The sequence below is a fragment of the Mustela nivalis genome, assembly GCF_964662115.1.
Source record: "Mustela nivalis genome assembly, chromosome: 4".
NCBI lineage: Eukaryota > Metazoa > Chordata > Mammalia > Carnivora > Mustelidae > Mustela > Mustela nivalis.
The window spans coordinates 87,809,107-87,953,285 of NC_139023.1; the positions used below are offsets into that span (position 1 = coordinate 87,809,107).

Sequence of the window (144,179 nt, forward strand, 5' to 3'; positions counted from 1 at the left end):
AATAAACCAGTTAGAATGCTTGTAGGCCAACAACAAGGAATCATTTCATATGTCAAACTTTTTACTTTTGCAAAGAATAACACCTTTTTGCTCCTTGACAGTGTCAAGATATTTGAATTCAAATAAATACAATTCTTAAGGAAAGTGTCATTATGAAAAATCTTTTGTTCTTTCACTTCCATGTTCAAAGTTACATTTCACAAACTTCAGAATTAAGATTTACACAAAAGCTTTTTATTTTTACGTAGTCCCAATAGTTTATTTTTGCTTTTATTTCCCTTGTCTCAGGAAACATATCCAGAAAAATGTTTCTATGGCCAATCTCAAGGAAATTACTGCCCATGTTCTCTTCTAGGAATTTTGTGGTTTCAGGTATCACATTTGCGTCTTTAATCCATTTTGAGTTTACTCTTGCATATGGTACGAGAAAGTTGTTGAATTTCATTCTTTAGCATGTAGCCATCTAGTTTTCTTAGCACCATTTACTGAGGAGACTATCTTTTCCCCATTGTACCTTCTTGCCTAGGTCCTAGATTAACTGACAATGTAAACATGGGTTTATTTCTGGGCTTTCTATACTGTTCTATTGACCTATGTGTCTATTTTTGTGCCAGTACCATACTGTTTTGATTACTACAGCTTTGTATTATAGTTTGAATACAGGAATTGTGATACCTCCAGCTCTGTTCTTCTTGTTCAAGATCATTTAAGCTATTTGGGGTCTTTTGTGGTTCCATACAAATTTTAGGATTATTTGTTCTAGTTTTGTGAAAAAATGCTTTTGGTATTTTGATAGGGATTTCACTGAATCTATAGATTACTTTGGGTAGTATGGACATTTTAATTCTTCCAGTCCATGAGCGTGGGAATCTCACACATTGCTCACTGAGAAATCATTTTTCACACACCACTATGACACACACCACTAAGAAATTGTCTACAAATTCTTAAAGAAAAAAAAATTTAAGCAAAGATAATATCTAGAAACTGTAGATGACAATTCTGCCAAGAGAAAAAAAATTTAGAATTTTCAGCTGTCCTCAAAACACTTTTTGTTCTTGGGATGTAGGTAAAGCTTACGTGATATGGAGATAAAAGTTCTGTCACTTCTCAGAAAAATTGGCTTTAAAATTTAAAATTTTCTTTACTGTAACCTCCAGTACTATTTCAAGGCATGGTTTTATTGCATAGTCAGTTAAAAGATTAGAATTAGGTTTAGCAATGAATGTGGTCACTCAACAGAAGCAAATTGCTTCTATGAGAGTTGCAGAATAGTGTGATATTAAGATTCTACCAACAATAGTTCTCACTTCCCAGAATGATGGAATGAGAAGCCATTCAAGTCATAGGGGCTCTGAACAGAACATAAAATTTGTTCCTTTAGATCAGTTATAGATCTCCCTTATATCCTGATAAACCCATTTTAAGTTGAAAGTTTTGGAGGTTGAAAATGTATTTGATCACCTAATGTACCAAATATCATAGTGTAACCTTAGCCTATCTTAAACATGGTCAGAATACTTATATTAGCCTACAGTTGAGCAAAATCATCTAACAAAAAATTTTCATTTATAATTGTTGAATATCTAAAATAATTTCTTGAACATTGTACTAGAAGTGAAAAATAGAATAACTGTAAGTTTATCCGTTGTTTACCCTCATGACTCCGTGACTGACAAGAAGCTGTGGTTTGCTGCTTCCACCCAGCATTACAAGAGAATATTGCACTGCATATTGCTAGTCCAAGAAAAGATCAAAATTCAAAATCGCAGTTTCTACCAAAAGCGTATTGCTTTTGCACCATCATACCATTGAAAAATTTTAAGTTGAGTCATTCTAAGTCAGGGACAGTGTGTTTATTGAAATAGTTACAACCAAGAGAACGTTTCTACTATGGCTACATAGTCAAGGTAGAAGTAAATTTTAGGTCCTGATATTTTGTTTCTTACAAAGCAATTTGGTTGTTCTGCTAAAGACAGGTCTTTTTCACCAGACCATGTAAATGCTATGTATATCAAAAGACTGGCTGGTTCAGGTCATTTTGGGAATTTTCTACTAAAGAAATTTAAAGTCCGGATAAACTGTAAATGAAAGTAAGAAATGTTGAAGATAAGAACTCACCTCAGGTTCTCTTTAAAAGTCAGTTACGTTGGAAGCATCTGTCTGCAGAAGGAACTTCAAAGGAGTGTGCAGGATCAAGATATGGAATAGTAGAACGGGGTGAACTTCAAGATATGAAATGGGTAGAACTTCGGGCATCCTTCAAGGCCAGTAGAATTGGGCTCTCTATGGTTGCTTAGAAATATGGAAAACACTGGAAGTGTTTGAAAATGCTCTGGTTTCTACACAGTGTTTATTTTCCTCATCTCGTGAAGTTACTCAAAATTATCATCTCAAATTAGAATTGTACTATGTATTCAGAATCAATTTCAGCCATAAACTAATTTAGATAGAAGTTAAAGAAGTTCAATACAATGCATCTGGTTATTTTCTTTGCCTACAGGGAATTCTTTTAAGGGCAAGGACGAGGCTGGAGAAAATCTGTTTAGGTCACAGGGCCTGATCCTGCCTTTCCCACTTACTCCAAAATCCCATGCTGACCAGAACTATCTGGGCTGATTCTGCTAGAGCTCAGGACAACAGACAGCAAGTTAGGGGTCACTATGAAGGACCAGTCTTAGGTGGGCAACAGGAAATAGAAAAGAAAGTTGAGAAAGGAGACAGTAAAAACACAGAGCCCTTGGATTGTCCTCCACAAAAGAACCTCATTGGCATCCTCAGTGACTGGAGATCTCCAGTGTGGAGAACTGGATACTGAGTGCTAAGAAAACTTATAGAACTGGTAATATAATAGTAATAGCAAGAATTCACTTTACTATAATAGAAATTAAGATACCTTCATTTTTCCTGTGCTTGCCTCATTACTTTTTCTTACAAAGGAGCTCAAAATCTGGTAATTTTGTGGGTGAGTGTGGATATAGGTGCATGCAGGGTTTCTTAAGGATATAAACCTGGCCATGCCTTGATTTCTTAAATTGGACATCAAGAAATTTGAATGTTTCTGATTTGTATTCATCTTTGGAGATTCATCGGTCTGAACCCAGAACTTTCAAAGACTGATACCTTGGTCATCTAGAAATTCTAGCCCCCTAGGACTATGTGGTCCCAATCACAATTTATTTTTCTTGGTGGTAGACACTGGTCAAGACCTGTAATTGAAAGAACAATTTCTGCCAAGAGCATTTCCAACACCAGAAAACTGAACAGCATAGACTTCTGTAATTTCATGCCTCTTTTCCAGACTGTAAAAAAGCTGAACAACAAACACAAAAAACAGACAAGTAAACTAACAAATCAGCCAAAGACTGAATAGAGTTTTGAGGATGAATTCTGTGAATCTTGAAGTGCTGTATGGTATTATGGAAAATCATGGGAGTTAATTTTATAGCTAATTTCCTGGTAAGAAAATAATGGGCAAATTATGTCCTCTGTTTCTTAAATTACTTCACTTACATCCCAATATCCTCTGAGTTGCTGCTATAACACAAGCCTAATTCAGGTAGAAATAATCCTAGCAAAACAGGTTTCTGAAAGAATCACTGCTTATCTTTTCTATTTCTGAACGCCAGAATTAGAACTTTAATGATCCGATAGGATGTTCCTGGTTCAGGTGTCTCAACGTAAACTCAGAAGGGAATTTCTAATTTGAGGCTGGATGAAGATTTACATATTTAAGAAGCAAGCACTTATAGCTGTATGAAGGCATTTTTCTAGGCAGCTTATAAATACAAATTTCTTTGATTTTCATAAGCGCTTTTTAAGAAAAGATTTCTTTTCACAGATGAAGTGAAACACAGATGCCCAGGTTTCCCCAGAGGGTACACAGCAGAGAAAGGGTCTGGGACGTCTGATGAGCTGTGTTGGGCTGCCTCACCTGGACTTGCTGATGCTGAGTGTAGAGGTGTTCTGTGGTGGGAATTATACATTTAATCATATACATGATAGGGGCGCCTGGGCGGCTCAGTGGGTTAATCATATACACGATATACAAGAAGGTTACACAGTAGGTGTGGGGGCCTCCACCACCTCACTAAAGAGCTTCACTAAATGCCACAGGTTTGTGGGGTTTTTTAAGATTTTATTTGACAGGGGCGCCTGGGTGGCTCAGTGGGTTAAAGCCTCTGCCTTCGGCTCAGGTCATGATCCCAGGGTCCTGGGATTGAGCCCAGGTCATGATCCCAGGGCCCTGGGATTGAGCCCCACGTCGGGCTCTCTGCTCCACAGGGAGCCTGCTTCCTCCCTTCTCTCTCTCTGCCTGCCTCTCTGCCTACTTGTGACTTCTCTCTCTCTGTCAAATAAATAAAATCTTTAAAAAAAAAAAAAAGATTTTATTTGACAGAGATCACAAGTAGGCAGAGAGAGAGGAGGAAGCAGGCTCCCCGCTGAGCCCCAAAGTGGGGCTCAATTCCAGGACCCTGAGATCATGACCTGAGGTGAAGGCAGAGGCTTTAACCCACTGAGCCACCCAGGCGCCCCCATGCCACAGGTTTTGACCAATGCAACAGAAGGGTTCTTCTGACAGTGCCTGTCCTAATCACTTCAGAGTTCTTCGTATAAATCAGAGAACTTCCTGGCTTTCTGTTCCAGAATTGGTCTTTAAGCAGGATGTAATCAATTTCCTCAGAAAGTGTTGCTTCTTTCCAAAACATTCTACAAAATTCTGGGCTGGCTGCTTTGCTTGCCAACCTCAATAATTCTGCAACTTCCTAAGCCTCTAACCAGAGCTCCCCATAACCACATGCTATTTCATGGCTGCGGTTACTCTGTAGTGATCAGGTTCTGCTGGGGTAATGGGTGACAAAAGCACTTCTATCTTCCTTCAGCCAAAAGAAAAAGTTGCTATGCAGACTCTGAGATAGAAACACTGGGGAGGGTATGTGCTATGGTGAGTGCTGTGAAGTGAGTAAACCTGGCGATTCACAGACCTGTTCCCCTGGGGATAAAAATATATGTCTATAAAAAATTAACTAACTAATTAATTAATTAATTAATTAAAAAAAAGAAACAGATCTCCCATTCCATGACATGCTGACATTTCCTGGGAAAGGTAGCATGGGTAATGATTTTGAAAGAAGAGCTTCAGAAGTGGCTTTGGGGGGAGAATTTCTATTTAAACCAATAGTATGTGGGCTACATGATCATTACACTTTTGTTGGAACACCAGCAAGCAGGTGTTACCCTCATCCCAAAACAACCCACAGGAATAATAAAGGCTTCTGGGTGTCGTCATTGTGTATAGTCTTTGCATGCATACACACACACAGGAGAAAGGGCTTTTCCCCTTTGTGGCTTCCCTGACAAAGCATCTGATTCAATGAATCCCTTGCTCCAACAATTTGACAGTTTATTGCTTTACATGATTTTTATGGTCATTCTCATAGTAGGAGAATCCATAAAACAAGCACTGTGGACCCTGTGCTATCATGTCCCAAATTTGGGCCACAAGCTTGATAAGTTCCCTTGGGTCTAGATCTGTAGTTTGATTACCTATCATTCATAAATAGATTAGACTTATTTGCTCTAAGAGTGATTTCCTTAAACACAACACTCATTACTTAAAGCAACAGAGCTCTGTAGATTAGTGGTTCTTCAAACCCTCTAGCCATTAGAAACATCCAGGGATTATGCTGAGTGAAATAGGCCAAGCAGAGAGAGTTAATTATCATATGGTTTCACTTATTTGTGGAGCATAACAAATATCATGGAGGACAAGGGGAGTTAGAGAGAAGGGAGTTGGGGGAAATTGGAAGGGGAGGTGAACCATGAGAGACTATGGACTCTGAAAAACAACCTGAGGGTTTCGAAGGGGCAGGGGGTGGGAGGTTGGGGGAACCAGGTGGTGGGTATTAAGGAGGGCACGGATTGCAGGGAGCACTGGGTGTGGCAAAAACAATGAATACTGTTATGCTGAAAGAAATTAAAAAAAAAAAAAAGAAAGAAAGAAACATCTTGGGAGCTTTTACACTAAGACCCACGCTGCCTCCAAATCACTTACACCAGTATCACAGGGGTTGGGATCCAGGTGTCATACATTTTGAAGTCCCCCAGGAGATTCCAATATATGTAGCTGAGCTTGGGAACTACTGATTTACAGGGAGATTTTTTAAAATATTACTTAACAAAACTTACCATAATAGAGAACACTTGGTACATTGCACCTGATACATACTAGGCACTGCTGTAAGCATTTTATGAATATAAACTCAATTCGCACTATGACCCTATGATATTATTACCTCTGTGTCAGTTGATGGAAAGAAGGGCCAGAAATCAAGTGATTTGATCAAAGTCGCCCACATCGTTAAGTGGCACAGTAATGATTTTTGCTCCGTCAAGTTGCCTCTTAACCCTTAAATTATTCTGCCTATTTTTTATATTTTTAAATAGAGTAGTTCTACAATGGAGGCAGCAAACACACATAGGCACACTCCTGGGTGCTTTTTACAGACAGAAACACATTGATGGTGATGAAAACTTCCTTCGTGAATGCCAGTCTTATCAGTAACTGCCAGATCTAGTTTTTATTGTTCTAGTCCCAGAACAAACCTCTTTCCCCAAAGTTTACATAACTGAGATTAAACCCTATATCCCATTCCAGGGTCTTCAGCTTAAAAATCATTTATTGATATTGGCAAACTTGTATGGCCATGAAAATCTCATTCATATAGTCCTTTCATGCTCTTAAGCAAACAACTGATTCTCCCCTCCCTCCAAACAAATAAATGAACTTCTTGCTCTCACTGGAGTTGCACTGTCACAGAACATGACGAGTGTTCCCCCAGAAACTCCTGTGTTGTGTGGCATTCTTAAGCCGTGTTCATTGTCTCTCAAACATTCCTGATTTACCTCCTTTCAGCTTTCTGGACACCCAGGGGCAGCACAGAAACAAACTGCTCATGAACCCCCAAATCCAGGGAGAACTTATCTTCCTCTTGTGTACAGCAGCAGGAGGAAGAGAGGGGTTCTCCCAGCCTTAGGCCTCAAGAAGAGGGGGAAAGCTCCCATTGCCTCCTTCTCCCTGAAACCTACTTCTCCTCTGCATTCTAATGATCAGCAGAGCCTTGCTGATATGAGGCCCTTGAGGACCTGCAGCTGGAGCCACTTAAGAGCAGCTACTGATATCTGAGCCTGGGTGGGGGCCTGGAATCTTTCGTCCAGGAGGAGCGGCAGAAGGTCACTCGGAAGTTGCCATATCCGGGTACCTGGGTGTCTCAGTGGGTTAAGCCTCTGCCTTCGGCTCAGGTCATGATCTCAGGGTCCTGGGATCGAGTCCCGCATCTCGCTCTCTGCTCAGCAGGGAGCCTGCTTCCTCCTCTCTCTCTCTCTGCCTGCCTCTCTGCCTACTTGTGATCTCTCTCTGTCAAATAAATAAATAAAATCTTTAAAAAAAAAAAAAAAGAAGTTGCCATATTCACAGTCATTGACCATAGTCTGGCCTTAAATCCACCCTCAAATAGGCTCTTTACTTACTTCTGGGATCACATCTTTCTTTCTATCTTAGTTTTAAGAACTGAGTCTCTGTTTTTCTGTTCTGTATACTTTCCTTCACATTCCAGCCTCTGATGCAGGCCCTGACCTAAGATAATGGCCCTTTCTTATTCCTTTGCAGCCTTCTGGGTTTGTAGTCCAGCCCGCAGCCTGGACTAGTCAGCCAGATCTTGCTGATCCCCACAGGCTGTTCTCAGGGCTCTCGGCCTCTTGCCACACCCCTCCGAATGTATTTGCCAATCTCTCCAAAATGTTTGTTGCTTTACTGCCAACTCTTGAGACTTATCCCAGTGACTTTCTCTGCCCCTGAGGTTCTGGTGCGCTTCTGCTTGCTGATCTCTTTTAGCCTGACCCATCCCATGTGCCATTTGAGCTGGAGGTTTGGCAGGCTTCTTTCCCCCTGGAGATGGGGTTTCTGATAAATTATTTATACCCACATGGAATTTGTTTTTACTGAGCTATGTCACAGGATTCTAGCAGTTTTTCCCACCTGTCTCAGGATGGCTGACACAGATGGATCCTTAATGAATGGGGCCAGGTTCTTCTTCGTAAAACATTTAAAAACCACATCCAGGGATGCCTGGCTGGTTCAGTTGGTTAAGCATCTCTAACTCTTGATTTCAGCTCAGGTCATGATCTCTCAGGGTCATGAGATCAAGCCCCACTGGTGAACTCCATGCTGGGCGTGGAGCCTGCTTAAGTCCTCTCTGCCCCTCCCCATCCCCTGTTCTTGCATTCTCTCCCTCTCTTTAAAACAAAGACCAAAAGGGGCGCCTGGGTGGCTCAGTGGGTTAAGCCGCTGCCTTCGGCTCAGGTCATGATCTCAGGGTCCTGGGATCGAGTCCCGCATGGGGCTCTCTGCTCAGCAGGGAGCCTGCTTCCTCCTCTCTCTCTCTCTGCCTGCCTCTCTGCCTACTTGTGATCTCTCTCTGTCAAATAAATAAATAAAATCTTAAAAAAAAAAAAAACAAAAACAAAGACCAAAAAACCCACATCCAAACAGGACACTTCTGTAAGCCCAGTGCCCAGTAGTTTTGTAGGGCATCATTCCTACCCACACACCATTCCTCAACCTCTCCTGCATCATTGTCCAACCTCCACCCCAGCTCAGCCTCCCCTTACTCCTACACCTCCCTCCTCATAGCCACTATCCATCGGTTTCAATATTCATTCTTCAGGCTGTGGCTGTATATTAGATTCACCTGAATTACTTTAATTAAATCAGAATCTCTGTAGACAGGTCCTGGGCAGTGGTGGTTACGAGCTCCTCAGATGATTCTAAAGTATCTGTAAGCCTGACTTAGCAAAATTTAGGCTTCTGTTCTTTTATATGTATGAAGAACAAAAGGCTCCGTCACCCAGAATTTCACTGTATCCAGTTTATAATTTTAGTCCTGATATATAATATAGCATATAGCATATCTTAGAAACAATGTATATTTGATGAATAAATAAATAAATATTCTGAAATGTGTTTGACGTTCTCCTATGGCTGAAGCTTATGATTCCTGCTCGCTAAACCCAAGTGACTAGAAAATTTAAACAAATACATTCTACATGTGTTTATATCTAATTATAAAAATTTTAGATTTTGACATTCCTGATTGCTCCACTTTTTAAAATTTAATATATGTAAAAATATATTTATATATATTCATTATAGGAAAAATTTAAAGATGCTTATAAGCAAAACAAAGTAACTAAAAAACACCTATACTTGTACAACCCAGAAATAACCACTGCTAATCCTTTATTCTCTCTCCATTTACTATGTACATACATTCCTGCATATATTAGACTGAATCATACTTTGCTCAATCCCTAATATATTGTGTTTAATCTTAGTTTTAAAATATAACTTATAGACAAGTAAGCTAAACATTAGGGAGGTTAAAACATAAATGTCAAAGTTCCCTAGAAAGCCCCTAAAACCTTTCTAATATTCAGTTACTCTTGTGTTCCACTTGTGGTCATATCCTTAAATAACTTTTGTGTTTGTAAAATCTTAAATGTTACTCTCCAGGGCACCTGGGTGGCTGAGTGGGTTAAAGCCTCTGCCTTCGGCTCAGGTCATGATCCCACAGTCCTGGGATTGAGCCCCGCATCCAGCTCTGCTCAGCAGGGAGCCTGCTTCCCCCCCCCACCCCTGCCTGCCTCTCTGCCTGTCAAATAAATAAACATCTTTAAAAAAAAAAAAAAGAAAGAAAAAAGAAAAAGAAAAAATAAAAATAAATAAAAATAAATAAAATGTTACTCTCCAGTCATTATAGATGGGAACAACAAAAAAAAGATTTTCATGAAAATGAAAACATTTCCTGACAGTTTTGAGCCTTAAACTCATTCCTTCAAACCTGTGCTTTTTAAATTTTGACAGAAAAAAATCACAATAACTAATGTTTAGCAACCACTTTTTTAAGAGACTATACTAAACAATTTACATGAGCTATTTTATTTTCTGGTTCTCCATAGAAGGGTTCAGTAGGTGTTAAAATCTCCAGATCATAGTCAAGAAAACTGAGGCTTAGTTTGGTTAAGAAAATCATGTGACTTGTGCAGCTCCTAAGCAACAGAGCTGAGACTCATGGATAAATAACATCATTCTCTGCCCTGTGTTCTGCTGTTACTAACCATACCCAAAAATATGTAGAGCTGTGACAAAATTGATTTTATTATAAACCTGTGCTGATTATCTCCCTACCTATATTACGTCACTCTAGAATTTAACTGGCCTCAAATTTATGGTTTTAAATCCCCATTTTCCTTCTGGAAAAGTTGAGAATTTACCCATGTATAGTCTACAACGTGTTTCTTTATCTTCTGATTTCCTCAAGATCTTCAGTCCTTCCACAACTCTGGTTGTCAGATAGTCCTCCTAGTACTGTACACGTACAGGTCTGTTGCTGACTCCATGCAGAATTGGATGGATCCACTCGAACAGTAGAACAACAGTCGAACAGTAGTACAACACAGCTGAGCCCTTTAACTTTTCATAACGAATTCACTAATTAGTGGATGCCTTGTATCCAGAGCACATGGATCTCTTTTCAATCAATAGCAGAGATTACCTCATTTATCTCAATTTAGAGCCATTTCCTGTAGAGCTGCTAGTTAAAGCCTGACAAATCAATTGATATTCAGGACTGATAGTTTATGAGTCACGAGTGGGTACATATTCCTTAAGCTTTCTCTTATTGAGGCAAATCACCATAAAGTAGCATACCTACATTCTGGCTCTCCATACAAATCACTTTATAGGACTGTGACTCGAATTATGCTATTAGCTTGTCTCAAGTTTGCTATTACAAACGGCTATGTGCAGAATGAGGAGGGCACATATTGCATGGAGCACTGGGTGTGGTGCATAAACAATGAATCTTGGAACACTGGAAAAATAAAATTAAAAAAAATAGGATAGCAAAAAAAATAAAAATTAAAAATATTTTTAAAAAAGAATGATCACTGTTATTGAAGACACCGTGCATTATGTATGTTGATGTTTCTTATATAAAGACTAATATGATCAATTCCTCCCAATGTTCAGAGCCAGAGAAAGGTTGGTCTCTTCTGACATACCAATATGCTTCTTTTCTTTCTTAGGTAATGAGGACTGCTGTACTCCTTTATATTTTTCATTTGGCCCTGACTCTTTAGTTGTCAGGAAGCTGACAGCTAAACATTTTATTCACCTGCTGTAGCTTCCGATACTCTAGATTTGCTGGTATGACTAGATGCTTGGCTTTGCTCGTTACCAGCCTCATGCCTCCATACCCTCCCTCTCCTTTTTCTTTTGTCTTAATAAGTTTGCAGCTTTTTGTTTGGTAGTAAAGGCAGTATGGGCTTAAGAGTCTGACCTCCAGGAATTTTGAGAAACAAACTCATAGTTTTTAACTGTGTGACCTTGAGCAAGCTTCATAACATTCTCTATGCCTCCCATTTTCACTATAAAATAAGGATAATAAAAACACTTGCCTCATTTGGTTGTGAACTTTTTTCAGTGATAAAGTATGTTTCAAATGATGTTATTAATGTGATTTTTTTCCCTTTTAAAAAATCATGGGGGTGCCTGGGTAGCTCAGTTGGTTAAGTGTCCGATTCTTGGTTTCAGCTCAGGTTGTGATCTCGAGTCGTGAGATTGAGCCCTCCATCCTCAGCATGGAGTTTGATTAAGATTCTCTCTCCCTTTCCCTCCGCCCCTCCCTGCTGCTCTCACTCTCTCATTATCTCTCTCTCTCAAATAAATAAATAAATCTTTAAAAAATAAATAAAATAAAAATAAATAAAATTAAAAATTGTGATCAAATGTAAATAACATAAAATGTAGTATCTTAACCAACTTGAAGTATACACTTTAATAGTGTTAAATACATTCATGTTATTGTGCTACCAATCTCCAGAACTCCTTACTTCTTGTAAAACTGAAATTCTATACCCATTAAACAGTAATCCATTCCCTCCTACCACTAACTGCTGGCAACCAACATTCTACCTTCCATCTCCACAAATTTAACTACTCTGAATACCTCAGATAAATGGAACCATACAGTATTCATCTTATTGTAACTAGCTTATTTCACTAAGCGTAACATCTTCCGAGTTCATTCATGTAGTAGCATGCATGTGCTTCCTTCTTTTTCAAGGCTGAATAATATTCCATGGCATGTATATACCACATTTTGTTTATTCTTCCATTGATGGACACGAGTTGCTTCCTCCTTTTTGCTAGTTTTTTTCATGATGAATGAAAATTTGTGAATGTTTGTGTTTTTTAAAGATTTTATTTATTTGACAGAAAGAGAACACAGTGGGGGAGCAGCAGAAGCAGGAGAGAGAGAAGCAGGCTCCCTGTTGAGCAAGGAGCCCCATGTGAGGCTGGATCCCAGGACCCTCAGATCATGACCTGAGCCGAAGGCAGACTCTTAACTAGGCCACCCAGGGGCCCACAACTTTTGGCTATTGTGAAAAATGCTGCTATAGACATGGGTGTATAAATATATTTTTGAGTCCCTGATTTTAATTCTTTGGGGTATAGACCCAGAAGTGGAATATCTGGATCATCTGGTAATTCTGTTTCTAATTTTTTGAGAATTATCATTCTGTTTTCTATAGTGTCTGCACCATTTTACGTTTGCACCAACAGTACACAAGGGTTCTGGTTTCTTTACATTCTTGCCAATTCCTGTTATCTCCTGTTTTTGTTTCTTTAAAAAAAAAATAATAACCATTCTAAGAAGTGTAAGGTGGTAGCTCATTGTGATTTTAATTGATTTCTCTAATGATTAGTGGTGTTGGGCGTCTTTTCATGTGCTTTTTGGACATTTGTATGTCTTCTTTGAAGACATGTCCACTCAAATCTTTTTCCCATTTATTAATCAAGCTTTTTGTTGTTGTTTTTGAGTTGTAGGAGTTCTTTATACATTCTGGATATGAACTACCTATCAGATATATGATTTAAAAATATTTCCTTTCATTCTGTACATAGCATTTTCACTATGTTGATTGTGTCTTCTGATGCACAGGGGTTTTTTTTGATGCACAGTTTTTAATTTTGATGCATAGTTTTTAATTTTGTTGTAGTCATTTTTAATACATGTGCTTTTTGTGTCATATCCAAGAAATTGTTGCCAAATCCAGTGCTCTTTAGATTTCTCCCTGTCTTCTTCTAAGAGTTCTATAGTTTTTGTTCTTATAGTTTTGATTCATTTTAGTTAATTTTTTTTTTAACTTTTTATTTTTTATAAACATATATTTTTATCCCCAGGGGTACAGGTCTGTGAATCACCAGGTTTACACACTTCACAGCACTCACCAAAGCACACACCCTCCCCAATGTCCATAATCCCACCCCTTCTCCCAAACCCCCTCCCCCCAGCAACCCTCAGTTTGTTTTGTGAGATTAAGAGTCACTTATGGTTTGTCTCCCTCCCAATCCCATCTTGTTTCATTTATTCTTCTCCTACCCACTTAAGCCTCCATGCTGTATCACCACTTCCTTTTAGTTAATTTTTATATATAGCATAAGAGTCTAGTCTTTGTCATGTGACATTCAGTTTTACCAGTTATTTTGTTGAAAAAATTTCCCTTTCCCCACTGAATGGTCTTGACATCCTTGTTGAAATTGTTTGGCACATATGTGAAAGTTACTTCTGGGCTCTCTATTCTATCCCATTGGTCTATCTGTCTGTCTGTATGCAAGTACAACCCTGTTTTGATTAATGTAGCTTCGTACTAAATTTTAAAATTGGGAAGTCTGAGACCTCCCACTTTGTTCTTCTTTTTCAGGATTGTTTCAGATATAGGGTGGATTTTTCTATTTCTCAAAACAAAAGAGGAGTTTTGATAGGGTTTGCATAATCTCTGCCAATCACTTTGGGTAGTATCGACATCTTAACAGTATTCAGTCCATGAACACAGGATGTTTTTCTATTTATTTGTGTTTTCTTTCTTTGCTCTCAGCAGCATTTTGTAGTTTTCAGTTTCCCTGGTTGAGTATCTCCTTAAGTATTTTCTTCTTCTTGATGATCTTGTACATCAAATTTTTAATTGTTTTCTTAATTTCCTTTTAGATTGTTCATTACTAGTGTATAAGAATAGTACACAACTGGTTTTTGTGTATTAATTTTGTGTCCTGCAACTTTGCTGTCTTGTTTATTCTTACATTTTTTGTGTATAGAATGGTTAAGGATGATTTTTTTTTAAGGCATAAGGTATTTCTAATTTTCTTTTATAATAGTTAATATGGATATAAAAATATCCAATATATATAATTAAATGATCTTATTTCCAAATTAGTGGACCTAGCTTTTACTTATTCAACTTCTTGCTTTCAACTTAGAAAAAGCCCTTTTTCTGTCTCTGTCTTTCTGCTTCTCTTTTTCTTTTTTGCTGTAAACACTTTTTACAAAAATTAGTTTATTGTAGGCCTTCCCAAGACCACTTCTGTTAGGTATAATCAAATGAAATTCCTGCTCATAATCAAATGAATTTCAGCTCTGTAGTAGAGTTCAGCATATTGATAATATGAATCCGTATAATATTCTGGGCCTGCTTTTTTTTTGTTTTTTCTCATTGTGATACACAACTATGTTGTGAGAAATTTAAATTGTGGAGCTGCTCAGCCCTCTTTCATCAGTTTCTATTTTAAAAATTCAGACCAAGAGATCATAGGGACCTTTCTAAATATCATCAACTGGGTTCTAGAAGCTTAGAATTCCCCTCTGACTGTATGTAGCATGTCCTACCTCACCTCATACTTGTAGTTGACAACAGCAATCTTCTCAGCAAGCTTTCTGTCTCTCTCACATCACCATCAACTCTTTCCATATTGGCCAGAATGGAATACCAGTTCTTCCAGATACCTCTTCCTTCTGAGTGACAAAATTCTCAGCCAGGTGAAGAAAACATTTACTATATATTATGCTTTTAGACTACTTATACCTTTAGTCAATGTCTAGTTAATCCCTCTTCTCTAACAATTTTGTAATCTTTTCTAAAAAAGACTTATTACAACCTCTGTCTGGTAAGATAAATTAGAACATTCCATAAAAGTATTGTTTGCTGCTTCTTTTACATTTATCCAATTCCTTTCTGTTGTGGTTCCTACCCTAAAGGGGAGAGAGCTCTTCAATTCTTTCCCTTCACTGGGTCATCTGGTGGTTTTTTTTGTTTGTTTGTTTATTTTTTAAAGGGACCCTCTTTCACTACTATCTTCTAGTCATGGGTATCAGAAGCCAACCCTACATTCCCTGCTTTATACTTCTCAGTATTCCCTGTTTCTGGCATAATAATTTCTACATCAGTGCCTTTGTGGAGGCTGTTCCCTCAGTGTGAAATGAGTAGTCTTTCTTTCATCTCTACCTTTTCTTCTAGGCACAAGTTACACTCTGTTTTCTCTATGCAGCATTTGTCGGTTTGCTTTGCTTGAATTTCTAGAACGTTTCTTTTCTGTATATGGGTCTGGCTTTTATAACCTTTCTTTGGGCTACGCATATTTGTGTCCATCCTGCCTCTTTAACAAAATCAGGGGTTGGCAAACTTTTTCTGCAAAAGGTCAGTTTGTAAATATTTTCTGCTTTGAGGGCCATATAGTCTCTATTGCAAATATGCAGTTCTTCCATTAAAACATGAAATCAGCCATAGGCAATATGTAAACAATGAACATGGTTGTATTCCAGTTAAAATTTCTTTTATTTTTATAGACATTAAATTTTAAATTTCATGCAGTTTTCTGTCATGAAATATGTTCTTCTTATGATTATTTTTCAATCATTTGAAAATGTAAAAACCATTCTAATATGCTAATGGGCTGTACTAAATAAAACAAGGAGTAAACCATGTTCAGCCTGGGCTGTAGTTTGCTGACCTCTGGACTAGATTGTGAGCTGCCGAAAGGGTGGCTATATTTTATGGCCCTGTGTGCAGGTTTCAATGCTCTGTCCATCAGGAGTTGCCTCCTCAGAACAGGGGCTGGGTCTTTTTCTTCACCATACCCTCAATGGTAAGTGCAGTGCATCCAAAAGGGTTACTGAATAGAGGAATAAACATTAATTTACTTTTTCAGTCTTCTGGAAGTAAGCAGAGATCTGATAGAGTGGTCCACAAAGAGTTGGTGGGGTTAGGATGGAGGAGAAAGTGAGGAACACTGGGACTGCCTGTGAGATCAGATTTGGGCTGCCTTAATAAGGATAATTTCACATGGATGGGGACTGGAAGTGGATGGCTGAGATGGAGTGGATTGAGAGGATGGGGAGCGAGGGTTGAAGAGGTGTGGATAAGTGATAGAAATGAAGGCTTGTGCAATATTAAGAAAGAGAAGAAAACAGAGAGAGAGTTTGATACTTTAAAATTGAACTTTATCTTTGTCCATATTTAGCTCTAATTCAACTCTAACATCAGTTATGTATTACTTCAATTAAAATTCTTTGTGGGGAATTTCAGTACATCCCAAGGAGCCTCTGAGAGAGTTAATCTTTCTTTTTCATACCCCTCTGATTCTCTACTACCCCTTCACCTATTTTGAAGAGTGCTGCACAGGCCTAGGGCTGAGGCAGCCAGGTCAGTACTACTGCTGTCCAGAGTAACATGTGTCTATATAGTATCAGGAATTGAATATGGTGACATCAGCCTCACTTCAGCCTCCAAGAGATCCTGAGACTTCTTCTATGAATCACCTAGAGTTAGAATAGGTGCGCAGCTGTGTTGCTAGCCTTCCTTAATCCCAACACCAAAGACCTGGGAGAGGGAGGGCTTATCCTCCATCTCTGTGGTTTTTGCACCATCTGAGGGCTGCTGGCTGTGACCCAAACCTTCAACCCACAGCCCAGAGAACCAGGCTCACAGGTGTGGACTATCATTCCTATTAGAGGTTTAGGTGAGTTAAAATCATCAGGACATCTTTTGGTATGCTTCTCTTCAATAGTTATAATGTTACCTTTCATTTATCATTGTGTTTTTGAATTCCAGCCATTTTGTATATAATATTGTAACATTGTTGCTTGTTTTTAAAAATTGGCATAACAACATTCCCAGACATTTGCATTAATATGTGGTAGATGCCAGGGCTGGGTTTAGATAATGCCAGGTATGGGTCAGCATGTGGATTTCTGAATATTCATATTCTGAGTTTTTATATTTCTCAGTTTTTATGTTATCTTGAAAGTTAATGAGAGAGAACAATAACTACAAGATTTCTATCAAATGAAGGAAAGAGTTGAGGCAAAATTAGAAAAATTGGAAGTGTCTTAGTCTGTTTATGCCATCATAACAAATTACCTAGACAATGTTACTTAAACAACAAAAATTTATTTCTTCAGAGTACTGGAGGCTAGAAAGTTCAAGATCAAGGTTTTAGCTAATTTAGTTTCTGGTGAAAACTCTCTTTGGGACTTTTAGATGACTACCTGCTCACTGTGTACTCACATGGTCTTGATGCATGCACATGAAGAGAAAGATAGATATCTCTCTTTTTCTCCTCTTGTAAGACCACTAGTTCTATTGTATTAGGGCCTCATCTCTATGACCTCATTTAACCTAATTACCTCTAAATATTCTGTCTCCAAATATAGTCACATTTGGGGGTTGGTGAGGGTAGGGAGAACACAATTTAGTCCATAGCAATAAGTGTACATTATAATACTTATATTATTATTTGAAAAAGATGGGAAGGCAGTGGGGGGGGGAATATAATGAAACAAAATTTTCCATAAAATTTCATTACAGCTTTCTCAGTGTCTAGAGGTATCACCATGAATTGCCAAAACTTCTGTTGCAAAATGGGCAGGAGAGTACTCCAAAGCAAATTTATAAATTCTTATATTTCTGGACTTCCACCCTTGCCTGGAAGTAATGCAGGGTATCTTCTATTCCCCTGATAGAGGATGTTGATAAACGTCAACAAAAGGAGAATTAAATTAGATTTAGAGTCTTGTAACATAATACCTCCAATTTCCAGTTTTAAGGAAAAAATAATCTTTATATCAATAACTGGCCATATTTCAACTTAATGCAAAAAGATTGACATTAACACTGAGACGTTAGGGATGTTAGAATTATCTGATAAGAATTTTAGGGGCACCTGACTGGTTCAGTTAGTAGAGCATTCAATTCTTGATCTGAGGGTTGTGAGTTCAAGCCCCATGTTAGGTATAGAGATTGCTTAAAAATAAAACATTTAAAAAAAAAAAGAATTTTAAAGCAGCCATCATAAAAATGCTTCAACAAGCAATTATAAACACATTTTAAGCAAGCAAAAGAAAAAAGAAGAAGCGTCGGTAATGAAATAGAAGACACATTTAAAAAAAATGGAAATTTTAGAACCAAAAATAACACAATAACCAAAAGGCAAAACTGAGTAAATGGGTTCAACAGCAGAACAGAGAAGGGAGAGGAAAGAATCAATGTGCTTTTAGAAATGTAGAAATTATCCAATCTGAATAACAGAGAAAATAGACACCTCCCCAATAAAAAGTAAAGGAAAAAAAGGATAAAACAGAACCTCAGGAACCTGTGGGATTATAACAAAAGATTTAGCCTTCATGTTATCCCAAGTCCTGGAAGGAGAGGAGAAAGAGGTCAGGGTTGAAAAAAAAAAGTGAAGTAATAATGACTGAAAATTCCCCCAATATGGCAAAAAACATAAACTTACAGATTCAATAAGCTCAGCAAATCTCAAATAAAAGAGGTCTAAAGAAATCAATATCAAGACATAACTAAACTTCTGAAAACTAAAGATAGTAAAAATAAATTTGAGAATAATGAGAGAAATGACAACTTACCTAAAGGGAAAAACAATTTGAATGATAGTGAATTTTGCAGGAAACCATAAATGACAGAAGGAAGTGGCAAAGGCTTTGTCAATGCTGAATAAAACAAAACAAAACAAAACAAACAAACAAAAAAACACTAACAGCAAAAATATTATCAATTTAAAATTCTATAACCAGTAAAAATATTCTTCAAGAATGAATGAGAGATCAATACATTCTCAGAGAAAAGAAAAACTAAGAGAATCAATTGTTAGCAGACCTACCTGAAAAAGAACAATTAAAGATGTTCTTTATACAGAAAGGAAAGGATAAGTAAAGGGATCTGGGAATATCAATGAGAAAGAGATTGGTAGAAGAAGGAAAAATATGAGTAAAATACAATAGATTTTTTCTTCTCCAGAGTTTCCTAAATTATTTTTGATAGTTGAAGCTAAAATTAGAATACTGACTAATATGGTTCTAAATTTATGTACAGGCAATACTCGAGATACCACCCCACACCAATCAGAATGGCTGGAATAAACAAGTTAGGAAACAGCAAATGTTCAGGAGGATGTAGAGAACGGGGAACCCACGTACACTGTTGGTGGGAATGCCAGCTGGTACAGCCACTCTGGAAAACAGTATAAAGGTTCCACAAGAAGTTAAAAATATAACTACCTAGGACCCAGCAATTGCACTACTAAGTATTTACCCCAAAGGCATAAATGTAGTGATCCAAAGGGGCACCTGCACCCCAATGTTTATAACAGCAATGTCCACAAATAGCCAAACTATGGAGTGAGCCTAGATGTCCATTGATGGATGAATGGACAAAGATGGTGTGAAATATATACACATATATAGATATATGTATATATATGTGTGTGTGTATATATATATATACACAAGAGAGACAGAGAGAGAGAGGAATATTACTATATTACTCAGCAATTAGAAAAGATGAAATCTTACCATTTACATCGATGTAGATGAAACTGGAGGATATAATGCTGAGTGAAATAAGTCAATCAGTGAAAGACAATTATCATATGATTCACTCATATGAGAAATATATGAAACAGCCCAGAGGATCATAGGGGAAAGGAAAGGGAAAAAAAAAGGAATTGGAAGAAATCAAGAGAGAGACAAATCATGAGAGACTCTTAACTATAAGAAAGAAACTGAGTGTTGCTGAAGCGGAGGTGGGTAGGGGGATGGGGTACTGGGTGATGGGTGATTAACGAGGGAATTTGATGTGATGAGCACAGGGTATTATATACAACTGATGAATTACTGAACTCTGCATCTGAAACTAATGATACTCTGTATGTTGGCTAACTGAATTTAAATTTCAAAAAAAAAAAAAAAAAAAGCTCTGTGTCAGGACCTAGAATCAAAGACCAAATATTAGAATAAAAAATGCTCCTAGTGCTCTTATTACTTAGGAAATTACAAGAATTTCAGGAGCTCTGTGCCAGGAACTGGAGGCAGAGAGCTATATATATTTTCTGTTATTTTAGAATACCAAAACCCAACAAAGATAGTGCAAAAAGGGAAAGTCATGGATCAGTATCACTCATGAAGATAGACATGAAAATTCTTCAAAAAGAGTAGAATTCAACAATATGTAAACAATTATATACCGTGACAAAATAGTGTTTATTTCAGATATTCAAGGCAGGTTCAATACTCAGAAGTCAACCAACAAGATCTACATTAACAGAATGAAAGAAAACAACAACAAAAAGACATGATTATTTTAATTAGTGCAGAAAAAGTATTTGACAAAATTCAACATCACTTATGATAAGGTCACTCAACAAATTAAGAATAAAGGGGAACATCCTCAAATTGATAAAGAACACCTACAGCTAACATCACCTTAGTGATGAAAGACTTCATAGTGAAAGACTGAATGTTTCCCCCTCTGAGACTGAGGATAAGGAAAAGATGCCCATTCTCATCACTGCCATTTAACATAGTACTGGAAGCTCCAGCCATTGCAATAAGGCAAGAAAAGGAAATTTAAGTCATACAAATCAGAAAGTAAGAAATAAAACTGCCCTTCTATTCAAATACTATGATTGTCTATGTAAGCAATCTCAAGAAATTTACAACAAAAACAACAACAAAATCTCCTAAAACTAATAAGTGAATTCAGCAACATGATAGGTTTTGAGATCTAGATACAAATAAATCGCATTTCTATAGTAATGAATACATAGAACTAAAAATTGGAAATATGATACTGTGCACAAATACTTTAAAAAGATGTACTTAAGTGCAAATCTAACAAACATATACAAGACTTATATACTAAAAACAGAAAAATTCTGAAAAGAGAAATAAAAGAAGGCCTAAATATATGGTTTGGAAGACTCAACAGAGTAATGATAATATTTTTATCAAAATCCCAGTAATGATTTTTTGTGGACATAAATAAATTTATTGTAAGATTTGAAAAGCCACAGGCCTTAGGATATCTAAAATAATTTTGAAAAAGAAGAATATAGTGGGACAAATCGCTCTATCTGATTTGAAGACTTACATAACTACAGTATTCAAGATTGTGTGGTATTGGAGTAGACAGCCATATAGAGCAACACATGGAACAGAAAAGAAAACCTAAGATGAAAAATGTAAAATTATAAAAATTTTTAGAAAAAGACATAGAAGAAATTTGGGGGAAATAGGATTTGATGAAAAGTTACTGGATTGACATCAAAAGTATAATCAATAAAAATTGGTAAATATAACTGATTAAAAATTTAAAACTTTGATTTGTGAGAGTCCCTGTTGAAAGGATAAATAACAAGAAACAGACTAAAAGAAAATATTTGCAAACCACTTATTTGACACAAGATTGGTATCTAGAATGTAAAAAGAACCCTCAAAACTAATAGCAAATAAACCACACAGTTCAATTAGAAAATAAGCAAAATACCTGAAAAGACATTTCACTGAAGAAAATACTAAGCAAATAAGCACATGAGAAGATGTTCATCACTATTAGGGAAATGAAAATTAAGGCTTAAGGAAATATCATTCCACCCTTATTAGAATGGCTTAAAAACTAATGGCAGTGTCAAATGGTGGTAAGCATGTGTAGAAACTGAATCTCTCCTATGTTGCTGCAGAAAATGTAAAATGGTACAGCCATGCTGGAAGGTAATTTGGAAGTTTCTTCAAAATCAAAAGATATAAACCATAGACTCAACGGTCAAACTTCTTGGCATTTCCCAGAGAAATAAATATGTTTGCTCCCACAAAAACCTGTATATGATTCTTCATAGCAGCTTTATTTACAATAGCCCCAAACTGGAAACAAGCAATGCCTCCTAAACATGAATGGTTAAACAAAAGATGATACATCCTCAGCAATAGAAAGGAGCAACTTAACAACTTGTGTGGATCGGAATAGCAATCGCATTATGCTTGAGTGCTAAAAAATACCAAAAGGTATTATAATGTGTGATTCTGTTTAAATAACCTTTTGTCAAGAGAACAGAGATGGAGGACAGATTAATAATTGGCAGGAATTTAAGCCTGGGGTGGGAGGTGGGACTTGGTATGACTACAGACGTAGTAGGAGGAAGATCATTGTGGTGATAGAATCGTTTTCTCTCCTGGTTTTGGTGATGGTTACAGGAATCTACACTTGGGATAAAATGACATAGACTTTACACACACACTGTACCTATAACAAATTCCTGGGTTTGTGTTGGACCATAATTAAATAAGATATAATCAATGGGAGAAAGGGAGAAACTAGATAAGGGGTACGTGGGACCTGCCTGTACTATCCTTGCAATTTCCTGTGTGCTGTAATTATTATTGAAAATGCAGGAAAAAATTAAAATAATCCTATTTCGCCTTGGGTAGCTGTGGCGCCCATTACTTCGTCAGAGGAGAAGCCGTGAGACCGTAGGAACCCCAATACTCGGTTTTAAATATACGCATGACCTGGGGCAGAAGAAAGTCGCTGTGCAGCACAATGTGGTGAGCCAAAGAGGTGTTTTCCGGGCCCTGAGGATGTGGGAGGCGGCGTCCGCGCCCCTGAAGCTGGGAGGGGCGTGGCGCGCCACAGAGTTCCAGCCCCTCCCTCCGCCGCCCTTGGAGCCAGTGCGGTGCACCAGAAGGCTGGGGAGGCAGAAGCGCTGGGACTCTTGAGCGGCGTTCCAGCATTCCCCACCGCCCCAGCCCCTCACCTTAGAGAAGAGCAAGAGAACTTTCTTTGAACTGCGAACATTTTTGGTAAAGGGATAGTCTCCCAGGCTTTGACTTCCCGCCTCTTGATTGCGGTTTTGATCCCGCGCTGCTTTCCTTCTCCCGAACATCCTGGGGCGCAGCCGGAGTCCTTTAGCGCTCCAGAGTCTGGAACGGAGGCTGTCCTGGCCTCCCGAGTGTGCAGCGGCCGTCGGCCCCGTCTCCTCGCAGCCCCCACCCCGCCGCGCCTCCGTGCGCTTGTGGGGCGTTGGGTGGCCCGGCTGTAGCGGACGGCGCTCCGGGAGCACGCGATATGCAATCACTCAACATTACGCGCGAGCAGTTCTCCCGGCTACTGCGGGACCACAACTTGACCCGCGAGCAGTTCATCGCGCGGTATGGGCTGCGGCCCCTGGTCTACACCCCGGAGCTGCCCGGGCGCGCCAAGCTGGCCTTAGTGCTCACCGGAGTGCTCATCTTTGCTCTAGCACTCTTTGGCAATTCACTGGTGGTCTACGTAGTGACCCGCAGCAAAGCCATGCGCACGGTCACCAACATCTTTATCTGCTCCTTGGCGCTCAGCGACCTGCTCATCGCCTTCTTCTGCATCCCGGTCACCATGGTCCAGAACATCTCTGACACCTGGCGGGGGGGTGAGTCCACGTCCGCACCTTCTTCCCTAATCCCCCAGCCTTCCACGGGACTCTCCCCACCCCTTTGTTCCTTACATTTCTCTCTCTACCAAAAGAATCCAGAGCTCTTTCTTAGAACTTCCTCGCCTGCGCTCACTTGGAGAGTTTTTTGGTACTTGATTTCGGTGCAACGCTTCTCTTTGTCGTTTAACGACACAGGTTTCCTTGCATTGCCCGGAGGACCACGGGGAAAGGGAGGGAAAACTGAATGGGAAGAAATCCGAGAGGGAGACAAACCATGAGAAATTCTGGATCCCGGGAATCAAACTGAGGGATGGGGTGGGGGCCAGGTGGGAGGATGGATAACCGGGTGATGGGTATGAAGAAGGGCAGGTGTGGTGGTGAGAACTGGGTTGTTAAAAGCAACTAATGAGTCCTTGAACGCTACGTCAAAAACTAATGTACTATATGCCGGGTAATTGAACATAATAAAATAAAATTTTAAAAGACACAGGAAAATGCTAGGAAAAGTACAAGGCAGTGAGACGGGGAGTCACATTGCACACCAGTAATTTTTCCATTGCACACCAGCTCCTTTTTCTATAATTACCAGGATTTTTTTCAAGTAAAATAAAAATATTTCAAAAATAAAAATATCCATATCCACTCATCCTCCTAACTTACAGTCTCACTCCACAGATGCCTCTGTGGCTTCCAAACAGGTGTTTGTAGGTATTTGTACATCCAATTTATATAAGGACTTAAAACTAATTTTGTATATGTGTGTGTGTGTATAACATATTTATTATATATTATAATTGTTATGTAATTATATAGAATATATATTTAATATATCCCCTGCAAATGGATTATATATATATATATATAATACATATATAAATATATATTGTGTGTGTGTATAGTCATTTTTTTCAGATTGGATTAACAGAAGCAAGCAGGGAGTGTTAACACAGAAAACATATTCCCCGTCTTGACTGATAAAGAAGGAGACATTGATTCCTTCTCCTTCCTTTAAAGGGGAGTGGAAATGGTAGGGAAACCATTCAGAGTTATTGAGCTGGGATATCAGTGTAGAGGTTGAGAAACGCTCGACAGTGCACTTCCTTCCCCCAGGTAATCCAATCTTTCCAGATACACAGCTACAGAGCCTGCTCCAGTCCATAAGCAGTAATGCCTTCTGTTGTCACCTGTGTTTAGTGGTGTGTCTTGGAGATGAAGCTCTGGTTGTGCCCCCATTGTCATGGATGGGTGAATTCTTGAAACCACATCAAAATTCATAGAAAGTGGCTGCAAATACAGAGAATGTGACGGAAATTGATCATTATGCCTTCAAGCTCTGCCATTTCCATTCTTTTGCTACTTCCTTTTAATCTCATGGAGTTTCTTTTATCCTACCATTAACAAGTTGAGCTCTTCAGTTTCTTTCCCTGACATTTTTTCTTTATTACTTTACATCAGGTTTATCTTTAGTGCATCAAGAGGCTAAGATCTTTGATTCCCATCTCATCTACAATGTATTTCCAAAGTATTTCCAAAAATGCACTAACCATTAGAGAACATAGCACTGATGTGAGAGTGTCACATAATGCAGCAAGTGGCAAACCAACTTATGACTTACAGCCTTTCTTATGCACTCTGATGAAATCATTGTACTTGGACCTTTTAAAGTTGTCCTGTGCAACTAACCCCATAAAATTAATGGGGAAAATTTTGATCATCTCATAAACCTAGTTTTTTGAGAAAAGGGCATAAGAGTTTCGATTTCTACATGTTTGTGAAGGCAGATTTATGAAGCATATATGTATGTCTGGATGATTATAGCTCTGTTTGTTAAGGTGAACATAATTTAAAAAGTGGGATGCTATACTGGGAATCCAAAGACCTGGGTTCCTATTTTGGCTCTAATACATGTTGATTTAACACATCTGGGCCTCAGTTTTTTGATAAAATATTAGGAATTCTAGATGCTTGGAAGTGAAATGAGGCAGATGTTTAGCCTCTAAGCAAATTGGGAAATCATGCCTTGGGAAGACTACAGAGTAGATCTTCCTTCCCAAGGACTTTGGTGGATGGTGTGAAAGTTTTTCTTAAACTTTCTGTTTTCCTTGCTTCCTGGTTCATGGAGCACATTTCACTGTAGCTTCTAAATGCTGAAAAAGGGTAAGGCATTGTGCATGTATTTCACACTTTAGAGTGAGGACAAAGTGTATTAGTAAAAGTGCTTTGAAAAAATTGATTATATCATGAAAGTGTAAGGTATTCATTATGTTAAGAAATGTTTAATTTTAGGTAGCTTATGTTTATCTGGGACTAGATTTGTAGAATAAATATTCTTTTTAGACTCTTTTTTTAAATTTATTTTCATTTATTTGTCAGAGAGAGAGAGAACACACAGACAGACAGAGTGGCAGGCAGAGGCAGAGGGAGAAGCAGGCTCCCCGCTGAGCATGGAGCCCGATGTGGGACTCGATCCCGGGACACCGGGATCATGACCCGAGCCGAAGGCAGCCGCTTAACCAACTGAGCCACCCAGGCGTCCCTAGAATAAATATTCTTACAAATCAAGTAAGTAACACCAAAATTGAATATCATGGAAGAGGAAATAGTTTGCAGAGTTTCTGGAGGTAACAATGCAAACAGAATTAACTTGTCCTTTATAGGATAGGATAATAATTTTAAAGCTCCCTTGATAAATTAGCAAAAGAGCTTTCAACCCTGGGGATAAAAAACATTATTTGTTTATAAAAAAGTTTTAAAAACTAATTAAAAAAAGAGCTTTCAAGGGAAAGTAATTAATAGTTCAATGGTAATTCATAATATATTATTTTATAAGGCTATTGAGGACCTTCTTTAAGGCAAAGCATTCTACCTTGGTAATACAAAAAAAAAAAAAAAAAGGAATAAAGCTAATCTAATCCCTTTTTGGACCTCTGAAAGTAAGAAACGTCCTCAAATGAAAAAATACAGGATGTAATGGAACGGGATCCATTCTGCTGTGGGAGTATAAAAGTCAGGAAGGTTTCTCCAAAGAGGGGAATTTCGAGCCACTTACTGAAGAATGATTCAGATTGTTTTCAGCAGAGAAAGAAGGATGGAGTGTGTCCCAGGAACAGGGGTCAACCCAAAGTTTGGAGGAAAGAATGAAGGGGATGAAGTCCAAGAACACTGTGTAAGTCTTTTCAAGTATATAGTTTATATGTGAGAGATGGTGGGAAATGAGACAGAAAGGTAGGATAGTGCAACTGGGGAGGGAAAAGTATCAGTTATGCTAAACTTAAATATGATTACCCCTCAAATTCCTCCAGGGTGAAGGAGGAAATATAAAGGAAGCAGTGGGAACTACTAGGAGGCAACAGTGGCAGGACAAAGTCTCAGGACCTCCCTTAAAGGGGACAGGACCCCTGGAGGCAGGACTGTGTGCCCTGAATTGTCAAATCTTTTGTTGTTGCTGCTGTTACTGCCCTTTTTCTTCCTTTCTTTTCTTTCTTTCTTTTTTTTTTTTTTTAAATTCTAGAGAAGCTGGAAAAATGGAATTTTGGAATTTTATGATCTTGGCATTTAGTTCAAAATAAAATAAAATGCAGTTGGGTAAAAGAAAACCTCCCTGGGAGTTTGGCCACAAATAATTCATGGACCTCCAGTTTGTGACTTTTCTTCAAAGTCTCCCCCTCAAACATTTCTGACAGAGGTAGGGCTATAAATGACTATTTTCTTCTTCTTTTCCTAGTCCACTTATCTCCCTTGCTAGGGACCAACGTTGCCTGTTGAGTCAAAGCCTGCATTTGGACAAGATCTCCAGGTGATACATAAGCACATGAAAATTTGAGAAGCACCACTATGAGTAATGATTCTCAGACCTGGCTACACAGAGAACCTCCTGAGAAGCTTTAAAAATGTTTTGTGCCAACCTGTGTCCAAACTAGTTACATCTGACTCTCTGAAACCAGCTTGCTGGCTTAAAGAGACCATTGTGCATATCTCTACCCTGTTCCCCATTCAGAGTCATGTTATTGGCTTGAAATCAGTCATGACAGGAATATTTACATTGTGGATGACAGCAATAAAAACTGTCTTTAAAAAAAAAAACAACCGTACAGTTGTTTTCTAGCATACCACTGAGCAAAGACTTTGAGTTATCTTTGGTACAGTGATGGCATCATAAATGACAGATGCAACAAAGTGTATCCATAAACATTTAGCTTAAGAGAATTACACTCAATTTAGGAGATCTAAATTCAGCATCTAAGTGTTGATTAGCACTGAGGCAAGTGTATGTGCAATTCTTGTATATGTCTGGCATATGCCAACACTCTTTGACCCACTAGTTGATTTACTCCCACACTGCTCCCCAGAACATTCAACACAGAGCTAGCAGGAATGGGGGTTCTCTTCCCACAAGAACAGTAAATAGCATTTGTTTATGGTTTTTTAAAATCACTAATATGAGGATGGGGCTGTGTTGTTATAGCAATTAGGAGTCAGGCTTTGGAAGATCTGTGTGCATTCTACTTACAAATCTATCTGATCAAACTCTAGCAGTCAACTTGCCCATTGTACTCTTGGGGCCATGGAATTTACCTCTCGTTAAGTGCAATCTGTTCTTCCTCATTTTGTCTCTTTTTTCCTCCTCCTTTAATCTCTTGCTTTGAAATATATACATGCTCCTCCAAATTCACTGTCTGATTATGTTTTTTTTTCAACTAAATTCCACAAAATAGATTTTGCTTCTCAACAATGCTCCAGAACACTTTTCTCTTTCTTTATATTCTACCCTTTGATGGTTTTTGTAATTCCTCTTAGTTTTTGAGTGTGTGTCCACTGAAGCCTAGCATGCGATTTCATCTTTCATCACCCATTTCTGCATAGAGGTTCCAACCAGGACTCTCCTTTCTTTGCTGATAATTCTGAAATCAGTATCTAATATCTTAAGCCCTAATCCCCCTGATCTGAGACTGGGCATTTACACACAGATCTCTTATTAGCATCCAACATTATCTCACCCTACCTAGGGTCTAAACTATTATCATTAATAGTCTGAGTCATTTTTGTATTCAGCATTTTCCGGGTATCTGTTGTTTGCGCTGGGATATTAAAGGTGTAGAGAAAGCTGAGTCCTTAGGGAATTGCCAGGTTTCAGTTAGAGCAAGACAGGGAGTGTGGCACTCAAAGAAAAAATGGAGAAGGCAGGGGATTTTGTTGTCAGAGTTTCAGAGTGCACTGTGGAAAAAGCACAGGGGAAGTGTTGGGGAACTGGAGGCTTGGATCAGAATGGGAATGTTTAGAGCCTCGATTGGGTTCAGGGGCAAGGGATAGTCTAGGAGAACGAGACTCATGGTGACTCAGGTAAATGTGAATTTACAAAATACGGGAGGATTAATTCTGAAGAATTCCCAGAAAGAGGCAGAACATCAGATCTCATTCTAGCCTCTTTATTGCTCTCAGCATTAATGAATTGAGGTGGGGAAGGGCTTGTTGGCCTTGTGGGAGCCACAGGACTCTGCCTGCTTTTATCCTGTTGTGAGTAGGGTCACAGTCAGAGGAAGGGAAGATCTCCCCAGGTGCATCCAGAGCTCTCTGCACTTCCCTGCGATCCTGCTGTGGGCACTGAAAAGAATTTTCTAAGGATGACTGGTAAATTGACTAAAAGCAATTACAGAAAAGGAGTTCCCAAAATAGCCTAAGTAATGGCAGCCTCACTGGGAAAAGGGCACTTTCGCATCTACTTACTATACCTGAAGACTGCTTGCTTGGGTAAAAAAATGCAAAAACTCATTTTCTCAGCGGCTGATAGGAAAATTCTGCCTAGAGCGGTGGCTCTCAGTCTTGCTAACACATAGAATCGCTCAGGGAGTTTTTAAAATGATGCTTGGTTTCTACCCTGGGAGATTCTGATTTAATTGGTCTGAGCACCCAGGTATTGGATTTTCAGAAGTACCCCAATAACATAATTTGTAGCCAAGGCTGAGAATCACTAATGTAGAACAAATGCTGACAATACCAAGACGTGGGCTGTTGTGAAGATGAAAAGAAATAAAGGAGGCCAGGTGCTTCCGTAGCACAGCGCCGGCCACATACCCCAGCGCAAGGTTGCTCTACAGTGTAGGGGAAAAAATCGCCATCGGAGTTACAGTGCTTGGAAAATCAACATATAAGTTGTATAAAATGAAGCTTGACATGGAACTTGGAGGTGATTTTCCCATTATACTCATCAATTACGTCTCTACACAAGCCCTAAAGTTTTTTGGAGTCTTTTGACGTGGATTTAGAAAGAAGCCGAAAATGATTAAAATTTTGGGATACCTGACATATGACAAAAGACTGAAAGAATTATTCTCTCATCTGGAGAATAAAACTCTAGTTTTATTTTTTTTTTTAAGATTTTATTTATTTGACAGAGATCACAAGTAGGCAGAGAGGCAGGCAGAGAGAGAGGAGGAAGCAGGCTCCCTGCTGAGCAGAGAGCCAGATGCGGGGCTCCATCCAAGGACCCTCTGCCCAAGGCAGAGACTTTAACCCACTGAGCCACCTAGGTGCCCCAAAACTCTAGTTTTAAATGAGCACACCGCCACAGCAAGGTTTTCAGTGCGAGTTACCCAGAGCCTTGGTGGCTGGTGTGCGCAGGTGTGGAGCAGGCAGGCTCCCAGGCTTCACCAAAACAGCTCCCTTCTTTCTTTTTAATAAATAGGATTTTCCATTAGATTTCATATTTATAGAAAAGGATTTTACTGGAATGAAGATTGAAGGGAAGAAGGGTAGGAAAGAAAAAAAACACTCACTGTACACCACACAAAAATTTAGGTGGGGGGCACCTGAATGGCTTCCTTGGTTGAGTGTCCAACTCTTGATTTTGGCTCAGGTCATGATCTCAGGGTCATGAAATTGAGTCCCACTGAGCATGGAGTCTGCTTAAGAATCTCTCTCCCTCTGCCCCTTCCTTGGCTCTCATGTTCTTTCTCTAAATAAAGAAATAAAATCTTTTAAAAAATCAGGTGAGTTTTTAGAGATTTCAACCTGATAAATTCTGAAATCGGTTATTAAAGGAAGTTGTTGGGGTGCCTGGTGGCTCAGTCGAAGTGTCTGCCTCTGGCTCTGGTCATGATCCTGGGTTCAAACCACCCCCCAACTACTATCCTCCTCATCTGGTCCCTGCTCAGCGGGGAGTCTGCTTCTTCCTCTCCTTGTGCACACTCTCTGTCTCTGTCATGCTTGCTCAAATAAATAAATTTTAAAAAATTTTTAAAAAGGAGGTTGTTGAATTATGTGGTGAAAAGATCTTAATTTGGGGGGCCAGCTCAGAGCAGAGGGATTAGACTGGCACATCTTCAGGTCTACTTTATTTTTTGATTAGTGATTGGAAAATATCACTTACGATAATAATTTTCTCTTTTCTATAACATTTTAGAAACCTCAGAGTTCCTGGGGGAAACTAAATATGGTGAAACTGATGTAAAATCAATAATATCATGAGCCTTTAAAAAACAACAAAAAACTTTAAACAGGAATGATAAAAGCTGCTGACAAAGAGTAGACTCACTGAAGTGAAGAAGTATAAAAAAATAAAAGAAGTAAATCGAAGAGAAGACCCAACGACAGTAGTTTGGAAGTCAAATCAAAAATTGTGCCATAGGGCCAGCCTCTGGGTGGTCTCCTCATGAATCAGTTATGTGCACACTTTAAGAAGAAAAGATGCCAGGGTCAAGAAATTTACTAAGTTTTCTCAGGAGGCTGGAAGGTGGTCCTGTCAGCAATGGGATTTGTATGAGTCTCTCTACCTAGGACAACAATATTTTACAGTTAAAATAAGGACACAAAGAATTTGGCAATGAGAAAATTTGAAAAATTTTATTGTGTACTTAGAAAGCATTAAAAAAAAAAATTCCCTTTTCCAATTGCTTTCCTAGAACATACCTTAGCATGTTCTTTGACCAGTGATTGGTTTATTAAGATTCTTGTCTGCAAACAGAGAAGCCTGTCTAAAACTAACTTAAGTAAAGGTGAGGGGGGATATTCTGTCTCATGAAACTGAAAAACTGAGGATTAGGTCCAGCTTCAGGCATAGCTGAATCTAGATCTCCCAACAGTGACTCCAGGGCTCTGCATTCTCCCCGTCTGTGCCCAGCCTCACTTCCTTCTGTAGTGCAGTTTCATTCTTGGGTTATTGCTGTCAAGTATTATGAAAGGTGGTCCTGGAACTATTGGCTCATGTTTTCTTTAAAACTCCCCATTTCAGGGGTGCCTGGTGGCTCAGTCGGTTAAGCATCCAAATCTTGGTTTTCGCGCAGGTCATGAACTCAAGGTTCTGGGATCGAGCCCCATGTCCATCTCCACACTCAGCACGGAGTTTGTTTGAGATGTTCTCTCCTTCTCCTTCTGCCCTTTCCCCTTCTCTCTCTTTCTCTAAAATGAATAAATAAACCTTTCTTAAAAAGAACTCCCTGGGGGCGCCTGAGTGGCTCAGTGGGTTAAAGCCTCTGCCTTCGGCTCAGGTCATGGTCCCAGGGTTCTGGGATCAAGCCCCGCATTGGGCTTTCTGCTCAGCAGGGAGCCTGCTTCCTCCTCTCTCTCTGCCTGCCTCTCTGTCTACTTGTGATCTCTAGTCTGTCAAATAAATAAATAAAATCTTAAAAAAAAAAACTCCCTGTTTTAACCCAAATGTGTATTCATAGGTAATTTTGTTGTTTCATTTCCTATATTAAAATTAAGGATTGGTTTCTAATGATTAATTCTGAAGTACTCAAGTGTTTAGTGTTTTTATCTACCTAGGCAAAACTAGATTTGCTCTTCGTGTGGCTGTGTTCTGAGAATATACATCATCTATAGTACCAGAAAGATTGCAGATTATTAAGGACTAGTGGAATACTCCTTATAATATCATGTGTTCTCATAACCTGGGAGGGATAAAAGAGATAGTTTGGTGCAATGAAAATGAATATACACTCTAGAATGGACAATATTGGGTTCTAATACTGTTGCACCATTTATGACCCATAGGTTACTAAATTAGCTATTAACTACACTTCCTTGTATTGTTTGCCCCTATTAGGAGACCAAGAGAAATTATAAAATTATATATGGTGTTGCCTCCCAGTGGCCAATGCAGCAGCAGAAACTACAACAAAGATGCAAGATTTACATCATGCTGTAGTTTATCAAAAATATTAATGGGTACCCAGTTCTTATGATTTCCTATTATATTTCAGTATGAAGTATGCAGTATTTACACATTTCCAGCTATAAAACCTTTCATCTAAAAACCTTGAAACAGGGACGCCTGGGTGGCTCACTTGGTTAGGCAGCTGCTTTTAGCTCGGGTCGTGATCCCAGCGTCCTGGGATTGAGTCCCACATCGGGCTCCTTGCTCAGCAGGGAGCCTGCTTCTCTCTCTGTCTCTTCCTGCCACTCTGTACGCATGTGCTTGCTCTCTCTCTCTCTGACAAATAAATAAATAAAATCTTTTAAAAAATAAATAAAAAACTTGAAATATGCATGCATTCAATGCATGTTAAAAAATATAGTGAAAAAAACTCTTGTAAAATTGAGAGGCATTTAATATTTGCAGGTCGGCAAACACCGTGTTTCACCTTGGAACAGTTGTTTTATTTCTCTTTTTATGGTTTCCCCATTTGTAAATTTGGGAAAAGCTATGCCTACCTTATGAGGCTGCTGGGAGAATGAATGACGCTGTATGTAAAGGCTCTGGCACTTGGTGGGTAGCCTATAGAAGGAAGCAGATTGTCGTTTACAGCTGCGAAGTATTTCTATTTAAAATGTTAGGCGTGTTTGTATGTACAGGATGACAGAGATAAAAAAAACTGTAATTGTAATATTAATTTATCAAAGACATATGTATGCATTTATATGAAACCACTATAAATAACCCTGTCCATATAATTTATTTTTGTTAATAAAGTCTTTAATAACTGTCATGAAAATATTTACTCCTATCCTCAATGAAAATTCAAACTAATCATTTGTACTCAGAAAACAGAAAAGAGTATTTGCTTTCTTTTATTTTACAAGCAATTATACATCCCGAAAAGGGGCTGAAGTGGTCAAAGATTTGTTGAGGCTGTTATAGATTCTGTAGTTGCTTGCCAGGCTCGGGGTTTTTCCCAGGACACTGCAGACTAGGAGGCACAAGGTTACCACCTTAGTATTAAAACAGAGCCGTCCCACTGACCCCTGCCCTGGTCTTGTAATGCAGCTCCTTTTGCCACACTCCTCATCCCTCTCCCCCCAGGCGAACCTCAGCGGCCAGTTACCTTGTGAACATTATTGCTGCCTGGTTCATGGCCTGAAAAAGGCTCATGACGGCTCCTCAGTGTGGCCATGACAGTCGGGGTGCAACGGTGACATCAGTTCCATGACTGCTGTCCTTTGACGGCTCTAGAGTGCTGGCAAAGATTGTTGGGATCTGGGCAATTCTGACTGCCAGAGCCTCACTTGCACTGCAGAGAAATGGAAATAATAATATCAAAATGACCACCAAACTCCTAGGGCTCACTATGTGAGAAGTATATTATCATCCCTGTTTTACAGAGGAGAAAAGGAGGCACAAAAAGATGGGGTTAGTACACCAGTTATCTCTTTCTCATTGCAAATTAGTCAAACCCTTGTAGATTAAAGAAACCACTGTTTTGTTTTTGTTTTTGCTCCTTATTCAGTGTCAGTGGCTTAGCCATTTGGCTTGTCTCTGCTGGGCAGTTCTTCTGCTAGTCTCCCCTGAGAGCACTCACAAGACGATGATGTTCTTCTGGAAACCTGATGGAGGCTCACCACTTTATGACCTCAGCAGGGAGGGGCTATCTCTGTCCCATGTGGCTCCCTTCTTCAGCAGGATAGTCCACAATTCTTTAGGTGGAAGCAACGTGTTCCAAAAGAGTGAGAGAAGAAGCTTCAAAATCTCTCGCCCAGGACTGGAAGTTGCACCAGTGTCCCTTCTGTGATTAAAGCAAATCACACCATCAGTGGGGAAGGAGTCTCTCCACTTGGCAAAGTCACATTGATGGGGGCTGGGGAAGCTTGCAGATAGTGACAGGGGAAATTGGAGCCTTTTTTTTTTTTTTTTAATTAATCTATCACATTTAGGACAGTGCTCATGCTCATATAAATAGGAAGTGCTACTGCCAGGACTTGAGGGCAAGAGCTATGGTTCTGTGTCGGGTTTTTCACCACAGCAGGTCTGCTGGAATAGGGCATGATTGTCCTTTCTGCAATGCCTTGTCTCACCCCCTGCTTTTGCCCCGTATGTGCACAGTGCTGCCTGCACAGTTAGACCGCAGATATTTATTTCTGGGACCTGGAGGACAAAGTTATGAAATGAAAAGTTGTTCTGGTCTTTTCCCCCAAAACCTTCCTGAGAATGGATTCCTCTTCATTGACTCTTAGTGGCTCTGGCCACCTGTCTACTGACGCTTGCAAAGTTAGCACACACCTATTCACAGAAGTCCATATTGACTCAGGTTTAGAAGTCCTGTCAAGCGAGTCTACAGACTGAGCAACATGCTTGGCTTTTTAAAACTTTTCCTTTACTGCATCATTTATAAACACTGAAGAATTTATTTTTATTAGGAGGAATTTTATTGGGTCAAAATCTAATCTAAGTATCAATATAAACCTGATCCAAGCAGTGATTTCCTCAGCGGGTCTGAGGAAAAGACAGTGAAAATGTATTTTACAAGGACAGTTTTATTTAAAAAAAAAAAAAAGGCAGGGTGATGAAACCTTGGAGATTGGTAAGACATAATGAAATAAAACTTGACTTTGGGCAAGATATAGGTCTTGTTAAAATTTTATATTACCTATAAATAAATCCTTAGGTATAAAATACACATCTTCACACTGTGTTTGCAAGATGCAAAAACAGCTGGTTAATTCAGTGATCACTCTTTTCAAATTAGATTTTCAGTATTGAGGAAATAATAGATGTGAATTTTATGACTTTGAAGATACAATCTGTGTGTCTGTTTTTGTCTCCTCCACTAGAATATAAGCTCCATAAGGTTAAAGACTTGATCTCTCTTGTATATCCACCACTTAATTGCATAGCTATTGCTAGGTTATATGGTAGGTTCTTAATAAGTATTTTTTGAGTTATTAACGTTTATCACCTTATTTGACATTATACTAATATTTGAGGCTTTTAAGAAATCAGTTGTATACATTTTTGTGACACACTGAAGAATGAGATTGTATTTATCTTCATGTCTGCTTTTTTGGTTGCAAGGAACAAAGATTCAACTTACCTCAAGCAATTGGAGCTATGGCAAGCCTGTTTTGTAGCAGTGAGGAAGAGGGGGCTCTCTTGAATTTCAGGACAGTAACAGGTCGGTCTCATGGAAATTGAAGGGGAATCTGAAGCAGCAGCTGTGTGGAGCTCAACATGAAGAATCCATGAATCTCCAGGGCTCGGCCATAAATACGACTTTGCTCCACTCCCCCAGTGGACAAAGGCTTGTTTATTCAGTCTGATTGCTTTTTACTGCCATAGATTCAGTCGTTCAGTTTGTTCAATCTTTCTCCTATCCTATATCTTCCACCTTCTGCTTTACACTCTTGGACAGCCAAATAAATCCTAACACTCCAACTGTCAAATTCAAAGAGGCTTAGTTCAGTGACCAACACTAGTGTAAAATAATTTTGATCTTTACTTATATGTCTCAGAGAAATTTTAAAAGATTTTAATTCATTTCTCGCAAGACTCTCTCTTAAAACCCCATTCTTCCATTTCATTCAGGTCTTTACTATTACACTTAATAGTGTTCCACAGAACTTTTTTCACCTTGCAAAGATCACATGTCCTTTCAGGCCACCCCAGACAGTAGACACAATGTTGCCCCACTAGTATTAATACAAAGCTGCCACTGACTCACACCCTCATCTTGTAAGGCTGGACTTCAAGGTCTCTCAACTTCCCCATCCCACCCCAAGGAAACCTCCGTTGACTACGAACTTATGCTTCAGTTCCTTGTGGACATTCTTTAAAAAAAAAAAAAAGATTTTATTTATTGATTTGACAAACAGAGATCACAAGTAGGCAGAGAGGCAGGCAGAGAGAGAGGAGGAAGCAGTCTTCCAGCTGAGCAGAGAGCCCAATGCAGGGCTCAATCCCAGGACCTTGAGATCATGACCTGAGCTGAAGGCAGAGGATTTAACCCACTGAGCCACCCAGGCGCCCCCTTGTGGACATTCTTACTGCCTCCTTCTTTCCCTCCATCCTCATCAGTCTATCTCCCCTTCTCTCTTTGTCTCTCTCCCTCCACATCCCACCTTTTCTCTCTCTCTCTTTAAATCTCAGTCTTATTTATGCAAATTTCCCATCCTGATACCTGACCCAAATTATTCCACACGCTCTGGTTAGTAAAATGGCCCAGAGAGGGAACTATCCAGCAGGCATGTCTTTTAGTTAAGGAGAGAAGGAAAGAATGGAGCAGAGAAAGAAGCTAGGAAATCTCATACACTGATTTTATCCCTGTTTTATTTGTTTGTCTTTCGATTTTTTACTTTCTCATAACCCTTGTAGCCCCCACTCTTACTAATTTTCTTTTTCTGAAGAAAAGATTCACAGCAGCCATACTCTCAGTTTTGAAGAGGATAAAAACACTTTCTTGATATGTTAAAAATCGAATAGAAACAGAAAGAAGAAAAGGGCAATCTACACATAGATGAGGGCAATAGTGAACAGTAAGGAAAGTAAGACAGAATTACATCAAATTGGGTACTTAGAACATCCAACCTCATCAGCTAGGGAAGCCCCCTGAAGACAGTCACGTTGGAGTCTGGATTGAGAGGCCTGGGCGGAGCGTCCTCCCCTCTGGTGAGACTTCCAACTGACTATCCCCAAAAGGGCCGTGTTTATGGGGCAAATGAAGGTGAACATTTGTTTGCCTGTGTGCTGTTTAGAGTGGCTGCATTTCTGTATTACCATGTCTTTACTTCTTCAAGGAGCCTGGGTTCGGTGTGCAGATCCCATTCTGCGGGGACAGGCCAGCTTGGAGCCAGAGGGCGTATTAGGCAAGAATTACAGCTCTCAGCATCCAGACTAGGAGGGCCATTTCTGACCTGGAGGCCAGCTAATGTCAGTTAACGAGGTTCCCAAGGACACTCAGGCAGCGTAAGTCTCACAAACAGCATTCTTTAACCTGCCTGCATATATGCAAGTCAAAGTGGTAGGTTATGCAGGACAAATCACGGAAATCTTCATCCCTACAATACAGGCTTCTTTGTATATCCACTGGCTTCATCTCACAGTGCATCCTTATACTATTCCCTACGTCTTATTCCAAAGACAAGGAATTCGACTGGCTTAGACTTTGGGTTCAATCGACAAAGGGCTAGGAGGAACAGGTGGCTTCATGTGAAGGTATAGGACTTCTACTCCCACAGAGCTAAAGACACTGCCTTAGCCTGGCAGGATGGGGCTGGGGTAAGATGTAGTTTGGGCTCCTTCATTAGGAAATCCCTAGAGGCTCCAAAATGCACTAGGCTGGCATGGATGGCAGAGAGGTTAATTGACTAATTAATTTCTTTAAATTATCTGTGAAATTCTCAAATTTTTGAAAGAACAGTTCTCTGTAATATGTTTTCAATGTTATTTCATTAACAATGATGAGAACTTTAAGTCAGCTAAGTATGAACCTTGGTGATAAATTGGCTTTGCTTTATAGCCTTGTCAGACTTCATTGTCAATGGTTTTTCTTGCAGTAAACATGTCGAAGAAAGATTTTTTTCCCTGTATTTAAGTAACTCTGTACACCTGTGCCTTTTTTCTCTTCCTGGAGAAAGGTATATATCAAAAAGGAAATAAAAGAAAACTCTCAAGAAGGGAGAGAACTGGGGAAAAAACACCCACACTTTTCTAATACAGTCGAAAATCTTGACTTACAGATGTTACTGACAGATGGGAAACTGACTATATGAGAATGGAATTTGATTATCTTCCATTAAAAACCTTCAGAAAAACTCTAACAGAGAAAGAATTATTAAGTGAGAGGCATGCAAGTCAAAATTCTATATAGAGCTAGTTGGGTTCCGCATGGATTTTATACATCCTTTCCCCCATGTTTGCAGCTCTAGGTAGTAGCAATGTCGAGTACAACTGAAGTTATTAATTTCTTTTAAGTTTCTCGCATAAAGAGATAAATTTTAAAAATGGCTGCTTCACCGGTAACTGAAAGATACACTATCTGGGGACAAACTGTACTGGTTCCTTTAATTTGGAAAGGGAAGAGAAATTCCTTGTTAGAGAAGCAGCCTAAGAGAAGGAGAGGCTTCTCCTTTGCTAAAACAGTTCTGCTGGCACAGTAGGTCACGAGGTCAAGTAGTTGTAGGACCCACTTGTGGCCCAGTTACCTCGGTAACAAGAATGTTTGTGTCAGGAAATCATGTTCCCTAGGAGCAAAACAGTCTTCGATATACTGTGTATTTTCTTGCCACTTAGAATCTGCTTCGTGGACTGGCAGCATCAGTATCACCTCGAACCTTGTTAGAAACAGTCTCAGACTCCATCCCGGACCTACTGAATCAGAATCTGTATTTTAATGAAATTACCAGTGTGGGCCCTATGGGGAAGGAAGTTGAGGCTGGTTTATAAATATACCATTGCTGTGTTCCACTTTTGCTTCTGATGAACACAGGATAGATTACTTTGACCAATGATGAAAGGCTACTTATTAGCAAATAGATTGGCTAAATAGTTCTCTTTAATTATCTATTATACCACAGAGGCAGTTACTACAGTAACCAGAACTTATGTCATTTCAGCTTATTTTTCCAAATCATCATTATACTGAGAAGGGCACAGAATTTAATACACAGTCAATTTACTTGTGGGCTTGATTTATTGATGACAAAAATCAAACTGACCCAAATTAAATGGGTAAAAAATTCCTGAGTAAATAAGCTTTCATGGAATGGATTACTCTGGTTTTCAAAAATTACAGTTTTCCTTAATAAAGCTCTAGGTTATTGAATGCTTTTTTTCTTTTCTGTAGCCAATGTCTGGGTTTGCAGAGTGAAATCAGTGAGATTTTATTGCTAAAGTATATTTCTTACATGTTGAACTTTCCATCTGTTCATTTACTCATGCATTTACTCATCCAACTGATATTTATTGAATACAGTAGTATGCCAGCCACTATATTGAACTTGAGAGACAAGGGTGAACAGTACATGGTGTAGATATTGTAAAGATTAGAGAGACCTCAGTCTTCCTGGAAAATATAAGTATTTCTGTAGGCCTGGACTTTAGCATTCAAAGGCGGAATGGTGAGCAATGAAACTGGAGGGAAAGGAAGACAAATCATGAAGAGCTTTCTACTGCTGTGTTAAGGAGTTTGAGGGTCATTTTAGAGCACAGACATCTCTGTTCTGGGGCAGTAAATTTCAAAGTAGGAGTTACAATGTCTTAATGAGTCAGAAATTATTTGGTGAGTCAGAATTAGCAATTGAGAAAAAAACATATTAGAATACAGAATATCAAAGAAAATTTACATGGTAAAACTTCTGGTTGTGTGTATACATATATGTGTGTGTATATATATGTGTATATGTGTGTATATGTATATAAATACATGTATTTCTGTGTGTGTGTGTGTGTGTGTGTGTGTGTGTGTGTGTACACACACATCCAGAAAGAAATAACTTTATGGGTGTGTGTGTTGTATGTGTAATGGAAAGGTACTTCTTATTATTGTGGGTTTTGGTTAAATTCACTGTTGGAAAGGGAGTTGGGTTAGAGCAAGTACAGGTGACCATAAACAGGTTAAACCCAACAGGACTTAGCAATGCCATGACTGGGGCCTATTGCTACACAGTGACTAAACTTCCTTTCAGCCAGCTTTCACAACTGGGTTACTAAACTGGAGAAACTAATGGTGCAATTTATAACGAACACAGATAATTGAAAAATTGATTTACTTGCGGTTAGTTGCTAATAAACTAGTAAGTGTTTTATTCATCTTGGAATGTGTGGGTATAAATGAGATTGCAACAAAGGAGAACTGTTTAGATTAGATTATGGCAGAAGACACAACTGGTGGCTGAGTGGAAGAATGGTTATCTTATATATGATTTTTGCTTAGGGCCTCCTAGCTCTTTGTTTTTTATTACTGTAATAAAAACAGAGTTTTTGTGGGGGAAAAAATATCATGTACTCTTTCTGGATACTATATTTCAATTTTTAGACTGTGTGAAATTGGAGATCAATAAATTATAGGATAGGAGTCCCACCATTCAAATAAATTTTAGAAAAACATTACTCCAGGGGCACCTGGGTGGCTCAGTTGATTAAGCAGCAGCCTTCAGCTCAGGTCATGGTCCCTCAGTTGAGGGCCCTGGGATCCAGAACCCTGTCAGGATCCCTGCTCAGCAGGGAGTCTGCCTCTCCTTCTGCCCCGCCCCACCCACTCGTGCTCTTGCTCTCTAAAATAAATAAAATAAAATTTTAAAAAATAAATAAATAATAAAATCTTTTAAGAAAAGAAAGGTAAAGAGAAGAAAAACATTACCTCAATAAGATTTGAAAAACTAGTGTTACAAAAACGAGGTGGGAAAGGAATAGAAAGTGTGAAGAATATACATTCTTCACATTTGTATATTATCAGATGTATAATATCAGAATTGGCTCACATATTTATGGAGGCTGAAGAGTCCCACAGCCTGTTGCCGGCAAGCTGGAGACTCAGGCAAACCTCTGGGGGTGGTAGTTCAAAGACCTGAGAGCCAGAGACCCAATGTGTAGGTAGATTCTAGTCTGAGTCTGAATGGCTGAGAACCAGGTACCTCCAGAGTAGATCAATTACTCATCTCAAGCAGTCAGGCAGAGAACAAATTTAACCTTCCTCTCTGCATTTTGTTCTATTTAGGCTCTCAACAGATTATAGATAATGCCCACTCACGTGGGGAGTGCCATCTGCTTTATTCATCTAACCAATTCAAATGCTAATCTCTTTTGGAAACACCCTCACAGACACAACCTGAGATATTGCTTAACCAGATAAGTGGGCATCCCATGATCCAGTCAAGCTGACATCAAATTAACTATATAACAAGAATTCATCTATATTCTGTCTTCTCCTTCATTCATGCATTTGTTCATTCATTCACCTGTAGGTCACATACTACTTAAGACTACTTGAATACAGAGAAAGACAAAACAAACACTCCCATCTGTTCATGGAAAGACAGCAGACATTAATATCCCACACATAAACATTTAATTACAAAGTAACATTCCAAACAATTCAGTTTCAATACAGTCAAGGATAAAGGAGTCAAAATATTTAAAAACCAAAAGCAAAATGTTGAACTAAAGTTGATTGAGAAATGACAAAAGAAAAATATGTGTTAAAGCAATATAGGCAAGTAATACTTAGAATGCTGTCTGTTGCTTTTTGCTTTTAAACCCTAAAGTTTAACCTGGGATCCTTTAATTCTATTATTTGAAAGTATAATTATTGCCGTTAGTGGAGAGGAAAAGAAACCAATTCAGTTATTTTTCTAAAATAGGATTTGTAGCTATTAGAGTAATGAAAATTAGAAGAAAAATATCAGAAGACACACGATTTTACTGTACTGAACTTGTTTTCCGGCACAAATATATACCCAGATGATTTGTCTTGTAAAGTAATTGAAGGAAGCACTCAGAGCAGAACTACAGAGTTAGTATGAGTTTGGGCTCCATAAGGAAAAACCTTAATGTTTTTCATCTCTAAGGCTCTACTCATTCTAAATCAAAGTCTTTGGGGGGACCACTCCAGCCCATGTGAATAGGGAATGTCAGTTGTCTTTCACTCTGCCACATTCTTAAATATGTAAAGGCAACTAAGGATTCATAGGTAGTTTGAAGAAGGTTTGCAGAATAAAAGGGAACAATACAGATAAATTAAACTAGAAAAAATGGGTTATTAATAGCTAAATTCAGAAATAAAACTCCAAGAAGTATTTTCATATTTACAGACATATCCTGAAAATTTTTTTCTCATTTAATATTTTCCCAGTAGAATTAGCATTTGTTTTGTTTTGTTTTTGTTTTTAAGTAGGATGTAGAACCTGATGCAGGGCTTGAGCTCATGACCTGAAGATGGAGGCCTGAGCTGAGATCAAGAGTCAGATGTTTAACCACCTGAGTCACCCAGGTACTCTTATTTGTTTTGAAGTCTCAAGCTTCAACAATGAATGTGTCATTCAGTACCATAATATTTAAGCTGATGTTTACATAAGAAAAACTTATGTCCCCCAAATTAATAAAACACTTAAACAAAATAATACATAGAAAAATTCATTTTTTTAAAGATTGTATTTATTTATTTGACAGATAGAGAGAGAGCACAAGTGGGCAGAGCAGCAGGCAGAGGCAGAGGGAGAAGCTGGCTCTCCACTGAGCAGGGAGCCAAATGTAGGGATCAATCCCAAGACCGTGGGATCATGACCTGAGCCAAAGGCAGCCACTTAACGAACTGAGCCACCCAGGCACCCCTACATAGAAAAATTGTTATTTTTTTAAATTTATTTTTTATTTTCAGCATAACAGTATTCATTATTTTTGCACCACACTCAGTGCTCCATGCAATCCGTGCCCTCTCTAATACCCACCACCTGGTACCCCGACCTCCCACCCCACTCCCCTTCAAAACTCTCAGGTTGTTTTTCAGAGTCCATAGTCTCTCATGGTTCACCTCCCCTTCCAATTTCCCCCAACTCCCTTCTCCTCTCTATCTCCCCATGTCCTCCATGCTATTTCTTATGCTCCACAAATAAGTGAAACCATATGATAATTGACTCTCTCTGCTTGACTTATTTCACTCAGCATAATCTCTTCCAATCCCGTCCATGTTGCTACAAAAGTTGGGTATTCATCCTTTCTGATGGAGGCATAATATTCCATCGTGTATATGGACCACATCTTCTTCATCCATTCGCCCGTTGAAGGGCATCTTGGGTCTTTCCACAGTTTGGTGACCGTGGCTATTGCTGCTATAAACATTGGGGTACAGATGGCCCTTCTTTTCACCACATCTGTATCTTTGGGGTAAATACCTAGTAGTGCAATGGCAGGGTCATAGGGAAGTTCTATTTTTAATTTCTTGAGGAATCTCCACACTGTTCTCCAAAGAGGCTGCACCAACTTGCATTCCCACCAACAGTGTAAGAGGGTTCCCCTTTCTCCACATCCCCTCCAACACATGTTGTTTCCTGTCTTGCTAATTTTGGCCATTCTAACTGGTGTAAGGTGATATCTCAGTGTAGTTTTAATTTGAATCTCCCTGATGGCTAGTGATGATGAATATTTTTTCATGTGTCTGATAGCCATTTGTATGTCTTCATTGGAGAAGTGTCTGTCCATATCTTCTGCCCATTTTTTGTTATGATTGTTTGTTTTGTGTGTGTTGAGTTTGAATTCATTATAGATCCTGGATATCAAACTTGAGCTATATTCCAAATATAGTTGGTAGAACATAAAAAACAAATAGATGTTTTGAAAAGCATGCCTAGTGTCCACAAAGGGATGTCTGTGCCACATGTTGCTGACACTGAGAGAAGCATTACATCATTTTATACATTCTTTGCAACTGAGCCATTCTTCGCAACTCTTTGTTAACTCTTGCAGAGAAGTCTGGCTTTGAGAAGACATGAATGAAAATGTTGAAGAATTCTTTAAATGTCATGCTGACAAATTACAAGTACTGAACTTGTTTAGAATATCATTTAGGGGGCCTCTGAGTGTCTCAGTCCATTGGGCATCCGCATTCAGGGCAGGTAGTGATCCCAGGGTTCTAGGATCAAGCCCCTAATGGGGCTTCCTATACAACAGAGAGCCTGCTTCTCTTTCTCCCTCTACTCTTCCTCCTGCTTGTTCTCCCTCTTTCTATGATAAATAAATAAATAATTTTTTAAAAAAGAATATCAGCTGGAAAAGTTAATCATTATAGTAACCTAGAAAGCATATAATTAAACCCCTAGATATTACTTGCTGAAAATAATTTGTAGGCTATACAATACAATGATAGTAATTATCTCTGAAGGAAGTGGAGATATAATTGCTTGATATTTCTTATAGCACCATGCAAAGAATTCTATAAACATGAACTAGAAGAGAGTAAATAAAGCTCCATTCTGAGGTTTTTCATCCTAAAGTGTCATCTGCCTCCCCGAAAATCCACTTAGCACTCCCTACTAAAGCAATAAGGAATCTGTAAGCTTCTGAGTTTCATAGTTTGCCTGAAATAGTACCCTTTGCAACCCATTTACCCATGACATCACTTTGCAACACCAATGACAATGATTATACCTGAACACCCCTCCCCTTTCAAGTTTCCGGGCTGTTCCTTTCTTCATAAGTAATGGGACATCCAAGGTATTTGTCTCCTTGTTATGGCAAAATTTACCTTCACTTTTCTAATATATTTATTAATGTTTGCTATTTGCTATGCCTTGTTGGAAAAGAAATATTTATGACACACCATGAAAATGCTGCATACAGAGCAGCATACATGCAAACAGTTCGATAACAACCATTCTGTTTTTCTACCAAGAGCATTATTTTAAATATTTTATATGGTAAATGATGGTTTTACTGTGTTTTAGTTACAACTTACAGTCAAAATGTGTTGGGAGTTTAATTTGGCTTTTTATGTAATGAGAAATAGGCTACCAGTGCACATTTCACACAGAATGTCTTCTTTTCACGAATGAGTTACTAATGTTGAGTGGGAGATGGCTGCTTTTAAGGAGATACTGACTTCATAAATCACGAGAAGTGTCTCTGAAAATAAACACTTTTGAGAATAAGAAAAAGTTCTTCAAAGTGAAAATAGGACAGTTGAATTAATATGTAATAATATGTAATTAATATGTATTAATATGTAATTCATATATAAAGACAAGAGAATCTCCATAATATGAGCAAATTGACAAAGAGAATTAATAAAGCAAAAAATTCATATAAACCAAGGTAGTAAGCATAGGAAAATCAATCCAGGAATTCCAAAATCTGATTAATAGGAGTTCCACAAAAAATGCACAAAAGGAAGCACAGAAATAAATGAGTTAGAAGTCTCAAAATTCAAAAGGTGCACACAGGCCAAACAAAGAGTAAAAAATTAAATATGCTTTAAAATTTTCCTACAATATTTCAGAATTCCAATTACAAAGAGGTCAACAAAAGCTTCTAAATAGTAAAGGAGGACTTGTAAGGGACAAAAAAAAAAAATCAGATGGACAATCTTTACATTCATTCTAAGAATCAATAAAGCAAGGTCTTCAATATTCCAAAGAAAGGTGATATTTGAATTTCAAGTCATATTAGAGCCATTTTCAGATATGCAAGAACTTAAAGAGCTTACTTTAAAATCATTACTTTGAAGAAATTACTTGAAAAAATTTTCACAAAACATAAGAAATAAGAAGCCATGAAATTGAAGAAACAGTGGAAAAGGAATCCAATAAAAATAAAGACAGCAGTCTTTAAAAAAAACAACAAATTAAAAACTTCAGTCATTAAAATTGGAAGTCAATAAGGGCACCTGGGTGACAAAGTCAGTTAACCATCTGACTCTTGGTTTTGGCTCAGCTTGTGATCTCAGCTTTGATTCATGAGCTTGAGCCCCACATCAGGCTTCAGAGTCTGCTTGAGATTCTCTCTCCCTCTCCCTCTGCCCCTCCCATTCATGCTCTCTCTCTCTCTAAAATAAATGAATAAATCAAAAAAAATTATGAGTCAGTAGTCTTCTAGAAGAATCTTAAAAGAACAAATATTGATGAAGTCCCAATAATTCATTTCTGCTTTTGTTTCCCTAGTCTCAGGAAACATCTAGTAAGAAATTGCTATGACCGATATTAGAAAGGTTATGCCTGTGTTCTCCTCTAGGATGTTGATGGTTTTCTGCCTCACATTTAATTAGGTCTTTCATCCATTTTGAGTTTATTTTTATGCATGGTGTAAGAAAGTGGTCTAGTTTCATTCTTTTGCATGTTGCTGTCTAGTTTTCCCAACACCATTTGTGACTGATTTGGAGTAAATATGTTAATGTGAAAAGTTGAGATAGAATAGTAAAAATGATGAGGATGCCAATGATGGTGATGATCACAGCAATAAATGTAGCTAACATTAATGAATGCACTTTCACATAGTGCCAGGCACTATCCTAAGCACATTATACTTATTATTTCATTTAATCTTCTAATGGCTATATAGGATAAGTACTATTATCATCATCTAAAGATAAGAAAACCCAAGACACAAAGAAGTAAGATAATTTGCTTTAGGTTTCACAGTCAACTAATGGTAGATCCAGGATTTAAACCTAGGCAGTAATTCCAAAGCTCATACGATAAACCCTTAGACTGTGTTGAAAAAAAGTACATGTTTCTTCTTCCAACTAGAAAAAAATGCAATAAAAAACTCCAGGAAAAATTAAATAAACAAAATTCTTCTGCAAGAAAGTTACGGCCCGGATTAAAATATGGCATACTTTAGAGCAATAAGTAAATTAATAAGGATCTTAATTATAAAATCAGAGAAAGAGAAATGTATTTACATTGCAACATATATATTGGCTTTGTCATAGTATTTAGTCATAATAATGAAAATGCTGTTTATAGTTTTAATCTTTTATAATTAAAATGTAGGTCAAGTCCAGAAGACTTAATATGGTTATGAAACAGAATGAAAAGCTGTCCTGGTTGATAAAGTAAATGTAAAGGCAAGCTGATAGAAGTTTGAAGGAAGAAGAGAAAAGAAAAGGAGGAAGAAGGTGAGGTATCACTATCTTGCAATGTGGGGAAGAAGATAAACTGTTGGAAGTTGATAGGCCAGTGAATAGGGGTTTAAGTATATTTCTCTATGAGTCTAAGATAGAGGAAGCTACATGCAAGAATTTAGGAAATAATCTCCCATAACCTTTCCAAAGAAGTTATTGAAGAGTGCTATTATAAGAAAATTAAAAGCTATCAGAAGAGGGAATAAGAGGTGATAAAAGTGGACCAAAAGTTCATCTATCTCAGAAGAAAGTCAATATATATCATGGTAAAGTCCATAAATGAAGAAAGGCTATCTAAAACAACTTGTTTTCAAAATGTGAAGTTACCACTAGAAGAATTAAAAACAAGGAGACGTTGGGAACAGCAGGTGAGCAAGGGTGAATAGAGATCTATTCTTTTAAATTGTAGCCCTTCTGATTTTAAACCCATATGCTCAAAATTCTGTGATTTAAAGGACATTTTTGGGGGGTGCCTGGGTGACTTAGGTAAGCATCTGCCTATAGCTCAGGTCATGATCCTGGGATCCTGGGATCAAGCCCCAAATTGGGTGCCCTGCTAAGTGGGGAGTCTGCTGTCTCTTCTCTCTGCCCCTCCTCCTCCCTTCCCCCTTTGGTGCTCTCTCTCTTGCTTGGTCACTCTCAAATAAATAAAATCTAAAAAAAAATTTTTTTTAAAAGACATTTTTAAAAAGAAAGTGACCAAATAATACTTTGCAGCTGAAACTCTCCCAAAATGAAGTCTCCAGGCCCAGATAGTTACACTGGAGAATTCTGTGGGACATTTAAAGAATTAATGCTACTTTTACACAAACTCTTCCAAAAATGTAAGCTGAGGAAACAATTATTAATTCATTTTATGAGGCCTTTATAACACTGATAAATCAACCAGAGAAAGACAGTACAATAAAGGGAGAACTGCAGACTGCTATCTTTCATGAACTTAGATACAAAAATCCTTACTATGTTAGCAGATAGAATCCAACGACATATAAAAAAGATAATTAAGTGGGATTTATCGTACTTATATAAGACTGACTCAGTATTGATTCAGAATTTATTAAGATAATCAATGTAATCTGCCATAGCTAATCAATGTAATCAGCTAAAGAAGAAAAATCATATATATCCTAGCACTTGGCAGAGGAAAAACATTTTACAAAATCCAGTACCATTCGTGATGAAAATTCACAGCAAGTTAGAAATAGAAACTTCCTCGACTTGATAAAATGTAAAAAGTAAAATGTAAAAACCTACAAGTAACACTGTATTTAATGGTAAAAGACTGAATACTTTTGTTCTAAGATTGGGAACAGGGTAAGGATGTTTGTTCATACCCCTCTTATGTAACATAGCTCTCAAAATTCAAGCCACTGCACAAAGACAGAGAAAGGAAATCTAAGACATGCACTTTGGAAAGGAAGAAATAATACAGATGACATTATTTTCTGTACAGAAAATCCCAAAGAATCTAGTGAAAACTCCCATAATAAGTGAATTCAGCAAGGTCACAGTATACAAGATCAGTGTACAAAATTTAGTGGTATTTCTACATATAACAAGTAACATTCAGAAACTAAAATAAAAAATATAACACTACTTATAATTAATCCTGGGAAAATGAAATACTTAGGTATACTACAAAACAAAACATACAGGTCTTATAGGCTGAAAATTATAAAATGCTGATAAAGGAAGTCAGAGAATACATAAGTAAATGGAGAGACATACTATGCTCATGGATTGGAAGACTCAGCATATTTAAGATGCTTGTCTGGCTTTGGGATCAAGGTAATTCTGGCCTCATAGAATGAGCTTGGAAGTTTTCCTTCCATTTCTATTTTTTGGAACAGTTTCAGAAGAATAGGTATTCTTTCTTTCTTTCTTTCTTTCTTTCTTTCTTTCTTTCTTTCTTTCTTTCAATTTTATTTTAGTTTTTCATTGTTCCAAGAGAAATTGCTTATGCACTACACCCAGTGCTCCATGCAATACATGCCTTTCTTAATACCCACCACCAAGCTCACCCATCCCCCCACACTCCTCCTTCCAAAAACCTCAGTTTGTTTCTCAGAGTCCACAGTCTTTCATGGTTCATCTCCCCCTCCAATTTTCCCCAATTCACTTTTCCTTTACTTCTCCTAATGCCCTCCATATTATTCCTTGTGCTCCACAAATAAGTGAATGTCTAAACTGCTCAGAGTAATCTACACTTTCAGTGCCATCCCGATCAAAATCCCACCGGCACTTTTCAAAGTGCTGGAACAAACAATCCTAAAATTTGTATGGAACCAGAAAAGACCCCGAATTGCTAAGGAAATGTTGAAAAAGAAAACAAAGGTGGGGGCATAACATTGCCTGATTTTAAAGCTTTACTACAAAGCTGTGATCTTCAAGACCGCATGGTACTGGCACAAAAACAGACATATAGACCAGTGGAACAGAGTAAAGAGTCCAGATATGGACCTGCAACTCTATGGTCAAATAATCTTCAACAAAACAAGAAAAAATATCTGTGGAAAAAGATAGTCTCTTCAATAAATGGTGCTGGGAAAATTAAACAGCTATGTATAGAAGAGTGAAACTTGAGCATTCTCTTACACCATACACAAAGATAAATTCAAAATGGATAAAAATCCTCAATGTGAAACAGGAATCTATCAAAATCCTAGAGGAGAACATAGGCAGTAACCTCTTCAACATCGGCCATGGCAACTTCTTTCAAGACATGTCTCCAAAGGCAAAAGAAACAAAAGTGAAAAACTTTTGGGACTTCATCAAGATCAAAAGCTTCTGCACAGCAAAGGAAAAAGTCAACAATACAAAGAATCAATCCAAAGAATGAAAGAAGATATTTTCAAATGACACTACAGACAAAGGGCTGATATCCAAGATCTATAAAGAACTCAAACTCAACACCCAAAAAACAGATAATCGTGTCAAAAAATGGGCAGAAGACATAAACAGACACTTCTCCAAAGAAGACATACAAATGGCTAACAGGCACATGAAAAAATGTTCATCATCATTAGCCATCAGGGACATTCAAATCAAAACCACATTAAGATACCACTTTATACCAGTTTGAATGACCAAAATTATTAAGACAGGAAGCAACAAGTGTTGGAGGGAATGTGGAGAAAGGGGAACCCTTTTACACTGTTGGTGGGAATGCAAGTTGGTACAGCCACTTTGGAAAACAGCATGGAGGTTCCTTAAGAAATTAAAAATAGAGCTACCCTATGACCCTGTAATTGCACCACTGGGTTTTTTCCCCAAAGATACAGATATAGTGAAAAGAAAGGCCATATATACCCCAATGTTCATAGCAGCCATGGCCATAATCACCAAATTGTAGAAAGAGCCATGATGCCCTTCAACAGATGAATGGATAAAGATGTCGTTCATATATACAATGGAATATTATACCTCTATAAAAAGGATGAATACCCAACTTTTGTATCAATATGGACGGGACTGGAGGGGATTATTAATTCTTCTTTAAATGTTTGGTAAGCCTCCACTGGAAGGCCATCTAGCCCTGGACTCTTATTTGTTGAGGGATTTTTGAAACCTCTTTTTGAAATTTCTTTCCTGGTTATTGGTCTGTTTAGATTTTCTATTTCTTCTTGTTTCAATTTAGTAGTATATACATTTCTAGGAATTCATCCATTTTTTCCAGGTTCCCTAATTTGTTGGCATATAATTGCTCATAATATTATCTCATAATTGTCTATATTTCTGTGGTGTTGATTGTGATCACTCCTCTTTAATACATGATTTTATTTATTTGGATCCTTCTTTTTTCTTTTTGATAAGTCTGGCTAGGGAGTTATCAATTCTTGTTAATTCTTTCAATGATCTAGCTCTTAGTTTCATTGATGGGCTCTACTGCTGTTTGTTTGCTTTATTTCTAGATCATTGATTTAAGCTCTGATCTTTATTATTTCCCTTCTTCTGCTGCATTTAGGCTTTATTTGCTATTCTTTTTCCAGGTCCTTTAGGTATAAGTTTAGGTTGGGTTTTTGAAAACTTTCTTGCTCCTTTTTCATTTGCTTCTGTGTATTTTAAAAATTATTCTTTAATTTCCTGGCTGACCCATTCATTCTTTAGTAGGATATTCTTTAACCTCCATGTATTTGTAGTTCTTCCAAGTTTTTTCTTGTGGTTTATTTCAAGTTTCATAGCATTGTGGTCTGAAAATATGCATCGTATGATCTCAATCTTTTCATACCAGTTGAGTCCTGTTTTGTGATCTAGTATGTGATCTATTCTAGAGAATGTTCCATGTGCACTTGGAAAGAATGTGTATTCTGTTGCTTTATGAGGAAATGCTCTGAATATATCTATTAAGTCCACCTGGTCCAGTGTGTCATCCAAAGCCCTTGTTTCCTTATTAATCTTCTGCTTAGATAATCTGTCCATTGCTGTAAGTGGTGTGTTAAAGTCCCCTCCTATTATTGTATTATTATCAGTAAGTTTCTTTAAGTTTGTTATTAATTGTTTTATACATTTGGCTGCCCCCAGTTAGGAGCATAAGTATTTGCAATTGTTAAATATTCTTGTTGGATAGACCCCTTTATTATGACACAGTGTCCTTCGTCTCTTATTACAGTCTTTAGTTTAAAATTGAGTTTATCTAAATAAGGACGGCTGCTCCAGCTTTCTTTTGATCTCATTGGCATGATAAATAGTTCTCCACCCCCTCACTTTCAATCTGAAGGTGTCTTTGGATCTAACATGAGTCTCTTATAAGCAGCATATTGATGGGTCTTTTTTTTTTTAATCCTTCCTGGTCTGTATCTTTTGATTGGGGCATTGAGTCCTTTACAATCAGAGTAATTATTGAAAGATATGAATTTCCTGCCATTATGTTACCTATAAAGTCCATGTAGATTGTCTCCATTTTTGGTCTTTTTTTTTTTTAAGATTTTATTTATTTATTTGACACAGAAAGAGAAAGCACTAGGAAGGGGAGCAGCAGGCATAGGAAGAGAAAGAAGCAGGTTTCCCACTGAGCAGGGAACCTGATGTGGCCTCAATCTCAGGACCCTGAGATCATGACCTGGGTTGAAAGCAGACTGTTAACAGACCGAGCCAAGCAGGCACCCCTTCCCTAACCCCCATCTTCATTGCTTTTGGCATCTCTTTATGGTCCCTTGTAATATTTCTTGCAGAGCTGGTTTAGTGTTCATGAATTCCTTTAGTTTTTGTCTTGGAAACTCTTTATCTCTCCTACTCAGAATAACAGCCTTGCTGGATAAAGTATGGCTGCATATTTTTCTCATTTAGCACATTGAATATATCATGCCAATCCTTTCTGGCCTGCCAGGTCTCTGTGGACAGATCTGCTGCCAGCCTTATATGTCTACCCTTGTAGATTAAGGACCTTTTTGTCCCACGCTGGCTTTCAGGATTTCCTCTTTATCTTTGTAATTTGCAAATTTCATTATCATATGTCTTTGTGTTGACCTGTTTTTATTGATTTTTGAGGGGAGTTCTCTATGCCTTTTGAACTTGAATATCTGTTTGCTCCACCAGATTAGGGAAGTACTCAGCTCTAATTTGTTCAAATAAAACTTCTGTCCCTTTTCCCCACTCTTCTTCTTCTGGGATTCCTATAATTTGAATATTATTTCATTTTATGGAATTGCTGAGTTCCCTGAATCTATCTTTGTGATCTAATAGTTTTATTTCCCTTTAAGACCAGCCAGTATCTTTATAATCATTGTTCTGAATTCTAGTTCAGACACCTTACTTATATTGTATTGATTAAATCCCTTGCTGTGAGTCCTTTTGGGATGAATCTCTCTGTCTTGTTGTTTTGTTTAAAAAAAAAAGAAGAAGAAAGAAAAGGAAAACAATAATAAGAACAACAATAAAGGAAACTTCAGGATGTGTTTCTGGTGTATGCTGTGTGCACTCTGCTGTTGCACTTTGGCTGCTCTTTCCTACTAGCCCATCCTCTAAAGAGTTAGTCCTTCTTAGGAGTGGAGAGTGTTTGGATATTTAACCAGGTGTGATTTACTGGTCTTGGAGCTAAAGTAACCTTAACAAAAAAGAATACAGTGGGAGGACTCCCTTTAACTGATATTAAAGCTTCCCATGTAGATAAGTAACCAAGACATTATGGTATAGAGAGTTCAAAAATATATCTATATGTATATGCCCAACTGCTTTTGACAAGGGTGCATGTCAATGGAGGAAGGACTTACCTGTTCAACAATTGTTGCTGGAGCAATTGGCATTCGTAGCCCAAAAGAAACAAACAAAACACACAAGAACTCCTTAATTCTCACAACTTATATTAAAATTTTCTCAAAATGGATCATAGACTTAAATGTATATGCAAACTATAAAACTTATAGAAAAAAGAAGAGAAAATCTTCAGGATTGGACACAGAGTTCTTAAAGTTCTTAACTAAAACCAAAAGTACAATGCATTAAAGAAAAAATTAATAAACTCACCTCATAAAAATTAAATACTTACTCTGTGAAAGTCCTGGTGAAGAGATGAAAAGATAAGCTAAACTGGAAGAAAATACTTGTAAAGCATATATCTTTTGTCTGATAAAGGACTAGCATCTAGATCCATATTAAGTACTCTTTTTTTTTTCTTTGAAAGAGAAAGAGTAAGTGAGAGGGGGAGCAAGCATGAGCAGGAGGAGGGGGAGAAGCCAATACAGGGCTTAATCCTAGGACCCTAGAATCATGACCTGAACCAAAAGCAGTAGCTTAAGTAACTGAGCCACCCAGCTGTCCCCATATTAAGTACTCTTAAACCTTAGTTATAAAAAGGCAGTTTTTGTAGAAAATGGACAGCATTTGAAGGGAATTTTATCTAAGAGAATATACAGACACACATGAAGACAGGAAACACATGAAAACATGTTCAGTATTATTAGAAATAGAAGAAATGAAAAAAAAGCTAACACTCTGCAGCTAACAGAGTGACTAAAATTTTAAAAAATGGCAAATCTAAATATTGACAAGAATATGAAGAAACTAGGTTGTCTGGGTGACACATTTGACTCTTGGTTTCTGTTCAGGTCATGTTCCCAGGGTTGCGGGATTTTGTCCCATGTCAGTTTCCATACTCAACACAGAGTCTGCTTTAGATTCTCTCTCCCTCTCTCTCTGTCCTTCTGACCTGTGCATTCCCTCACTCTCTCTCTCTCTTTCTCTTTCAAATAAATAAATAGATCTTGACAAAAAAAATAAAAAAGACTGTAAAGAAACTGGGTAATTCATACTTTGCCAATAGGAACACAAAATGATACAGTCACTTTGGAAAATAGTTTAACAGTTTCTTATAAGTGTAAACATGCAATTATCATACAACCTGGAAATTACATTCTTGACATTTGTCTCAGAAAAATGAAGACTTGTATTCACACCAAAACCTGTACACAAATATTCATAACTATTTTATTTGTAGTAGTAAAAAACTGAAGTAGCCCAGATGTTTTCAATGAATGAGTGATTAAACAAACTGGAGAATATTGGTAAGCAGTATAAAAGAATAAACTATTGACACATGCAAAGACTTGGATGAGTGTCCAGGGGATTGTGCTAAAAGAAAAAAAAGGACAGTCCCAAGAGATTATCTATTATATTACTCATTTTATGTAATATTTGTGAAATTTTAAAATTTTACAAATGGAAGACAGATTAAAAATGGAAGATTGCCTGTAGTTAGTGACAGGGATGGGTAGAGGCAGGAGGGCCTTGGGTGTGCTTATTAAAAGGCAGCAGGACTTGACTGTTGTGGCAAATACCTAAATTTACACAAGTAATAAAATCATATAGAACACACATACACACACAGAAAAGACTTAAAGCAAAACTGGAAAATCTGAATATAATCAGCAGATCATATTAATGTCTATATCTTGGTAGTAATATTTTACTGTAATTTTGCAAAATGTTACCATTGGAGGAAACTGGAAAAACTACACAAGGAATATGTCTGTATTATTTTTTACAACTGCATGTGAATCTATAATTATCTCATAAAAATTTCAATTAATAAAAAGAAAGAAAAAATGAAAAATAAATCAAAGAATGTCTGTTACAGTGACTTATATACCAAACAACCCTCTTTTATTTCAGGCAGCATTATTTCAGTCATGTAAACCCAATCATCCCCAAGGGTTCTGTACCTGAGTTGAGAATCTCCCCAAGCGATAGGCAGAACCTACAAGGAATACCTCTGTGTGCCTTGTCCTAGGAAGGGCCAGAGTGCTGTTAGAGAGATTACCAGAATAAGATGCTGAAAAAGGAAAGGAGGGCTGGAAATTTAATGAAAGACAGAGGGGAAAAAAAAAATCTCTTCAATGCCTATTTTACTTTAGTCTTCTAAACCTTGGGAAAAAATGTCCAAATTTAAAAAGAGCATACCAAAAATGGTTAGAATGAAAATAAAGATCCAAGATAAGACAGTAAATAGGAAAAGAGCATCTATTTATTTATTTTTTAAAAACTCAAAGTTTTAGCCTAAATAAGTACCATGCCATACATTGAAGAAACTCGGCAGTGTGATCAAGAAAACACTGTCAGTATCACCTGGGTGTCTCATTAATTAAGCATCCAGGCCATGCTCAGCCCATGGAGTCTGCTTGAGATTCTCTCTTTCCTTTTCCCTCTGCCCCTCCCTACACTTGCACATGCAAATAAACAAATAAATAATAAAATCTTTTTTAAAAAAGGAGAAAACATTTTCTGTAATTTCTTAAAATATTAGTTGAAGAAATGTCAGAAATAATGAGTTAGGCTAATGCTATCTGGGTGCCTTATAAGGATAAGAGGACAAATTATAGAACTAGTACAACTTGGTGCAAAATGCTCAAGTGGATTATAAAATAAGATTATTAAACATTTATGAGACAAGAAATCTATGCCACATAGCACGAGTGCATTAAGTTAAGTGAAAGTGGCATGGAGAAAAGAACTAGATTCAGATGACCTAGTCACATGCCCTCATCTGTCAATAAACAGCTGTGTGAATGTAGGCAAATCACTTGAGTTTTTTGAGCTGCACTATCATTATCTGGGAAATGTTATAAAACTAGCTATCGTTTCATGTGTAGTTTAGAACCTATTCACCAAAAAAATCTGTTAGCTCTAAACATATCAAATTTACCCCAATTTTTTTATGCAGGTAGTCTGATGATAAAAGAGCTTTCATTTAATTTTTTTGTAAGATTTTTATTTATTTGACAGACAGAGATCACAAGTAGGCAGAGAGGCAGGCAGAGAAAGAGGGGGAAGCAGGCTCCCTGCCCAGCAGAAAGCCCAATGTGGGGCTCGATCCCAGGACCCTGACACCATGACCTGAGTTGAAGGGAGAGGCTTTAACCCACTGAGCCACCCAGCTGCCCCAGAACTTTCATTTATTAAGTAACACATCTGTACTGGGTATTTATGTGATTTTATAAAGCACACACTTCGGTCTTATGACAGATGGGTGTTATTAATCCCTTTTACAAATGATGAAATCAAGGCTCAGAGTGAATCAGGTGACTCAGGATCACAATGTGTCCTGATAGCACAGAATCAGGTGACCAATTTCCCATGCTGTTATGATAGACAAAATGAATATATTTGAGATGGATAACACTACCATGAGATAAGACTACAGTGAATGTAGTTTTATCTACTTATATAAATGTATATAAACATATATATATAAAATGTATATAACATATGTAAATATAATATATTTATATACAGTAAATAACATTACCATAATAATTCTTAGTTGCTTGGATAGTTATATCTAGGCTGTGCTGATAATGAGTCTATGTTTATTTCATGGAAAATTTTTTCTGATGTTTCTTTAACCTCAGCCTGTCAGACTTTTTTTTTTTTTTTTATAAACAACTTGGTTAAAAGAATAGAAGAACTTATCAGATTTAAAAACAAAAACAAAAAAAGGAGAAACATTCAGATGAATAATTTATTCATATATTCCTCTATTCAAGTGTCACATCCAAAACAGGATTTAAGCTAATTTAATTCGTTCACAGTGTGATCAGTATTCGAAGAGTGAAATACATTAGAATTGAAAGCAAATTTCTGCACTTAGCATATAAACTATCTTGCGAGATAAGGAAAGGCCTTAACATTGAACAGGGTTGGGATTTGGGGAACAGGAACAGAGGATAAGAGTGAGTGTGATTGACTTTTGGATTGAAATTGGAAGCTTCCAAAAAGGACTAGAAAGGGAATATCTAGTGATATCTACATACATTTTTTTTTCCTTAGTCACAAGATCTTGGATTAACAAAAATTTTCTTTAAAAAACAGTAGTTTTCTATTAGACCAATTTAGTTTATTCCAAGTTGATTTCAAGTGCAATGGAAACCAACCATGTAAAAATTCTAACATCAAAGACTGATGTAAATTTTAGTTACAGTCACAGAAGAGGGTGTTCAGACCCAAGGAGGCAATATAATCTTGCAGTTTCTGCTTTGGCCAGACTGCATCTTGAGGATGGTAGGTTTCCTTCCTTCCTAACCACATGTTTACTAACAAGAGGAAGTCCTTGGAAGGTGTTCAAGGAATTTAAAGTTTGAAAATCATGTCAAATGAAGAACAGCAGGGACAATCCGAAAAGAAAAGACCTAGGAATGACATGAAAGTTTCTTTTGAATATAAGAGCAGAGGTTTGGAAAAGATAGTTGGTTAGTTCTGAAACTTTCAGAAAGCGAAACTGGAAGAAGCGGGTAGAACTATTAAAAAGCACTTTCTCTAGTGAAAGAGTTATAGGAAAAGAGTAAAATAAAACCCAAGGGATGAGAGGAGGTGGAAGGGGAATGGGGCAAACCTTAGTTAAGGATATGCTGTCAGAGCATATGAGCCTCATTGAAGAGGCACTTGAGCAAAGACCATGGTGAAGGGTGGGAGGCAGTTGTCTGGGGGAAGAATATTCTAAGCAGAAGAAGGAAAAACAACAATAACAACAACAAAAGCCAAAGCATCAGCTTGAGATGGGAGTATGCTGGCCAGGAAGTCTCCTCTGCAGGTGTGTTAAGCAGAGTTTGGCAGAGCATCTGTGAGAGAAGCTGAAAAGATGATTTCTGGTTTTGGAGAGAGCTTGAAAATTCCATGACTTCTGAGGTTTCTTCCAACTTTTCATATTCCCTGAGCTCCGATTATCTGATAAAAAGAGTAATGAGTTTGAAAGCCATGAGTAAGATGGATTCGAGAGCAGAAACATCAAATCAGCGTTACAAATAAATGGTGACAGGGCAAGACAAGTAGTGTAAACATTTCAAATGCTGATGATGTATTCACGTATTGCAAGAATATTGTGTAAATCATGCAGAGCATGTTTGTAGACCGAATCTTGCCCAGGAGCCACCAGTTTGAGGCCTTTGCACTGGAGAAAGTGAAATCAGTTAAGAGTATAATGATGTAAGCCACACATAAGGTTGTGGACAGAAAATCAAAGGAGACTAAAAAATAAAAGAAGAGATTGGAGTCTTTGGTGAGAATTCTTCCTTTGTCATGATTTGACAGAGAACCAAAAAGGAAAAAATAATCAAAGATTACTGTCTGGTTGTGACTCTAGGAGACTGCCTTTGCTCTTTCTTCAGCAAGACTCACATTGATTTTTTTTCCTGCCTATTATCAATGACCAGATATTTACTTGCCTTTTCATTGTCCTCTTATAGGTAATCACCTATAATTTAGGTACTTAGAGAAAATGTTAGCCAGTTCCACCTTTCTCAATTATGTTGAATCTATAATGTAATTATAGTCATAAAACTTTGAACAGAGGCTCAGAATTAATTAACCGCAACAATTACAGAAACACAGATAAAACTTTCCCTCTTGATGTTTGACTGTCCTCTTTCTTTTTGCAGGTGCCTTCGTTTGCAAGATGCTGCCATTTGTCCAGTCCACTGCTATCATGACAGAGATTCTCACCATGACCTGCATTGCTGTGGAAAGGCACCAGGGACTTGTGCATCCTTTTAAAATGAAGTGGCAGTACACCAACAGAAGGGCTTTCACCATGCTAGGTGAGGATGTACCAGTGGCAGTATGGCCATTCTTTATTACAGAGCACACTGAATTTCTTCAAAGTGAACTGTGTTGAACCACACAAATAGCTTCGGGTCTAGCTTGTAGGCATCACGGGGTAACTTCAGGATTTCAGACCTCTCCCATTTACCTAGACCTTGGCTCCTTTTCTCCTTTAGGCCTACCCCCACATTTAAAATTTTGCATTTCAGAGTTAGTTCTTCAGTTCAAGTCTTAACCTTTTAAGCACTACTTTTAGCTAATTTAAGATAACCCTTCAGTGTCATTATCCCATTAACATTTGTTAGATTTGTAAACTGTCATCCTCAGGTAAGAGGCCCTTCTTAGAGCAGGTAGATTTTGATATGGGAAGGAAAGATGCTTTTCAGAAAGGTAGAGAACTGGAGTGCTGCTCAGAGGTGACCCCAGTGGTGAGGCCACAATAGTAGAAGTTCAGAGGACTCATGAGAACCCTGGGTTTTGAGTGCTAGAGGTGCCTGATGAGCACAAATTCTATCCACTTCATAATTTTGCTCAGGCATTCCTGAATCCTCAGGTTTATGTAACCATTCCTGAGTGAACAAGTCATGATGAGCAGGTACCTCCTGATAAGTGGCGAACTCAAGGTGATGTCCTAAAGCCTAGCACAGTAAGATGGAAGAATTTCTCTATCTGATCATTATAACCAAAGCATTTAAAATCTTAATGTGCTTCCCAGTGGTTTGAATGTATGACAGTTCACCAATGAGAGGTCAAGGGAGCAACTAATGCGATAACCAAAGAGAAATTTTTACTAATATCTCACTTGCGAGGAATGATTAAACGTTTATTTCTGCTGTAAGAATCAGCCAGCATGGGAGAATAGAATTACAGAAAGAACTCCTGAAGGCTTTGCAATGCCAAACCCATTTTACATAGTTTGAAATAAACAGATAAATCAACAGGAAAAATATTCATTAGTTTTAGTTAGTTTCAAATGTATGGCATATCCTCCCTACAAGGAATTCAAAGGCTTCGTTGCTTTTAATAATTGACATCTTTCTACCTTCGAAAAATCTGAAAGGTGTGTGTGGATGTGGAAAGAGGGTGAAAAAAGGAATATGTGGAGGAGGGAAGTTATTAAAAAAGGAAAGAGAAGTAGAGAGTCTAAGGATCTGAAGGCAAAGTCAATAACAGGCAGTCAAGGCAATTTCTACTCGAAAGAGTCATGGGAGACAGAAAGGTTTTTAAACCAAGGAGTTTCCTGTCTCTATGGGGCTTGCATGCAGTGTTGCCTGACATCTTTCTCTAGCTCTGTTACACTGGGAACCAGCCCTGTCCTCATGCCCAGTACCTCCTAGCTGAGACTGCCTTGCCCCCAGGACATCAGCAATGACCTGCTAGACTCACTTGCCCACAAGATTTCACAGATTATATCAGTAATATAAATCTAACCCTGCCCCTGCTATCCCAGAACAGGTAGTAGACACAGAAGGACTGTCAATGAATTAAGCCAATTAGACTCAATTCCTCCAGAATTTCTACTAAAGATTGGAGAAGTGATTGGACTTAATATAATATGAGATAGTGATTGGACTAGAATAGAATAGATGTGTATGGCAATGTAAAGAGAGATTGATTTGTGAGTCCTAAAACCATCTTAAATCTTTGACTCTCTATAGACAGTGCCAGTTCATGTGTTTCTTTATAATAAACCCCAGCTATAGCTTAAGTGAGTCTCAGTTTCTTGAAACCCAAGGCAATAGATTGTTTTCTACTCAATACAGAAAGCACAAGAAAAATTTGAGCTGAGAAATTGCTCTCAGAATTGATGTTGAGTCTCTTGGTTTTGGCCTTATACTAGTCTGTTCGGACTCTCTTTTGTTCCTGGCTCAGGACACATCACTAAAGCAATTCCCTCAACAAAAACATGGTGGATGGGAAATTTGGAAAGAGCACTCTTGTTTCTGATGTTTTAAGTGTTTGTTTTTGTTAATAAGGAAATAATACTCATGTTATGATGCTTGATCAACACCTACTAAGGGCCAGGAATTATCCTTGGACTCTTGTTTGGGGAAACAAAGAAACAAAACAAGTAAATTGCATTGTCTTTGCCTCAGTGAGTTTAGATGAAGTTGAGAAGAAATGACTAAGGGCAACAAATGACTAGAGGGCACATGGAGACAACAGGGAATTAGCGATCAGTTCTATTTGGAAATGATGGCGACCTTCAAAGATTCCGTAGAGAAAGTGACATTTGAGTCAAGGCCTGGAAAATGAGTGGAATAAGGTGCCATCCGGGGTGACAGTGTCAGAGCACCTCAAATGCATTCTGAGATACAGGGACTGAAAGCAAATCTGTACATTCCTCAGTAAAGGATGCTGTTTTGAAGAACATGGACAGAAATGTAAGAGGAAAGAGAGGCAAATGAGAGAACCCAAGAAACCAGGTTAAGGGTTTGGGTTTTATCTTGAAGTCACTGAAACACTATTCAGGAGTTTTATTGTTATTGTTTTAAGAAGTTTTAATTAAGCATTTAAAAATGTTTCAGAAGACTGTTCCACCAGCAATTTTGAAGATGATGGAAGAGTGGCCATGAGAATGGGTAGACCCCTGCTCTGCTTGAGGGCAAATATGATTGCATATAAGGAGTCTTTATGTTCAGAGCATCTGCTTTATTCATAAGCATACATGTGTTTTGCTTTGCTGTTGGAGCCATATTCTGATGATTGTAATGTTTTGGCAGGTGTGGTCTGGCTGGTGGCAGTCATCGTTGGATCGCCCATGTGGCATGTGCAACGTCTTGAGGTAGATTGGGACTGGGATTGATAGTCATGTTATTGAAAGTTTTCCCAGCCCTCTCAGTGATAATCCAATTTCTTCCTGCAAATTTGTATGATCCCAATTATTTCACTGGAAATTATTCAAGTGGAATAAAATAATTTGTTTTAAGATCCTCCCCTTTCCCCATTTATCTAACTCTCCCTTGATCTTGTATTATTAAGATTTTAATGCTTAAAAGAAAATTAACCAGGGTCACATTCTACATTTTCCTGCAAGCTGAGCATGCCTTTCCGAGTGGCCTCTAGTGTCTTGTTGCATTTGAAGAGTTCAGTGGTTGCTCTAGATTTTTCTTTTATTTTTGAATCACATTAAAAAATTGTCATTGATTATCTGCTTATTAGTTGATTCTCCTTCATAAATCTTTTCTTATTCATCTCCCATACATTGACAAACTGAAATTTGAATTAGGGTGTATACCAGGATCATCTTATCTGACCTCTTTCCTTCCCTCACACCTTTATTTAATGGGCCCAGCATTGCATGGGGATTCACAGTGGAGGGAGCATGGTGCTGTTTTTGGTGACCCAGTCTTGCCAATGGGGCATACATACTTCAACGTGTCCTGCATACGCGATCTAGCCCAGATAGTAGTGTTCAAAGGCAGTAGGGCGTTGTTCACACACCACTAAGATAATCTTTTAGACCATGTATCCTTTTATACCTTTTTAAATTGATGGAAGCAAATGTGAAACTGGATTGGATGTGAGGTGTCCAATGGCAAGGATAACAAATGAGCTCTCAGGCAAGGGTACATTGAAAACATGACTTGATTTTTTTATGTAACCTGTGTATTGAATGAGCCGGACTCCATAGGTGAGAGCAGAAGGTAATTTTATTCTGTCCATTGCTGCCTGTAAAAATGTGACCTGAGGACCTCCCAGTACTCTGATGCAATGCTGTGGATGAAGCCCTGGGTAGGCCCTGTTACTCTTCCAACCGTTCAAAGCGCAACATTCCTCTGGTCACTTTCAGTCACAACAAAAGTGTTAGTTCTGTGGTTAAATGCCCAGCCCAGTGTCCCAACCACATAAATCCATACTTTCAATCAAAGCAAAACAACCCCTTCCCTCAGATTAAGCTATTTTAGGTCTAGAATCCTACAGCATGGAAAAGGGACATAATCCGCGTTACCTCCCCTTCCTTATGCGCATTTCTCCCTTCCCGTTCAATGGACTGCCTCTGGCTCTTTGGGAGCTGGTGAGAAAGGTGAGGGGAGGAAGGGGCAGGTATACCCTGGTGTCAGTGCCCTCTGCCCGTGACTATTGCTCACAATTAAGTCTTTACTTGTGGGTTTTTCAAAGATAACATCACTGAGGCTTCTGACTGCTATTCCCTTCTCCAGCAGGCTGTTTATCATGCCCCTCTAGCTTCCACACACAACTGTATGTGGCCAGCTCTTTTCTCCAAGGCTGCCCTTATCCTAACAGGAATCCTGTACCAATGGAGTCCTCTCCTAAGTGACCCAACCCAGTAGTCATTTGAGGGGTCCATTCCTGGCCCATAGACACAAGGGTATTTGTCTGTTTCTTTAAATAAACTTATTTTATCATCTGCTCTAAATATAGTTTAAATATGTAACTCATTTAGCTTGTAGAAAATGCATATGAAATGGGCAAAGCCAGTCCTCACTGTCACACCAATCAGCCAAGTCAGATTTGCTTTCTGTCAGGAAAAATTGTGATTTCATTTTTCATACCAGATAAATCTATTAATATGCATCCCGTGACCACCTTCTCACTCCTAAAATTCTACTAGAGAGAGTGTGTGTGAGCATGCAGAAAGCCTGGATGTCTCACCTGGGTGAAATGAAGCACCCAGACGTCACCATTTCCACCCACTGAAGTCTTTGCTTTGCTCTCACGGGGCTCTCTCTCAGGAGTGATGTATTTGACAATTTTTCAGGGGATGGAAGCAACGAGGTGGTAAAATTAAAATTGTCATCACTTCTGCCCCTTCACTGTATGAAAAATGTAAATTCACAGCATCTCAACATCTGTCAAAACACTTTTTCCTAATGCCAAGCTTTACCCTGAATAGAAATGTGTTTAATACAGGGAAAAGCACAAAGCCCTGTCATGTATTTATGGTTTCTTGATCATGGTGGCTTCACTGACATCAGTAATTCAAGCCACCTCCTTTTTCAGTGCCTCATAGTAAGACTGTGGTTGGGTAAGAGATCTGGCTTTTGTAGCTGGGGAGAAGAGGGATTAGAAACTAGAAACTGAGACTATAGAGAGAGCACAACACTCGGTTTCAGGCTTCTCCAAGGCAGTGGAATCTTAAAGATTGTATTTATTTACTTTAGAGAGAGCTAGAGAGCATGAGTGGGGAGAAGGAACAGAGGTACAAGGAGAGAGAGAATCCCAAGCAGACTCCGCGCTGGGCACAGAGTCTGACAGGGGGGCTCAATCCCAGGACCCTGAGATCAGGACCTGAGCCAAATAAGAGCCAGACACTTTAAGGCCTGAGCTACCCAGGCACCCCGAGGTAGCAGAATTTTAGAGGACTGTGCAGTTGCTAATAGAAGATCTGAAATTGGCTCCCTTAAAGCCATCTGCCTTGTGCCCTCAGAAAGTCTGTGCTTGTCTCCAGGGCAACATGCACCTATTTGGAGACTGCTGGGGTAGTTTGTGCCTTACCATGTGCCAGTGTGTTGCCCCCATGGCTGTGCCTTTGTGGACTCTTCCTCCATGGAGTCAGATTGAATTTCACTTTATATCCGGTTCCCAGGGAGTTTGGATCTTGAAATTATTATTCAGTAAGTGTTTTCACCCCTCACTGTATTTGTAAAGAACAACCTTCATCAGAGCTTGAATTTTCTTAACTTTGATGAGTATACCAGAAAGGTTGTTTCCCAATTCAACTGACTAACAATTGATGATAAAATTTGCAGGAATGAAGGCAAAAATATGTCTAACACCTAGGTGTTCTTCATCTGGAAAGCTCTAAAATGACCAAAATAGCAGTAGTTTTGCTAAATTCTCTTTTTTTCTTATTATCCAGTTAAATAACTCTTGATATGCTTCTCTAAGTTTGTCCTTTATTAACATTTGCTGTTATTATTAATACTGCTATTAATAATATTTTGAACTCATGAGTCGGTCAGAAATAATATTAATAAGGAGACATTGTCTTTCTGTAAGATATCTACCTCAATTGAGGTAGACATTATCAGGCTCAGAGCTGAGTCTGAATATTTGTAGATTGACAATACTTTGAATCTCAATTTCTTGTTCATCTCAGATCTTAAAGCTATCAGTTACGTTTCTAAAATCTTTGCAAACAACCTGATCATTCCAATCTGGAATAGCTGTAACAAAATACAAGCTTTCAGTACTATCAATTGAGAGATGTCTGATGCCTTGCCAAAATTTGTCTCTTCAACAATTGAGGAAGCAAAATAATGTAACATTAAACTAGCTGGCATGCAAGTACAAAATATTTTTTTCAAACAATACTTTGGTTGTTGTATTTGTAGTGTATTCTCCACCTGGAAAGCAACGTTCTTCATCTGGACTCTATGCATACATACTCTGGCCAAAGAGCATAGCTCTCTTTTACCAAATTGAAAAAAGTTGTGGGAGATTAAAAAATAAAATAAAATAAAGAGGTTATTGCCCTCAATTCCATTTTAAAATAGAAAAGAAAGTATAAAACTATTAAGAATGTAAGGAATAAAGAAAAAATGACACTTCACAACAAAAGAACAATCAAAAATATTTCTCATTTGAATTATGTCCCCACAGTAAATATGTAAGGATCTGAAAAATGCAGCACTACAATAGTAGTTAACTGCTTTCTGTTCTTTCCATGCTGACTCTGGTTCCTCTAACTGAATTGTTCTTGTATTAAAGATTAAGTATGACTTCTTATATGAAAAAGAACATGTCTGCTGTTTGGAAGAGTGGGCCAGCCCTGCACACCAGAAAATCTATACCACCTTCATCCTTGTCATCCTCTTCCTCCTGCCTCTTTTGCTGATGCTTATCCTGTATAGTAAAATCGGCTATGAACTTTGGATAAAGAAAAGAGTGGGGGATTGCTCAGTGCTTCGAACTATTCATGGAAAAGAAATGTCAAAAATAACCAGGTCCGTTTAATGAAATATTCACCTCTGTTTAAAATATTTGTAATTAGTTGTGCTTGAAGGAGAAGGTGCTAGAAATCTCTCAATTCCTGGGAAATTTAGCCGAAGTGCCATTTGTAATTCATGTTTAGGACATGGGCTGACTTTAAACTTTGGAGATTTTAGGTATGGCAGGAGTTTAGAAAATTTGGAAAATTGTTACATTTTCATCTCCATGTCAGCATGACATGGGAGTAAGGGTTGTGGTCTTCTCTTCCCCACAACTCACCAGCCACATGGAGTGGACTAAGGCTCCTGCTTTCCTCCTATGTAGCAAGGAGCTTAGTAAAAATCCATCCTCACTTCCTCCTACCCAAAAGTGATGCTCAAATGCATGAGATATATATGGAAATCCTTTGGTGGTCAGTGTATGCTATTTGCTTTAAATTATTATTATTGATATAACACTAAAAGCTTTCTTTTCTGAACATATTCACTACTAATAAAAATAAAACACAATTTACTGATATGGCACTTGTAGTCCATATGTTTATTTTATAATCTACGTGGAATGGCTATTACAAACAAAAACAAAAACCTTCTAAGGAGTTCTGTGGTTTGGTGAAATTGTCTCATTTTTCAAGTGTGCAGCGACCTCTGGTGCCCAGTTTGTATGAAGCAATCCTCCCTGTCAGCGTGGGTACTGGACTATTGAGCACCTTGGGATTTACTGCTGATTTAGCTCTCCCACTTCCTCAGAAGAATGCTCTTCAGTATGAAGGGAATAAGAGCTTAATACTGAAGTTAAGCTGTATAACTTTAAGGCCACTCTACCCCTTACAGTTTAAATACCTTGCAAGTGACATAAACTTCTCCGTGCCTCAGTTTCTGCATCCATAAATGGCTTACTGAGAAGATGAATGACATAATCCACACCAAGCATCTAGCCAAGTGCTTGACCTATTATGAGCACACATCATAAGGATGTTTATAATATGAGAAACATAGGGAAATGGGTAAAAGCAATGGGAAAAATGAGAAACAGCCCACAATTAACCTGTCATGAGCTTTATTAATATTTGAAAAATTATGGTGGAGAAATTTAGGCTCAAGCTTGAATAACTTTGATATCAATGTGACAAATTTTCCAAGAAGTTAACTAATACAATGTATCCTTATGGGTCCAGGAAGAAGAAGCGAGCTGTCATTATGATGGTGACAGTGGTGGCTCTCTTTGCCGTGTGCTGGGCACCTTTCCACATCGTTCACATGATGATTGAATACAGTGAGTGCTTTTCATTCTCATTTGATAGAAGTTTTAGTTTATTTCCTGCTAGAATGGATAATGTAATGAATCATAGAAATTTATCGTTATTCACTTGGGTAATCAAATATCAAACATTTTGTGGGTTTCTTTCATGTTTTCAAGACCACCAGATCATTACATGGAAGGTAATTATGTATGACTTCAACCAAATTTTTAATAATTACAGAAGATACAGAAACATTTTTGAGTTTCTTTCATGCCATGCCTCCCATTCTCCATAAGCCATTCAGACACTGGAGAAGTGTGACATACTATGAGTGTTCTCCATTTCGATTAGAATACTGACTTGAACCACATACATTTAATAACACCTAGGATTTCAGTCAGACCCTCACTGTATTACCTTTGATAATCTGAGACTTAACATAATTCTCAGGTGATGTGTTTCCATAACACAAGCAAACATGTGATTGGTAACTTCTGCTTCCAGTTTATACAAAGCTTAGAATCAAGTAGAAATGCAGTAAGCTCCCTAATATGTGCTGGGCGCCAGGCTGTGCTTGTGAGGCAAGATTCTCTATGAATGAGGACACATCACAGAGCTTATTTTTCTTCTGACATGAGATGGCTCTTCCCAGAATTGTCTTGAGACTTTTATATCTTTATCCACTTGTCAAAGTGTAAGTGGTCAGTTAAGACAGATGATAAACAGAAATTCTATTTTCTGCTTGTTAGAACACAATACATTATAGACTATTAATTTTTATTTCAGGTAATTTTGAAAAGGAATATGACGATGTTACAATCAAGATGATTTTTGCCATAGTGCAGATAATTGGATTTTCCAATTCCATCTGTAATCCCATTGTTTATGCATTTCTGAACGAAAACTTCAAAAAAAATTTTTTATCTGCAGTTTGTTATTGCATAGTGAAAGAAACCTTATCTCCAGCACGAAGGCATGGAAATTCAGGAATTACAATGATGCAGAAGAAAGCAATGTTGTTCCGGAGACAGAATCCTGTGGAGGAGACCAAAGGAGAAGCATTCAGTGATGGCAACATTGAAGTCAAATTGTGTGAACAGCCAAAGGAGAAAAAATATCTCAAATGACATCTTACCCTGTTCAACTCTGAACTTTCTGAGAATTCTGCTTTAGGCAGCAGACACTAATTATAACAGGGCCTTCATAATTAGTACCATTCATAGCTTAATCAGAAGAGAAAATTTTTATTTTTAATTAACACATAATATATTATTTGCTTTAGGGGTACCTGTCTGTGAATCTTGAGTCTTACACAATTCATAGCAGTCACCTTAGCACATACCCTTCCCAATGTTCATAACCCAACCACCCTAACTCTCCCCCGCCACCCCTCCCCTCCAGTTTGTTTCCTAAGTTTAAGAGTCTCTTATGGTTAATTGGCCACACTAATCCAAAAGAAACAAGAGAAATCCCAAATTCATAAAATTATGAATGAAAAGGGAGAGATCACAACTAACACCACAGAAGTAGAAACAATCATCAGAAGTTATTATCAACAGTTATATGCCAAAAAGCTAAGCAACCTAGATGAAATGGATGCATTCCTGGAAAACTATAAACTCCCAAAATTGAACCAGGAAGAAATTGACCACCTGAATAGACCAATATCTAGAAACGAGATTGAAGCAGTGATCAAAAACCTCCGAAAAAACAAGAGCCCAGGACCTGATGGATTCCCTGGGGAATTCTACCAAACATTCAAAGAAGAAATAACACCTATTCTCCTGAAACTGTTTCAAAAAATTGAAGCAGAAGGAAAATTTCCAGACTCTTTCTATGAAGCCAGCATTACCTTGATCCCCAAACCAGGCAAAGACCCTACCAAAAAGGAGAATTTCAGACCAATATCACTGATGAATATGGATGCTAAGATTCTCAACAAGATCCTAGCAAACAGGATCCAACAGCACATTAAAAAGATTGTCCACCATGACCAGGTGGGATTCATTCCTGGGCAACAAGGATGGTTCAACATTCGCAAATAAATCAATGTGATAGAACAAATAAATAAGAGAAGAGAGAAGAACCACATGGTCCTCTCAATTGATGCAGAAAAAGTATTTGACAAAATACAGCATCCATTCCTGATTAAAATGCTTCAAAGAATAGGGATAGAGGGAACATTCCTGAACTTCATAAAATCTATGAAAGACCCACAGCAAATATCATTCTCAATGGGAAAAAGCTTGTGTCCTTCCCGTTGAGATCAGGAACACAAGGATGCCCACTCCCACCACTCTTGTTCAACATAGTATTAGAAGTCCTAGCAACAGCAATCAGACAACAAAGGGAAATAAAAGGTATCCAAATTGGCAATGAAGAAGTCAAACTGTCTCTCTTCACAGATGACATGATTCTTTATATGGAAAACCCAAAAGACTCCACCCCCAAACTACTAGAACTCATACAACAATTGAGCAACGTGGCAGGATACAAAGTCAATGTACAGAAATCAGTGGCTTTCTTATACACTAACAATGAAAATACAGAAAGGGAAATTAGAGAATTGATTCCATTTACTATAGCACCAAAAACCATAAGATACCTGGGAATAAACCTAACCAAAGAGTTAAAGGATCTATACTCAAGGAACTACAGAACACTGATGAAAGAAATTGAAGAAGACACAAAAAGATGGTGTTCTTAGATTGGAAGAATAAACATTGTTAAAATGTCTATACTGCCTAGAGCAATCTATACCTTTAATGCTAATCTGATCAAAATTCCACCATTATTTTTCAAAGAGCTGGAGCAAATAATCCTAAAATTTGTATGGAATTAGAAGAGACCCTGAATTGCTAAGGAAATGTTGAAAATCAAAAATAAAACTGGGGGGGGGGCGCCTTGGGTGGCTCAGTGGGTTAAGCCGCTGCCTTCGGCTCAGGTCATGATCCCAGGGTCCTGGGATGGAGCCCCGCATCGGGCTCTCTGCTCAGCAGGGAGCCTGCTTCCTCCTCTCTCTCTCTGCCTGCCTCTCTGCCTGCTTGTGATCTCTGTCAAATAAATAAATAAAATCTTAAAAAAATAAATAAATAAAATAAAACTGGGGACATCACGTTACCTGATTTCAAGCTTTACTACAAAGCTGTGATCACCAAGACAGCATGGTACTGGCATAAAAACAGACAGATAGACCAGTGGAACAGAGTAGAGTCCAGATATGGACCCTCAACTCTATGGTCAAATAATCTTTGACAAGGGACGCCTGGGTGGCTCAGTTGGTTGGACGACTGCCTTTGGCTCAGGTCATGATCCTGGAGTCCCGGGATCGAGTCCCGCATCGGGCTCCCAGCTCCATGGGGAGTCTGCTTCTCCCTCTGACCTTCTCCTCGTTCATGCTCTCTCTCACTGTCTCTCTCTCAAGTAAATAAATAAAATCTAAAATAAATAAATAAATAAATAATCTTCGACAAAACAGGAAAAAATATACAGTGGAAAAAAGTCTCTTCAATAAATGGTGCTGGGAAAACTGGACAGCTATATGTAGAAGAATGAAACTCGACCATTCTCTTACACCGTACACAAAGATAAACTCGAAATGGATAAAAGACCTCAATGTGAGACAGGAATCCATCAGAACCCTAGAGGAGAATATAGGCAGTAATCTCCGATATCAGCCACAGCAACTTCTTTCAAGATAGGTCTCCAAAGGCAAAGGAAACAAAAGCGAAGATGAACTTTTGGGACTTCATCAAGATCAAAAGCTTCTGCACAGTAAAGGAAACAGTCAACAAAACAAAGAGGCGACCCATGGAATGGGAGAAGATATTCACAAATGACAGTACAGACAAAAGGTTGATATCCAGGATCTATAAAGAACTCCTCAAACTCAACACACACAAAACAGACAATCATATCAAAAAATGGGCAGAAGATATGAACAGACACTTCTCCAATGAAGACATACAAATGGCTATCAGACACATCTGATTTATCCATTTATATGGATATATATATATATATATATATATATATATACCACATCTTCTTTATCCATTTATCTGTTGATGGACATTTAGGCTCTTTCCATAGTTTGGCTATTGTGGATGTTGTTGCTATAAACATTTGGGTGCACATGCCCCCTTCAGATCACTACATTTGTATCTTTGGGGTAAATACCCAGAAGTGTGATTGCTGGGTTGTAGGGTAACTCTATTTTCAACTTTTTGAGGAAACTGCATACTGTTTTCGAATGACTGCACCAGCTTGCATTCTTACCAGCAGTGTAGGAGGATTCCCCCTTAGAAGAGAATATTATTTTGAGCGAATGTTGAAGATTTTTTTTTATTCTTGGAATGATAAAAAGAAGTAAATCATTTTTTTCATAAAAATATGACAGAGATGAAAGCACAGTTTTGAAAAATTAGTAAACTATCCTTCTAGATCATGGATTTAAGAAAAAAATTGTACAGAAATTATTGTTCTTGAGTAGTAGTATTTCCCCCAATGCAATCCATGTAATATGACTTAAAAAAAAAAAATGATTTATTTATTTTAGAGAGAGAGGTGGAGTGGGGTGCAGAGGGAGAGAATCTCAAGTGGACTCTCCATTGGGTGAGGAGCCCAGTGGGGAACTCCATCTTAGGACCCATGAGATCATGACCTGAGACAAAAGCAAAAGTCGGGCGCTTAACCATCTAAGTCACCCAGGCACCCTTGTAATGTGACTTTCTATGTATTGCTAAATTAGATGAGAAAATAATTTTTAGAATTTAGAAATAAATTTAGAATTTATTTCTAAATTTAGAAATTACTCCTTTCTTAAGCTAATAGTTGAATACAGTAATGTAATTTTCAGTGTACTGTTGGAGTTTGGTAATACAGTCTTTTACAAATGACTTCTGTTCAATAATCATAAAGTCAGAGAAGACGAAGAAGCTGCAAAATGACAGAAGAATGAGATTAAGAGGCAGATGCCCAGGTTTGAGCTACTCACAGGCCTATCAGCTACCATAGCCTTGATGACCAGCAAGCCACTGAACCACTTTAAGCCTCTGTATTTTCCCTTGTAACCTGGGATGGTGCCTCTTCTGCCTTGCAGGACCACTGCCAGAGCTTTGTATTCTAAAGCAACCTCAAGTTCTGAAGCATGTTCCAGGCCTCCCCATTCTGTTTCCTTTTGCTTCTCGAGAATGGCCCTCAACCCTGTCAAGCTTTCCACCTCTTCCTGGTTGGTAGCTGGATTCCCTCATCAAAAAAAAAGATTTCTGTGATCCTCATGTATAGGTTGACTGTAATATACATAAGCTAATCTATCTCAACTATTTCTATTTTTAAACCCCTTATTTTACCAGAGGGATGAAAGACTGATTGTTATGTAAAAGGACCTATAGATGTGGTTAGTAGATGAAAGAAAATCAGCTCCAAGACCATGAGATTTTAACTGTGCCTGAGACTGACCCTCAGGAGAGCAAGGCCAGGAAGAACAACAGAGTTCCCCATTTGTATCTCTGAACTAAATCTCACTTCAACTTAACCCCTTTTCTTTCTAGTCTTCTCTTATTACCTTCAAATGTCATGGAACTGGTGACCACATCCCAGGGCCTATCACTTTCCCTTTAACATCTGAGATTCCCAAAGTCCTTTCAGAGCCTCTTGGGTCAAGTGTTTCTTCTGCCTCCAGTTTTCTAGCACTTACTCCTTCTGTCAGGAAGGACAGAAAGGAAGAGAAGCTCAAGAATTCTCAGGGTATATTACTTGTGAAGCTTTAAGGTTTGGGAACCAGAGAAATCAGTCCATAGGGATCTTTCAAAATACAGACATTTAACTTTATAGGTGTGTCACTGGAAGGATGAATAAAGAAACAAAAATGAAGCACTGCATGGTATTAAGAAAAAATGGCAATATGACACAAAATTAACAAGGTCAAGAGAAGAAAACTGATGATTTGGTTTGGGCTAAAATGGACTTATGGGTTATGTGTGTGCACCTCCTGTTATGACTAGCTACCCTGTGGCAAAACAATAATTGTCATCAAATCATTAAGCCATTAAATATAAATCAGATTCTCTGATTTTGGATATTCTTATTTAATCAGTAAATATCCATCAGACTCTTCCTAAATTTGATGTACACATATTCTTAATATACTTAATGATGAATGGATAAATTGACAGTGTTATTAAACATCTAACTATGAAGATTAGAGATTTTTTTAAATTCCTAAACATTGCAGAGCTTGATCTAAAAACATTTAGGTATTAAATTATAATTTAAATAATTACTCTAAAATGTCCAGACATTCTATGAAAGACTCCGCCCCCACATTGAATTAATGCTATTCTAGAAACAAAAATAGAACACTTTTTAAAAAATTGTCCTATAAACATGCAATCTTTTTACTCTGTTTTAAAGGTTTTGAAGAGAAAATTGGTTTCGTTCATTATTGAGAAACTGTTACAATTTGTCAAAGCAGCTCTCAGTCCAGTCTAGGCACTGAGTCCTGACTAAGCTGTAACACAGCTGACAAGCCCACAGAGAGTTCACCTTGGATTTGCAAAATCCAAGTCTTCCTTTTGCTTTCCTCTGACTTTGCAGCCCCCTTAGTCTCTTAGGCCCTTTGTCCTCCACCCAGGCACCTGTTTTTCCCCCTGTTTTTTTTTTTTTTCCTTTGCCTTGGGCTGTCACTCATTTTATTCCATATGATTTCCCCTTAACTTGTGTTTAAGTGAGAATCGAAAAGGTGTTTTTTGGATCTGGGAGGCAGGGATGTCGGGGGGTCCAGAAAGCTAGGCATTAAAACCATTCATTAGCATTTGGTAAAATGTCTATGAAGTCAGTGAAAAGATGTGCATTACTGTTCAGGCCTCTAAGCCTTTTATTTCATTATGGATCGTTATACCAAAAAGAGCTGTGTCTTTTCTTCTTCTCTACCAAAACAAAAACAAAAGTAAAAAAAAAAAAAAATCACCTCTTTTATCGTAGTTGCTATGGATCAGGACATCAGCATTCTACATGCTAGTTTGACTAAAGACTAATTTCTAAGCCCAAATATGTTTTAAAAAGAAGAATGGAGTTGCAGGGCCCATGCTACCTTGTTTGAAGACCTATTATAAATTACAATAATCAAAAGAGGGTGGCATTGGCTTAACGATAAACATATAAACAATTGCAAAAGAACAGATACCAGAAGTGGATGTGCATAGATATGGACAACTTATTTTGACCAAGGCGGCAATATTAATGCAATAGACCTTCAAATGTTGAAACAGACCCACCCATGAAAAAGTGTAGACTGCCTACACTCTTTTTCTTAGATGTTGCTCTCATTCACTTATTTAATAATATTTTTGGAGTTCCTGCTATGTGTCAGAACTAGACACCCTATTTCCATTTCAAAATCAAGAAAATCTTTTCTACTCTGAACCACATGAGGCTAAACAGTGTTGGCTGGCAAACGAGAGAACAGCGGGAATAAAGTCATAAAATCAAGTGAATCTATATACTTAAAATCATGCATAGCTTTACGGGCTTCTATCTCAGGCCCTTGGCCCTCTTTTTCACTCAGATTTTAGTTTTCTAGAACTGAGATTATGATTCATCTATGAAAGTAAAAAATCAGAAAGAAACAAGATAAAAGGACATAAAAATATTCCAATTTGTATATTTAGAATCCTGAGAAGACAGGACTTAGTGAAATACTGTGCCAATTCCACTGGTTTCTGGTCACCATGTCAGATTCCTGGGCTGTTTCTATGTTTACAAAACTGTGTTAACTCAGGAAAACCTAGATATGAAGAAACCATTTTTAAAATTTAATTTAATTTAATTTTTTATTTTTTTTAGAGTGAGCGAGAGAGAGAATGTGAACACAGGCTATGGGGAGTGGCAGAGTGAGAGGGAGAAAGAGAATCTCAAGCAGGCTCCATGCTGAGCCTACAAGGCTCAATCTCATGATCCTGAAATCATGATGTGAGCCAAAATCAAGACTCAGATGCTTAACTGACTGAGCCAGGTATCCTGATACCATTTCTAAAAGGAATCTTTGATGAGCTGGCAAAGGCAGTTTTTAAAAAAGAAGATTTCAATGAAAAAGAACATCTGGGAAACCTATAATTATAGCTCCTCTTTATAGGAAGTACACAGTTTGAGTGTCAGTTTTTCTCTAGGCTCCACAGCCTGAATGGGTTCAAATTGGACGACTGCCTTCGGCTCAGGTCATGATCCTGGAGTCCCGGGATCGAGTCCCGCATCGGGCTCCCAGCTCCGTGGGGAGTCTGCTTCTCTCTCTGACCTTCTCCTCGTTCATGCTCTCTCTCACTGTCTCTCTCTCAAGTAAATAAATAAAATCTTAAAAAAAAAAAAAAAAAGAATTTTTTATGTAAGATAGCAGATTGTGTAAACATATTTATTTTCCCTACTGAAATCCTACCAGAATGATAACAAAAGAGTAATGAAATGTATAAACCCACAGCATTGATGAAAAACAGAACGTAGTCACCGTTGATGAGAATTTTCAATAAATTTCTTGAAAACAAAAATTAGATGTTGATTATGAACATCATAATCATGAAGAAAAACAGAGGAAGTTATAGGTTAGGATACACCCAGAGAAGACCAAAACAAGAAGAGGAAAATATTCTCTTTAGCTGAATCCTGAAGAGACTTGGGATATTTTAGATGGTATCTTAGAGGGAGAGTGAGAGAAAAAAAATAGGTAAAAGGGGGAGGAATACCTTGATGATTTGTCTACATCCATCCCATTATTCATCATGTACAAAATGGCCATAACAAAAGCGTTTACTTTTCAGTACTTAACACTTCCTCCCTGACCCACAAACACACAGGTTTCCTTTTGAATGATTTTGGAGAACTACAGCAGTTGGTATGACCATTGGCAGAAGCCACAGGGTTCTGGAATACCAGAGGGTCTTAGTGTAGTGAATCCACACCCCAATCACCCTAATCAAAGCCAGCCACTTGCCACCATCATCCAGTGTTCACGGAGCTCTTGGCCAGTTCTCATTTCTGCCTCCTTAAAGGGTTGTTGAACATTTTAGAACACTCTGAAAAATGAAGGAATGAGACTATGATATAGATAGAATACTAACTCTAGAATAAGCAAATAATTCAAGGTAACAAAAGAAAATCTAGAAATGAATTTAATTAGTGCTATTCTCACAGAAATGTAAGGAGATACCATCTTTATAAAACCATCAATAAAGCATGCTACAAATGGAAAAAATTGGATTAATAAAACTCTAAAAATTTAAAGATAGACTGCTAAATTTTAAAATAGATAATTTACTCATCTTTATTCCCCATACACTTAAGAGGAGCCCAGAAAATTTCCTTCACATGTGTTTCCTAGATTATATTTGTATGGCAAACCTCTTGAGGCTATGTCTCATTCGAGGTGTTGTCTAGAGACAGATGGTACATTCAAATGGAGTAATTCGAGGTGGCATTAATAAAAGGACAATTTACAAAGGAGTGAGCAGGGTGCAGAAAAACAGAAGGGTTGGTGCAGTACCCGCTGCCAATTATAGCAAGGCAGTGTTCCCATCCCTAGGCCTGAAGGGCAGACAAAAAGATTGGGGAAGATGAGCAGGAGGAAGAAGAGGAAGAACAGGAAGGGAAAAAGAGAGACAGTGAAAGATTTGTGTGTAGGGAGCCATCTATTGAAGCTGTAACCGTGGGTGGAAGAGTGAGCCAGCCCATGCTTCTAACCAGGCACCCAAAAGTTGGTGTTTGTTTGAAGGCAGGTTAGTGAGAATATGTGTTTATAAAAGAGGACTACATGGGACATTCTTTGCAGGAAATGTGGCTGAAAGTGATGGAATGTGAGCTTTCAAGGCATATCAAATGCAGGTGCCTCATGGCAGGTGCCATGGACACAAATGCACCAACTGGACTCATGCTCCCTCTAATCTGCAAGGGGTCTCCATTCCCCAAAACAGTCAAGATGCAAAGGATCCCCCTTGATCCGGGCATGGAGAAAAATGATGCAGGTAGGTGATTCTGGGTGGAGAAACAGAAAATATCCAGTACTTGAATGTCTGAACATCTTCAGTAACATGTTCATACTTAAATGGTGGTTAGGTAGATATAAAAGTCTAAGTTCTCAGTTCATTTCTTGCACTACATCTAAATCTGTGATGTTTGTTTGATTTCAGTGAGGCTGCTTAGAATTCTGATGTTGGTTTGAGATATCTTCTTTCTCTTTGGCATTTCTTAAAATTTGCTCTTTGACTTAGATCCTGTAAAATTTATCACCATGTATTTAGATGTGTTTTTCCCCCCCTCCTTTGGTACTCTTTGAGTACTTTCAGTCTGAGGTTTTGCATCTTTATTTCTGGAAAGCTCTAGTTATTATTTCTTCAAATATTTCCTTCCCTCCCTTTATTTTTGTTTTTTTTTTCTATTCCAGAATTTCTATTCTATGGATTTGACACTGCTACTTCCACTGTCTGTTTCACTTAATTTTTCATTAATGATTTTTTTCATTTCTTTAAAAGTTCCTTGATGTCTTCTGGGAGAGTTTCTTAATTTAATATTCTTGCTCAATAACTTTTTCTTTTTCTCTCTCTACTCTGCCTTTTGATCTTGTCTTATGATATTTTTATTTCAATTTTATATTTTTCATACACAGCATATCCGCTTGATTTTTCATTGTAACTGTTTCTTTTCATAGCACCAGAAACCTCCTTAAGATTAATACAATTTTTTAACCGAAGTATAGGTGAGCTCTGTAACATTTTTTGAAGAATATTTATTATGCTATTTTTAAACATTTTTATTTATTTATTTATTCATTCATTCATTCATTTATTTATTTTTGAGAGGGAGAGAGAGAGAACATGTGTGAGTAGGGGGAGGGAGGGGCAGAGGGAGAAAGAGAGAGAATCTCAAGCAGACTTAATGCTGAGCACTGAGCACAGAGCCTGATGTGGGGCTCACTCTCATGACCTTGAGGTCATGACCTGAGCTGAAATCAAGAATGAGATGCTCAACTGACTGAGCCACCCAGGTGTCCCTGTTATGTTTATTTTAAATTCTTGATATCCTCATTCCATTTATTTTGCATGGCTACATAGATTGTTTATTCTACCCTCATCCTTTAATAGTAGCTGTGTTTTTCAGATATTTCCATAATTTATTCTGTGTGTTCTTATTCCCTCTTAAAGTGTTAGAGATCTTGGCTAGTAATATGCAGGAAGCCTGAAAGGGGCTGCATCCATGTGCTACCCTCTTTGTGAGTTTACAGAAAGAGAGGATGTCCCTGAAGGGACAGAGTTACTAGCACCGTGATTCAGACTATTCTGTCCTTGTTTACTCCTCTTCCCCTCAGGTAACCTTGGCCTTCATCCCAATGTCAATTGAATTCCTTTTTCCAAAAGGATGAAGCCATCATATTTTTATTCTGTTTATCAATCCATCCAATATATATTTATTGAGTGACTTCTATATGCCAAACCTACATTTACAAGATAGCTCTACTCATTAGTTATTAGTCCATAGAATGGGCTTTGAACAAAACTGACTTATCATCTTGAAAACAAGCAGACACACATAACATTACTAATTAGTCATTTTCAAAACTTTCGAGATGATAAAGCAAGAATTTATAAAATGTGCAAAATCTTACATACTTATGCTTGTTAAATAATTGTTTATACTTTAAAATGCAGCCTTATTTTTTATTAATTACTTTTATTAACATATAATGTATTATTTGCTTCAGGGGTACAGGTCTGTGAATCATCACAATTAAGCACTTCATAGCACTCACCGTATCACATACCTTCCCCAATGTCCATATCCTAACCACCCTCTCCACATCCCCCGACCCCCAGCAACCCTCATTTTTTTTTAATGAGATTAAGAGTCTCTTATGGTTTGTCTCCCTCCCAATCCCATCTTGTTTCATTTGTTCTTTTCCTACACCCTAACTCCCCCATGTTGCATCTCAACTTCTTCATATCAGGGAGATCATATGATAGTTATCTTTCTCTGATTGACTTATTTCGCTAAGCATAATACCCTCTAGTTCCATCCACGTCATCACAAATGGCAAGATTTCATTTCTTTTGATGGCTGCATAGTATTCCATTGTATATATATACCACATCTTCTTTATCCATTCATCTGTTGATGGACATCTAGGTTTTTTCCATAGTTTGACTATTGTGGACATTGCTGCTATAAACTTTCGGGTGCATGTGCCCCTTCAGATGATTACGTTTGTATCTTTAGGGTAAATACCCAGTAGTGTAATTGCTGGGTCATAGGGTAGCTCTATTTTCAACTTTTTGAGGGACTTCCACTGGTGGCTGCACCAGTTTGCATTCTTACAACAGTGTATGAGTGTTCCCCTTCCTCTGCATCCTCTGCAACATCTATCGTTTCCTGACTTGTTAATTTTAGCCATTCTGACTGGTGTGAGGTGGTATCTCATTGTGGTTTTAATTTGTATTTCTCTGATGCCAAGTGATGTGGAATGCTTTTTCATGTATCTGTTGGCCATCTGGAATTTTCTTTGCAGAAATGTCTGTTCATGTTCTCTGCCCATTTCTTGATTGGATTATTTGTTCTTTGGGTGTTGAGTTTGATAAGTTCCTTATAGATTTTGGATATTAGCCCTTTATCTGATATGTCGTTTGCAAATATCTTCTCCCATTCTTTCAGTTGTCTTTTGGTTATGTTAACTGTTTCCTTTGCTATGCAAAAGCTTTTGATATTGATGAAGTCCCAATAGATCATTTTTGCCCTTGTTTCCCTTGCCTTGGTGATGTTTCTAGGAAAAAGTTGCGGCAGCTGAGGTCAAAGAGGTTGCTGCCTGTGTTCTCCTCAAGGATTTTGATGGATTCCTGTCTCACATTGAGGTCTTCATGCATTTTGAGTCCATTTTTGTATGTAGTATAAGGAAATGGTCCAGTTTCATTTTTCTTCATGTGGCTATCCAATTTTCCCAACGCCCTTTGTTGAAGAGATTGTCTTTTTTCCATTGGACATTCTTTCCTGCTTTGTCAAAGATTAGTTAACCATAGAGTTGAGGTCTATTTCTGGGCTCTCTATTCTGTTCCATTGAACTACGTGTCTGTTTTTGTGCTAGTACCATACCGTCTTGATGATCACAGCTTTGTAATAGAATATGAAGTCTGGAATTGTGACGTCACCAACCTTGGCTTTCTTTTTCAACATTTCTCTGGATATTTGGGGTCTCTTCTGACTCCATATACATTTTAGGATTATTTATTCCATTTCTTTGAAAAAAATTAATGGTATTTTGATCGACTCTGCATTAAGTGTGTAGATTGCTTTAAATAGTATAGACATTTTCACAATATTTGCTCTTCTAATCCATTGGGCATGAAATGTTTTTCCATTCTTTGTGTCTTCCTCAATTTCTTTCAAGAGTACACTTTTCTGAGTACAGATTCTTTGCCTCTTTCATTGGGTTTATTCCTAGGTATCTTATGGTTTGGGGAGCAATTATAAATGGGATCAAGTCTTTAATTTCTCTTTCTTCTATCTTGCTGTTGGCGTAAAGAAATGCAAGTGACTTCTGTGCATTGATTTTATATCCAGACACTTTATTGAATTCCTATGTGAGTTCTAGCAGTTTTGGAGTGGAGTCTTTTGGGTTTTCCACATAAAGTATCATATCATCTACAAAGAGTGATAGTTTGACTTCTTCTTTGTCAATTCAGATGCCTTTTATTTCTTTTTGTTGTCTAATTGCTGAGGCTAGGACTTCTAGTACTATGTTGAATAGAAGTGATAGTGGACATCCCTGCCATGTTCCTGATCTTAGAGGGAAAGCTCTCAGTTTTTCCCCATTGAGAACAATATTCACTTTGGGTTTTTCATACATGGCTTTGATGATATTGAGGTATGTGCCCTCTATCCCTACACCTTAAAGAGTTTTTTTTTTTTTTTAAGATTTTATTTATTTATTTGACAGACAGAGATCACAAGGAGGCAAAGAGACAGGCAGAGAGAGAGGAGGAAGCAGGCTTCCTGCTGAGCAGAGAGCCCGATGCGGGGCTCGATCCCAGGACCCTGGGATCATGACCTGAGCTGAAGGCAGAGGCTTTAACCCACTGAGCCACCCAGGCGCCCTGACACCTTGAAGAGTTTTGATCAAGAAAGGATGCTGTACTTTGTCAAATTCTTTTTCAGCATCTATTGAGAGTATCATATGGTTCTTGTTCTTTCTTTTATTAATGTATTATATCACATTGATTGATTTGTGGATGTTGAACCAACCTTGAAACCCAGGAATAAATCCTACTTGGTCATGGTGAATAAATGTATTGTTGGATCCTACTGGCTAGTATTTTGGTGAGACCTTTCGCATCCTTGTTCACCAAGGATATTGTTCTGTAATTCTCCTTTTTGAGGGGGTCTTTGTCTGGTTTTTGGGATTAAGGTAATGCTGGTCTCATGAAGTGAATTTGGACGTTTTCCTTCCATTTCTATTTTTTGGAACAGTTTCAGGAGAATAGGTATTAATTCTTCTTTAAGTGTTTGGTAGAATTCCCCTGGGAAGCTGTCTGGCCCTGGGTTCTTGTCTGCTGGGAGATTTTTAATGACTCCTTCAATCTCCTTACTGGTTATGGGTCTGTTCAGGTTTTCTATTTCTTCCTGGTTCAGTTTTGGCAGTTTATATGTCTCTAGGAATGCATCCATTTCTTCAAGATTGTCAAATTTGCTGGCGTATAGTTGCTCATAATATGTTTTTATAATTGTCTGTATTTCTTTGGTGTTGGTTGTGATCTCTCCTCTTCCATTCATGATTTTATTTATTTGGGTCTTTTCTCTTTTCTTTTTGATAAGTCTGGCCAGGGGTTTATCAATCTTATTAATTCTTTCAAAGAACCAGCTCCTAGTTTCATTGATTTGTTCTACTGTTCTTTTGGTTTCTATTTCATTGGTTTCTTCTCTGTTTTCTATGATTTCTCTTCTTCTGCTGGGTTTAGGCTTTCTTTGCTATTCTTTCTCCTGCTGCTTTAGGTGTAGGGTTATGTTGTGTACTTGAGACCTTTCTTGTTTCTTGAGAAAGGCTTGTATCACTATATACTTTCCTCTAAGGACCACCTTTGCTGTGTCCTAAAGATTTTGAATAGTTATGTTTTCATTTTCATTTGTTTCCATGAATTTTTTTTCAATTCTTTAATTTCCTGGTTGACCCATTCATTCTTTAGTATGATGCTCTTTTGCCTCCATGTATTTGAGTTCTTTCCAGCTTTCTTCTTGTGATTGAATTCTAGCTTCAGAGCATTGTGGTCTGAAAATATGCAGGGAATGGTCTCAATCTTTTGGTACTGGTTGAGACTTGATTTGTGACACAAGATGTGATCTATTCTGGAGAATGTTCCATGTGCACTAGAGAAGAATGTGTATCTGTTGCTTTGGGCTGGAATGTTCTGAATATATCTGTGATGTCCATCTGGGCCAGTGTGTCATTTAAAGCCTTTATTTCCTTGTTAATCTTTGGCTTGGATGGTCTGCCCATTTCAGTGAATGGGGTGTTGAAGTCTCCAACTATTATTGTATTATTGTTAATGTGTTTCTTTGATTTTGTTATTAATTGGTTTATATAAATGGCTGCTCCCATGTTAGGGGCATATATATTTAAAATTGTTAGATATTCTTGTTGGACAGACCCTTTGAGTATGATATAGTGTCCTTCCTCATCTCTTATTATAGTCCTTGGCTTAAAATCTAGTTGATCTAATATGAGGATTGCCACTCCAACTTTCTTTTGATGTCCATTAGCATAGCAAATTGTTTCCAGACCCTCACTTTAAATCTGGAAGTGTCTTTGGGTCTCAAATGTGTTTCTTGTAGACAGCATATCAATGGGTCTTGTTTTTTTATCCATTCTGATAGCTTGTGACATCTACGGCCATACCACCCTGAACGTGCCCGATCTCTTCTGATACCCTGTGTCTTTTGATTGGGGGCATTTAGCCCATTTACATTCAGGGCAACTATTGAGACATATGAATTTAGTGCCATTGTATTGCCTGTAAGATGACTGTTATTGTATATTGTCTCTGTTCCTTTCTGGTCTACTACTTTTAGGCTCTCTCTTTGCTTAGAGGACCTCTTTCAATATTTCCTGTAGGGTTGGTTTGGCATTTGCAAATTCTTTTAATTTTTGTTTGTCCTGGAAGCTTTTTGTCTCTCCTATCTTTTCAAAGACAGCCTAGCTGGGTATAGTATTCTTGGCTGCATATTTTTCTCGTTTAGTGCTCTGACTATATCATGCCAGTTCTTTCTGGCCTGCCAGGTCTCTGTGGCTAGGTCTGCTGTCAACCCAATATTTCTACCATTGTATGTTACAGACTTCTTGTCTGAGGTGCTTTCAGGATTTTCTCTTTGTCACAAACACTTGTAAGTTTTACTATTAAATGACAGGGTGTGGATGTATTTTATTGATTTTGAGGGGCATTCTCTGTGCCTCCTGGATTTTGATGCTTGTTCCCTTTGCCATATTAGGGAAATTGTCTGCTATAATTTACTTCAATATACATTCTGCCCCTCTCTCTCTTTCTTCTTCTAGGATCTCAATTATTCTAATATTTTTTCCTCTTATGGTATCAGTTACCTTTCAAATTCTCCCATTGTGGTCCAGTAGTTTTTTGTCTCTCTTTTGCTTAGCTTCTTTATTCTCCATCATTTGGTCTTCTTTATCACTAATTCTTTATTCTGCCTCACTTATCCCAGCAGTAAGAGCCTTCATTTTTTAATTGCACCTCATTAATAGCTTTTTTAAAATTCAGCGTGGTTAGATTTTAGTTCTTTTATTTCTCCAGAAAGGGCTTTGATTTCTCCAGACAGCGTTTCTCTAATATCTTCCATGCCTTTTTCAAGCCAGCTAGCACCTTGAGAATCATCATTCTGAACTCTAGTTCTGACATATTACCAATGTCTGTATTGATTAGGACCCTAGCCATTGTTATTCCCTCTTGTTCTTTTTTTGTGGTGAGTTTTTCCACCTTGTCATTTTATCCAGGTAAGAATATATAAGCAAGAGAATAAAATACTAAAAGGGTACAAAGACCCCAGAAAAATGTATGCTAACCAAATCAGAAAAGGTCTAAAACTGGGAGGAGATAAAAAGGGAAAAAAGAAATAAAAATAAAATACATACATATTTTATAATTATATATGTATATATAAAATTATATATACATATATATAAAATTAGACTGGTGAATAGAACATAGCCACCCACTTGAATTTGCATATATTTATGCCTCTTAGAAGAAACTACCTCTCAAAATTTTAAAGAAAGAAAAACTTATATGTATACAAAAATAAGGGTAAACATTATGAAGGGATAGAATATGACTGTAAAGATAAAAATTTAAAAAAAAATCTAAGAAAGGAATTTGTAAGGTAATTTGGTTAGAAAAAGAGGAGGTAATGTGCTCAGGCTGGAGACTAGAACAAACCCATGTGCTAGATTAGGGTATATTTTAATCTATTAGAAGAAATTTTACCCCAAAATTTTTTAGAAAAAATAAAATCTATATGTATACATAAAATAAGGGTAAATACAATGAAGGAATAAAATATGACTATAATAATGAAGGTTTAAAAGATTTTTTTTAGGAAGGTACTGTTAAGATAAACTAGTTTAAAAAAGTTAAAAGAGGAAAGAGGAAAAGTTTAAAAAATAGAATAAGAAAAAAATAAAATTAAAAAAAATTTAGCTTTGCAAGACTAAAAGATCATGAGGAAAAAGCAATGAATTCTATACTTTGCTCTCCCCTAGCTCTAGAGTTCCACTGTTCTCCTTAATCCATGAGCTTGGTCTTGGCTGAATGTTCTTGCTGATCTTCTGGCGGAAGGGCCTGTTGCAGTGATTCTCAAATGTCTTTGCCCAAAGGGGAATTGCACCCTTGCCCGGGACCGGGCTAAGTAATCTGCTTGGGTTCGCTCTTGGAGCTTTTGTTCCCTGAACACTTTCTGTATCTCTTTGGAGTATAGTAATGAAGATGGCATCTTCCCAATCTCTGGCCTGGAGGAGCTGAGAGCTCAGGGCTCCACTGCTCAGTGTGTCCTCAGAGATAAGCAGTCAATTACTCCTGTCTCCCTGGTCTCCAACTGCACTCCAAGCTCACCCAGCCTTTGACTGAGCATTTCTATCTCTGGTGCATGGCCCTGTTTGGAGTCTCCAAACCCAGCAGATTCCTGCCACACTGCTCCTCCTGGAGGAGGAAGGTGAGTCTCCCTGGAACTGCCACTTGTGGGGTCCCTGCTCGAGGAGCAGTGGTCCAAATATGCCTTGGATCAGGGTTTAAGGTAACCCCGATCTGAAAGCTCACTCCTTGGCTCTGTCTTTGCAGTCAGGTTCCCTATGCCAATACCTGGCAGCTCTGCCACACTCAGACACCCCTGATCTTTCTGTAACCTTGTGGGACCAGAGACCACAATGTCCCCGTGAGGGTTCCACCCTCACTTAGCCTCTGGAGCAATGTCCTTTTAGTGGAGCAGACTTCTAAAAGTTCTGATTTTGTGCTTCATTGCTCTGCCACTTGCTGGGAGCGCCCCCCCCCCCCACCCAGGCTATCTTCCTTTCACTCGGATTCACTTCTCCCCACATCCTACCTTTCAGAAAGTGATCAATTTTCTGTTCCTAAAATTGCTACTCTTCTGTCTCCTGTTGAGTTTTTAGGTGTTCAGAATGGTTTAATGCCTATCTGGCTGAACTCCTGGAATCCAATGTCATTTCAGTCTGCTACATGATTTTCTAAAACAAACTAACAAACAAGTACGTCTTGCCTCTCCTCCAAAATGCAGCCTTATTAAGTGTGAATTCTGAGACACTATAATATAAGTTATATTATGATTTCTGCCTTGATATTTATCGTTACTCAAGAAGACAGAATATGCACATGAAAAGACAATACTAGGGGCACCTGGGTGGTTCAGTGGGTTAAAGCCTCTGCCTTCAGCTCAGGTCATGATCCCAGGGTCCTGGGATCGAGCCCTACATCAGGCTCTCTGCTCAGCAGGGAGCCTGTGTCCTCCCCTCTCTCTGCCTGCCTCTCTGCCTATTTGTGATCTCTGGCTGTCAAATAAATAAATAAATAAAAGGAAGAAAAGAAAAGACAATACTAGACAGCAAAAAATGGGTCAAAGAAGAGATTTAAATATTCCTAAGGAAATTTAGAGAGGGTTCTGGAATATTCAAGGAGACAATAAAATAACAAGATCTGAAATTTGAAATATTTAGACAAGTTGTGGGGTAGAATGGTCTGGAGGAAAAAAATATGTCTAGATTAAAAGAAATGGTGCAAAGAAAGATTCCTGGAATCCTATAAAAAATCTGATAAGATTGAGGAAGAATTCTATCAAAAATCTGATAAGATTTGTTTTAGAGCAAACACATCTCCTGTGAGTAGTATTGGAATAGTGCTTGTAGGTTTAGATTATATGGAAATGGTCCAGAACAGCCAACTATGGGGAATGTGTCAATAAGGGATGATTGAAAGTGTTTCTGAGTAAGCAGGTGGGCCAGATTTAAGTTAGATTTCACAAGTTAGTGGTCAATCAAAGCAGCATGATCTTATAAAATTTTCTAATAGTGCCAAAGAGACAATTGGGTTGTCTGGGAAATTCAGATCAGCAGAGAAGGTGAACACAAAAGGAACACTAAAATAAGAAAATATAACCACTTCTATTTTTAATAACAGAAAAAAAAGTAAGAAGAAAGCAGAAGAAAACATAAGGATGAAAAGAAATTACTTTCTTTGAGTAGATATGAAAAGTTCTCCCTCTGTCATCAGCCACAGATAACAGGGGTGGCCACAGGAGGAGAGTGGGAAGTGTGTGCAATGTGGCACAGAAAACATTGATAGGGCAGACTTCTGTGAGTAGACGAGATTTCAGGTTGTCTGATACCATTCCTCTCGTTGAAAATTTGATGTGGCTGAGCCTCTGGACACCACTTCCTCCTCATCACCTCCCTGGGTGGAAAAGGAAGAGGGTGTTTTTCTCTTTTGAGGATCTTACCTTACTGATAATAAGGTCCTCTGAGACTGGAATCTCATGGAGGCCTTCAACATTCTGTAGGAGAAATGTTAGCTCTTAAGATTGCCCAAGAACTGATGAAAGTATTGTGTTTCCATGATTATAGATGACATCCTTATCCCTAGCTGGTCTTTCATCAGTACATGCCTGTGTCACAAGAGGGATAGGATAAGCATATATGGTTGAATCACATCCAAGAAGTTACTGTTTACTGAGGGGAGAAAAGCAGTTAGAGAATACCATATTTATTTATTTGCTTTAGCTAAATTAAAGTTAAAATTAATAAAATTAACTCTAACTACAGAGCCTCTATTTCACTAGGTTGGCAGGAAACTAGTTTAAACATTGAGTCACTGGTCATTCCATCTGCATATTAAATTTATTTATATTTTATTATTGCAGAAATGTTTACCTTATTGTGCAGATTTAATTTAAAATGGCTACTCAAATAGAACTAAGTTTTTCCAGGAACATGATTTTCTAAAACAAACTAACAAACAAATACAACAATAACAAAAAAAAGCCACATACTTAAATGAAAATAAAAGAGGCATACTATAAGCTTTCTTTTGGTAAAAAAGCATAGAGAGTTGGGCTTCATAATAAAAATAAAAGAATTCTGGTAAATTAATAACTTTTAATTAGAATAATTCAAGCAATTTTTTATCTCCAATAGCTATTTTGGGTTTTTTTAATCTGATGATTACCTTGCTTTTACAGATCATTGAGAGTATAAAACTCAAGACCTAAAACAAAAGTAGATATTCTTATTTTTCCCACTAGAATTATAGTACTACTTTTCTCATGCTATAAATCTTTATTGCCTCACATGTGGAAAAAATACAATTGGGAAGTATAGTAAAGAGATAAAGCCATTTATATTTGGTATTAGAATGCAAGTAGATTTAAATTACAGTTGTGCTTGAGGTTGGAATTTATATCAATTTACCAAAACAGTCAAGTTTTCTTTTATATATACTCATTAATTTAGTATGTATTTATTAAGTGCCTATAGTGGTTATTTTTTTCTCTAATATTGTTTTGTGGTATCTTTTTTTAATTTAATTTTTTTTTCAGTGTTCCACACCCAGTGCTCCATGCAATATGTGCCCTCCTTAATACCCACCACCAGGCTCACCCAACCCTTTACCCTCCTCCCCTCTAAAACCCTCAGTTTGTTTCTCAGAGTCCACAGTCTCTCATGGTTTGTCTCCCCCTCCGATTTCCCCCAACTCACTTCTCTCCAACTCTCAATGTCCTCCATGTTATTCCTTATGCTCCAAAAGTAAGGGAAACCATATGATAATTGACTCTCTCTGCTTGACTTATTTCACTCAGCATAATCTCCTCCAGTCCCATATATGTTGATGCAGAAGTTGGGTATTCATCCTTTTTGATGGAGGCATAAAATTCCATTGTATATACGGACCATATCTTTATCCATTCATCTGTTGATGTGCCTATAGTTATTAAAATGCTGGGCATGAAAAACAAATTAAATGATCACTCTGGGAGTTTATAGCCTCTACTGGTATAAGAAAAGGATAAAAATTTCAGATAAAATGGGCAAGTTGAAGAGAACAATACATCAGCTACAGAGAAATCAGCTGGTTTGGAATCAGAGGAGGAGGAGGACTATACTGGAGAGGGCAGTGAATAGGAATCAGGAATAATCCATGATAGAACTGACCATAAAGTGAAAGGAAAAGGGCCTTAAATAACCAGACATATTTTCTAAAACTATTAAATGCTTTCTAACTCAGAAGCTGATTTGTGGGATATTGATCTTCTATGCCCTGAGAATTTCTCTAGATGTGATATGTGTGTGTGCGTGTGTGTGTATTTGTGTTTGTGTGTGGGTGTGTGTTTATCTTCTAGGAATTTCGATTATTTTTCTATTACGCTGTTCAAGATTTTTCTGAAATATTTCCCCCTTATGTTTTATGCATGATTGTTTGATCTTCAAATTAAGACTGACACTCTTCCAATTGGGACTTCTAAAATCAACTCTTTCCTCCTTACATCTTACTATGTAGACTTTCTTATATTCTCTGTGATTATAACAAATATAATAAATAAGTATATATAAATAATTATATAATACATAAGTAAATATAAGTAATAAGATAATGTATCATGCTGTTGTAGGGATTAAGAAAACATTTATCTAAGTGCACCAACACCATGATGCATATGAAAACATTCACTTCATTGTAGTAGTTTCCTTGCTTGTTCATTCTACCACTGAATTTTTTTTTTAAGAAGTCACTTATTCCAATATATTATTTCTGGGAGCTGAAACACTTGACATAAATAATTTCTTTATGGCTCAGAAGGGGAAGAAACTCTCTAACAAGGCATGTTAGAGAGTTAGATTTGGTTCATTTCCATAACAGTAAAAAAATTCTCTAATGCTTAGCAAAAAAAAAAAGAAAAAAAAAACCAAAAAACAAAAACAAACAAACAAAAAAAAACCTGCCTTTGCTTTTAAGACACCTAGATTTTTTTTGCAATGCATTTCACATAGCATAAAATTTGCCATTTAAAAGTATGAAATTCAATAGTTTCTAGTATTCATGAAGTTGTGCAACCATCACCACTGTCTAATGTCAGAATATTTTCATTACACCAAATCAAAACCTTGTACTCATCAGCAGTCACTCTCCACTATGCCATTTCTTAGTCTCTGGAAATCACCAGTCTACTTTCTGTCTCTATGGGTTTCCCTATTCTGGCACCTATTTGCCTATTCAACCTATTCTTAACAACAATAACAAATAACAAATAGAACCATTATAGCAATGTATTGGAATAAAAGTTATGTGAATGTAGTCTCTCTCTAAAAATATCTTATTGTACTGTACTCATCCTTCTTCTTATGGTCATGTGGGATGATGACATGCCTCTGTGATGAGATGAAGTCAGGTGAATGACAAAGGTATTGTGGGTTAGACTACTATTGACCTTCAGAAGGAAGATCATCTGTTGCCAGACCACTGTTGGCCACAGGTGACTGAAACCATGGAAAGCAAAACTGCAGACAAAGAGGGGATGCTGTAGTGTTTATTATGCTGTTGTATGTACCAGTAGTCCATTCCTTTTTATGGGTGGATATACCACTTACCAATTCATCAGTTGATAAACATTTTTTTCTGCCTTTTGTCTATTATGAATAATGTTGCTATAAACATTCATGTGTGAATTTTTGTTTGATCATAAATTTTCAGTTCTACTGAATATATACCTAGTTTGGAATTGCTGGGTCATAAACTAACTCTATGTTTAACTTTTTGAGGAACTGTCAAACTGCTTTTCACAGTAATTACACATTTTTTTCAACCAATACCATTGTTCAAGGATTCAGATTTCTCCACAATCTCACCACACTTGTTACTCTCTAAATTTTTTTTTTCATGAATGTCCCAGTAAGTATGAGGTGATATTTCATTGTGGTTTCAAGTTTGCATTTCACTAATGATGTTTATATTTTCATGAACTTATTGTCCACTTGCATATCATCTTTAGAGAAATGTAGATTCAAATCCTTTGTCAATTTTTTGACTGGGTTAAATAGGTTTTTATTGTTGAGTTGAAGGAGTTCTTATATATTTGAAACTAATTCCTTATTAGATTTATGATTTGCAAATATTCTCACTGATTTTGTAGATTATCTTTTCACTTTCTTAACAGTGTCTTGATCCGCAAAAAATTTAAATTTTGATGAAGTCCAATTTACCTCTATTTTCTTCAGTTGCTTGTGTTTCATGTCATATCTGAAAAAAACATGCTTACTCCAAGGTAACAAAGATTTAGATGAATACTTTCTCCTGAGAGTTTTAGACTTTTAGCTACTACATTAAAACTTTCATCCATTTTGAGGTAGAAGTCCAAATTCATTCTTTTGCATATGGACATCCAGTTGTCCCAGTGCCATTTATTGAAAGACTAGACATTCCTTTGTTTAATGGTTTTAGCACCTTTGTCAAAAAACAACTGACCAAAAATGTTTAGATTTATTTCTGGGCCTTCAATTCTATTTCATTGATGTATATGTCAGTTTTTATGCCAGTACCACACTGTCTTGATTAACTTTATAATAAATTTTAACATCTGGAAGCATGAGTACTCCTACTATGTACTTTCTTTTCAAGATTGTTTTGGGTATTCTGGTTACCTTGCATTTGGATATGAATTATAAGATTTTTAAAAAGCAGTGCAAATTTTGATGGAGATTGCTCTGAATCCATACATCAATTTGGGGAGTATTGCAACCTCAACAATATTAAATCTTTTAGTCCATGAAGATGGGATGTCTTTCTATTTATTTGACTTCCTTAATTTATTTCAACAATGTTTTATAGTTTTTGTATACAAGTCTTGTACTTTACTAAATTTATTCCTAAGTGTTTTATTATTTTTGATGTAATTACAAATGAAATTTTTAAAAGTTTCCTTTTCTCATTTATTGTTGCTGCTTTGTACAAATACAACAGATTTTTATATATTGAACACATACCAAGCAACCTTGTTCAACTGATTTATTCACTCTGATTGTTTTTATTGTGAATTCCTAAGCTTTTCTATATATAAGATCATGTCTTCTGTAGATAGAAGTAATTTTACTTTTTCCTTTCCAGTGTGGAAGCCTTTTATTTCTTTTTTTTTTCCCTCATGCCCTGACTAGAGCTTCTAGAACCTCTAGAATGTTGAATAGAAATAGTGAGAATGGATATCCTGCATTGTTCCTGATTTGGGGGACAGTTATCAGTATTTCCCTATAAAGTATGATATTAGTTGTGGGATTTTCATAAATGCCTTTTATCATATGGGATAAGTTCTTTTCAATTATCTAATATCTATTGAGATGTTCATGTGGTTTTTTCCCTCTATTCCATTAGCATGAGGTATTTGCATTTATTAATTTTCATATGTTGAATGAACATTCCATTCCTTGGATAATAGAAACATAATAAACAAACAAATAACAAATAAAAGTACAAATAAGTTAACAAATTTAAAAAACAAATTAAAAAATAGAAACATGATTCTTATACATCACTAAATTTGGTTTGCTAGGAAGATTTTTGCATCTATGTTCATAATGGATATTAGTGTATGATTTTTTTTCTTGTGATTATTTTATCTGGTTTTGGTATCAGGGTCATACTGGCTTCATATAATGCATTGACAAATTTTTCCCATTTTTCTGTTTTGTTTTGTTTTTGGAAGTGTTTGTGAATATGTTACTCTCTCTTTAAATATTTAGTAGAACTCACCCATAAAGTCATCTGGGCCTGGGGTTTTTTGGGGGATTTTTTTTAATCACGAATTTAATCTCTTCATTTATTATTGGTTTATTCAGATTTTAAATTTCTTCTTGAATCAGTTTCAGTAGTTTGTGTCTTTCTAGGTTTTTTGTTTTGTTTTGTTTTGAGGGAGAGAGAGAAAGAGAGCACAAGTAAGGGGTGGAGGGGCATAGGGAGAAGGAAAGAGAGAATCTTAAGTAGGCTCTATGCTCAGTGCAGAGCCCAACGTGGGGCTCAATCTCGCAACCCTGAGATCATGACCTTAGCCAAAATCAAGAGTCAGATTCTTAACTGACTGAGCCACCAAGGTGCCCCAGGTCTTGGAATTTTTAAGTTTCATCTAAGATATTGAATTTTTTTGGTGTATAATTTCTATTGTATTCTCTATGATCATTTCTATTTCTATAAAGTCACACTAATATCCCACCTTCCATTCTACGACACAGAGACATAGAACTAAATACAGTAATATTTTCTTCAGTTTCCCAGAATTAGGCAATAGTTCACTAAAATCAGAAAACACATGGTTCTTGATTTTATCCTAAATTTTCTGAAAATGGGCCACAATTCTTCCTCTAAACTTTAAAATCATTCATATTTTCTATTATTAAACATTTATCGTTCTGTCATCCTGCATCTTTTAGGGTTCAATTACTGACAGCAGAACAAACATAGACTCTACCCTCGTGTATTTAAATATGTCAAGCCTTTTTTTTTTTTTTAATTTTTTTTTTTTTTTAAGTTACCCAACATTGCCAGGTGGAGAACTGGGAAGCGAGCTCCTGCTGCTGGCTCCAAGACCACACAGTTTCTGCCACTATCCATTCCATGTGAATGGACAACCTATGATCTGCTGTTTAACACTGGAGAATGAGGAACTGAGCCCTGGGACCTCTGCATTCACCGTCACAGAAAAGCCAAAAGTTTCTGTGACTATCTTTACCAGCAGGATCCAGAGTTTTGCCCATACTAGTTTTATCATTATTTCTTATTCTTCTTCTTATTATTATATATCATATTATTTCAAGGTGATACTGTTGGGGACACACATAGGTTTCCTACTGCTTTTATTATAATTTATTTATAACTTACGCCACTTAGAAATATAAACAAAGTTTAAGAGTAATTTTCTCCCATTAGTTACAATATCCATCTCCAGTAGTATCTTTTTAAATGTGTTCTTTGCTCCTTTCAGCTTTTACAATACCTTTAGAAACATCCTTTTCTTCATAAAACTCATGTTGCGTAGCTCCTAGCATTGACGTTTTTGTTCTTTGAGTCAAGGTTTCCTCTCTACAACATCATTACATATTTTTGAGATAAAAAGTATTTACGGGGGCACCTGGGTGGTTCAGTGGGTTAAGCCTCTGCCTTACACTCAGGTCATGATCCCATGGGATAGAGTCCTACATCGGGCCCTCTGCTCAGCAGGGAGCCTGCTTCCCCCTCTCTCTCTCTGCCTGCCTCTCTGCCTACTTGTGATCTCTCTCTCTGTCAAATAAATAAATAAAATAAAATAAATATATAAAATCTTTTTTAAAAAAAGTACTTATGTTTTCCAAGTACTTGAAAGAACACATACATTTAAGATGTCTGAAACTACAGTGGTATATAGCAACAAATACTTACTTGAAGTCATAAAGAGAAGAAACAAATTACATGACATGAGGGGGTCATAATTAAAAAAAAAATACATAATCTTCACTCAAATCAGTTGGAAAAACAGTCAAGTGAAAATCCTGAATGAAGAGTAATTTGCAATAATGTTTTCACTTTTGGCTTAAATCCATTTGTATTACGGTGCAAAATAGGAGACTCTTGGATATGAAAAACAATACTCCGTATTGAGATTCCCAGCACAGAGCTGTATGCCTTTTTCTTGCTGTCTTCATACTACCAGAATATCTAATCTGCATTCACTACACATTCTTTCCGTATCTTATTTAACTTCATCAACCTATTCCAAGTTTAATTCAGTGAAATCTCTTGGCACTTCTCTTTTTCTACTATAGAGAGAGAGAGAGAGAAAGAGAGAAAGGACATAAATCATAAGCACTGAGCTCAGAAAATGAAAGTAATTTTAGAATTTTTCTCTATTGACACCAATGTTGGCTTTCTTATAAACTGTGCTCCATGTTTTCTTACTGAGTGACATCTTAGCTTACTCCATTGAAGATAGTTGTCAGATGGCATATATTTAAATATTTCAGATTTCCAGAGAGATCAGTTATCACATTAGAAACTTTGAAAAATAGAAAAAAATCTAAAAGTTAATCATTTTTGGAGCCACTGGGTGATGGATCTGGTAACAATTTACATGTGTTATGACTAAATCCTCCTGAGAAAGTGGAGGCCAAAGTGAAGTGAAGTTAATAGAGGTAGAGCAGGACCAGATCTAAATCTAAAACCTGCAGTTCTTCATGCACCAGGGTGCTCAGCGGTGGCACATAAGACGAATTTTTGGTGGCATTGAGTTGAACATTTTGAAACTTAAATATCATATATTTATTTAATAGGCCCTGGAAAAAAATGATGATTATATCAAGATTATAATTTCTGAAAGAAGAGTTTGGTGAGTCACAGAAAAAACTTTGAGGCTGAAATCCTGTGAGGCTGGTACTGAAGACAGGCTCACCACGTCCATTCCCACCTGCATGAAGTGGAGTTTCTGCACGCTGCAGTCTGGGAGACAAGGATGACATATCCCAGGTGCCTTTAGAGGTCAGGCTTCCCTGTGATCTACCATCAGCCTGGGATCTAGGAGACACACCTATTACATTTATGTATCTACCTTCATAACTGTCACTCCTAATTATTTAAGAGCATAAATCGAACTTAGAAAGCCCCACTTCTACTCCTCATGCTGCCTCTGTGGAAAAATCCAGCCATGGGAGCAGCTGGCTTTCTGTGACCACTGCAGCAGAGGCCCCTCAACTCTCTTCCATCACTAATCTATTTCACTCTCATGTATCATATAGAGTTAGGGTTTGGTTGAAGACAACAGAACACTCTTTACTCAATTTATGTCAAAAAAAGTTATAGCGGAGTTTTATGGTGACTCCTAGTATTTTTGGAAGGGCTGGGAGAGCAAGCTCTAGACTGAGGTTGCAGGAATTACTCTCATAAAGTGCAACTGACTTGACTAAAAGCCTTTTTCTCTGATACAATCTGGAAGAGGAGGAATCAAGAGACTACCCCTGCAATTGTTGACGTCAAGACCCCATCATCTTGTTTGTCATTATTCACGCACTGCGTGGATTGTGATTTGTTCATTTCAAATTAACTATTTTTCTCTTTTATGTTTTTATCTCTTTCCTTTTCACATTTTTTTTTTTTAAGATTTTATTTTATTTGTCAGAAAGAGACAGAGAGCACCAGCAGGGGGAGCAGCAGGCAGAGGTAGAATCAGACTCCCCACTGAGCAAGAAGCCCGATGGGGGACTCCATCCCAGGACCCTGAGCCTAAGGCAGACTTCACTGACTGAGCCACCCAGGTGTCTCCCCTTTTCACATGTTTAAGTAAAACAGTCTGTTGATAACGAAGATAGGCAGAGCTATCCTTTAAAAGTAAAGATAGCCTAAACTTACCAAGTGCATATCGTAAATACACTGTGAAATGCTATAGTTCTTTTTTTAAGATTTTATTTATTTATTTGACAGAGAGAGATCACAAGTAGGCAGAGAGGCAGGCAGAGAGAGAGAGGGGAGGAAGCAGGCTCCCTGCTGAGCAGAGAGCCCGATGCAGGACTCGATCCCGCGACCCCGAGATGATGACCCAAGCCGAAGGCAGCGGCCTAACCCACTGAGCCACCCAGGTGCCCCTGATATGCTATAGTTTTAAAAAAATTATATCTTTCCATTCTTTGCACCAAATCTGACCTCCATCTCTGAGGCGCTTGTCTTTTTTTTTTCCACATTGTTCTGTAGGTGGCGCCATTGCTACATAGTGGCAGGTCAGCTGCAAATTGGCCTTCAAGAGGAGTCAGAACAGGTTAATTTTAAGGATCATCTGCAACTCCAGCACAAGGTTGGGTCAGAGCTAAGTTTTTTCAGGTTTGGTCTGTGGTTAAATGTTGGCGAATTGCCTTTACTGCCTGGAAAGTAAAGGTAAAAAAGAGTTGGCAGCATTAATTCACAAGTGGGTTTCTCAGCAAGACAGAGGGTGCAGTGGGCCTTAGCCTTTAGTGGGAAGCCCTTGACAGCCCAGCTCTTGCCTTGTTTTGCTTCTTTCAGAGCTCACCTGGGCTGGTATGCAAATATGCCATTCTGCTCAAGAGACCGTCTTCACCTGTGGGAAGGTGGGGAGGAGTTGCCTGGGAGAAGAATGTTTACATGCTCAGGAAAGATTCACCCAACCATGACTCTGGCTCAGCTCTTTTGGGTGTAGTCCACTGTACTCTCAGCACTGTGGGCTGCTGTGTATTTCACAGAGTATAACTTGTACTTCACAAGCAGATTGTTGCGAGGTAGAGATTTTGGTTGGCTTATTTGTTTCTACTTTTAAAAAAAAAAGAAAAAAATATAGTCTGGAAGAATGATTTCCATATCTTAAAACAAAAATTTCCTGAGCCCCACCCACACAGATTACAATGCAATTAGGTTTGAGGCAAAACTTGAGACTCTCTATTTCTAAATGCTCTGTGAAACACTCCAAGAATTTGGTGAGTCTTGGAAGCCTGGCCTGTAAAGAACGAATAAGAAAACTGGTGTTAGAAACCAAAAAAAAAAAAAATGGCTACACTCCCAGAGCTGGTGCTTTGATGTGAAAATCAATACATTTACAAACCTGGAAATGAATAAAAAGATGGCTGAGGGTGAGAAGTGGAAATTTGGATTTCTGGAATTTAAATCCCTTCACTGCCTTCCGATGACACTTTGATCAAAATTGCTTTTTCTCTCAAGTCCACTTTAATACATTGTAAGAGTAGAATCATGCTCACCTTCCAATGATATCTAATAATGGAATAGAACATATGTGTGGTTAAAAAAATAATAATAATCTTTGTGCTGGCTTGGTTCTTTATGAGCTGGTCTCTGGTTATTGGGCAAGCTGCACACTTACATGTCTTGTTGTTGCAAACTTTCTACTACATAAAGTATCAAGTGAATGGAGATGGCGGGGGAATCTAACACACTCCACTGTGCAATTTAAGTTGACTAAGGGCGGGGGGCATCTGGGTGGCTCAGTCAGTTGAGCATCCGACTCTATTTCGGCTCAGGTCATGATCTCAGGTTGTGATTCAAGCCCCACATCAGGTTTTGTGCTCAGTGGGGAGTCTGCTTGTCTCCTTCTCCCTCTTCTTTTGCCCCTCCCCCTGCTTGCCCTCTCTCTCTTAAATAAGTGAATAAATCTTCTTAAAAAATAAAAAATAAATACATAAATATATAAATACACAAGTAAATAAACTAATAGAGAAATGTAGTCCCAAGCTTCAGGCATATTGATATGGAGTGGGAAAGAAAACGGGGACTATAATAAGGTACATGTTGTTTCTAAGAGCATATCAAAATAACATGAGTGAGAAGCCCAAGGTAGAAACTCAGTTCAAATAGTTCAACCTTGTGTTTAAAAAAAAAAAAAAAAAGTCATATCCTTCTCTTCTTTACTGACTATAGATATTATTTCTTTTTGCATTAATAGATTACATTTTATTATTATGTTTTATTATTAACTTTTTGTTATACATTTTTGCATCACTATTTTAGAGATTACCTTAGAAATTCAAAATACAATCATGACTACATAAAAGTAGTAGAAGTAGTAGAAGTCCTAAGTACTGCAAGGAGATTATAATAGCTTAACTCCATTTATCCTCTTACCATTATTTTTGCTGTTGTCTCATTTTTTCCCCATCTGCATAAGTTATAAACTCTTGAATTTCTATTCCTGTGCTTCTGTTTTTTCATCGGGGCCATTATCTTTGACATGAAAAGCAATCTTTAGTATTTCTTCTATTACAGGTCTACTAGCAACAATTCTTTCAGCTTTGGCTATATGAAAAGTCTTTATTTCTTCATTTTTGGAAGAATATTTTCACTCTGTATAGAGTTCTAGGTTAGAAGGTTTTGTTTTTGTTTTTGTTTTTGTTTTCTCATTCAGTTCTTTAACAGTACTTTCTAGCAAATAATGTGGGGTTTTTTTCCTCTTTTAAGGATTTTCTCTTATTAGTTTTAGAGTAAGAGTTGAAGTTTCTTAGTATTTATCATGCTTAGAATCCATGAACTTCTTGAATCTGTGGGTTATTTTTCACCAGATTTGAGAAGGTTTTGGCCATTACTTCCTCAGATAGTTCTTTTGTCCCAATTCTTCTCTCCTTTTGGGACTCCAACTGTTTGCCTGTTAGGTATCTTAATGATATATCATATCTCTTATACATTACATTTGTTTTTTTCCACTCTTGTTGGCTGCCTGTACCTCCTAAATACTTTCTATTGACCCATTTTGAGTCTACAAACCTTGTCTTGTGTGTTCAACCTGTTCTTAAGCTCATCAAAAATTTCTTAATTTCAAATTCTGTGTTTTGCATTTCTCGAATGTTTGATTCTTTCTTACAGACTCTAATTCTCTATTCCAATCCGCTATCCTTTCATCTGTTTTCTCCATATTTATTTCGACTTTCTTTAATTTATTAATCCTGGGTACTTAAAGTCTTAATTCTTTACCACAACTTCTGGATTTTCTCTAAGTTTGTACTTACTACTTTATCTCATTCCCCTTTGGAACCACTGTTTTATGTTTTTATAGTATTTTAGATTCTCGTTTCTTGTACCATTTACTTCTTCTGAGTTCTGTGCATCCACCAGTTCATCTGGGATTTTTAATAGTACTTCTTACTCTATCCTGTTTTTTATAACATTTATCCCTTATGAGGCCTGTATTGAAAGATACCTTTCAATTGTAGAGAATTCAGAGTTCTTTCTATTTGTAAGTTGTTGAAAAGTAAACCCCTGAGAATAGTATTTTGAGAAACTGTTTCAAGAAATTTTTGTGTTCCAGACACTGCCTAGAAGCATGAAATACTAGAATTTAAGGGTTATTCATGCTTAATATATTCTGTAAATGCTATCTGCAGCTTGTTAGTCCAGATTAACTTTATTTTTCTATGACCATATTTCTCTCTGTGCTTTATTATTTGTGGCAAGAAGAGCATTTATTTTAATGTTTACTTTCAAAAAGGGAAAGTGAAGCTTCTGATTTGCCCCATTATGAAAAGGGTTCTCTCTTTTGGAAATTATGGCTCACATAGAATTCTTTTCCTTTCCCAATTCATCAATTCCACTTCTCATGTCCCAAATATTATTCTTTTATTTAACTGCTTCATAACCATATGAGCTACACAAATATTATTTATGTATAGACTAATGTCAGAATCATTTATTTAGCTATAAACTGATATTCCACTAAAAAGTGAACATGTTACATGTGCTTTGTACTGAAAGGAGCCTCAAACATTTGAGACCCATTTAACTGTAGGGAAGGAAGGGAAATTAATCTAGGGGATTCAGTCCCTGAGCCCATTTTAGAACAGCATCATACATTTTAAAGTAAGTAGGCTCATTTTCTTTGTTTTTCAACGTATTTTATTAAACCTTTACTATCAGGAATGATTAATAAAAGAATATGCCTTCACTATGCAGACATCCTTTCTTCTATTAGGGTCACCATGACCTAGAAGCATTCTTTCAAACTTCCAGGAGAAATAGCCCCAGATTATTTGCCCTTCATAGCCCTTTAGGGTACATATAATAATATAAGTTTGCTTTGATTATGAGTCCATTACCATATATATATATGTGTGTGTGTGTGTGTGTGTGTGTATGAAATTTCAGTCAAACAAGATTTATAAACAAATTTTAAATAGATTTGCAGAAATTATTTGTTCATCTCCCTCGGGTAATAAAGGAATATTGGTTTTGCTTTGCTTTGCTTAGCTCTTGAGAAAATATGGCATACCTTGTTTAATAGACAAAAGAGACAGCATGTTGAACCTCATTAGTTCCTTTGGAAGGAAAAATCAGAGACAGCAGTGTCAAGACAGCCTCATACTCATGTAGGGGATTTTTCTGAGGGTTTCCAGTAATATCCACCCACCTCCTTAAACTCTGGTTCTCTGCCTTGACATATAATTCTCAATACTACACACAATTTTCCTTTGATTAATATTTCAGTCCTTACATTCAGATTCACAGTATTTTAAACTAGCAACCTCTCGGCTATCATCTAATGGTGTGTATGGGGGAAACCTTTACTCTGTCCTACCTATTATCACTCCATTTACCTACCTTCTGACTACTATAAATAATTTATAACCTCCACATACAGTAATCTACACTCATGAGAATATTTTCGAGCACTGAAGCAGAGAATCATGAGGATATATCATTGGAAAATCCATGAAAAAATTATTACTACTTTACATTGATAGGTCAGTTGAGACTTCCCACAAATACGACCCCACAATGTCTCTCTAGCATATCAAAAGCAGGGTTGCTGTGGATTGAATTAAGTACTGCCCATTAAGTATTTAGTGTGATGTCCTACATTCAGGAAACCCAAGCAATTTTAGCTATTATTAATATTATTATTAATAGTAAATGACAGTGCTTTTTCCAGTTCAGTGTACACAGCCATATCTCTCCTGACATCGGTGAGCTCCAGAATTCCTGTAAATGTAACATAGACCATTACCAGAAAGCTCTCTTTTTCCCAAAAGATAAGACTAAGTTGCACAGAATCACTTAATTATATCATAGTTAAGCAAAACCTGCACTCTCTCAAATATTTGATTTACCCTTGTTGAAACAAAGTTTTAAATTTGTCTTTTCAACTGAATGGCTTTTCTGACAAAGGTGGAACTGGCTCCTAATTTCATCATCATGTGGAAACATGCTAAGAGTGGATCATGGATGTGTAGCTCCTTGATGAACACAGTTCATGAAGAACTATCTATCAACCTCTATAAAAATCCATAGACAACCTTCTCAGGTTTGTGTATGAGTGTGTATAAGCTTACGAGGGGAGGTGAGAAAGATAGCAGGTCATGCTTGTGTTATATCAGGAAAATTCCTATCTAATCTTCTCATGAAAAGATTCAACAGACTGATTTATTATTTTTAACCAATTCTCTACTGTTAGAAGTTTCAGCTTTTTTTTCCCACCATGATTTAGCAAGGCCCATCTCACTAGTTTTCTTTTTATCACAAGTCAAATATGCTTTAGAAATAGGAGTGAATATGTCATTTGTTTAGTTCGGCATGGAATTAAGTGGGTCACTTTAGCAACATGCAGAGATGAGGAGGTAGGATTTTAGCCACACTTCGGCAGCACACCTACACAATGCCAAAACTAGGTGGGTTGTATAATTTATTATCTAAATAGGGACACTTCAGAAAATGAGAAGAGGCTCTGTTCATAAGGACAGCAGGAGAACAAACAGGAACTGAGACTGTCCCCAGTTAACTAGACTGTATGGTCACTCTGACTGCAACCCTTCTCAGATCTTGGAAAAATACTAGAAGACATGAGATGTCTTTTGCCTCCTTGTAAACTATCCCACAGATCTTTATGAGGCCTGGCCAAACTGTAGCTTAATAACTGATGAGCATTAGTTGAACAAGTAGAATCTATTACATAGATAATAAACCTTACAGAGGAGGACAATGAATCTAACTGCAGATTGGGAACAAGGGAATGATGCCTGAGCATGTTCTCCAGGAACTGTATCAGAATGTCTGAGCCTGCCTGGGACTCAGCTTCTGCCAGGTGTCTCCACATCAGGGTCCAGATCACATTTCCTAGATATTCTGCAATTGGGGCTCAATTACAGGCCCATCTATGCATCCATCAAGACTAATGTTAGAATTAGGTCTGTTGGGTCGTGCAGAAAAATGAAGGCTTTGAGAGTCGTGGCCTGAATGTGAAATAGAAAGGCTTATAGAAGTTGTGGAAGAGAAATCAGTCAGCGGAAAAGACCTCAGGAGAACTTGGATTTAAAAAAAATCAACATCCAGGTATACAGAAAAAGTTTTCAAACTGAAGGAGAGATTCTGCCTTGGATTACCATATACATCCAAGAGACTAGTTTGAGCCTCAGAGGAGCCCAGCTCTAGGGGATGCTTTGGTTTAATGAGACCTGAGAGGCAGGATGAAGCAGAGATAGAAAGTTAAACATCTCGGCTAGACTGAAAGGAACACAGGTAGTCTGAGATTTAAATCTTCCATTCAAAGCTACCGTGACAGAGGTGGCTGTATCAGGAAATGGTTCCTGGTATGTATTAGGGCCTTTATTTCTGGACAGATAAAAAACCAGAGAGAATAGCATTAAGTAGACAGTGAGAAAACCATGGGTTTTAGCAGTGAATATTTTAATGTGTCTGTAAGTCTCTATGAAGGCCCTCCTTTCTCTTTTTCAGCCCTGGGGAGCAAACAGCCCCCAAAGACTAAGGACCACAGAGATCTTGAGAGCACCGTATTTGTAAGTCTTACCCCAAGAACGAGAGGAAGATGTGTTTAGGAAATGTCAAAGAATGACTGTAAAAATATTAACAAAGTTTTGGGGACTTTACTTTTCCCAGAAAATTCATAGAACCATAAGATCAGAAAACCAGAAAGGGGCCTGGAGGCCAGTGATTCAGATCCCTTCCCCATGACCAATCAGGCTAATGAGACCCCACATAGTTAGGAAGTTGTCCAGAGCTGTCACACAACCAGACAGTGGGAGAACTGGGGTTAAATCTTGGTGTTCCTCACTCTCTGCTCAAGTCAGTGGAGGGAGGGTTAGAAGGAAGAGTTTAGGGGGGAAAAGACTCTGAAACCTAAAAGGTGGGAGATAGATGAATTTTAAAAATGGATTTTCAATTACAGAACATGGAGTTAGAAGAAAGCAGAGCAGTGCAAGAAGCAAACACATAATTAGAAAGTAAGGGAGGCATTATGGCTCGAAGGAGCAGGCATTAGAAAGGATTAGGGGGACAAAATTAAGGAAAATCTCTAAAGGCAACAGACAAAAATGCCAATTGGGATCATTCTTGCTATACAGCATGGTCAACTGGATTGTTTTTTGGACAATGGTATTTTAGAGGAACTGCCCCAACACTCTTTGTTCCCTAATGCCAACAAAATTTTCTTTTGTGTTCTCTAAAAATATTCTGTAAATTAGTTGAAATGGTTTGTTATGGCATCCATAAACTGGGGGTGGAGTTATGACATGGATTCAGATCTAACCTCTGAACTTTATATACAAGTTGTTCAAAACCAAAATCTTTGGTTCATGGACACAGATGGCATTTCATCCAAGCTGGTATACTGCTTACATATCTCACCAGTTGGCTATAATGACATATCTACAATGTTCGGGATCATTCCTGGAACACTCTTCTCCTTACTTACAATCTTCAAAGCCTGGGATTAGCTTTTGTTAACCTCTGAGGGTCCATTACCCACCATGTGTCTGGAACATAGTGGGTGTTCAGCAGATATTTTTTGAGTCCACAAAGGATACATGAGTGAATAGCCATCACTAATTACATGATCTAGTAAGGTTGAATTGCCTGGAACATCTCATTCAAAGAGAACTTGCTACTTATTATTGGGATAAGGAAAAGAAGGAAAACACATACTTAATTTTAGACATAGAACTTTACACATAAAAGAAGCCCTGATAAAATGTGATAACCATGCAATTACTGGAGCATGTCTAACCCCCCCACAAATAATTTTCCAAACATGTGAGCTTTTTTCATGACTCAACTCTTAAACACTTTGTGATAATGAAACACAGAAGCGAAGATCATGCAGGTCTGTACTGAATCTATTCCTTTGACCTTATTTCAAATGAAAACTGCCTGAAGGAACTAAATTTTAGTAAAACAAAATTTTAGAGAAAAATCTAAAAGAGAAGCACACTGACAATATAACTAAGGGATCAGGGTTTCTGTTTTCATAGGTGGAAGTTTAAAGTCACAGCAGTCGAGCAGCCCATATCACTAAGGAGCAACCAACCACAGCCCGGAAGTTCCCCCAAGTAACAGAGCTGTGGTTGGCCTGCAGCCAGCACAGACTGTCCTGGGCTGGCTCTGCCTTGAGGATCAGCCCCACAAATGAGAGTTGTAATGTCAGTTTCCACCAGAAAAGTAGCTGAAGACTGCTTTTTTTTTTTTAAAGACACGTGTTGTTTTTGCCTGCATTGTTTTGACTGTTGAAAGAGTGGAACTAGGAGATACATCCTTCTCTTCCTCATACAGCTAGTTCCTTTGCAAACAGGATGCATCTGAGAGGGAAGAAAATTTGAAATAAGTGGTAGTCAATCATGAAGGTCCCCCATAATGTTCATTGGGGGAGATGGGCACATCAGTTAACCACCAAGGACTTTTTTTGCAGGCATATTCAGTTACCTATGAAGAGTTAATCACTTTAAGAGAGCATAGAAACTGCCTTCTGGGTATTTTCAGACAGGTGTAGCAGAGCTGCGGAATAACTTAGGTTTTGGGGGGGCGTGTTTTTGTTTTTTTTTTTTGGTTCTTGGTTTTTGTTTGTTTGTTTTTAAAGATTTTTATTTATTCATTTATTTGAGAGAGAGGGATGAGAGAGAGACAGCATGAGAGGGGGGAGGGTCATAGGGAGAAGCAGACTCCCCACTGAGCAGGGAGCCCGATGTGGGACTCAAACCTGGGACCCCAAGTTCATGACCTGAGCTGAAAGCAGTTGCTTATCCAACTGAGCCACCCAGGTGCCCTAACTCAGGTGTTCAAGCGGAATATAATTTCTTTCTTTTCAGAAATTGCTTGATCTTTCTCATGAGATGCTACATACCCAAGCTGTGGAGAAAAGCATTTGGTCCAACTTGGGAAACCACATTTGATCTAACAATATAAATACTCTCTTGAATAACACTCAGTTTTTCAGTAATTGCCTCCTTCCTCACCCCAGTGCTCTAGACAGGGAGACCCCATCAGGTAGACAGATATATTTCCCAACAGTGTGTGGTAAGAAGTGGGGAGCTGCATAGCCTCATAGCAACAGAGAAGAGGGAGTGTCGGGGATCCCCACATCAGTCCCTGCAACCCTCTCACCTTTTCTGTCACCATACAATGTTCCTTCCACCTGATTACTGTACAACCTCTGGCGTAGAAAGCTGAATTTTTTGGCAAATGAACTCAGCTCTCTCAGGGCTCCTCTTTCCTCACTTGGCCCTGCTTTGGCTCTGACTGGCTCAATTTCTATTCCTGAGGTTGGGCTCCAAATCAGCTTGTGGCCTTGGTCATTTGCCTGTGTGACTGTGACATTCCTCCTTCACCTATGCTGATCGGCTTGGACGACTGGCTACTGTCCGCGTCCCTCCTGAGAGAACGCAAGATGATTTTAACACATTCGTGCCACAAAGAGTTTAATGGGGCCTCTAGAACCTTGACTCTGGCCATGTGGCAATCAGTTGGGGATCCCAAGTCTCTGTTGGTGGTGGTGGCAGCAGCAAGAGCAGCAACAGTGTGTGTGTGTGTGTGTGTGTGTGCGTGTGTATTGTGCATTGCCTTAAAATTATTTAGCATGCCATCTACATTCAGAACTCCTGCTCAGAGATAGGACTTCCAGAAATGGCGTTACTCTACCTGTTTTGTCTCCAATGCCCATTTTCCTCACACAAGCCAGCAAAAGAGTAAGAGGCAGACCCTCCCATTCTTCTTTCTCTCAGGTAAGGAATTTCCTTATGAAAGATCTTAAGGATTATATCTACCAGGCCAGGTTTTTGATATATTTAATAAATAAGTTAGAATAAGCTTTGATTTTTTTTTAATATTTTGATAAAGACTGTGCATCACTACTCTTGTCTTGCTGTAGTCTAGAGAAGGCTACCTCTAAGAGGCAAGGTTAATGGTAGACCTCCTACTCTTGGAGGGCTTTGTCCTCTCCTTTCCTATAGGGACCTCAGGACTTAGCCTAGGGACTTCGAAGGAGCAGGATTCATAGGAGGAAATGAAACACAGCAGTCTATTATCCTCAAAATACTATCCCTGCTTTAGGAGTGGGAGATGGCTGCTGGGTCTGTTCTGTTCCTCCCTTCATTCTCCAGGTTCAGCTGTGCCCTCTAAGAGTCCATATACCATCCCCTCTTCTTTCTCTGGCTTCCTCAGGGGCCCTGGCAGCCCCCTTAGTCCTGACCTCAACATTAATGTGAAGAGTGAGGAGAAAAGCATGTCAGTGGGAAATATAAATGATCACACAGTTTTCCAGAGACAAAGCTCAGAACCATCTTAACTGTGATTAACAAGGAGAAAATGCATACACACAGCATTGTTTTTGAGGGCCCTTCTTTCTATAGTAAGGCAAATTCATGCTTTTTCTTGCCTATGAGGGAAAACAGAAAACAGTCTTTCCATACTTCCCTTACCTCTGTCATCAAACCAGGAACATGATATTGTAAACTCATTTCTTACTTATGTTCAGAAATGCCAGTGTTTTTGACAGAGACGTGTGGTATATGAGGAACAATTACACTTCTCCCAAGTGAATGGGGTCAGGACATCATGACTCTGGCAGAGGAGATACTATTTGAGACAGTCCTCACTTATATATATGTGACTAGTTGGAAACTCAGGATTGAGGCAAAAATTACATTTTAATTTCACACTGCTAAAACCCAAACAGTCCTTGCCAGGTCCAGCTCATACCAATAGAGGATTTTATTTTTTGTTTTATAGAATTTTATAGTCGTCTAGTATGCAGGCTCCTATGATGCATTAAAGACTAAGTGAGAAACAGTTCCAAAGAATCAGAACCCTCTTGCATTTTAAAAGGTGGTTGTGAAAAATAACTTTTAAAGATTCCTATGTGGATCATGATCCCAGAGTCTTGGGATAGAGTCCCATGTCAGGCTCCTTGCTCAGTGGGGAGCCTGTTTCTCTCCCTTTGCCTGATGCTCCCCCTGCTTATGTGCTCTCTCTCTCTCTGACAAATAAATAAGTAAAACCTTCAAAAAGTAATAACCTTTTAAGAATGTCTAATAACCTTTTAAGGAGGAGGAGGGGGAGGAGGGGGAGGGGAAGAAGGAGGAGGAGGAGAAGGAAGAAGAGGAGGAGGAATCTTTTTCCTTTCTTTCTTTTTTTTTAAGTAAGCTCCATACCCAAATTGGGGCTTGAACTCATGACCCCGAGATCAAGAGTTTCATGCTCTACCGACTGAGCTACGCAGGAGCCCCTGCTTTTTAAAAATTTTGTTGTTGTTGTTGTTGTTGTTGTTGTTGTTTTGTTTTTGTTTTTGTTTTTTAATACGGACTTGTCCTTTAGTGTACAGAACTTAGGAAGGGGGTGGGCAAATTTGCAGAAGAAGCCCAAAAACCTTCTGGGAAGGAAGGAAAGAAACACCTCCCCCAACCTACAGTCCTTAACAATTTAAGGTTAAGAAAACAGGGCATGGTGGAATGAGGTGGCCCTGACTTGAACCTGAAGGCACAAAAGAACATCTTTAAGTCCTTAAGGAATGATCCAAGCTGATGACCCAAAGCTCTTGACCTGGGGCTGATTCTTGCCCAAGGGTTGTTCACGTTAGGAAAACCCTCCACTAGATTATAGTGCTTGAGGACAGTGACTGAGCTTGTAGGTCTAATCTTGGAGCCTAGCTGGGTACCATCAAGGCATGGATAGGGATCGGGGCCAGCAAGGAAATCTTGCACAAATGCAATCACAGCCACCAATGCATACAGGATCCAAGTAGCCATGCAGCAGGCACTGCCTGGTACCCGGACATGAAGCTCCTTCTAAAGGACATAAGTTCTGAGAGCAAATGAAAGGAGCCTTGATGAACTGTGCACAACCAAGAGGTGTGAACATATTTGTATCCTGAGGTGGTGAATGAGTACACCCAGGTTACAAATTAAATCATAATCAAGATTCAGTGAACTACTATGCTCCTCCTCCTAGTCTAGGTGCTTAGGAGGAGAAAGCAGTTTAGACCACAGTACCTGTCCACAAGGAGTTACTGATGAATGTGAGAGAGGCAGTTGCAGTCTGAGAATAAGGAGGAGTGTTGAAAGCATCAGCTGTGTGCAAATAACAATACATACCTAGTATTTACTAGTTACCGGATCCTGCTCTTAGTGCTTCACATCCAGTAACTTGTTTGAACGTTTCAATAACCCCATTATTTCCATTTCACAGGTGAAGACACTAAACACAGAATTTGAATAATTTGCCACAGGTCACACAGCAGGATGTGGAGAAGCCAAGAGTGAAACCCAGAGTCCTGCTTCAGAGTTTGTGCTGCCAAGTAACTACACCACAAGCCACTGTGCGTGAGGTCCCTGGAGTTCAGTGTACACAATAACAAAACTTAGGTAGTGTAGATAAATGCACAAGATTCCTTTTACATCGAGAATCAAAGTGGAAGTTACTTTTTACTGAGAAGCAGACAATAAGGGAATGCATTAAGCGTATGTGTGTTCTTTAAGAAAGGTAGGTTGATTTCTCTAAACTACCCTTTGTGAGTTGTAAGATAAAGAACTTTTATAGAAACCGTCAAGATATTGAGCACCGTGTTCTTCTTAGAGGATAACCAAAGGACTTTAATTTCATTTCATACATCTAGCTTCTTATCAATCTTTTCATTTTATCTTCATGTCTATATTCATTCAGCAAATATTTAATGAGCACTGAAGATGTAACAAGGAATAAGATATATTCCTTGCCTTCAAGGAACTTACAGAGAAGTAGGGATGATACATAATCAAGCAAAATAATCAGAATAGCGTGAAAAGTGCTGTGCTACAAGGAAAAATGCAGACAGCTGTGAGCATCAAGATGGGGAATGTCTACCTCTTGGTGTGAGTCAGGAAGGGTAAGGAGGGGTTTTTTGAGCTGATGTGAGGAAGGGTAGTGTGTGGAGGACAAAGGAAGCAGCACATTTAAAGTCCTGGCGAGAGAAAGCATTTTAGAAAATGAAGGCCATTCAGTATGTCTGGAAAAATTAATTTTGTGTGAGAAATGGCTTGGCAGGCATGGTATTTGATGAGACTAGAGACAAATCTGAAGTGGATCATGAGGTCCCTTATAGCAATTTAAGACTTACTGATTCTATTGTGATGACAATAGGAAACTGTGGAAAGGCTTAAAGAAGGAATGTAACAAAATCAGATCTGTATTGAAGAACAAAAATCCCATTTTCAGCATAGACAAGGTTTGGGGTTTGCTGAGGCTGGGGGTGAGCTGGTCAGTAACCGAAGCAGTAAGTCAGGTGAGAGATAATAATAGCCTGGCCCTTTCAAATAGTGGTTAAGACAAAAAGATACAGACTGATTCAAGAGATATTAAAGAAGGAAAACCAATTAATAACTGATTGGAAGTAATGGGCAAAGAAGGAAAAAGGAGCCAGGAAGGATTTGCACATTTCTGATTTGCTCAGCTGGGTGGACAGGGATGTTACCTATGCCCTAAGGAATAAAATGAACTTGAGCTTTTTGGGAAACCACCATGTCAGTATGTCTGGTGGGCTGTGACGTCCTTTCCTTCAGGGCTGGGAGCCAGGGTGGGCAGTGTCTCACTTGCCACGATGAATATGGGTATTGTCAGCCAAGAGATGGGAACCAAAGCCAGGGCCAGAGGTAGGAGACAGGAAAGAGGGATGATAAGTCATAGAGAAAATATTCTGTAGAGGAGAAAAGATGCAGAGTCGGACGGGTGAGGAAAACTGACTTTTAAACGCTGATCCCCGAGAATGCCCAAGGAGATTTTGGCAATTATGATGAAAGCAGATTCGCATCCAGGCGGGTTGAGACGTGAATGGAGACGTGAATTGGTGAGGAAGTGGACGCTAAAAGCAAGATACTGTTGCTAGAAATTTGGGAATTTAGGGGAGACTAAGTTGGGTTTTTTTTTCCTCAATAGGAAAGGTTAAAGACTTAAACCCAAAGGAAATTGGGACTTTGTTAAGCAATCCAAACTCTTACTTTGAGATCTTTCTTGGCTTCCAATTCCACAGCAAAATTTTTGCTGATTTAAGGACAGTGGTGAAAAAAGTACTGAAGCCTTGATTGAGAGGATTACAGTAAGTTAATTCTCTCCCACTCTAATCTCTTCCTTCTTGGACTTGGGATACAGGGAAAATAAGTCTTGTGAAGAAAAGAAGAATTCAGAAGAATGTGATATTTGAATCTTTAGTTTCTTACTGATTAAAAAATCTTTCCCCCATCTTGCACAATACACTTTAGTTTAACGAAATATATTAAGTGATGACTTGGTAAAAAGCAGAAATCATGATTAATATTGACAAGAAAGAGTTTGAGTAAACATGGATAATGGCATTCATGTGCAGATATGTTATGGACTGTTAAAAGTATAAAAAAATATATTTTTTTAAGATTTTATTTATTTGTCAGAGAGAGAGAGAGCACAAGCAGTCAGAGTGGCAGGTAGAGGCAGAGAGAGAAGAAGCAGGCTCCCCACTGAGCAAGGAGTCCAGTGCAGGACAAGATCACACCACCTTGGGATCATGACCTGAGCCAAAGGCAGCCACTCAACCGACTGAGCCACCCAGGTGTCCCTAAAAAATAATTTTAACTGAAATGAAGTTTTACACATGTATTTAATCCTAGCTTATAAACACTATCCAATCTTTCAGAGATATTTTTGGTGCATTATCTACAAAGACATATAATCCATGCCCCTTTTTCTTTTTCTCCAGCAGACTGATTTCTTATTTAAGTAACTACTTCCTCTTTTAAAGGACTACACAGAATAGTCTCATAAATCTGGTCTGAGGACTATTTTTTTCATTTAAGAATATCCCCTCCTAACAGACCCTCACTACATATTCTCTGTAAGGGAGCTCCCTTCTCTCCTGCAGCAAATCCACTCATGTCTGGATTAAGCCAACATTGAGTAACTGCCCCATATGCTCACAAGAAACCAAGCACCCTATCCCAGCTGTCTTTGGCTTTGGATATCTTTATTTTATACTCTCAAAGACAGATGTACAGTCAAAGGCCTTCCTTTCTTTATGAACTTGATTTAATGATCTACAACTTGTTTTTCTTCTTGTGGTCAAGAGTTTACACAACCTACTTAGACTCTTCATACTCATTTATGCTCTTTTGCTCAATGTATGTAGTGACAAAATTAAGTAATTAATTCAATAACTATTTTTTAAATGTGTGCCAGGGTCTGTGATAAACCTCAAGAACACACATGTGAATAAGCATGGTTTTACCATCAAATAGAAGGAAGGCGTTTCAAGAAGGAAATTTACTAAATATGGTAAAGGTGCTATCATGAACTTATGTCTATGGTGACATAGATCCACAAGAAAAAAACAATCTTTCTGTTGAGGGTCTGGGGGGGATTGAAGAAGATAATCAGTACCAACTGAATTATAGCTCCCAGGTACTCACTGTCTCTCTAAAACAAAATTATGTATCCACGCCACTTTCCATGAGACATTACAGTTGACCCTTGAACAACGTAGGGGTTAGGGGCACGCCCCCCACCATGTAGTCAAAAATCCATGGATAGCATCAAAAATGTCCCCAAAGCTTAACCACTCCTAACCTACTGTTGACCAATAACATAAATCGTCAGCTAACACATATTTTGTATGTTATATGTACTGTATTCTTATAGTAAAGTAAGTTAGAGAAAAGAAAGTGTTATTAAGAAAATCATAAGGAAGAGTACGCCTGGGGGGCTCAATGGGTTATGCCTCTGTTTTTGGCTCAGGTCATGATCTCAGGGTCCTGGGATCAAGTCCTGCATTGGACTTTCTGCTGGGCAGGGAGCCAGCTTCCTCCTCTCTCTCTGCCTGCCTCTCTGCCTACTTGTGATCTCTCTCTGCCAAATAAATAAATAAAATCCTTTAAAAAATATTTCCAAGAAAATCATAAGGAAGAGAAAATACACTTATAATACTGTGTTATAAGAAATTCACACATAAATGGACCCATGGGGTTCAAACTCGTGCTGTTCAAGGGCCAATGGTGCGGTGACTCTGGCTGTTGAATGGGGAGAGTATACTTTTCCACTCCTTTGATTCTGTGCTTTGCCATGTACCTTGCACCAAGCAGTGGAATGTTAAAAATCTTTAAACTTATTTTAGTGATTGACTGCTTTTCCAAACCTGTCATTCACCAGGAGAAAAATAGGCCTGGAGTAGTCACAGGTCCCATAATCAGAGACACAAGAAGAAGCTGTCAACCTGACCCACAGTCTGACACAGGGCTCTTCTCCCATTCATCTGTAAGACAGCATGAGATAAATGATTATGGTTGTAATCCACCAAAATTTGGGGATTATTTATTACCTAGCATAGGGCAAGGTAATACTGAAACTTTAGTAATACCATGATCCTTGACCAAAGCAAGGAAGGCATATGTGTCAGGAGGATGGACTATAAAGGGTATTCCAAGCAGGAGGAACAGCATGGGAAGGTTTCTCCTGGTCCACAAAAGTCTTGCTATGCACTGTAAGTTGTTCAATAGATGGTAATATAGGGCACAAGTAGGGCATAGAATTAGATTGAGATAATCAGGAACAGAGTGTCATAGAGGAGTTTGTTATAGTGCTTTAAGGATTTAGCCATTACCCTATAGATATTAAGAAACCAATAGAGGGGCACCTGGGTGGCTCAGTTAAGCATCTGCCTTCGGCTCAGGGTCCTGGGATCAAGCCCCATATCAGGCTCCATGCTCTGTAAGGAGTCCACTTCTCCCTCTCCCTGCCACTCCCCCTGCTTGTACTCTCTCTCTCTGTGTCAAATAAATAAACAAAAATCTTTTAAAAATTAAGAAAGAAAGAAAGAAAGAAAGAAAGAAAGAAAGAAAGAAAGAAAGAAAGAAACCAACCACCGGAATAAGGACATCTGGATGGATTAGTTGGTGAAACGTCTGCCTTTGGCTTGGGTTGTGATCCCAGAGTTCTGGAATCGAGTCCCACCCCAGGCTCCTTCTTCAGCAGAGAGCCTGCTTCTCCCTCTGCTTGCTGCTCCCTCTGCTTGTGCTCTCCCTCTCTCTCTCTGACAAATAAAATCTAAAAGAAAAAAAAAAAAAGAAAGAAAAGAAACCACTAGAATAGTTTAAGCAGATAAGAGATATAGTTAGCTCTGCATTTTAAAAAGAACTTAACAGTAATGTGGGAACAGTGTGGAGCCAGGCCAGAGCCAAAGAGATTCAGGATACCAGTGAGCACTACTGAGGACAGAGAGGAGAATGCAGGCTCTAGAGAGCTTATGGAATTGAGAACATCATCATTTTTTCCACGACATCAATCTTCTACAATACTTATCAAAGTGAGCTCTGGGGAAGTTCTCAAAAAATCAAATCTACTGACAGCCAATAGACCAAAAAAAAAAAAAAAAAAAAAAAGAAGAAGAAGAAGAAGAAGAAGAAAAGCAGTGCTCTGAATAATCAATTCATTGAAAATCAAATAGCCAAAGCACATTCATTTAAAGCCAAATAATCCTTTCCTCCCTAAATGATAACATGAAGTGAGAATAGGATGGCATGAAGATACAGAAGAGGGAGAGGCAAGGCCAGATATTGGGGCAGATATAGAGGTTGGAGCGGGGGAAGGTGAGCGGCCAAGTCCAAGGCATGGAGAGAGTCAGGGACAGGAGTAGGGAAGCCACAACAAAAAGAAAATCGTGAGGAAAACCATTCTTAATGGTTCAGCAAATGAGCTTTTGGCAACAGGTATTCATTGATTTTTGGTGACTTGCTATTCATCAGTTGGAGAGCCGTTTAGGGAGCAAACAGCACATTCATGGGGTAGAACTGGAAAGACTTCAGTGGGAGAACAACTTAGAGAGGAGTGGGCAGAGTGAAAGCCAGCGAGATCTGATGAAGCACCAAAGGGCAAGCAGCAGTGAAAATGCTTTCGTCCTTGCCCTACGGAGGAAGAGCGTTGCTGGAGAGGAACGCAGCTGCTGATCATCCTTCCAAGACTGCCTGTGCTCCCTCCTGAAAGTGTGCTCTATGGTGTTTGATGTGCCTGCAACGGGGTGTGGTGGGGAAGAGGTCTGTGTGTGCCCTGTGTGTGTGTGTGTGTGTGTGTGTGTGTGTGTGTGTGTGTAGACCCAGGGAGATGAAGGAAGGGGCCTTGGACTGCTACCTCTGCATCAGTTAGGACATCTCCATTATTTGTCTATGTTACATATTAGAGTTTCTTACAATAACAACAAAATGGGGGTTAAAAAAAAAAAAAGACTTACTGGATATAGACCTTCTATTATGTCCGTACTAGAAAATGGAAAGCAAAAAGAAAGGGTCTCTGCTCCAAGTAGCACACAGTGAAGTCAAAGAGAGAAAACATGCATCAAGGTAAATAACTGTACGAACGAATATATACTGAATGCTAAATGAGGCCAATAGGTAATTAAAGCCACAGAATTCAGAAAGGCAGGATTAAAGATAGGGAGTGTGACTCTCTGTAGTTTATCTTTTAGGTTTTGTGAATCACGTGGATGAAAATGTTTCCCTCTTTTCATTTCAGAGCAAAATTTGTGGTCCATCCTCAGGCGCTACGTTGAACCTTATTGCAGACGTTTTATGAATATAAACTTTATTCCTTGCTCCATTTTATAATGTGGTCTTTGTTTTTTCTTGCTCCGGTTTTTCTTACATAAAGGATAGTTTAGTTATTTTCATGTTTCGGAATCAGAAAGGTATGACTCAAATTCCAATGCTACCATTTATTAGTTCAATGACCTCAGATAAATTACCTAAGTGTTTGGATTTTGGTCACTTGTAAAAGTTTAACCTAATGTAATTTTGTGAGAATGTATATTCTTAGCACACAGCACCATAGGTGTAGGTTAATCTGGAACCCCTAGTGGTGGTTTTCTCAGTCATGACTTTTATCTTCAGCTAAAGGCACAGATTGAGGACAGGGAGTAATAATTGTCCCCATATTCAAAGATTAACCGCTGGAGGTCTCGATGAGGGCAGTACAACTCCTCACCAGGGAATTTCCAGAAATTTGAGTGGGTAATTTTGGCTGTCAAGGGGGTAGGACTGCTGCCTCTGCCAGTTAGTGGGAGGAGGTGGGTATGCTTGACCTCCCGCAGTGCACAGGGCAGTGCCACACAGCGAAGAATTGTCCTGCTCCTCCCACAACCTTCCAGTATTTCACTGGATATTCTCTAAACCCAGAACTTAACTCCACTGCACATGTAAACACCTGGAAACTCTGGCACCATTTTAACAAAGCCTGATTTTGCACAAATGTAACTACTGAGCAAAGAAAGGGAAGATTGCATGTTGCCTTGTTTGGAAATTAACCAAAAGTCATTCACGGTTTTTGGGAAGCTACAGAGGAAGCCTCCCAATGAAAATCGCAAATGTGCCCAAAGGGCATTTGGCTCTGCCTGTCTTACAGGGCACTCCTATCCATCAGTTATAGGAACCTCTGGAACTTTGTGCCTTTCCCCTACCTGTATCTTCTGGCCACGATATGCAAGAGAAGGAAGCAAGACATGAATGTCGCAGAGTTGGAAAGGCAGTAGGAAGAACAACTCTTCCCTTTTCTTCACTGGAATTTCCAAGTCACAGGGCAAAATTGACACTGTGAAATTATTGTATTGACTCTCAGAGTCTAAAATTGAACTTCTGCATTGGATTGGACTAGGAAGTTTTAAAGCCTGAAAACAAGTTGTAATTACTAGAAAGAAGCATAACTGAAAACTCTGGGGCCTAAGAGGATTTCAAGGGCTACGTCCCACAGTGAGGATGCCTAAAGGCTGGGGTGAGAGAAAAAGTGCAGTCAATTCCTGACTGTTCTCCCTTTGAGATAAACCCTTTCAATTCATCAGTTGATAAAGGATCTAAACCTTAGCACTACTCCTATCAGGGTCGTGTTCTAAACAGATGAGCTGGCAGATGCTGTAAGCTAGACTCCTCCGGCAACATTGTGTGAGACACACTTTAGCCTTCAGGTGCTGGGCCATGCCAGTCTTCTCCTTCCAGCCTCTTTTCCACACCATGCAGGGGAAGTTCTCTAAACTCAAGTCAAAGAAAAATTTAACTTTTATGGAATCTCAAATAGATACCCAATAAGGAGATAGAATTGTGGGGGGGTGGGGTGGGGTTGAATAAAACTGGACAAAGGCAAATGCTATTCCTTTAGAAGTCCTTTTCTCTCCCCCCAAAATTCTGCTCCTTCAGGTAGCTACACTATGTTGCTGGAAGACCTAGAAGGGCCTAAGATAGGATCAGGGAAATGGAGCCCCAGAATGAGTAACCAGGAGCTATCTCCATGCTTCCAAGTCATGGAAGCTACATCATTAGGATTGGCATGAAAATAATGATTTGGGGATCTACTCCAGCCGGCAATCAAGCAAGGTTGTTTGTTTAGTTTATACTCTAACCATGTACTTTCCAAGAAGCTGGTGTATTTGTAAGCAGCAGAATAAAGATTTGAAAGTTAAGACCCTGCCAAATCCTTTCTTTAGATCATGACAACCGAATAACCCCAGAGCAGCCCATTCTAATAGCTTTGTTCTGTATCCTATGAGAACTTCAAACTTCTTCTCCCCCAAAGGAAATTGGTTTCTAGCATTATTCAATTACAATTTTTAATAATTTGGGTGAGTAATTTGACATTTCAACTATCCAACAATCTCATTTTCTGCTACCTAGAGAATGCCACATGTTTGCATACTTATTAAGTAGCAAGTTTTTTGTTCTTATACAAATTATAGTAAATATGTTTTGGGGATATTTTAATTCCTATAAATTCTGCTAAGTTTAAGAAGCAAAAGTGTTTACTTATTAAAATTCTGTGAGTTATTGTTAGATTATTGACAATTAGGTTATAGATTATAGTTAGATTATAAATGTTACCTGAAGAACTAATTCCTAAGAAAGATTATTTAGACTTGAAAATTCCCTAGTACAAGATGTATGTTGATTTTTAACTGTGTTCAAAGGGCATTCTACCTGATTTTCCTAAAGCTTCAGTACCATTTTTTTTTTCCTTCCTATACTCAGCCTGGGGGGTATCATAGAACAAAACAGGAAGAAAGGAAAAATATTAATTAATCACCATTAGTCAGCCATAGAGCTAAGAGTTTACTTGCTGAGAAATTGTGTATTACATTTTAGAGTCTATTCCTAATGAGAATCCTGAGGACAACCTTCTCAGCCTTTTTGCTGAGCATTGATCTTTTAGATAACTGATGGAGCTGATCATGCTTCCATTTCGAGGTTTTTTTTCCCCCCCACAACAAAAATTAAAGCCAAAATTAAGTTCTCTGTTTTACAAATATTAAGAATTTCATGGAGTACATTTGCAGATTAGCCTTATTTCTGGCTTCAATCCATGTTACTGCCTTCTTATCTCTTTACATCAGTTCTTATCTATGTTATCTTTTTGCTTTGTATATCTCTTGAATACTTAAATCTTTATAAGTATTCTGGAAAAAGAAGGTATCAGGCATTCGTACATGTAAAGCTCATAGATTACTGCCTAGCAATATGTATCATATACGGCTACTTACTCATCAGTAGTAGGTATTATTCAGGGAGAGAAAGCCCAGAAGGAAATGCAATTATTCTGTTGTCCTGGAGTACTTCTATAGGTACCCTCACTTTCTAAATAAAGCCTGCAAGACATATTTCTATGGGTCCACTCAGCGGTGGCTAACTCGGTCCTCTGTATGTTCACCCTGACATATAGTTCTTTGGGAGAATTCCAGGAAGAGATTACACAGGGGTGGAGAAGATACAGATTTTTCTTCCCATCCTTGCCTTAAGCCTATGGGACTTCCCAAAGAAGAATCTTCTAAATTCTCAAAATCTGATAACCATCTCTATTCAGGCAAAGAAGGAGTGAAGTGGAAGAGCTTTTAAGAGAAAGTGATGGGTGTCCCCTAGGGTTAGGAAATGTGAACATAGAACGGGTCCCTTCCTATATCTCAAGAACTCTGAAGTCAGGAGGCTGGAGGGAATAGCTTATCATGTCAAGGCAAGGTGACAGGGAAGTAAGGAAGGCAACCCCACTTAGAGAAAATGTTCTGGCAAGAATGTGGAGGAGTTTCCCATTGGCTAAGTAGGTACCGTTAAAGGTAAACTCAAGCTTCTTGAAACTGTTACTCTCAGTGGTGATCTCCTGCAAAGGCAGGATAAACCAGGTTTACCAGGTTTACCAGGGGTAAACCACTAGAGATGGGAGCCGAGGAGGTGTCATCGGGGTCAGTCAGGGAGTTTACTACCTGACTGCAGTTCAGAGGTTGCCAGGGAGCTCACATATATGCATAGGAAATGCCGGTATTTGATTATCTGTATCATTGGAGGACATGAAATCCAGTCTGTACAGATCAGCACCAGTAAAATTTAAAAACCTTGGTCCTTTTATCCATTTTTTAAATTAAAGTATAAGTGATACACAACATTATTAGCACAGCATAATGTATATATTGCAAAAGGATCACCACAATAAGTCTAGTTAAACTCCCTTCACAATATGTATTTATAAACTTTATTTTTCTTATGATGAGAATTTTTAAGATTTATTCTCTCAGGAACTTTCAAATATGAAATGCAGTATTACTAACTGCAGTCTCCATACTGTACATTATCATACCTTACTTAAATTAGAACTGGAAATTGATACCTTTTGACTCCCCTCATGCAGTTTTCCTCCATACAATCCCTGCCTCTGGTAACTAACAATCTGTTCTCTGTATCTATAAACTTGGTTGTTGTTTTTTTTTAAGATTTTATTCATTTATTTGACAGGCAGGGAGGCAGGCAGAGAGAGGAGGAAGCAGGTTCTCCGCTGAGCAGAGAGCCCGATGCAGGGCTCGATCCCAGGACCCTGAGATCATGACCTGAGCAGAAGGCAGAGGCTTTAACCCACTGAGCCACCCAGGCGCCCCTATAAACTTGGTTTTATTGCTTGTGTTTGATTTTAGATTCCCCATACAAGTGAGATCGTACAGTATTTGTCTTACTCTGTCTGACTTATTTCACTTGAAGCATAATGCCCTCAAGTGTCATCCATGTCATCATAATGGCAATATTTCATTTTTAATGGCTGAATAATATTCCACTGTAGCATGTAATATTTATAATCTTTATCTACTCATCCATTGATAAACACAGGCTGTCTCCATATCATGGCAGTTGTGAATAATGCTACAATGAATATGAGGGTGCATATATCTTTTCAAGTTAGTATTTTCCTTTTCTTCAGATAAATACCCGGAAGTAGAACTGCTGGGTCATATGGTAATTCTATTTTTATTTTTATTTTTTTAAAGATTTTATTTATTTATTTGACAGACAGAGATCACAGGTAGGCACAGAGGCGAACAGAAAGAGAGGAAGGGAAGCAGGCTTCCTGCTGAGCAGAGAGTCTGATGCGGGGCTCGATCCCAGACCTGAGCGGAAGGCAGAGGCTTTAACCCACTGAGCCACCCAGGTGCCCCTGTAATTCTATTTTTAATTTTTTGAGCAACATCTATACTGTTTTCCTTAATGGCTACACCAATCTTCATTCACACCAATGGTGTATAAGGGTTCCTTTTTCTCCACATTGTGGGTGTTGAATCATCCTTGAATCTGAAATAAATCTCACTTGATCATGGAGAATGAGGGTTGCTGGAGGGGAGGAGGATGGGAGGGATGGAGTGGCTGAGTGATGGACATTGGGGAGGGGATGTGCTATGGTGAGTGCTGTGAATTGTGTAAACCTGGCGATTCACAGACCTGTATCCCTGAAACAAATAATACATTATATGTTAATAAAAAAAATGTATCATTCAATTTGGTTTGCTAATATTTGTTGAGAATTTCTGCATCTATTTTCATCAGAGATACTGACCTGTAGTTTTGTGGTATCTTTTTCTGGCTTTCTCTTTGTCTCTAATTTTCTGTAATTTGAATATGATATGCCTATGTATAGTTTGTTTTTGTTTGGTATTTATTCTGCTTGATGTTCTCAGAGCTTCCTGGATCTATGGCTATGTGTCTGTCATTAATTTTGGAAAATTCCTGGACATTATTGTTTTAAATATCTCTTCTGCTTTTTTCTGACAGGGCATTTATAAATATGTTACACCTTTAGAAATTGTTCCACAGTTCTTGAATGTCCTGGTTTTTTGTTTTCATTCTTTTTTCTCTGTATTTCGGTTTGGAAGTTTCAACTGACATATCTTAAACCTCACTGATTCTTCCTTTGGCCATGTGCCCATCTACTGATAAGCCCATTAAATGCATTCTTTATTTCAATTATAGTTTTTTTTTTTTCTCCAGCACTTCTTTAAGTCTTTCTTAGAGTTTCCATCTCTCTGCTTACATTAACCATATGTTCTTTTATGTTGTCTATGTTTCCATTAGCTCTTAACATATTAATAATTAATTATTTTAAATCCCCTGTGTTATATCTGTGTCTGGTTCTGAAGATTGCTTTGTCCCTTGAAACTGTATTTCTTTTTGCCATTTAGCATACCTTGCCATTTTTTGTTGAAAGCCAGACATAATGTATAGGGTAATAACTGATCTAAAGAACTTTTTTGTGGGAGCATGGGTGGCTCAGTGGGTTAAGCCTCTGCCTTCGGCTCAGGTCATGATCTCGAGGTCCTGGGATTGGGCCCCGCATTGGGCTCTCTGCTCGGCAGAGAGCCTGCTTCCCCCTCTCTTTCTCTGCCTGCCTCTCTGCATACTTGTGATCTCTCTCTCTCTCTCTCTGTCAAATAAATAAATAAAATCTTAAAAAAAAATAAGAACTTTTTTGTATGGTTTCATGTTAATATGGCTAGAAATTGAATTATGTTTACTGTTTGTTTGGAGCTATAGATATCAGAAACTTTAAATTCCTCTAGCATTCTTGTTTTTGTCCCCCTGTTGTGCCTTTGGGTATTCCTAGAAATTCTTTGTTAAATAGTCTGAGGCTTGAAGCTCTTTTAGCTGTAATCCACTGTTATTATTCGGAAGTCTTATTGCTTTGATGGTAAGATATTAAAAGGGAAAGCATTCTATAATCTTATGATTAAATTTCAGTCTGTTAGTGGGCCAGCGCCCCAGGCTATGACCTTTACAAGTATTCCTTAGATTTTTTTTTTTTCCTTTTTAGGTTTATTCAAGATGGCTGGAGGGAACTGAATTTAGTTACTGCTCTTTGAGCTGGTGGGATGAGGCTTTGGTAAAGCATTTTCACCTGGATAGTAGCTCTTTCTTATGGAGAATTCTCTGAGCATCTTTCAAAATGGTTACTTTTCCTTTCCCTCTGTCAGATGCATAATGAGATCTTTCCTAACTCTTCACTGTGAAGACTTGGTGGAATTTGTGGAAGAAAACCCCACGATAATCAAGTGCTTGTCTCATCACATTCACAGGGTCCATCCATACTGAAAGAGAAGGAAACTGTACAAGAGCAAAACATACTGAGGATAATATTATACTATCATGGTGACATTTTGGCAAGCTAAATTGATATCAAGAATTCTACATTAATTAAAGCGCACAATGAATGGTTCATCTTTCTATCTCTCCACTGGAGTAGTAGCCAGAAATCCTTGAGTTGTAAGTAAAGTATCAGTTTTTGCTTCAGTAACATTCTTAACCTAACACAGTTGTTGCAAGTATTTGTATCTCTAGTTTTTATTACAGTAGCAACTACATATTACTTGCAAATAGTAGTTGTATCTAAATTATCACAGTAGCTTTGAATTTCTCTGTGTCGGAATGACCTCAAACCCTGTCAGCAGGAGAGAAAATTGGGGGTTCTTTAACGCACAAGGAGTGATGGATGAGTTCACATTGTAAATGGAAAAACCTGTACCTACATATTAACGGTTTCAAAAGCAGAATATAATATTGAGGCAATGGAATTGAACTTCAGCTTCCGCCTAACAAAACCAATGTCGTCTTTCAGATCCCAAGTACATTGAATGGGTTAAGGGATTAAAGCTATTATTAGAAAAGAGAAAATTATTTGGGGGCTGATAGAAAGTTATATCTTTATAGAAACAGATTTTCTGAAAGAATATTCAGGAAATGGTAGCAAGAAGTTTCTTAATAAATCATGTAGTTAGTAGTGAGAGTGGGTGAGAGAAGCTAGTTTTACAGGCTACTAAAATACATAAAGGTAAAAACTATAGTATTAGCAACACAATTGGATATAGAGTTACAAATTGATCTAAGCCCTAAAACATACTGTAATTTTTTTTTTTTGAAGGGAGTTAAAATATTCATGTCTGGAAAAAAGTAACTTGTGAATTGGTATTGTTGACCAGCTATTTGGAAGTAAAAGCTATTATATCCTCTCCTTATGCAATGTACTAATATAAATTCTAACTTTATTTAGTCTATTACTACTATGTGATAACAGAGGCAATACTCATTATCATTCAGGAAACAGTCCTCGAATGTCTGAGAATGTTACCTGGTTGTTACCTGGTTGATTTGTTAATAACCATCGGTTCATGTTTCTCATATAGATGATGGTAACCTATCAAAAGCCTTATATTTTGTTTTTTTCTTCTTTCCTGCAGACCAGTCTAAGCCTGGACAAGCTCTTCTACTTTGGAGGCTATTTCTTTCAGGGGTGGTGGAAAGTATATATTCCAAGGTGAGTTTTGCAGAGAGAACAGAAGTGTCATTTGCCTTCCGCCACAAGCCATATCCATCAACAAAGCTTTATCAGTAGTAAAGGTTTTATTTTTATTTCACCTGCCTGACTTCTACAATTTTCTTCTAACCGCTACTAAACTTGGGCTGGGTAAAGCACTATTATTTTACACCTCTCAACGACCAACAATTGTGTGTTGAAAAAAATTATGTTTGAGTTATTTATATTATTTTATTCATTCCTTTCTATTAACTTTAGTGACCAATGTTAATAGCCCCATTTTATAGAAGAAAATGTTGAAGTTGAAGGAGTTTAAATAATTCTAAAGGTCACATAAGTAGTGTAAAAAATAAAGTAGAAACAAAATTAGGTGAACATAGAAACCATTATTAGCAAATAAACTCAGAAAGTTGTCTGAGTTTAAAAGCAGTAGAAATAGGTACACTTTCACCATTCTTATTCAACATTGTCCTGGATGTTCTAGCAACTATGATTAGGTCAGAGAAAGAAATAAAAGGCATATAATGTGGAAAGGGAAAAAATAAAATTTTCCCTATTTACAGAGACATTATTACATTATTGTCTACAAACATAATCTCCGGGAATCCACCAAAAAAAAAAAAATCCTAGAACTAATATATAAATTCAGCAAGGTTACAGATTACAAGATCTACACACAAAAATCAACCATATATCTGTACCCAAACAATTACACATGTTGAAGTCAAAATTAGGAATGCAATGCCATTTAAAATTACTCCAAAAAAATGAAATACTTAGGTGTACTCTTAAAAGGATGTTTCAGGGGAAACCTGAGTGACTCAGTTAGTGTCTACTTTCAACTCAGGTCATGATTTTAGGGGTCCTGGGACTGAGTCCTGCATTGGTATCTTTGCTCAGTGGGGAATCTGTTTGTCCCTTTCCCTTTGTGCTCTCTCTTTCTCACTCTTTTCTCTCTCAAGTAAATAAATGAAATCTTTTAAAAAATGTATTAAAAAGGACATTTTAGGATCCATATGATGAAAATTATAAATGACTTATGAAAAAAATTAAAAGCAAACCTAGATAAGATTGACATATTCTGTTCATGGACTGGGAAATTCAACATAGTAAAGGTATAAATTCCTCCAAGTTGATCTATAGGTTCAATGTAATTACTATTCAAATCCTAGCAAGCTTTTTTTTTTTTTTTTGTAAACATAGACAAGCTTATTCCAAAATTTATTTTAATAGGTACAGGCCTTAGAATAGTTAAGACAACCTTGAAAAAGAAGAATAAAGTGGGACAAGGCTTGTTGTTAGTATGTGGCTATAGTAATCAAGGCAATGCAGTATTAGCAGAGGAATAGATACTTAAAACAGTGGAGCAGGGTAGGGAACCTAGAAAGAGACTGTTATAAAAATGCTCAGATAATTTTTGAAAGAGATACAAAAATAATCCAGTGGAGGAAGGATAACTTTTCAATAAATGCTGGTAGAGCAACTGAAAATTCATAATCAGAAATTTTTTTTTAATTTTATTTTTTATTTGACAGAGAGAGAAATCACAAGCAGGCAGAGAGGCAGGCAGAGAGAGGGGGAAACAGGATCCCTGCTGAGCAGAGAGCCCCATGTGGGGCTCCATCCCAGGACCCTGAGATTATGACCTGAGCCGAAGGCAGAGGCTTTAACCCACTGAGCCACTCAGGCGCTCCCATAAGCAGAAATTTGAACTTCAACTCAAACCTCACATCTTATACAAAAATTAACTCAAAATGACTTGTCGACTTAAATGTAAACATAAACCATAAAATGTTCATAACGTGTATTATGTGTTACAATGTTTATTAAAAATTTTTTATAAAAAACAGTGAGAATCTTCTTCAGGATCTAGGGCTAGGCAAATAGTTCTTATGACTGACACCAATGCACAATGCATAAGAGGAAAAAATTGATAAGCTGAACTTCATCAAAATTAAAAATTTCTTCTTTGGAAAACACCAAGTGAAGAAGATGGAAAAAAAGCTACAGACTGGGAGAAAAAAATTGCAAACCATGTATCTGATAAAGGATTAGTATTTAGAAATACAAAGCACACTCAAAGTTCAACATTAAAAAATTCAATTAGAAAATAGACAAAAGACATAAAAAGAAATTTATCAAAGAGAATATACAGATGGCAAATGAAAAGATGTTCAGTATAATTAGCCATTGGAGAAATGCAAATTAAAAATACAAGAAGATATCATTACCTGTCTGTCACAATTTCTGAAATACAAAAAATAGTGCTAACACCAAATACAGAAGACAATGCAGAGAACTTGAATGAGCCCTGCATTGCTGCTAGGAATGTGAAATGGCATGGTCACTCTGGAAAACAAGTTGGCAGTTTGAACTAGAACTAAATATGCTTGACTCCTAGGATGGCTACTATTAAGGAAGAAAAAAGCAGAAAACAAGTGCTGGTGAGGATACGGAGAAATTGGAACCCATATGGGAATGTGAAATGGTAGTGAATAATATGGTGGTTCCTCAAAAAATTAAACCCTGAATTATCATATGATCCAGAAATTTCATTTCCAGGTATAAACCCAAAAGAACTCAAATCAAGAACTTAAAGAGATATTTATATATCCACATTCAGAGCAATGATATCCACAAGAGTCAAAATGTGGAGGCAATGCAAGCATCCATCTATGGACGAATGGATAAACACAATATGTATGTATAATGATATACTATTCAGCCTTGAATGGCGTTCTGACACATGTTACAATGTGGATAAACCTTGAAAAGATGCTAAATTAAATACACTAGATGCAAAAGAACAAATATTTTATTATTCCACTTATAAGAGGTATCTAGAATGGTCACTTTATAGACAGAAAGTAGAATAGTGTGTCATACAGTGTGGGCTGGGGAGGAGGGGTCATGAGGAGTTATTGGTTAATGGGTAATGGGTTTTAGTTTTAGATGAGGAAAATGCTCTGGAGATTGTTAATGGGACAAAACAATGTGAACATCCTTAATGCCACTGAACTATTCACTTAAAAATGGTTTAAAATGCAAATTTCATGTTATATATCTTTCATCACACACATACATACTAACTAAATTAAATATGTAACTACCGTATGATCCAATTTTTGGAGTCCCACTCAGGGCTCTATTCCAGGACCCTGGGGTCATGACCTAAGCTGAAGGTACCTAACAGCCACCCAGGTGCGCCCATTCATATAGTATTTTTGAGAAAATTTTAGAATTGAAAAAGAGATTCGTGGTTTTCAGAGATTAGAAGTAGGGAAAGAAGGGAGGCAGAAGGCATGTGGACGTGGGAAGGGAAACACAAGGGGTTTTTGAGGTGATGAAACTGTTTCTGTACATTGACTGGACACAGGTGCCTACACATGTGAGAAAATTAGTAGAAGTAAATAGACAATGAGTACAAATAGAACTGGGAAAGCTGAATAAAACCAATGCATTGTATCAATAACATGGTTGCAATATTAGACTATTTTTTTGCAAACAGATTTTTTTGTTTTATTTTGCTCATTTGTTACCATTGAAGAGAAACCTCAGTAAGAGTTTCTTGGGATCTCTCTGTATTATTTCTTACATCTGCATGTGAATCTACAGAAATATTAATAAAATTTAAGTGAAAAAGGAAGCAAGAATGGCATTACACACAAAAGATCCAATGAATAAGAGTATATAAATGTTTAAAAATCTGTGCATAAAAAATAAGAACATGACCAAAACTATAATATGAAAAAAATAATTTAAATAGCAAATACAGCAAAAGGTTAATATCTACAGTATATAATGAACCTATACCCAGGAAACCTCCAACAGGCAAATGAAAAAAGGATGTGAATAAAAAGTTCACTTCAGTAGTGGTGATCTGACTGTGTTATCTGTGGACCTCTGGAAGTCCCCAAGGTACTCTATGCTGACATTGTACAAAAGTCATGGTGGGTAAACTGTTGGTGCCTGAACATGCAGCAAGACAATGGCACCAAAAGTCATCATCATTGCATTTTCCACTGCTATGTACAGAACAAAACAAAAAGGCCAATTTTACTGAAGAATGTCCTCAACGAAGCAGCAAATGTTATGGATTTTATTAAACCTTAATCCTTCAGGACACCTATTGGTAATTTTCTGTGTGACAATATGGGAAGTATGAGCAAAGCCTTTTTGGTGAGTACCAAAATACAAGAGCATCTCAAGAAAGCACTTTGTCATTGTTTAAATTACAAGATGACCTAGCCATTTTTTTTCATGAAACATTTTTACTTGAAAGAAATGACAGGCAAATTATGGCTATTCAGACTTAGGTATTTGACAGACTTTTTTTTTTTTTTTTAATTGAAGGAAGTGAGCCTGTCACTTGCCAATGTTAAAATCTCAGCTTTCAAGTGAAATTTAGAATATTGGAAAATATGTAACTACTATTGTGAACTTGATATCTTCCAGTTCTTCAAGACCTTTCTGATGATATTCAGTGGTAAGATTAACAAGTTGGAGTTTTGACATTTTATAATGAAATATAACATTTGGAAGATTTGCATTACTCAGTGAACTAACATTTTTTAAATGGCTAAGACAGGATATTTTAAAATCAAGGGTATAATAATCTATTTAAAAGCTGGAAATACCAGTGGGTTTTAATGAAAAGAACACTAAAGTTTCATTGATGTGTTTTCAGATTATTTTTTGGAAGTAATCCTTAAGAAACAACCACTTGTTGAATTCTGGTGTATCATTGAAAAAAAACAGCTACATTTTTTTCAGGAAAAGTCTATTAAAATAGACTCTTTAAAAAGATTTTATTTATTTATTTGACACAGAGAAAGAGAGGGAGGGAGAGAACAAGCAGGGGGAGGGCGGGGGAGGCAAGAAGCAGACTTCCCACTGAGCAGGGAGCCCAATGAGGGACCCTGGGATCATGACCTGATCTAAAGGCAGATGCTTAACTGGCTGAACCACCCAGATCCCCCTACAATATCTCTTCTTTACCAACTACATTTGACCCCTGAGCAGGTGAGAGTTAGGGACTCTGACCCCCAGTGAAGTCCTAAATCCACCTATAGCTTTTACATTATATTATTATTATTAAACATTATTATATTTTTGACTCCCACTAAATGTAACTAATAATAGCATACTAGACTGAAAGCTTTACTGGTAACGTAAACAATCAATGAACACATATTTTTTATGTTATGGTCATTAGATGCTGTGTTCTTACAATGAAGGAAGCTATGAAAAAAATAATATAAAAAGCATCACCCCCCAAAAAGAAAATATATTTAGAGTACTGTACTGTAGAAAATCTGTGTATAAGTAGACCCACACAGTTCAAGCCTATAATGTTCAAAGGTCAACTGTAGTTCGTAAAGAAGGGATACATATTGGTGAGAGATTGGATTTTCTGCATATAATTCAACTAAAGCAACATATTGTGACTGCCAACATATCTAAGCAAGTATGAGAATTAAGTTGTCTTCTAATCAGTCTGACATTAAAAATATTTGTAAAAATGTAAAATAATGCCACTCTTCTCAAAAATTTTTCGTTTTGGAAATTACTATTTTTCATTAAAATATTATATGTGATAATATGTAATAGATTTATTTTTACAGTGAATTAATAAGTATATGTTTAAAAACCTCTCAGTTTTAATTTCCAATATGGTAAGATGTCAAAGGATATAACCCACATAAACAAAAACTCTATGGTCCTTAGTATTTTTAAGAGGTCAAAGTGTCCTGGAACTAACAAGTTGAGCATTGTTGTATTATAGGAAATATAATTGTTTAGAATAATAATGGAAAAGTGTTTGATCTTATTTGTAATAAAAGAAATGCAAGCTGAGACAATAATAATTTCTCCTTTAGAAAGAGCAAAGTTTTAAATGCTAATGCTCAAGGTAGATAAATTTTACAAGTTAGAATAGATGTATTCAGAGATCACCGGCCAGAATGTTCAACGCTTTTTTGGAGGGTGGGGATAAATTAAAAGCATCAAAGCCTTCAAAATGTTTAACTTGGTGTTTAACTTTTAAAGATTAAAGAAGGAAATCTATTGTAAGGGGAAAAGAGCACTACACATGGCGACGCTCGTTGACATTGACTTGTACATTCATAAGGGTCATGAAAATTTTAAAACAATCTAAATACTGGAAAAAAAGACAGTGGCTTAGGAAACAAGAATATTGCCACTAAGTAAAGTTTTATGTAGCTCTTTGAATCACATCTCAAATAATTTGAGCCAACATAGAAATATTTGTGTTACAACTTAAATTTTAAAAATGAGATGAATGAATTTGAATACAGTAGGATTAAAAATACACATGTAACTATGAGTTTTAAAAGACCAGATAGACGTACACTGTGATATTTGTTGTTTTTCTATCTTCCTGTATTTCCCCTTACATTTTATAATAGCTGTATTTTTGTTTATAGTTGATTTAAAGATAAACTTTATGTAAACATATACAGTGTTTCCCTGCAGCTCCCTGTCAGTCCGTCTTTCCTTTATCTCTCCTTCGGTACTGAGCAATCTTCCTTTGGAGACAGTTCGGTGTGGGCAAAAGTCCACAAGAAATGTCCTTGATTTACATGTAAGGTGTCTAGATTCCAATTTGCCCCCAAGTCCCAGTTTTATATATATATTATATTATATATATTTAACACAATTATTAGTGGTATCTCCTTTCGCTTTTTTAAAAAGTTTTCTGGTTTTGACAATAAATTATGGTCTTTAATAGGTATCATGCAGATCCAAATCTAATCTCTTATCGTTTTCTTGCTTGAATCCTCTAAGGTAACTTATCTTAGGTCCTTTTTCAACTGCTCAGAGCTCCCAAACATTGAAGACCATATTTCCTTATGGTTCTCTTGGATTCTATTCTTTCAAACTCAGAGTCTCAGGATAATCATCTTTCTTTAGCTTCTCAATCTCTGCACACCTCAAGAGGACAGAGAGTCTCTGGGCTGTTTTTCAGGACAGTTGGCAGAAGCTTCTAACTAAAGCTCCTGGCTTGAGATTCATTTGAATCCAGTCCAGGAACAGCACATTTGTGTGTGTGTATTTCTTGAACTATCTATTCAGTAACTCCATCTCTTAACTCTCACTAAGCTGGCAGCTAAGGCCATTTTTATAAACTTGTTCTTGTTTGTTAGAAGAAGAGTGGGCAGACAGTCCTAAATGTTAAATGCAAAAGGTTAAGTTTCCATCTTTATTAGTTCTCCAAAGAAATAGAACCAATAGGAGACTGTATATATAGATTCACACACACACACACACACACACACACACACACACACACACACACACATATATGTTTTTACACTGGCTTCTCCCCATAGAAGGCAGATGTGATTTAAAAAAAAAAAAAAGACTTTATATTCATTGTTCTTATGCAAAGTACAAGATCTGTGAAGCACAGAACCATTGCGTATCTGCCTCAAGACAGATTTGTAGTATCTAAAATTCTCTATGAAGAGTACCTCTTTATTTTTAATTTGTATTAATTAAAAAAAAATTTCCTTCAATGTTTGAAGTGAGAAAGAAGCAAAATGGGTTAGGACATTCCCTTCCCATGTCAACTCTTTGAAAGGCCATCTGATTAGTCCTGTGGGGGGAAAAAAAGGCCACTTTCTGATCTGCTCCAATCCTGGAGGAGAATCATTTTCTCTGGGGGCCAGATCTACTGGGACAGAGGAATGGAGCAGATACTGGAATTACCTAAATTTCATTTGGAATATCATATTTTACAGGAATATCATATCATATTTTATAGGAAATAAAAGAGCTAGAAAACCCTTTAGGTTTGTCTTTGTCTCTTGATGTCTGAAATGAATTAAAATATGCTTTGGTCCAAAATATGCTTTGGGAGGCATCCAAAATTTCAGTAGGTATGCTAAATATCATTGAATGGTGATGAAATAAATGTTGCTTCATATCCCTGGCAAAATAATCTTCAAGTAAGGTCATAAGTAATGATCTCAGTAATGGACTTGATGCCTCTTTATATATAAATATATATAAACATATATAAATACACACATATATGATATCATATACATATATGATAAGGAGCAAACTGAGACATACCTCCTTCTGACCCAAAAATATTAATAATAAGAAATTTTACCTTGTACTCAAACATATCAAGCTACATAGAAGCATAAAATTTAAGACAAAGAAGGAATTATTAGCAAATTCGTTAGATGCAGATTTGCATATTGCATATTCAAAAAATTATTTTGAAGTGACACTGTGAGACTTCCAAAGTAACACTTTTTAGAAAATGGTAATATCTCCGGCCTCTGTCTGGTTCTGGCTCTGGCTCGCTTTCCCTCTCTGTCTGGATGCTTGTCCTTGGAACACATGTGTCATTCTGTGAGGAAGCCAAGCTGCCACAGACAGAGGCCATGTGTAGCTGTACCCACCCACCCCACAACTGCCAGATGTGTGGGTAAGCAGGTCTTCAGATGACTTGAGCCCCCAGCCTTGAAGTCACCCCAGCTTCAAAGCTGTAAAAAGTAGATCAGATACAAGTTGTGCTCACTGAGCCTTGTCCAAATACAAGTGAGCAAATATGTATTGTTATTGTTTTAAGCCAATGTGTTTTGGGGTTGTTCACTACACAGAAAAAATAAAAAGTGAGGGTAAAATACTACCTAACTCAATTCAAGCTAACAGCTTTTTTCTTATTGTTATAATAGAAGGCCTATATTTTTTGTTGTTTTCCCCTTTTTGTATGTTCTTTCTCTGTCACACACATACACTCTCTCTTCTTCTTACACACACACACAAACACACATACACACACAGGTTCTAATATCTTAATTAATTACAGCCTGAATCTAAACAAAATCCTGAAATCAACCAATAAGAATTACCTGAATATAATCTGTTCTGGTAACAAGTGGTCCAACAGTATGAATGTGCTTCCCAGCCCAAGCTATATATTGATGACTTATAGCAAAAGAACCCATCTGGAGATGACACAGATGATTGTGAATTATGGTGGACTTAACAGAAGAGAGAGATGATGTTTCCAGCAAACATTAGCATCCTGTTATGACTCACGGCGTCCTCAAGCATAAGAAATGTGCAATGTCTGTTCCCTTATCTTTAGAACATTGGAGGCATTTTGTCCCCGCTTTGCAACACTGAAAGAACGGATGACTAAGCAAGAAGAGTTGAAGGTCGTGCTGCCCCTTCTGAATACATTCAGAAAATCTCTGGTGATGATACATAACTATTCAAGCATCCCTGTTTTTCTTTGATGGTCCTCAATTTAAACACAAGTATTTGTCCTTCTGTGTCAGGCAGTGTGCTAGGCACTTGCACTACCCATTCTAAACAAGGCACAATTCCCTGACCACAGGCCTCTTGCATCTAGAGGAGAAAGACACATATATGGACAATTTCAGAACAAAAAGATAAAGACTATAATGGAGTTCAATATAGAGGTCCGTGAGTTCCTAGAGAGCAGGCACTAAGCCAGTTAGAAGAGGACTCCTTTCCATGAGGACTTTCTGGAGATCAAATCTAACCTGAAGGAAGAATAGAAAGGGAAGGAGAGAAGGTTGTGTGCATCATGTTGGGTGCAGGGCAGAATAGGGACAGGCTAGAGGTGATATTTTTTATGCAGAGAGCATATGGTATCTCTACAATCAAAAGCAAGACATTGCAGTACTTTCAGGGAATGGAAGGTCCTTTTTATTCCTTATTTGGTTGGTCATCTGTGTTTTTAATAATATAATGAGGAGTGCTAAGAGATGAAACTAGATATGAGAGCCACTGTTTGATCATGGAGTATACAGGTGTTTCAACTTGGAGGCCAACTTGGAGTGTAGGAATTTAAGTCAGGGAGTAATATAATCATATTTGTGTTTTAAAAAACAAAAACAATACCGGTTGCACCATGAGAGCAGGATAGGAAGAGATGGATTCAAATGGAGAGAGTTATTGGAATTACTGGTTACATGCTGAGGAGGAGGAGAGCCACTTCTGGTTATTCCCTTGGTGCAGCTTCTCCTCAGTAAGGATCCTTACTCCTGGAGTAAGGATGATGGTGGCTTATATGTTCAGTGTCCTCCCACTTCCCCTTTGCCTACGTCCTGTGATATCATGCCACCCTTGGGTTGCTTGAAAAGCCCAGAACTTTTCCAAACACTCCAGCAACTGACATAACAACTCAGCTATTGATTTCTCCCTTCCACATTTTATTTAAGTCTGCTTTCTGCTATTATGGCATTGTTATGATAAGGAATGAAAAATAATTACCACAGTGGTACTAACAACTAATTATGAAATAAAGTTCAGATAATAATATTGTGGTAATATCTGAACATCCCTCAAACTCCTCTATACATGCATTGTCTCTTCAGTTAAAAGGTACGACTGTAAATAATATAAAACAAAATAGACATTTTGATGGTAAATAAAGGGCAAGAATGGGATAATTTGTGTAATGTTTGATGTTTGAAAGTTAATGTATATTATTTCTAAATTCTAAAATAACATACATAGAATCATTTTCCTCTGTGATCCTATCTGCTTAATATTTTGCCAAACAAACCTGAGGACATCAAAACTGATTATACCATACCTTTGAAGCAAATTTATAATACTTTTATTTAAATAACTCATTAAATTTCAGAAATGGCCGCCATTTTCACCTCTGCCTCACATTTGTTGCTTAGTTTTGTAGCACCCTACCATTTTGACTTTGGGTTTAACCATGTAACTTGATTTGGCCAGTGGGGGCAAATTGGAGGCAAATAAAGACTTGAAAAGCACTTGCACAATTGAGCTTCCTCTGTCATGCACCTCTGCCTTTGCAATGAGAATGTACTTAGACAAGTCTGCTGGAGGATGAAAGACCTGTGGAGGGAAGCCTAGTCACTGTGGTTGTCACAGCTAAAGCTGGTGTAGACCAGTAGACAGCCAGCTGGCCCTGAAACATCTGAGGAAACCAAGCCATGATCAAGACAGCCATCCAGTCAACCCCCATCTTCTTCCAGTCTCTTGAACAATTATGTTTATTATAGAATGCCATTGAGATTTTGCAGTTGGTACACAGCATGATCAAGGTAATAGATAACTGACACAGAAAAAATGAAAAATTTCCTCTAGCATGGTTCTCAAAATTTGCTGTTTCTTTTAAAATTATTGCTGATTTTAAAAAGTCTTTTTCAACTTCATACTTCATTATTGATAATGTCATTATTTGTTAGACTGACAACTGACCTTGGTGATATAACTTCTTAAAATTGTTGTCAAGCTTCGGGAAAGTTCTACCAAATTGCGTTAATATTTGTCACAGATATAATTGCTGATTGTATTAATACTGCTATACTGGTTTATGTCCTACAAACACAGGAATTTTGGAAAGATCTATTTTGCATGATTTTTATCAAAATCAGGCAAAAAGCATATGGCACAGTGGCATTTGTATTTACTGCATTACTTAATATATTCCTGACAGAGGGCACCTTCTATTTTGAATAGTGCACTATGGGATCTGAATCCTCTAATTAGAATTTTACACAGCTGATTGGAAGAGTTTTATGCAAATTATCTTCTAGCTTTGTACACTTCAGATCTTGATTTTCCCCCTGTTTCCATGTACTTCTGATGTCAGTATCTGCGGGACATATTCATATTTTCCCATGACCTTTGGCCGGGCTCTGCATTTTGTAACACCTGGTGAGTTGCCACATGGGGCAGTAGGAATATTCCTGACAGCCATTTCTAGGTGGGGATAGCAAGTAAAATTTAATCACATGTGACAAAATGATTCTGAAACACATACGTATATCTTTCTATTCTCAAATTAAATGTATCACCAACTAAATATCCCTGTAGCTGGATCCCAAAAATGTCTATGGCCACTCCAAATACCATACAATGAAGGGAATTACAAGAGAGGAAGACAGACAGCAAAAATATCTTACATTTGCAAAATTTTTGAGAAGCACATTTCTAAAGCTCCTCCTCCCGGTGTTTTGAAAGGAGATCTTTCAAGTGAAGAGGTCTAAAGCTTAAGCTTTATTAGATTTGTGTTAAATCAGCCTCTGTAGGTTGAAGCTGCTAAGATATCCCTCCTTTATAATTAAGGGAGATTTAAGAAGTTTAAGTCATTTGTTCCAGGACACAAATGGAGCCAGGGGCAAACGGAGGCTCAGACCCAAACTGCCTAAATTCAGGGTGCCAAGATTTTAACCACCTTGTCACCTTGACTCCTGCTACAGGAAAATGTTTAACATGATCTGAGCTATAGTTAATGATAGTGAGGAAAAAAACAAGAGATATTTGGAAGAAAGCTTTGACTAAGTTGTTACTGACTGGCTAAATTGGTGTGGAAGACCTGAAGTTCAGCTAGGAGGGTCTACAGGTAGAGATTAACCACCCACTATGGGGAGAGAAGAAATACAAATATCGGAAGGCCAGTCGGGCCTAGAAGTCAGATGGGAAGATAATTGACCCTGGAGTGGGAGTCTTTTTAAGTAGCTGAGAAGGAAGGACAGGAATGTGAACTGGAGGAAACAGGGACTCAGGGGTGGGTGGAGTGGATAAAGAGATTTCAGACTTTGGTGATCCAGTAGTAAGGCCCTAAGTACGTCATAGGGTTGAGCTAAATCTGTTCTAAATTTGAAATGAAAGTTTATGGAGTTAAGAAGGAACTGGTTTCCAGGTTGCGAAGAAGAAAGAATCAGGGAGACGATGAAATGAAAAATTCAAGCAAAATAATGAAGAACTACCCAGAAGATAAGAAATAAATTGATTGCCTCTTGTTTAAAACTTCCTATCATTTGAAAGTTATTATGAAATCCCTCACAATTCTCCATTAACCCAAAATAGACCTTCAGGCCCTCATCAAAGGGTCTTTCTAACCTTATAATTACTTTTGACTTCTGAATACTTGGGTTTCTTATTTTCAGTTACAGTGTCTCCAAATGAGTCTATTGCACAACCTTCTAATAAAGTTCTGGCTAAGGTCAGAATCAGAGAGAACTTCACATCTACTGGTTAACCACAGCAGTGTGTTTATTTACATCTATAATACTGTGGTGTTTCATGGCCCCTCTTGCATCAACGCCAATTTCACAATACACAAGAATGTAGGGGTAAGTTGGTTAGTATCTTCAAAATCAATACTGCCATGATTTCCCTTCCAGCGTTCATGGTTGTACGTCATATTTTTGACATGAGTTCTAAACCACATAAACTTGTTCCAAGCAGACAAGGGCCAAAGGCACTGTAGCTCTGTTGTGACAAATGGACTGCGGACTTTAATCTTTTGAAATACTTTGCAATGAAGAGCTGTAAATAGATCCCTGTCTTTTCTTCACTCAACATTCTATTTAGACCGCAGTACTGCATCTTCGTCTTCTCTTTGGTCAAAGAGACTCCAAGCTAAAAGGGAATTGAATACCAGAGGCAGTATAAATTACCCGCTTTGTCCCTTGGTTCACTTACTGATCTAACGAGTTCCATCTTTTGAAGTCATAGAGAGTGGAGGCCAAAGCTTTCACTTCTGAAATGTCAAGAAATAATTAAAATCATAACACAAGTGACACCAAAGGAAACTCATGATCTTCTTGGTATCCTGAGGGAGAATTTCAGTGCATATCTCAGCCTTAAGTGTATAGTTTTGCTGAAAACACAGCAGTGAAATTGTCAGTGATTTGGAAAACTCAAATAGCCTTTGAGGGGAAATGGCTTTTTAATAATTTCAATGCAATTTGATTGGTTCCATTATATACAGAGGCCTAATTAATGCTGCTTTGAACCACTGAAAAGAAAGGTGACCTTGAAGAGACTATTTTCACTATCTAATAAGAACAGAATAAACCGAATGTGATTATTATTGAACTGCTTTGAAGGCAGAAAAAAAATTAAAACTTTTCTGTTTTTATACAGAACTTGCTATTACAAAATACCTATTAAAATCACGGTTTACAGTTTGTTCATAAACACAATTTTTTTTATCAGTACAATAAACCTATTTAATAAGTAGGGTATTATTATCATATTACAGCTACAGTTTATATATGCGGAAATAGGATTTGTGATATCAAGTTCACTTACAGAAACACACAGAGCTAGTAAGAAGTGAAGTCCACACTTGAACTCAGGTTTCTGTCTTTTAAGCCAGTGATCTCCTCATTGACATCACCATCACACTCTCTCTACAGTCAGCCTTAACCTTGTCGTGTTTCTGGACATAGGAGAGGAAGCTACTGACAGGATCTTTCAGAGCTCCTTCTAGGTGTGCAGGCCCCAGGAAAATAATTTTTGTGGAAACCCTGTTTACATTAACATTTCAATAAAAAAATGAATTATCAGATAAATGGCTACATGGGAGTATAGTACAGTGTTTTATTGAAGGAGATTTAGAATAATGGGTAGAGACAAAGGACTTATGTATTTGTTTATTGTGTACTCAGTTCAGTAAAGATTCTTTGAAAGGATAACGAAGAGGTGGTATATACATATGTGTGTGTCTCTACCTATATATAGTGGAATATTACTCAGCCCATCAAAAAGAATGAAATCTTATCTTTTGCAACAATGTGATGGAACTAGAGGGTATTATGCTAAGCAAAATAAGTCAGTCAGAGAAAGACAAATACCATATAATTTCACTCATTTGTGGAAGTTAAGAAACAAAACAGATGAACACAGGGAAAAGAAAAATAAGAGAAAAAGAGAGATAGAGAGAGAGATAAACCATGAGACTCTAACTACAGGAAAGGAACTGAAAGTTGCTGTAGGGGAGGTGGGTGGGAGGATGGGATAACTGGGTGATGGACATTAAGGAGGGCACTTGACTGAATGAGAACTTGGGTGTTGCATGCAATTGATGAATCATTAAATTCTACCCCAAAACTAATAATAAACTATATGTTAACTAAATGGAATTAAATTTTTTTTTAAATAAAGATTCTTTGTGGTGTCCAAACACCACCTCTTCCTTGTTCAGATCCAGAAATCATCTTCTCATTTCTTTATTGACATATGCAGCTTCTGGGTAATTTCATATCTCTCACCACAAGCAAATGGAAGCAATGCTGTTAAAACTGAAAATGCTACAGGTTTACAATCTGTTTATGTGGAAAGAAATATAGCTCTTCTTGCCTCTTCAATTGTCTGATAACATTTATTAAAAGCTGGTTACATCATTATGTTTGACACTGTGTGATCCATCATGCTACCCACAAAATGCTTGTTTCCAATGACTGCACAGAAAGTCTGTGCTTAATTGAAGGAGCCCACAAATGCCAGCTTTCCTCCAGGTATTTAGGAAAATGAGGACAATAATTCATTTTATGGTGACATTAAATTTGCCAGCTAGAACTTTATGCCTGAAGTATAGAAAAACTCATCTTCTAAGTATACCTTCTCTAGAACTCATTAGTCTATAATCATTGTATTCTTAGAATGTTCTCTCTTTCTATGTCACCTACACCATTGCCTTCCACATACTGTTGTCAATGAGAAGAATAGGCAAGAGTCCAGCAAATGAAATGAGAAGGGTGGTCCCATTGTTCAAGGACTGTTTACCTTTATCTGGCATCGTTTGAGACACACCTGAGAACATAATCACATCAATCAGAGATGAGAGAGAACATGGAATGAAAAGCTTACTGGTATCATGGGGCATTTGTCTTGAACACTTTCAGCCAGATATGTGTGGCCTGGTGTGGGACACTGACCAATATATGGCAAGGATCCTGCAGAGGGGGTGGGTCTGGGCACCAGAGAGGGTACACAGGTGCCATGCCCACCACCTTTGAGTTTTACAAAAGAGAGGTGACACCCTGGTTGAAAGATGGACAAATAAGTGCCATGCCACAGTCCATACCTTCAGTTTGAGACCAAGGGTCAGCAGTAGAACAGAGTCTTGAACTTGTCATGTGTCTGACCTGAATGAGAGTCCTATCAATTCACGGTGTTACCACAAAGCTGATGGCCTATAACATATGATCCCATTAAAAAAATATACTAGGCAGCAGAACAAAACATTTGACTGTCCACCCTCCTGGAACTAGGGCCTGGTCAGGAAGACTAGGGACAACACCACAGCAGAAGTCCCAGAGCTCCAGAGGACGTGATACACTCTTATGTATGGGATAGAGTATCAGACAGTGTTCTGGTGGGGAGAAAAAGAAACCAGGGTCACACAAGTCCTGATATTTTAGAGCACCCTGCCCAGGTAGTTCTGTTGGCTTCAGCTGGTCTCAGGCACCAGAAGGGTCTTAGAAAGTGAGGAAGAAGGAAAACATTCCAAAGCTCAGTGGACTGAGTGCAAAACTAAGACCTGAACAGGGCCCTTTCTTGCCCAGGTCTCTGAGTGTACTGGTTCCTCCATTCACTGCTTCTTGGTTAGCAAGATAATCGAAAGATCCAAAATACACATGTTTGAATTATCATCCATTTACCCTACAAAAAATCTACTTCCACCAGCTTTTACCGACCCCTCTGCCCCAGAGGCTGACTGGAAAGGAATACGTGTTCAGGGTTCCTGTACCCTCTGACTTCCAGCTATGTTTGATGAATGGGGAGCCCTTGCCAGAGATGAGCAGAAAGCAGACAAACGCAGTTAGAGAACTTCTTTTTCAGATCCTTCCTTGTGAGGCCATTTTGGCTGTGTCCATCCACCAAAGGCCACTGCTCCTTTCAGGCAGACATCTCCACACTAGCCTCTCTCCAGGTTCTGATCACCATCTTTCCAGGGGACCAAGTTGGTGCTTCTAGCCTCAGGATATCACACTTTCCCTGGGGTGGCTTCAAGCCTCCTTATAATTAACCTTTTTAGAATTAGCCTTTACTATGCACATACAAATGCAAAGTTTTGTTCAAAGATACAGAGATTAGAGAGAAAGTCAACAACTGAGAGGCTCTTATTCAGGGGCCCACTGCCAATGTGAACTACCTGCCAGCCTCATGAATAAGCTAACCTCATTCAATTAGCTACTGGGGCCCACACTTTAAGTTTCAGATGAATGGAGGCCTCCAGCTATGAGCAAAGAACATGCCACTCTGCCTGTTTGTGAAGGAAGGAGGAGTCATTTCCTGGTCCTCTGCAGACAGTGTTATGGTTTGGCATAGGGTTGCAGCCAGTCATCATGGTTGGTTCCTCCATCTTTAAACTAGGGAAGTCAGACTAGAGGATCTCTGAATCAGTCTAACAATAGAGTTTGGAATTTGGAGAATGTTCCAAAGGTGGTAGTGCCTCTCCCCAGGTCTACCTCTAATATTTGCAGGTCTCAGAGCAATTGACCTGAGGTCAATTTACTATAACTCTATTTAGAAGTTACAAATAATAGTTACAGCCAAATAATAGTGAATTCTATATTTCTACCCTAACAAATATGTCTTTATCACAACAAAATGAAAAATATGCATAAAGGTATAGGTTTTTTTTGACAAAATATCAAAGATATTTGAATTTATGCATAATTGCTCATATATGAGTCTTACTTTAACAATATTAAGATGAGTAACAAAATACATGTTATTTATAAATAATTTTTATTAATTCCAAAATTTTTGCCTTTGTTTCAATAAAGCTACTAATAATGTTATTGTTAAAATTTCTCCATAAGTTGTGTTCTACAAATTAATTTTAGATTAAAAAACAAGTATAATTCTACTCAATGTATACATTTTAATGCCTTTTATATAAATATAAATTACAGTAAATGTAAAAAATTTAAACATTAAAATTATTTTTTAAATGTTTTATTTTTCTTTTAAATATTCATAACCATGAAAATTAAAATGCAAAGTAAAATTAATGTCTATCAAATACTCATATCAAAATTATTTAAATCAGGATTAACTTTTTATTTGATTTATAGATATACTGAAATTATATTGTACTAATAGACCAAATGTGTGTATTTATGTGTATGTGTGTATATATATATATATATATATGTAGACCAATTTATATATACTTTATATATATAATAGACCAAATATCATATATATATAATATAAAATATATTTTGTACTAATAGACCAAGTCTTGAAACTGCCAAAAGTCATCTAACTTCTACACGGAGCACCTTTTAGAATTAAGATGACGCTTAGTGTCTAAGATGATGCTTAGTGTCTTAGATGACACTTAGACCGTCTTTAGAATTAAGATGACTTTTGTTAAGAGCAATGACTATAAGATTGTTAGGATGCTATCTTGCCTTTTCTAGCTGTTTGCTATTCCCTCTATGCTCTGCAACATGGAAGGAGGGAGCCAGAGACCCCAAATCTTTCTCTGTTCTCATAAGAGGAATAGTTTTATCTAGCATAATTCCCTAAAATTTTCCCAAGACATTCCGGCCTGATGACAAAGGAAGGTCCATAGCTAGATAAAGAGAACCTAAACTGATCCCATAGATGAGAATAGATTATCTGAGGCCTCTCTGCTTCAGGAAAATATTTCTAAACATCCAAACAAATGAAAAAGTCTCCGAAAAATGGTGCAGTAACCAATGTCTGAATAGGAGCAGAACTACTAGCCCCAAACACAGCTTGTGAATATTATTCAGCATTTGTATTATCAGTGGCCAGGCTCTGAGAGCTCTTGATGTAAAATAAAATGAAGTTAACTGATGGAGCTAAACTGGCTTTCAGAGTTCTTTAATTTCAGAATTAAAAGTAAAACAGAGAGGTAGTGACCTGGCCAATGTCCCAGCATTGGATTCTGCCATAGACAAAGATTGCAAAGCCTCAGAGGAAGTATGATGTGGTGGGAAGATCATGTATCATGTGATTGGTCAAACCTTAGCTCCAATTCCAGACTGCCACGTCCAAGATTATATTGGAAAATCTCTCTCTTTTTTTCCCTAAGATTTTATTTATTTATTTGACCGACAGAGATCACAAGTAAGCAGAGAGGCAGGCAGAGAGGCAGGCAGAGAGGCAGGCAGAGAGAGAAGGAAGCAGGCTCCCTGCTGAGCAAGAGCCCGATGTGGGGCTCAATCCCAGGACCCTGATATCATGACCTGAGCCGAAGGCAGAGACTTTAACCCACTGAGCCACACAGGCGCCCCTATATTGGAAAATCTCTTAATATAACTAAGCCCTTGTTAACAATTTTCACATCTTTCAGAGTGAAGCATAATACCTGTTTGTGGATTGAGTAAAATAGTGTGTAAAGAGCACATAACACAGACACTTCTCCAATGAAGACATACAAATGGCTCACAGACACATGAGAAAATGTTCATCATCATTAGCCATCAGGGAAATTCAAATCAAAGCTACATTACACCAGTTGGAATGGCAAAAATTAACAAGGCAAGAAACAACAAATGTTGGAGAGGATGTGGTAAAAGGGGAACCCTCTTACACTGTTGTGGGAATGTAAGTTGGTGTAGCCACTTTGGAAAACAGTGTGGAAATTCCTTAAAAAATTAAAAATAGAACCACCTTATGACCCAGCAATTGCACTACTGGATATTTACCCCAAAGATACAGATGTAGTGAAAAGAAGGGCCTTCTGTACCCTCAATGCTCATAGCAGCAATGTCCACGATAGTCAAACTGTGGAAAGAGCTGAGGTGCTCTTCAAAAGACAAATGGATAAAAAGATGTAGGGTCCATATGTACAATGGATATTACTCAGCTATCAGAAAGGATGAATACCCAACTTTTGCATCAACATGGATGGAACTGGAGGAGATTATGCTGAGTGAAATAGGGCAAGAAGAGAAAGTCAATTATCATATGGTTTCACTTACTTGTGGAACATAGGGAATAGCATGGAAGACATTAGGACAAGGAAGGGAAAAGTGAAGGGGGGTAGAAATCAGAGGGGGAGATGAACCCTGAAGGACTGTGGACTGCAAGAAACAAACAGAGTTTTAGAGGGGAGAGTGGTGAGGAGATAGGTGAGCTTGTTGGTTGATATAAAGGAGGAAACTTATTGCAAGGAGCAATGGGTGTTATATGTAAACAATGAATCTTGGAACACTGTATCAAAAACTAATAATGTACTATATGATGACTAACATGACATACTAAAAAAATAGCATATAGCAGATTATAACATATACCGTGAACATACATTTTCTTTTTCTGTCTCCAGTCCAGCATTCTCTTAACTATACACACTTATATAAGATCCCATTAAGGGTAGTGAATAAATGAGAATGTATAGTGTTAAATATATTCTTTAAATCTCTGACCTAGAAAGTCCTTACTTTCAAAGCAATAGGCAGCAGTGACTCATTACTACCGCACTCAAAAATGAAGGAAGGATGGGGGTGGGGGGTTCCTATCAAAGCAAAACATAGAATACAGATGAATAAAAATACACGTATAGATGTTTTATACAAACATATTAAAGTATCTGCCTATAGGTCTAACTAGATAAGAGAGTTCAATCATAACCGATTCTACTCTCTTCTGACTCATAAGCAGCATTAAGTGACTTCCTGTACTCTACTGAAATGAGTTCTCTTTCTGCCCACCCCAGCAATCTGCAGCCTGAGAACCTGGCTCTCCTTCAGAAGTTGAGTCACTGCCTTTATTTTAAAGGCTGTTTCTGCCAACAGATTCTCCATCCAATTTCAGAAAAGATTCACAAAGTGTGATTGCCTTTTGATACTTTAAGCAGTACCTTGATTTCCTTGGTGCAGGTATACTGCCATTAGACATTTAAGGGTGATATCAAAAAGGTAGAAAGG

The 144,179-nt window shown here is 37.8% G+C and overlaps 1 protein-coding gene across 1 annotated transcript; it reads left to right on the forward strand.

The window, feature by feature from the left end:
* The first annotated feature begins 22,930 nt into the window (after positions 1 to 22,930).
* On the forward strand, positions 22,931 to 69,549 carry QRFPR (pyroglutamylated RFamide peptide receptor). The gene is made up of 6 exons (XM_082726299.1): positions 22,931 to 23,650; positions 59,274 to 59,432; positions 62,160 to 62,221; positions 66,112 to 66,347; positions 67,511 to 67,608; positions 68,363 to 69,549. Exons 1-6 carry the CDS (start codon positions 23,311 to 23,313, stop codon positions 68,701 to 68,703), a joined length of 1,236 nt encoding a protein of 411 aa, XP_082582425.1. The 5' UTR covers positions 22,931 to 23,310; the 3' UTR covers positions 68,704 to 69,549.
* Positions 69,550 to 144,179: the final 74,630 nt, after the last annotated feature.

Coding starts and splice junctions, on each gene's coding strand:
- QRFPR (XM_082726299.1), top strand. CDS start 23,311: ATGCAATCACTCAACATTACGCGCGAGCAGTTCTCCCGGCTACTGCGG. Junction 62,222..66,111: donor GGCATGTGCAACGTCTTGAG/GTAGATTGGGAC, acceptor CTTGTATTAAAG/ATTAAGTATGACTTCTTATA. Junction 67,609..68,362: donor TCACATGATGATTGAATACA/GTGAGTGCTTTT, acceptor TTTTTATTTCAG/GTAATTTTGAAAAGGAATAT.